Source organism: Odocoileus virginianus, chromosome 27 (assembly GCF_023699985.2).
Source record: "Odocoileus virginianus isolate 20LAN1187 ecotype Illinois chromosome 27, Ovbor_1.2, whole genome shotgun sequence".
Lineage (NCBI taxonomy): Eukaryota > Metazoa > Chordata > Mammalia > Artiodactyla > Cervidae > Odocoileus > Odocoileus virginianus.
This window is the reverse complement of record NC_069700.1, coordinates 16,263,345-16,390,067: the sequence shown is the minus strand read 5'-3', so window position 1 is coordinate 16,390,067 and position 126,723 is coordinate 16,263,345. Positions and strand designations below refer to the sequence as shown.

The window sequence follows — 126,723 nt, the reverse complement described above, 5'->3', positions numbered from 1 at the left end:
ACCTCTGCGCTACTTTCTCACAAGAATTGTAGTCCTCCACTGCATTGTGTTCAGTCACTTCAGTTGTGTCCAACTCTGCAACCCTATGGACTGTAGTCCTCTAGGCTTCTCTGTCTGTGGGTTTCTCCAGGCAAGAATACCGGGCATGGGTTGTCATGCCCTCCTTCAGGGAACCTTCCTGACTCAGGGACTGAACCCGAATCTCCTGCGTCTTCTGCATCGCAGGCAGATTCTTTATCTCTGAGCCACCAGGGAAGCCCAGAGGCTCCACTGCTTACTGCTTATTTACTCTCGGATATTTCACTGGGACTTCAATTTGAACATCTCTTGTCTCAAACTGGCGCCTCTTCCCATTTTCCTGCCTCTGGTCATGGCACCATCATTTTCTTAGTCTCTGCTATTTGCTAGAAACAACAGAAATTTAAAGTGGCTTAAACAGCAGTAATTAATTTTCTTAACTGCTCTGGTGGCTAGGAGTCTGAAATTAAGGTTTTGACAGGTTGTTTCTCCTGAGGTCTCTCTCCTTGGCTGGCAGACAGCTGCCTTCTTGTTGGGTCTTCATACGGTCTCTGTACCCACATACATCCCTGTGTCTCTCCCTTTTGAGGACACCAGTCCTATTGGATTAGGGCTTACCATAATGACCTCATTTAACCTTAAAAACATCTTTAAAGGCTTTACCTCCAAATGCAGTCACATTCTGAAGTGTGCTGGGAGTTAGGACTTCCATATATGAATTTGGAAGGAACGTAATTTAATTCATTATAGTCACCCAGGCCATAAAACCTTGTTGCCCTCTTGATTTATCTCCATTATCTTTTATCCAGACATTGTCTTCTAGACTTTTCCTATTAAATGTCTAAATCTATTTCTCTACCACCATTCTCAGTGCCATTCTCAGATCCTAATTAACCTAAATTTCCTTGCCTTGTTTTTATCCTTATAATGACTCATCTTATCTTTTCTTTTGGTATTTTTATCAAAGCCATTCATGTGTGTAAGAAACATAAGTGAAAGAAAGTGAAGTCGCTCAGTCGTGTCCGACTCTTTGTGACCCCATGGACTGTAGCCTACCAGACTCCTCAGTCCATGGAATTTTCCAGGCAAGAATACGGGAGTGGATTGCTATTTCCTTCTCCAAGGGATCTTCCCAACCCAGGGATTGAACCCAGGTCTCCTGCATTGCAGGCAGACGCTTTACCGTCTGAGCCACCAGGGAAGCCATTTATGTAAGAAACATAAATACTACTACTAAGAAGGAACAGTCCTCTGCCCTAACCCCAGGCCCATCACCCAGGTGTAGCCTCCATGTTGAGCCAAAGACTTTGCCAAGAGTGCCTTTTTTCCTTAAGATCCACTGTTCTTAGAGACTAAAAGCAAGATAGGTTGTGACACATACGTGTTCCAAAAACTAGGATAGATTTTTTTACTGAATAGTGGTATATTCTTGGCATATATTCGGTATATATTCATCATATATGTTTCTTAAAGGTCCATATGTAATTTTTAAAAAGCGGGAGAAAGGAGCCACTGTAATAGTTCCTGGGCCATCTGAAATAAAGTGCTCTTAAGAGCCATACAAATACATCCTCTTCTCTGTCACTGCAAAAGTCTGCCATATTTTAGTTCAATTCATATTTGGACATTTTCTAATTATTCTTATAGCTTCTAATGATTATTTTTTTCTTTTTTAGGAGGTATACTAGTTTCCTAGGGCTGCCATTACAAATTACCACAAACTAGATGGTGTAAAACAGCATACATTTATTCCCTCACAGTTCTGGAAGTCTGAAATCAAGGTGTTGGGAAGGGCATGCTTTCTCTGATCTCTAGGGAAGAAGCCTTTTTTCTTCCTTTGAAGGTGACCTATTTCCCCTCATCTCTGAGTGCTTTCTGCATCTTCTCTTTTCCTTAGTACATCTGTTATCTTGTTTATCTTTCAGTATACCTTTTCAGTCCGAAGATTCATGGCTATCATGGCTTTGGCACATTTTCTTTAATGATTTCTATGGAATCCTCTATGGTTGCACTTTCTCTGAGCTTTCTTTCTGGAACTCCCATTGATTAGATCTTGGATCAATATTGGACCTCTAGTTCTTTATTTTTCACTTTATTTTTTATTTGTTTGTCTTTTTTTTTTCCTAATGATATTTGTTTCTAGAAAACTTTTCAGTTTGGCAACCATATTTTTAATTTCCAAGTCATTGTTCTTGACTTTCTTGTTTTCCATTGGTTTCTTATTTATAGTGCCCTGTTTTTTACATTATTGTCATCTACATACATTGTATTCATTGTCATCTAGAATACCTCTGAGAATATTAATTGGAGGTTTGAAAAAAAAATCTTTTCCTGTTACCTAAATTGGTTCTTTTGAGGTCAGCTTTTATTTTTGCTTAGTCTGTTTTTTTTTCTTCCTAGTTTATGCAGCTAATCCCTTGTGTGTCCAGTGATGTGGGGGTGCTTTTTTAAAAATATTTGAAAAAGAGGAAATAGGCTGACTTTTTTTCTCTACTGTTATATATCAGGCTGTTAGTTAATTGCCCAGAAAACAGGAGAGATTAACAGGAAGTTCTGTGTTCATGCGCACAGTTTGCTCACCAGTTACAAGGAAAGGATAGGCAGGGAGCCAAAGAGAGGAGGGTTTACTTGGGGTCTGCTACTCACCTTAGCATTAGTTCATCAGTATTTACAGATATTTCTGTTTATTGTTTTGTTCTCATTTCTCTTAGCTTTTATGGCTTTATTCACTTAAAAAATTCTTTACTGGTCTTTCAAATTGTGTTTTGTAAGGGAGGGGAGAGAAAATGTGCTCAGGCTGCTATTTTGAACCAAAGCATCTATTTGTTGGGGCTTCCTTGATAGCTCAGCAGGTAAAGAATCTGCCTGCAATGAAGGAGACCCCAGTTTGATTCCTGGGTCAGGAAGATCCCCTGGAGAAGGGACAGGCTACCCACTCCAGTATTCTTGGGCTTCCCTTGTGGCTCAGCTGGTACAGAATCCGCCTGCAATGCAGGAGACCTGGGTTTGATCCCTGAGTTGGGAAGATCCCCTGGAGAAGGAATAGGCTGCCCACTCCAGTATTCTGGCCTGGAGAATTCCATGGTCTGTATAGTCCACGGGGTTGCAAAGAGTCAGACACGATTGAGTGACTTTCACATCTATCTTTTAAAAATTATTTCCTTTTCTTTCTACGTGGGTGTCTTCCACTATATTCACATTAATATCCTTACTGTCTCATGGATACACCAAGCTAGTATCAACCTTCATGCCCTCAGTTGTTTCTTTTCCAGAAACTTCCTTCTTCTCACCCCTCTCTTCTTCCATCTAAGCCTAATGAAATTCTTCCCCATTTTGAAGCTAATTTGAGTACACTTCCTCCATGAATCCCATCTGTTTAATCCAGCTTTCATGGATCCCCACCCCTTCACCTTTCTACTATCCAACTCTGTACCTGTCACTCACAATTCAGCTTTAACTCTAAGTATAGACAGAAGAGGGCTCAGTAATACTTTTGGTTAAAACCTGTAAGCATAAAGCATGAAAAGTAGAAAAGAAAAAAGCAAAGTTAGGATAGAGGAAGAAAGGAACTGGGAAAAGAAGTAGAGGTTAAACAATAAAGAAAACTGTGGTGCAATATAGGTACTTTCTAACTTATTCCCCTGGTTCTTAACTGTGTTCCCAAAATAAGGATAATGATGGTTACTTGGTCAAATCTTATTTTCCAAACTTGTAACTCACTTTAGGCCTTCAGTAAATATTCAACTATTAGGCTGCAAATAAGTACTGATCTCCACAGATCCAAGCCTACGTGAAATTAGGGTAAGAGTTAGTTCAGATGATAAAGAAATCTACCTGCAATGTGGGAGGCCTGGGTTTGATCCCTGGGTGGGAAAGATCGCCTGGAGAAGAGAATGACTACTCACTCCAATATTCTTGCCTGGAGAATTCCATAAACAGAGGAGGAGGGCTGTAGTCCATTGGGCAGCAGAGTCAGATATGACTAACTGATTTTTTCTTTTCAGGGGAGAAATTAACTATTTTATTATGCTCCCCTCCACCCCCCGAAAAGGCCTCAAAACTAATAGAATTTCTCCTTTCTATATAATTTCTGTTTAAAAATTATGTAAACATGACTCTCTTGTGGATGGGAGGGTTGTATGTATCAGTGTGCGCTGTGAACAAACCCTACCGAACTGTGGAATTTTATTGCTCCATATTATCAGTTACCTTAGCTGGTACACCTGTAATGTCGAAATCTGGAGACCAGACCCCTGGTGTGCTGCTTTTAGGATCACACTGGAGAGTTTCAGAACTAGATCTCTAGGCATGGATTGACTTGAGTCTAAACTTGTTCTGTATAGATACTTATCGTGTGTATTAAACTATCAGTCATACATATGACCCATACACAATGAAGGCCCATGTCTGATAGACTTAACAGCATTGATGAAGGGAGACAAAATATTTGAGAATTCCTGAAACAGGTAGTATGCTTACCAGCCATGATTATAGTTATAGAGAAAACCAAGCCACAAGTGTTTCCTTCCTCCAGGACACATTGTTGCTATTTCTTGGTCCATCTCACCCAGACCTAACACAGACCCACAGCACAGTGTCTCGTATTTGTCCAGCTTGTGACCAGGTGTCTCCAATTCTATTTCATGGTAGTGGAAACTGAAAACTTCATTTTTTTTTTTTAACCTCAACATCCGCTCCATCTTATTTTTTTCATGATTATTATCAGTTCAGTTCAGTTCAGTCACTCAGTCATGTCTGACTCTTTGCGACCCCACGGACCACAGCATGCCAGTCCTCCCTGTCCATCACCAACTCCTGGAGTTTACCCAAACTCATGTCTGTTGAGCTAGTGATGCCATCCAACCATCTCATCCTCTGTTGTCCCTTTCTCCTCCTGCTTTCAATCTTTCCCAGCATCAGGGCCTTTTCAAATGAGTCAGCTCTTCACATCAGGTGGCCAAAGTACTGGAGTTTCAGCTTCAGTATCAGCCCTTCCAATGAACACTCAGGACTGATCTCCTTTAGGATGGACTGGTTGGATCTCCTTGCAGTCCAAGGGACTCTCAAGAGTCTTCTCCAACACCACAGTTCAAAAGCATCAATTCTTTGGCGCTCAGCTTTCTTTATAGTGCAACTCTCACATCCATACATGACTACTGGAAAAACCATAACCTTGACCAGACGGTCCTTTGTGGGCAAAGTAATGTCTCTGCTTTTTAATATGCTGTCTAGGTTGGTCATAACTTTTCTTCCAAGGAGTAATATTTTAATTTCATGGTGAAATGAAATTAAAGTAAGTAGTGGTTGGGCTTACTCCTTGGAAGGAAACAATTATCATAGTAGTATAAAAAAAATTTCAGTGGTTTCATAGTTAGGACACCAAAAGCACAAGTAGCAAAATTGAAAACAGATAAAATGGATTTCAACAAAATTTAAACTTCTGTGTTTCAAAGACCACCATCAAGAAAGGGAAAACCCACAACCTGTAGAATGGGAGCAAATATTGGCAAATCATATATCTGATAAGGGACCTGTAGCTAGAATAAAGAACTCTCAATAATAAAAAGACAAGAAAACCAACTCCAAAAATGGACAAAATCTCTGATTAGAAATTTCTCCAAAGGAGACAGAAGAATGGTCAAAAAGATGTTCAACACTCTTAATCGTTGCTGCTGCCGCTTCTGCTGTCACTTCAGTCGTTTCCGACTCTGTGCAACCCCATTAGACGGAAGCCCACCAGGCTCCCCTGTCCCTGGGGTTCTCCAGGCAAGAACACTGGAGCGGGTTGCCATTTCCTTCTCCAGTGCATGAAAGTGAAAAGTGAAAGTGAAGTCGCTTAGTCGTGTGCGACTCTTAGCGACCCCATGGACGGCAGCCTACCCGGCTGCAGAAAATCCATTCATGTGATTCTCCAGGCAAGGGTACTGGAGTGGGGTGCCATTGCCTTCTCTGATGAATCCTTAAGGAAGGGCAAATGGAAATCAACACTGAGATACCCACTTCACACCCAGTAGGATAACTATAATAAAAAAGATACATAATAACAAGGATGTGGTGAAATTAGAGCCCTTATACACTGCTAGCCAAAATGTAAAATGGTATCACCACTTTGTAAAAATAGTTCGGCAGTTTCTCAACCGATTAAAGATAGAGTTAACATCTGCCCCTATAATTTTACCCAAGGGAACTGAAAATAAACGTCTACACAAAAACCTTTACATAAATGCTCATAGCAAAATTATTCTTAATAGTCAAAAAGCAGAATAACCTAAAAGTCCCTAAACTCATGAATGGATAAACAAAATATGGAAGAGCCATACAATGGAATGGTATTAAGCAATAAAAAAAAATTACTGAGACATGCTACAACATGGATGAACCTTGAAAACATTAGGCCAAGTAAAGAAGCCAGTCACAAGGACCATGTAATGTATGATTCCATTTATATGAAGTTTCCAAAACAGGAAAATCTATGGAGACAGAAGACAGAGTAGTGGTTGGGCTGGAAGAGGCAGGAGCCGAGTGACTGCTACTGGGTATGGGGTTTCTTGTTTAAGTGATGAAAATGTTTGAAATTTCTGGTGATGGCTGTACAACTCTGTGACTATACTAAAATCAATTGAAATGTACACTTTAAGTCAGTACATTTTGTGGTGTGTGAATTATATTTCAAATAACGCTGTTATTAAAAAAAAAAACTCTTCTAAGGAGCTGATCATGGATACAAATCAAGCCCAGATCAAGAAGACATGAACCTTTGCTATTTTTAAAATATCTTTCTTTAAAAACCAGTGTCCTAAACTACCTGATATCCTCAGTTTTATCCTTGTGAGTTTTCTGCAGTTATTACTATGTGATTGTGAAAATCAATCAGGGAAGCACTAGCAAAATGCTGTATTTACTGTTAAGGCTTCTCTGGTAGCTCAAACGGTAAAGAGTCTGCCTGCAATGCAGGAGTTCCCTGGGTCAGGAAGATCCCCTGGAGAAGGAAATGGCAACCCACTCCAGTATTCTTGCCTGAAAAATCACATGGATGGAGCAGCCTGGTGGGCTACACCCCATGGAGTCACGAAGAGTCCAACACGTCTGACTGACTAACACACACAGTGATAATTTGGAAATCCAGAAATATAATTTTAGTTGCAATTTATTTTGAAGGGTGGATATAATTAATCTTTTGGTTCATGGGTTAAAAAGGGGGGGGGGTAGTCATTACAGGTAATCTATTTTGATTTTACCAAGTGAAGAACAATAATTTGGGGGAACCAATGGAGTTCTAAAATTTCATCACAGAGTAGCTCATAAAAGATTATTTAGCCTTTGCTTTTGTTGAATGTTGACCTTTGCGGATTTCTTATTTATATAGCTTCGTTTTACAGATACATTGGAGCTCTGAAAAATGGGACTAATTGCTCTTTGGAGCCAAAGACATGTGATTCTAAGACGTGTGGGTCCGTCCTACACATACGCTCTTCATATTTTGAGGAACCACCTAAGGGACGGGTCCCAGGGTCTAAGGTCCTGAGTGGCTGACTGCCATAAAACCTGTGTTCTACAAGTAAGGTTAAAATGATGCACGGGGCAGGTGCGGCAGTTTTCCTCCTAAACCACAAGAGCAACGCTCTAACGGCGTCTTTCACCTTCTTCGGAGCTTGAGAACCGCCCCCCCCCTTCTCTGCGCACGTGGAGAGGGGGGAAACAGAGAGCCACGTGAGACCAACATGAGCCATTTTCGGCGGCTTAGCCGTTTCAAGTCCAGATATTGGAAACGAACGCTCAGTTGCACGAGACCGCGGGGCAGACCCGCAAAAGGCCTGCCAATCAGTGGTTGAGAAACAGACCGCGACGAACTGAAACGGGCATCTCCACCTCACCTCCGCACAAACACTTCCCTTTTCCTCCTCCACCCCGCCCCGCCTTCGCATTCTCTCCGCCCGCTGGCTCCGCCCACCGGCTCCGCCTCTCCCGCGCCCCCGCCGAGACTGAGGCGAGCACGAAAGGAGGGCAGGGCGATTCCATCCGGGTGCTCCGACAGGGAGGGCGTAAGGGCGTGGCTTTATGACGGCGGGGGCGGGGCGAGGGGGCCAGCTCGGGAGCCCGGCCCTCCTGACAGAGGGCGGAGGGAGATTGGGTCGTCCCTTTTCACGCCCCATAGAAACTGCATTCTGGATAAGAGGGGGAGATTTCTATTCTAAAACTCCCCTTTTGAGGCGGGAGTGTTAACCAAGAAGCTTCATCTCGGAGAGTCACCCATTTCAAAGCTTGCTCACACCCTCTGCCCCTGCTCTTCTTTCCTCCCTTCTTGAGAACCATGTAAACCTTCACCACGGCCCGTCTTCTCTCCCCCTTCGCCCCTGCGCGGATGGTGGCGGCCCGCGCGGTGCGCAGCCGCAAAGCGTTCGAGGCGGTGCCGGTGAGGGGCGGGTGACGCAGCGGCCGTCGCTGCCATTTTAAGTTGTTTGTTCTCGCTTCTCTTCTCAAACGCGACTCTGCCCCGGACCTGGGAGGCTCCGAGGCAGCCGCTGTCGCTTCCGCAGCCACCGGTGGGGGGGAAACCAGGCTGTGCCACCGCGGACGCTCTCCCTCCGCTTCGGCTTCTCCCCCCTCCGGGTCTCCTCGATCTTCTTTCCGAGAGCCGGAACTCGATCCGTGCGGAGAAGAAAGACTCCAGAGCAGATGCCTGAACTGAAATAACTTTTTATTTTGGGGGGTTTCCTTCGCTGACAGACCCTCTTTAGCGCAGGGCTCCCCTCCCCTTCCTCTCTTCCCCCTCCGCCGCCAATACAAATCCAACCCCCCCTCCCCCTTCCTCCTCGTTTCTCCTCTCTTTTCTCTCGCCGTCGCCGCCGTCCCCGCGTCCTTCCCGTCCGCCGCTGCCCGGGGCGCCGAGCCAGACTATGGGTCCCAGGTGGGGGCTGAGCGGCGGCAGCAGCGCGGGCGGCCCGGTCACAGTGCGCACTGCAGCGGGGATGGAGGGGTTCAGTTGGCTGGTGGTTTTCTCTTGACATGGCTCCTGCCCGTGCTGCGAGCAGCGCCTCCACCGCCGCCGCCTCTTCCGCCGCCGCCACCGCTCCGCCCGCAGGCTGCGGCTAGAGGGCCCGAACCCCGCCCGAGAGTCGGTCCGCCAGTCCCGGTCTCCGCGGGGACAGGGAGGGGAATTCCCCGTCACCCACCCCGCCCCAGCCGCCTTCAGTCCATCCCCCCTGTTCCTTCGGGAAGCCAACTAACGACCCCGCCCTAAGCCATCCAAAGTCGGGAAACATGGTCTGTTCAACGTGAGAGCTGAATCCGGAGTCCGGGAACTTAGTGTTTGTTTTTTTTTCTTTCTTTCTTGGGTGGGGTGGGGTGGGCATACTTTAAAAAGTAATTAATATTAACGCAACTATTTTCTTTTCTTCCCACTGATCCTTCCCCTTTACCCTCTCCCGCCTCCTCTACCCGGGCGGGGATTGTTTCCACGATGAAATGAGTGAAAACCCGAGTGATCCAGTGTCTCCCGTGGTGCGAGTGAGTCGCTGCCGCTGAAGGCAAAGGGCGGGAGTGGGACCTACGGGGGGTGGAAGGCAGGTGGTCCCCGGGCACTGCCTGGGCTTTGGGAGAAGAACCCGCCACCTTTGCCTCAGCAATGCTAACAAAAAGATAAGTCTCACTCCCCACGGTCTTGCACGCGGGCAGATTCATAGGGAACGGTCCCTCGGGGAATGTAGGACTCATTGCAGAACTTGGGGTGTTGGGATCCCGGGCATTAATCAGGTCTAACCACAGAGCCGGAATCATTATTATATCGTATTATATACCCCCTTTTCTTCTGCCATCATGATTCTCCTTGGCAGCAGCATTAGCAGCCGCCTGATGGTGAAAATGTGGGCGATGGGGAAATTGGTAATGACTCCGCTGTTTTTTCTTATGGCTCCTTTGGGCAACAGCTGCCCGCCCCCGGTATACACTGTAGTTGATTGCAGGGAAACCCTGAACCTCTCCCCTTCTTTCTCTACCGATTTTGCACTTTTCTCTTTGCTCACTACCAAGTGTAATCAATAACACGCACTGATAATACATAGCAATAGTGAAATCTGAAATAACTTAAGAATTAATTAGGTACTACAGCCATGAATCTGGCTGGGTAAAGTCCAATTGGATATTTCAGTTTCATTCACCTACCCTGTTTTGGTTTTGGGGGGAGGTTATTTTGGTGGCTTTTCTTTTTTTTCCTTTTTGAAATTTGGAAAGTAAGGATCACAGTCCCCCTCCTCATTCCTTTTCATTATTCCTTCTCTAAAAAGAGGGGAAGAAGATCCGGATGGATTTTAAGGATTGGACTGGTGTCAACTGTGTTTTATTGCACACCTAAATCCTCTTCATAGGTTTTTCCCTTCCCCCACCTTTATTTTGGCAGTTTAGCCAAATGTGTTTTCCAAAAAGTTAGTTCAAGTATTTTCTCTTTCCTTCCTTCCCTTCCTTTTTCCCATCTGACCCCAAACCTTTCTTGTCCAAACATGACTGGACAGCAGCTTTTGTTTCTTGACCCTGTAATATGACAGTCTCCTAATATTGCCAGAAGGTGCAGTTTTTGGGTTGCAGTCGTGATTTTAGCTATACAATCATATTAGCAGGAAAAAAAAATGACTTGTTTCTGTTGTACTTGAGTCTTAAGAAAAAGTGCCCATAGTTTAGTGACAATTTCCAAAGGCTTTAGTACCTACCTGTATTTCAAAATGGGGGACCCAAACTCCCGGAAGAAACAAGCTCTGAACAGACTACGTGCTCAGCTTAGAAAGAAAAAAGAATCTCTAGCTGACCAGTTTGACTTCAAGATGTATATTGCCTTTGTATTCAAGGAGAAGGTAATTTAAAGTTCTTAATGTGATTTAGCACAAGGTTTTTTGTAAGTGTATATTACCTGGTTAGGGTTAAAAAGTGGTGGACAAAAGTCTTTATTTGTATGCTTTAACTTTGACCCTCAGTCAGAGGAGTTAGGGTGTAACCATGAATGAAAGGCTTGTGTGCTCATTGGTTTGGAAATAACGTAATTCTAAAGCTGAGTAGGATCCACTTTAGTTAACATGGGGTGAGTAGCATTGTAAAACTCACAGTTTTGTTTTTTTATTTTTTTATTTTTTTTTCACAGTTTTGTTTTACGATAACTTTTATTTACGTGGAGTTATATAGAGAACTTGGTTACTGAATTTAAAAATTATCTGAGGTATATAGAATGTTTGAAAGTAGTAAATTGGAATCAAAATGTTTACTTGCTGAAAGCTTTCTGGTTCTTAAGCTACATGCTGTAGTTTACCTTTTCTCATGGTACATTTAGTGAAATAGAATGCACTTTTATTTTTAGGAGCAGTTAATTACTGTAAAGGTTAATTTGTCTTTAGAAGTACAACATGACCAAAAGAAGTGTACACTTGTTTTGGTGTTAGAGTTAATTCCACAGTAAAATAGCAAATAATGAGTTGTGAGTAGTCACAGAAAACCTGATAAAAACTTTTTTGGCAATTTAAAATAATGGACAATTTCTTAGATAATTTTTATTTGACATGAGGTTAGGTTTTGAATATTAAGGAAACACTGCTTTGATTTTGTGCTTAAGTTGTGAGCTAATTTCACATCAGAAACACCATCTTGGCATGGTATATCTTTAATTTGAAAGTTTCTCACATATTTATTCCCACTATTAAAGTTATTAGTATTTAAGAACTCTCTTAGCTGTTAGGTATAGCATAAAAAGTGGTTTCGAAAGTGGTTTGTTTTGAAATGATTGTCTGAAGATTGAATATCACGGATTTGCTTTTTTTTTTTTCCTTAATTGCAGAATTGATAAGACCAGATTTTAATGGACACTATTATAATATAGGTTCACTAGAAATATGAGATAAAAATAGACTAGATCTCAGATGCTGCAAATTATATCATCTAGCTCTTCTCACACCTATAGAAGTCTTTTGACTGGACAGTATCCAGACAGTTGTCTCAAGCATTTCATGAATTTTATAAACTAAATTGATGAGTTCTTGATCTTAACTAAGTTTGAAGGTTTGGTGGACATATTTTCCTTTTCTTTTGAATATTGACATTTGTAGTTACATAATACCCAGAAGGAATAATGGAAATTGACCCTAGAGCCTTGATTTTAAACTGCTGAGAGTTTGATTTTGCTGTATGTAGAACCAGTTGAGTGAATTTGCGTCTTAAACAATGAAATACTGTGCAAAATAAGTTCTTGTTATGGTTACCATAATGCTAAAAAAACATGCAGTTAAACATTCTGATAATAGCCTATTTGTGTGTGGTTGGGAAGTAAGGGGGTTGAGGGAAGAACAGAAGGATCCACCTAGTTTGAAAATCTGTGTTTTCTGTACGGAAATGGCTTCAGTTAAGAATTTTGCTGTGTTAGAATAATGCTACAAAAATTGTGTTATGAACTCTGGGTGTTAGAAGACAATGTGCTACCAGTAGGTTAATACACTTTTTTTTTCTTTTTTCCTTTTAGAAGAAAAAATCAGCACTTTTTGAAGTGTCTGAGGTTATACCAGTTATGACAAATAATTATGAAGAAAATATCCTGAAAGGTGTGCGAGATTCCAGCTATTCCTTGGAAAGTTCCATAGAGCTTTTACAGAAAGATGTGGTGCAGCTCCATGCTCCTCGATACCAGTCTATGAGAAGGGTGAGTTCTGTTTTTAAGTCTTGATTGGATAGGCTTTATGTGAGTTAAACTTGCCTTTTTTTTTTCCCTCCTAAGAATGGGTAATGAATGGTGATTGTAAATCTCTCTTAAAAAGGAATTTAAAAAAAGCATGTGTAACTTTCTTAGGCTTTACTCTGTTGGTAATAGTGTACATTGTTGTGATTCATGTATTAGATTACTGAGATTTCCTTTTTTGGGGAGAATAAAACATCTTGCCCCTTGTAAATATGGAACTTTTGAGGCGGTTTGTCTAAACTTCTGCAAATCATTGAAAGTTACTATGGGCAAAGTAACTTCAACAAGAGGGCCCCATCATTAGTAGGCTTGGGGGGCAGCTGGAGAAAACCATGTAGTGGTCTGGAAGAGGTTAATTTGCCTCAATAATCTACATATGCTAGAATTAACATTTCACCTGTAATAAGGTGAATTAGAAGTTCAGGACACCTTTGTTTAATTAGGGTCTGATTTTGAAGAGTGAAAATAATGGTATAAGAACTTAAAAGACAAAAAATGAGAGCTTCAGTTGCAGTTTTCACTGCACTGATGAGTTTAGATCTCAATATGATAACTATTAAACTGATTGATTATATGTGAACTCTACAAGATAAAAATTAGAATTAGGTCATAAACTATTCAGATTGTATACAGTCTTCTTATTGTCACCTCTTAAAAGACATAACACATGGTAGACCGTTAACACAGATTTGCAGCAACTGTCAGGGCCCACTTATAAGTGGATTTTTTAAAATAAATAATTTACAGTACTACTCAGTCTACAGTTGGTTGAATCCACAGGTAAAGAACTGCAGATATGGGAGGCTGGCTATAAAGTTACATGCAGTTTTCGACTCTGATCAGTGTCCCTCCTACCCAGGTTGTTTAAGGGTCAGCTGTATAGTGAACCTTTGGCATTTGTAAAATGTTTTTGTAGTCAGACCCTGTAATTTGTGATATTGCTTGTTATGGCTTTGTTTATTTGAAAGTAATGTTTTGTGTGTGTGTGGCATTTTACAGGATGTAATTGGCTGTACTCAGGAGATGGATTTCATTCTTTGGCCTCGGAATGATATTGAAAAAATTGTCTGTCTCCTGTTCTCTAGGTGGAAGGAATCTGATGAGCCTTTTAGGCCTGTTCAGGTATTTTATTCTAAAATAAATGTGGTAAACACATAAATAAGTTGAAAACTTGGAGAATAGGGTCCAATTTAAGAAATTCCTTAGGAATATGCTTTCTGATAGATTTTCCTTCAAGAGTCCCTCCTGGCCTTTTGACTGTTGTAGGAATGGACAGCATTTGGATTATAGAATCTCTTGGGATTGAGGTGGTTCTGACTAATCAGTGTGTGTTTGAAATTATGGTCAGAAAAAATGTTTTAAGGTAGACATTTGTTGATTGATAGTGGAGCCCATAGATAAACTTTAGAAAATCTCTTCCCCTCCACCACACACACTCCTAAAATACTTTGTAACTTAACTCTGGTTCTCAGGGGAATCTCATCCAAGAAATGAATGAAGAAACCCTTTCCTAGGAGTTGATTTGCGTATAAAGCTTCATAGGAGAAAAGAATTTAGTAGTGGTTCTTAATTAACTTTCCTTGACATTGTGCTATGTTTTGACTTGTCATTTAATGTCCTTGACAATTTCTAATGTTTTATTTAAGGGAATTTATCTGTGTGTTAATGTAATTTTATTTATACTATATATGTGTGCATGGTTGTAAGTACAAGATCCACCAAAATGTCAATTATGGTTAGTTTTAGGTCAGATAAGGTAACTTTTCCTTTTTTAATTAAATAATGTATGTTCAATAAATTTCTACAACGAACATACTTACCAATCAGACAAACTAAGAAGTAACTACATTTATTTAAAGACTAAGTATACCAAACTAAATTTTAGAAGGCTTATTTTGAACTAATTGCTTCAGTTCAGTTCAGTAGTGTCCGACTCTTTGCGACCCCATGAACCACAGCGCACCAGGCCTCCCTGTCCATCACCAACTCCCAGAGTCCACTCAAATCCGTGTCCATTGAGTTGGTGGTACCATCCAACCGTCTCATCCTCTGTCGTCCCCTTCTCCTGCCCTTGATCTTTCCCAGCATCAGGGTCTTTTCAAATGAGTCAGCTCTTCTCATCAGGTGGCCAAAGTATTGGAGTTTCAGCTTCAACATCAATCCTTCCAATGAATACCCAGGACTGATCTCCTTTAGGATGGACTGGTTGGATCTCCTTGCAGTCCAAGGGACTCTTAAAGAGTCTTCTCCAGCACCGTGGTTCAGAAGCATCAATTCTTCGGTGCTCAGCTTTCTTTATAGTCCAACTCGCACACCCATACATGACCACTGGAAAAACCATAGCCTTGACTAGATGGACTTTTGTTGACAAAGTAATGTCTCTGCTTTTTAATAGGCTACCTAGGTTGGTCATAACTTCCTTCCAAAGAGTAAGCGTCTTTTAATTTCATGGCTGCAGTCACCGTCTGCAGTGATTCTGGAGCCCAGAAAATAAAGTCAGCTACTGTTTCCCTGTCTATTTGCCAAGAAGTGATGGGACCAGATGCCATGATCTTGGTTTTCTGAATGTTGAGCTTTAAGCCAACATTTTCACGCTCCTCTTTCACTTTCATTACGAGGCATTTTAGTTCTTCTTCACTTTCTGCCGTAAGGGTGGTGTCATCTGCATATCAGACTATGAAAATTGTCATTGAAAAAATTTTGCTTTTATCCATCCTAACGAAATGTCTTTATAGTGCTTTTCGGTGTAATAGACTAATTGGTATCCTTGTCCTGTCCCCATGGTAATGTTGCTGCACATAGCTCAAATAAGTTGTCATTCCTTTTTCTAAGGTTCATTTGACAGTAGGCTAAATAGAGGTGAACGTCCTATATTTCTGTGTTGTTTTAATTGACGACATCTGACTAAGATGAACGCACTGGAGAATTTAAGCTGAATATAGAAGATGGGAATGGAAAAGGCATGTTATGTTATTAGGGCAGGTCTTAAACCTTAATGGCGCTGCTCTCCAAAAGTACTGTTAGTTTTTTTTAAGTCTAGACTGACTATAAAGCCTGTGCTCTTTAACTCACTACCCTGTACTGTGGAAAGTTCCTTGAATGATAAAATCTTTAAATTACAGACTGAATATAAGCAGTAGGATATAGGATTATCTAGGATATAGGTAATATTTTTATAATTAGCAGTGTAAAAACAATCATACTTCTTGAAGTACTTTTAATCTAAATATCCTGAGTGAGAAACCTTAAATAAAAATAGCAGGGTTTATTCTCTCAAGATAGGTGAAGGAAAGGCAAACTTTAATTGACACACCTTTCTTTTCTGACTCAAAGCATTTTAAAATCAGAATACTTCAGTAGTGAGATTTAATAGAAGCCACAGTAAAGATGGTTTTGAAATACTGAGTCCTGCTATATTCATAGTTCTGTGAGGTGCAGGGAGATACTGTTAGCGTGGTCTTGTCTCCTCTTTCCTCCTCATCCCTAATGCTTTTGCTGCAGGTTAGCTCTTCATCATGCTATGGAAACTTTCATTACTTGCCTTCTGGAATTGTTTCTTACATGCTGCCTATTAGTTTTCTTTTTTGTGTGGACCATTCCTTCCCAAAACTCTGGATATTCAAACAAGATAGAATTGATGTGCCACAGAAACACAGGCAAAACAGGCAAAGCCTTTTGCAGTCTCACTTAAATTTCTTGTCAGTGTGTTATCTACTGGCCTCTTCCATCCACCCTGACATGTGCCATAGACACTTGAAGCTGTCTTTTTGAGCAGCGTCTTGATTTTGACACACTTGTGTTTGTGTAGGTTCTGTTTCCTAGAGTGGCATTTTCCAAATTGCTTACCATTTTTATTTTCCCCAGGGAAAATTATTGTCATCTTTCAAGGCCCAATCCAAAATCATCTGCTAAAACTGCTGTCATTGTCTACTGTTAGTTAGTTATTCATTCTTCTCATGGCGCTTTTAAGAGTAAGAACCCATTTTAAGATTTTTTTTTTTTTTTTTTTACAAATAACCAAATCATATTCTGGGAAAGGTTTGAAGTAAGTTAGGATTTACGTTTTTATGTGCTTTTCTTTTTCAGCAGTATGTGAGTCCCTTAAGATTGAGATAATCTTATTTATATTTGTCAGCATCTAATAATGTGCTTTTCATATAGAGTTCAATAAATATGTGAATTGTGCAAAAGTATAATTCAGTATTTTATGTAGAGTCATGTGTGAAAGTGAAGTCGCTCAGTCGTGTCCGACTCTTTGCGACCCCACGGACTGTAGCCCACCAGGCTCCTCTTGTCTATGGGATTCTCCAGGCAAGAGTACTGGAGTGGGTTGAGAGTCATGTGTTCAGTTCAGTTCAGTTGTTCGGTCGTGTCTGACTCTGCGACCCCATGAATCGCAGCACGCCAGGCCTCCCTGTCCATCACCAACTCCCAGAGTTTACTCAAACCTGTGTCCGTCGAGTTGGTGATGCCATCCAGCCGTCTCATCCTCTGTCGTCCCCTTCTCCTGCCCCCCATCCCCCCCAGCATCAGGGTCTTTTCCGATGAGTCAACTCTTCACATGAGGTGGCCAAAGTATTGGAGTTTCAGCTTCAGCATCAGTCCTTCCAGTGAACACCCAGGACTGATCTCCTTTAGGATGGACTGGTTGGATCTCCTTGCAGTCCAAGGGACTCTCCCAAGAGTCTTCTCCAACACCATGTTTCCAAAGCATCAATTTTTCGGTGCTCAGCTTTCTTCACAGTCCAACTCTCACATCCATACGTGACCATTGGAAAAACCATAGCCTTGACTAGACGGTCCTTTGTTGGCAAAGGAATGTCTCTGCTTTTTAATATGCTATCTAGATTGGTCATACCTTTTCTTCCAAGGAGTAAGCGTCTTTTAATTTCATGGCTGCAGTCACCATCTGCAGTAATTTTGGAGCCCCCAAAAATAAAGTGTGACACTGTTTCCACTGTCTCCCCATCTATTTCCCATGAAGTGATGGGACCAGATGCCATGATCTTAGTTTTCTGAATGTTGAGCTTTAAGCCAACTTTTTCACGCTCCTCTTTCACTTTCATCATGAGGCGTTTTAGTTCCTCTTCACTGTCTGCGGTGAGGGTGGTGTCATCTGCATATCTGAGGTTATTGATATTTCTTCTGGCAAGCTTGATTCCAGCTTGTGTTTCTTCCAGCCCAGCATTTCTCATGATGTACTCTAGGGGATACCATATTTTATGTTACGGCTTATGAGAAAAACTACTGGGTAGTAAAACCCTAGACATCAAGGTCCGATGTTTTTTCCATGTTAGTGTTTTCTACTGTCTTTGACATAATGGGAGAATAAAGATTGTTTGAACCAAATGGACTAATAATCATTTTTACAATTCACTATTCTAAAATAGCAGATTGTTCAAGGTTTCCAGGTTTCTTGAATTCCGTTAGCCTGGTCTTTTCGCCTATCATTTGGCCTCTCCATAGACATTTTGTTGGATAATCTTCCTAATGTTAAAAGATTAAAAGAATGTTATGACTGACTTGATAACTGTTCTTCATAATGTAAAAAACTTTACTAATATAAAAATGTGTATAAAAACGTTTTTTTTTAATTTGAGGGGTTCCTGTATCCTTAGATAACTCACCTTTGTGAGGCCTGAAGGTATATTTCAGGTGTGGGTTTTACTTTTCATTTACTGCTCTTAACTGATGGGTTAGAGCCCTTTTATAGGTGAGGAAGCTGAAATTTAGAAAAGTTTAGGGGTTTGCACAAGTCACGTAAGTAGTGAGGTGTGCAGCTGGGATTGGAATATAAATAGATTTCTTTCCAAGAGCCATCTGTAGCATTCTTTGTTATATAAGAGAAAGATGGGTGGTGTTATTGGACTAAGTACTAAAGTAGGATTCTTGAGCTAAGTGGGTCTAAAAATCTTATTTAATGATATTTGGCTTAAAAGGAGTATTAAAATTTAGTCACTTCGGTATAGTTTTTCTTGAAGGTCAAATTATGAAGTGTTATGCAAAAGAACTTTCTGTGATGAAGGAAATCTGTGTATCCCAAGAGATTATTTAGAATGGTGGCCACCAGCTACCAAATGAGACTATTGATCATTTGAAGTGTGGCCAGTACAATTAAAGAACTGAGTTTTCAATTCCATTTAATTAATATAAATGTAAGTAGCCTCTATTGGTTACCATATTGAAGAACACAACTGTATGTGTATGGGTACAGTAGACGTTTTAGGTAACGTCAAGTGTAACATGCTTGTAGTTACATGTAAATGTCTTATTTCTTAGGCCAAATTTGAGTTTCATCACGGTGACTATGAAAAACAGTTTCTGCATGTACTGAGCCGAAAGGACAAGACTGGAATTGTTGTCAACAATCCTAACCAGTCGGTGTTTCTCTTCATTGACAGACAGCACTTGCAGGTAAGCTGTTTTTTTTTGTTTTTTTTTTTTTTGGTAAACCACACAAGGGCTCATTTTAAAACTTGACTGGTTAGTAAATTGTTTTCTGTGTGTTACTTAATTCTGATTTGCCCCTTCAGTATTGCATTATTTTTGAAGTTATTTAAAAACCAAGAAACAGATGTCCTGACCTTAATCTGGAACATTGGTTCCCAAACTGCTGCATGTTAGATCTACATGGGGAACTTTTCTAAAAGTCATGATTTCAGTTTGCAGTAATCAGAATATGTATTTTGAATAAAAACCTCAAGAGATTGATAACACATTTATGTTTTGAGAAGCACTGGCCTAGATATTTTAAATATCTAAAAGGATGAAAGCACATCTGTATTTTAAAGGTCCACATGTATTTTAAATAAGTACTTCCAATTTAAGTAGCAATCCAAGTATTCCAAATTGATTTTTATTCTGTAAAGTTTATTCTTATCAACCTAAGCCTAATAAATGTCCTCACTTAGAATTTATAGTGGGTAATAGATACTTTGTTAATTGTTAAAAATAGCATCATTGTAATTTATTTAGCATTCATTCAGCAGATGAGTGCTAAGTGTCAGGTATTGTATAGCGGTGAACAAGTTAGAAATTCCTGCTCTATGGGTTGGCGTTTCATTGTGGGAAACCGTAGAAGTAGGTAAGTAATAAATACTAAGAGAAAAGAGGGAATTATATACTGTTTGGTGTGAATTCTTAGGTAATGTCACCAGAGAAGGCCTCATTGAGAAGGTGATTTTAAATACTTTTTAAAAAAAGTACGATATTAATTACATTGTGTAGAATGTTTTTGTTTTTATTTGAGCAAGTCTGTGCAAGGTACTAGAGAATTAGAAATGGGAGTCATACTGCTATCTTCAAGGAGCTGATAGGCTATTTGGGAAGATTGTACATTTTGTACCTTATAGAAAGTAATTTTATGGTGTTACAAGTGAAACTGGGAGTTAAGAAAATTAATTTCACTGGAAGCATGTGATAAAACTGATAGGAAAACATACAATTTAGGTGGGGTGTATTTTGTTTTGGGCCTTTTTTGTTTTTAGTTTCTTATTTACCTTAGTGCTCCTGTGGTGAATATTTTTTGGTTGACTCTTTTATCCTTCTTAATTGCTCATAGTATACTTTCGTTTGAGTTACTTACTGAGAAAATACTTTAGAGCAGGATATTCGACTAGTGTCTACAGTTGACCCTTGAATGACGACGTTTCAACTGCACTTGTCCACTTACACGTGAAATTTTTTTTATAAATACATACTGCTCAGTCCAGTTGGCTGAATTCATGGTTGGTTCAGTCAGCTGATGTGGAACTGTATATATGGAGGGAAGACTAAATTATACATGGAGATTTTCAAATGCATTTAGGGTCTGTGTTTCAATCCCTGTGTTTAAGTGTCGTGTCATCTGTACATAATATTTTACACATTTATGACATAATCTTTTTCTTTTTTTTGATACTTTTAGGCTATGTGGTTTATTTGGATTTTTTCAAATTTTTACAAATCTCAAATTTTTTCCAATATATATATTGAAAAAATTTATTTATATGCGGCCCTGAGCAGCCCAAACCAATGTTGTTTAGGAGTCAACTGTAATATGCACCAAACTCAATACTAAGAGCTTTCCATGTATGAGCTCATTTAATCCTTGTAAGTTTTTTGATGTATAGATATTACTACTACCATTTTATAGTTAAGGAAATTAAGAAATTTGATTGAAATCATCTAGCAGAGATCTGCCCTTTATATTCTAACATAAAATATATGATAAGGGCTAGACCAAAAATATTTTGAATGGGTGGTGGTATAGAAGCTCATGCCTAGAATTCGGATTCTAACATAGATGCAGTAACTTACTGGCCATGAGACCTTGGACAAATAACTTCTGTGATCATGTTCCTTTCTATAAATGTAGTATGAAAGTCCTAGGTTTTAAAAGTCAAAATGAAAAAATATACATGTATGGATTCTGCTTGTAGGTATGTAGACTGCTTCAGACATTGGCAAAGTCCACCTTCTGTTCCTTTTGCCTTTTTTTTTTTAAGAGGTGCTATAGTGAAAAGATGCAAAACTGTGAAGGCAGTTCTGGGTTCAGACTTCATTGTCTACTCACTAGCAGTAGTTTTTTGTGAAAGTACCTAGCCCTTGTTTATCAGAAGTTAGATGTTAAAATGGTAACTGCTTTTTAAAAATAGCTAATGAGTGTGATTTATCTGTTAATACTTTTTTTGCTTGTCCTTTACCTCAGGATATGCTTAAATCTCTTAACCTATTTCTAATTTCTCTACCTTCTGCTCTCACCACATCTGCTGTCTTTCTGTATACAAACGTGATTACAAACCTCTATTCAAATCTTATCTCCATGATATGCCTTTAATCCTAATTTCTTTTAGCTAGTAGTCTGACTTTTGTAACTTTTTAGTCTGCATAAATTCTGTGAACATTCAGTATCATGTTGACTCTCTGTATTTCGTATGTCAGGGTTCTGTCCTGACCAGACCAAGGTCCCTGTGGATAGGGACCATAATTTTCTTGCCTTACTCTGTGCGCTTTGTTACTGTGTTCTTAAGTGCTTAGTAAATTGTGGGAGATTCTCATGTGATAATTGGCCAGTTACGTTGAGGTCCTTCTTAAGAATATTCTAAATTTTTTTTCCCTTTCCAGACTCCAAAAAACAAAGCTACAATCTTCAAGTTATGCAGCATCTGCCTCTACCTGCCACAGGAACAGCTTACCCACTGGGCAGTTGGCACCATTGAGGATCACCTCCATCCTTACATGCCAGAATAGAGTGCTAACCAGCAAAATGGAGAAGATCAGAGAGTGCAGCACCAATTTTTTTTTTCTTACCACTTGATTCTTTTATTAGAGTTTAAAGAAAAATGGACTCATGCACAGAACACTATGCATTTTGAAACTCTTTCATCCTGGATTTTTTTTTTTAATCATTTGTATCTCAGAACTTAAATTAGATGTCTTCTGCATGGACTGTGTGAAAGAAGATGCTTTGCATATTTGCTGCACTGCATCAGCATCTTACTAAAAATGTGAAATGAAAGGACTATTGTACACTGAAATGCTTAAATGTTTCTGAAAGCACAAGGTGATACTCATTTTTGATGGTCTTTCCATTTGTGCTGGTGTTGGCCTCTTTGACACCTGTCATCAGTATTTGGAGGGTAAGAAGTGAATGTAACAGGTATAAACAACGTTTTTAAAACTTATAGCTTTGCTATAATCACCGTTGTTCAGAGCAGTGTCAGATTCATTCTAATGGCCAAAAGTGGTTGTTTAAAAAAGAAAAAGAAGATACAACCATGGGAAAGAAATCTTTTAAAAGCATCTCATTTTAGGCAGTCTTGCCTCATATATTACTGGGTCATGTTTGTTTCCTGGTACTCATAAATGTATGTATTTTATTTCCAGATCTTTTCCCCCAAGTTGCTGTTATGAAAGAGTATTCTGCTGAGTGTGCACACAGTTACACACACGTTAAAGCAGATCTGGAGTCTGAAGTAGCTAAGCAGCTATGAAACTGAGAAATACATTCATAGCTGCAGAAACCACAATCGGTAGAGGACTTTCCTTTTGGTATTTGGTTTTTTTTTTTTTTTGGTTTTGAAAAGAGATTTTTATTTTAAAGAAAAACAATTCCAGTGAATTGTGCAGAAATACTGGTTTTTACACCATCCTAAAGGAAAACTTAGGGTTTTTTTGATGTAGAAAAGTTATTAAAGTTGGGATCTTAAATTGTGCGGGGAGGAAAAAAAACACCATTGAGTGTCAAGGTTCTAAAAGCAGAACTCATTTTGTGCAATGAACATGAGGAAAGACTACTGTATAGTTTTGTTTTATTTTTCTTTTAAATGAAGAAAAGCTTTGCTTAAAGGTTGCCTACTTTTATTGGAGTAAATCTGAATGATCCTACACCTTTGGAGTAAAACGTAGTGCTTACCCGTTTCCAATTGTATTTAGCTTCTGGTTGGAATTTGAATGAAAACCTAAATAAAATAGGTGAAAGTTCCCTGACTATTCAGGTGAATACACAAAACTCGAAGTGGTAACTTTTCTTCTAAGTCACTTGGGTACCTGTTACTGAGACCTTAGCCCATGGCTAAACCATAAACCTCAGAAGTTGGGTTTGTAATTTCAACAGGAATTGGGAATCAAAGACATTTTGTCAGCTCTTAACAATTACCATTCTGGCCTTATACCTGGCTTCGTGGAAAAGACAAAAATATTCTTAATTTCACAATGCACTTCCATGTTTTCTGATCAATTGACAATTGGAATCTATTTGAAATGAACACTTTCTCCTGGTCAGGGACTCTTTACCTAACCGCCCTGAGTGGAACTAGGTGCCAAGGTTTAGAATTTGCCCCCATACTCAAGCTTTGAAGGGTTCAGGCCAATTTTTTAAAAAAACAATGTCCTTATTTGGTATTTGATTGCCTTTGTGGTTAAATTTGGATTGGGCATCCTGGTCATTGCCCATTGTGAGTGATGTTGCACCCCCCTGAAGTTAATATCCAGAAACATACTGCTCATGTGCTCTTCATTGATGTCCGTGTTCATTGGTGAAGGTGGTGTCCTGTTTCCCCATTTTATAGTTACTATTTTATATTTACTCCTCTACATGTGCCAGCGTTCTGTTAACAAGGAAGGGCTCTCCTGTCTCAGCCATTTATTGCCACCTAAACAGTATGGACTCATTTCTTTTCAATGGTATGTAGTTTATTTATTTGTAATTGGAAGATAATTGCTTTACAGTAGTGTGAGTTTCACCATACATTAGCACGAATCACCCATAGGTGTACATGTCTCCTCCCTCATGAACTTCCACCTCCCACCCCTCTAGGTTATCACAGAGCACTGGGTTTGAGCTCTCTGCGTCATACACTGCTATGTAATTTTCACGCCTTGTTTTATTGAGCACTTCTTGACTTTCAAATACAAGATAGGTTTATCTTATTTCCCTATCCCACCCCCAGCTCTGAAATCAGCTGTTTTCTCCAAGGATCCCAAGTTCCTTTCCGTGGGCAATACTAGATCTGGGTTTCCTATGTGCTCACTGTTGTTATTAAGTCTGCTTCTGCCCTTCCAGCAAACAGGGCTATATATATTCTGATGTGCATGTTGTATTCTAATACAACCAAAGGCTCATCAACCTTTAACTGTTAACTGTTTCCAACTTCCAAAGGAAATTACTTCCTTTCTTTATGATCAGTTGTGAAATGTTAGAACTAAGACCCTGATGCAGAAACCAATTATAAATACCACAGTTGACAGAAATTTGAGAAATTGACTAAACAATTAGTGAACTTGGTCTTTCCAATACCAAGCATTAAGAGATTGAAGATCTGCATGGTTTTATCCTAGGTACTAGAAAAGGGGTAATTCTATGCTTCCCACTACCACCACTATAAAATATACCAATCCTGAATTGTCAGAAAAGCAGCATACCCACTGGGCTATTTATCACTAATCTGCTTTGCCTTAAACTTTTGAGGACTGCTCACTCTTATTTTTCAGTGTGGCCTGTGGTTCCTCTGCTTTGAAGTTCCATAATGGAATTGGGTTTTTAAAAAAAGAGCATTTTAGAGCTGAGGACCTACAATTTAAGGATTAATCATTAATAGTCTCGAAATCAAAGAACATAGACAACCCCCTGTCCTGTATCCCACTTGATCTCTGGCATTTTCCCCAAAGACACTTTCTTGGCTACTTCCGGTTGTGCTATTTTGAAAATTACATTTGTCCAAATCAGGTTGACTCTGGACACTCATTGTTGGACTTCTTCTCGTTGCCTTCAAATGGTGTGTTTCCCATGTGTTTGGTATGTCTGCCTTGTGCTATTAGTTTTCCCGTGGCCTTGTTGGTCAGATCCACAGAAGCAAATGATAGTGATCTTCCTTCCTTCAAGATGTGTGCTGTGATCAGTATGTCGTCTCCTATTTTAGCAGTTGATAGGTACCTTGAAAGGAAATATTTAACAGTTTTAAAAAGAGAAAGTTGAGTGCATCTCATAACACCTGCCTTGTTTTTTTTCCTAGGTAGTTCAAGAATAATATCAGTAAACTTTCTGTCCTTTCTAATTTGAATGGCAGATCCTGACCCAAGTTAGCTCTTACTGATTCCTTACACGCACACAAGTTTGCTTTCCCATAAACACAGGGGTTTTCAACTGCTGCCCAGCCCTGCGGCCCTTCTTTGTTTTTAGGCTTCCTACTTCATATTTATTTGGGGCTAGTGAAAGATTCCCCCAAGCTTTCGTTTAATTTGCTTAACTTCCTATGTGAGGTAATACTTGCTGTTTTGTTATCAATATGCAGAAGTTACTCAGCTCTAAAATGATTTAAAAACAATTATAAGGAATTAATATGAGGTCCTCTTGGATTTCAGGCAGCTCCTGATGGTGGCCAAAACTTCGGCCACACAGACTTTTAAAGGCCAAAATTATGTTTGGCTTATTAAAGATGATTTATGGTTGTAATAGCAGTATCTTGGAAGATCATGAAGTGCAGTGCTAGGTTGGAAGATCTCTGCTCCTAATAGTCTTGAGGCAAAGCAGGGTCATCAGGCAGTCTTAACCCTCATCACATGGAATAAGGGAAGAACTGCTGAATATGTGCCTCAATGCCCCAGCAGTTCTTTTTGTTCATCTTAATCTCAAAAGACCCTTTGCATTTTAATCTTGTGATTTGCTTACAGCATGCTCATTTCCATAGTAAAGACAGACTAAATGTTAAGTTAGCCTAAGGAAAGATTGAGATTGAAACCTGTTGATACGTTGTTTACATTGACCTCGTGTCAAATAACATTGGCTTTCCCACTCTTAACTTCTGCCTCCCCTTCCAACAAAAATCATATCTTCTGTAGCTTAGGTGGAAAAATTGATTCTTTTTCCAACACCACAAAAGCATCAATTCTTCCAGTGCTCAGCTTGCTTTCCAACTCTCATCCATACATGACTACTGGGAAACCACAGCTTTGACAAGATGGACCTGTCGGCAAAGTAATGTGTCTGCTTTTCAGTATGCTGTCTAGGTTGGTCATAGCTTTTCTTCCAAGGAGCAAGCACCTTTTAATTTCGTGGCTGCAGTCACCATCTGCAGTGATTTTGGAGCCCAAGAAAATAAAGGCTGTCACTGTTTCCATTGTTTCCCCATCTATTTGCCATGAAGTGATGGGACTGGATCCCATGATCTTAGTTTTTTGAATGTTGAGTGTCAAGTCAGCTTTTTCACTCTCCTCTTTCACCAGGAGACTAGTTCATCTACGCTTTCTGCCATAAGGGTGGTGTCATCTGCATATCTGAGGTTATTGATATTTTGCCCAGCAATCTGATTCCAGCTTGAGCTTCATCCAGTCCTACATTCCACCTGATGTACTCTGCATATAAGTTAAATAAACAGGGTAACAATATACAGCCTTGATGTGCTCCTTTCCCAATCTGGAACCAGTCTGTTGTTCTATGTCCAGTTCTCACCGTTCCTTTTTGACCTGCATACAGATTTCTCAGGAGACAGGTAAGGTGTTCTGGTATTCCCACCTTGAAGAATTTTCCATAGTTCATTGTGAATCACACAGTCAAAGGCTTTGGCGTAGTCAATACAGCAGAAGTAAATGTTTTTCTGGAATTCTCTAGCTTTTTCTATGATCCAGTGGATGTTGGCAATTTGATCTCTGGTTCCTCTTTTTCTAAAACCAGCTTGAACATCTGGAAGTTCTTGGTCCACATGTCGTTGAAACCTGGGCTTGGAGAATTCTGAGCATTACTTTGCTATTGTGTGAGATGAGTGCAATTGTGTGGTAGTTTGGGCATTCTTTGCCATTGCCTTTCTTTGGGATTGAGATGAAAACTGACCTTTTCCAGTCCTATGGCCACTGCCGAGTTTTCCAGATTTGCTGGCATATTGAGTGCAGCACTTTCCCAGCATTATCTTTTAGTATTGAAATAGCTCAGCTGGAATTTCATCACCTCCACTAGCTTTGTTCATAGTGATGCTTCCTAAGGTCCCCTTGACTTCCCTTTATCACTGATTATATATTCCTGATTATTTATATTATTATTACTAATATATACTGTACTTAGAAATCCCTTTAGTTGTAGATTCTAAAACCATGGAATGTTTTTAAGGCAAATCTGTAGCTGCACTTAAGGATGACCAGCTAAGGGCAACTCATGCTTTATTTCTGTTATAAATGTGTGTAGTCTCAGTTGTTTGAAATGAGTTATCACATTGAGAAAAGTGATTTAGGGTACACTTTGGATACGTACGTTATGTTCATATCAACACTGACTCCGCTTACACCTCTTTCTGTGCACAGCAGAGCAAGCGATGACACGACATCCACTAAGGTGGCTGTCAGGCCGCCGTGGAGGGTGCCTATTTTATTGGTATGCTGCTCTTCTACTTTCATTTCACAAATCACTTTCCCAGGGGCAGCAGAAACAACAGTCATCTAAGTGTTAAAAAAGAAAAGAGAATTTTGAATATTTGGTGGTATTAGAAAAGCACAAATAGCTCTACCAAGAACTGTCATTGGATTAAACCAAGCCACCTCCAAAAGTTGATTCAGAAACTGAAAATCAAGTTACCAGTCTCTCTTGATAGAATGGAATTCTGGAGTAAATTATTCTGAAATAAAAAGGAATATTTAGGGAAAAACAGGAGTAGTTTTTCTTAATCTCCACTACTCTGCAGAAATCAAACATTCCATCTGAGCTTTTCAGCTTTATGTACAGCAACCTGGCATTTCTTAATGTCTTCTCAGAAATTTTGCATGAACAAAGTCAGGCGGTCCTTGTGATCTGTTGGTGCATTGTAATTTTAATTTGGATGCACAAAGTAATTTTAGAATGACTTCTTAATGAATGGTTTAAAACAATTTTTAAAATAGGCTGGAAGAAATTCAATACGTTATGAGAACAAGCTTATACCACAAACCTACTTTAGTATAAAAAAGTTTAATAGAATCCAGCAAAGTTAAATTGCTGCTTTTAAGGTCCTACTCCATTTATAGTATCATAATGAAAAAATTACATGAAAGATAAAATGTGGAACAATTAATTTAAAATGTCATATCAAACATCTTTAGAAAGGAAACAAAAATAAAATGTGTTTCTTAAATTCTATTTAATTTACTAGGAAAAAAATCATAGATAACGTTTAGAAGTTGGAACTGAACTGTGAATGGAATGTGTTGCATCCAGTGCAGTAATTCTTGCTGTCACTAGAGGTTTTCAGACAGAATATGGATGACTGTGTGATGTCTCTGGGGAGGGAGGGGTGTCTCATGTATTAAACGATTCGATTCTAGAGAACTACCTACTGAGCATTTTCTTAAGTCAGGCACTGTGCCACTCTTTCCATGCACTATGTAATAAGGGACAGATGGTTTTCATTTTGTAGTAATTTAAATTCAGACTGGTTTACTCTCAAGATCACCAAGGTTATGACAGAATTGAGATTCAGGTCTAAGTCTATCTACCTCCCAGTCTCCCTTGTTGCTAACTGTAGAATCTCTAGATATATAGCAGCTTTTATGCTCCCACCAGGAAGGCATTTTGGAACTTCACAAACTAACTTGAGTTGTTTGCTGCTGTTTACCCCTTAGAAGGCCCTGATATAAAACAGAAACAGAACCATAAAATACAAACCATTCTAAATAGTATGTTTTGCTTAAGAGGTAAATCAATGGAAAAGTGAATGTTAGAATGGGATCATTATCATTCAATAAATGATCTAGCCACAAGATGTCCTCATAAACTAATAATGCACACCAAAGAGACCCAAGATATAAACTCACCTTACTGGGGCATTTACTAGACTTTGAAGCACCACAGTCTGAAGATGAACAAGATCAAATCTCTGCTCTTAAGGGGTTTCCAGTCTATAGGAACAATACATGCACCTTGCAGTACAGTGAATGACTGCCGATAGGGTAAATACAGGTTGCTGGAAGTAAGGATCTTACTCATCCAAGTATGTTTTCAGGGAAGAGACATTAGGAAAGGCATCCTGTGAAATTATTTGCAGATTGAAGGATGGGCAGAATTTAGCCAGGTGAAGACAGTTTGATAAAGCTAGGCAGTTCAGGAAAGCCTCACAGTCATCAAAGGTGGGTGCGTGTGTGCGTCTGCATTTTCAAGCACATCTGACTTTTTGCAACCCTACGGATTGCAGCCTGTCAGGCTCCTCTGTCCATGAGATTCTCCAGGCAAGAATACTGGAGTGGGTTGACATTTCCTTCTCCAGGTCACCAAAGGCAGTTGAGTGTAATTTCAAGGTACAGTGTATTTAATAGAGATCAGTTCTTAGTGTTCCATTTGATTATCTAACTTTGGCTGGGATGACAAAAGGTAAAACAAATGTCAATTTGACTTTCTACTGCAGAATACTGATTTTGGTACTGATCTTCTCCCCCAGCTTGGTGGTGCAGATGGTTAAGAATCTGCCTGCTCAGAGGAACCAGGTAACAAATCGCCAACATTCACTGGCTCATAGAGAAAGCAAGAGAATTACAGAAAAAATATATATACTTTTGCTTCATTGACTACACTAAAGCTTTTGATTGTGTGAATGACAATAAACTGTGGAAAATTCTTATGAGATGGGAATACCAGACCACCTCACTTGTCTCCTGAGAAACCTGTATGCAGGTCAGGCAGCAACAGTTAGAAGTGGACATGGAACAAGAGACTGATTCAAAATTGGGAAAGGAGTAGGACAAGGCTGTATGTTGCCAAAAGTTTGTACCTTTTGGCTCCTTCACCTTTTGTCCACCACCCACTCCTGCCTCTGGCAATCACCAACTGTTCTCTGTATCTCTGAGCTGTTTGTCTTTTCTTTTTCTTACTTCTACATGAAGTGAGATCATATGGGGGGAAAAAAGAATCACCCTGTAGTGCAGGAGATCCTGGTTTGATCCCTGGGTTGGGAAGATCCTCTGGAGAAGGAAATGGCAACCCACTCCAGTATTCTTGCCTGGAGAATTTCATGGACAGAGGAGCCTGGCGGGCTACAGTCCATGGGGTTGCCAAGAGTTGGACATGACTGAGTGACTAAACCCACCCACCCAACTTGAAAGGCCAAAGGCTATACTAAGATACAAAATTGGCTGAAAATGTATACTGGAATAGAGATACTCTTGCACGGGTCACTCTGATATGGCAGAGAAATACTTTTCTGTGTTACCAATTCTTTTTTTTTTTGTGGCCCTGTTGCACAGCTTGTAGGATCCTAGTTCCAACCTGGGACTGAACCCAGGCCCTCAGGTGTGATAACAGAGTCGCAGCCACTGGACCATCAGGGAATCCCTAGTGCCAGCTCTTGTCTCCTTAAGTAGAATAAGTAAGCCAAGGGAAGAGAACAATGCAGACGGATTCTTCTTTCGAATCAGAAGACCGATTTGCTACCCAACTTCCCAGAGCTAAGAAACATGTCTTGTGGGGGAAGAAACCAATGGAGAACTACCTCTCTGTTGAAGAGGGGCTGAGGGGAGGACACTGTTTAAAAAAAAAAAAAAAAAAGATTGTGGTTTCAGTCAAGATACCGGCTGTAGGGAGCACGTGTATTTATTTGGTTGCTAACTGTGGCTAACTCTGTGTTAGAGACCATGCTCAGAAATGTATATGCATGTCTTACAGGCACGGAGACACTGTCTCAGTCCTCACAAATCTTTCATGTAGACAGTGTGTTTGTCTCCACCGGACTCAGGGCCACTAAGTAAACCTGCCCTCCCCTAAGTTACTTGAACACTGAAACATAAAGGTAAAAATGGAAGCAGTGAGAGACTATTCTGGGGGGCTCTGAAATCACAGAGGATGGTGACTGCAGCCATGAAATTAACAGATACTTGCTTCTTGGACGAAAAGCTATGACCAACCAAGACAGCATTTTAAAAAGCAGAGACATTACTTTGCCAGGAAAGGACCATCTAGTCAAGGCTATGGTTTTTCCACTAGTTATGTATGGATGGGAGAGTTGGACTATAAAGAAAGCTGAGCCCCGAAGAATTGATGCTGTTGAACTGTGGTGTTGGAGAAGACTCTTGAGAGTCTCTTGGACTGCAAGGAGATCCAACCAGTCCATCCTAAGGGAAATCAGTCCTGAATATTCACTGGAAGGACTGATGCTGAAGCTGAAACTCCAATACTTTGGCCACGTGATGCGAAGAGTTGACTTGTTTGAAAAGACCCTGATGCTGGGAAAGATTGAAGGTGGGAGGAGAAGGGGACGACAGAGGATGAGATGGTTGGATGGCATCACTGACTCAATGGACATGAGTTTGATTAAACTCTGGGAGTTGGTGATGGACAGGGAGGCCTGGTGTGCTGCAGCCCATGGTGTTGCAAAGAGTTGGATACGACTGAGCGACTAAACTGATGGACTGAGGAACCGGTAGAGACTATTAGAGAAGACCAAAAACAAAAGTTAACAAATGGGTGCCATGGGAGGCAAACAAAGCCCTAGGGAAGCACTCAGAGGAATTTAAATATTCCCTGAAGATTCAACCAGCTGAAGTACCATTCCACTCGTGTTCACTGGCAGGGTGGTGATGGTGAGGAGAGATGTGCTAAGCAGGATTATAAGCAGTATTTTTCCCAAAGGCTGGTAAATGGCAGATTTTATCAAATCAGTCTACAGAATGCCTACAAAGGTAGATGCTGTGAAGGCCTATGTTCACAATAATCATGTTGGCAAGGTTTCTCTCAATTACAGCGCCTCTGCTGCCTTCAACCTGGAAAAGAGGGGCTAATAGGGAAAGACCTTCCTCACCACCTATAGATTGAGGACTGGGGTGATGTCTCTTCACTCCTCCAGATCTCCTCTCGAGGGAAAGCACAAACTTGGGGAGAATTTTTGCAGCTAATCTAGTTCGGTATGTAGAACTGGAATAGTTATTCCCAGGAAGGAGTGATGCCCTGCAGGAATGTAAATATGATGAGCCCATTATGATAAAATCACAAATCAAATAGCAAGAGAGAAGTCTAAATAATATGTTCCCTAGTCCAGGTGTACCTGTTGGCATATCATGTTGATAAACTTTAAGTAATATCACTGTTCTTTTGTGGTAGAGCCAAAGCCTCAAAGTTTTTCTAGTAAGTATAAGGTCTATTCTTACTTTCCTAACCATTTCTATAGCCTTCAAAGGCTACTTACTGTTCTCAACCCTGTATGTCCTCGGGGTTCAGTCTTAAATCTTTAATGCGTCTCGCTAGTCTGTGCTCTAGTCTAGACAGCTCATTCACTTACACTTTACCTCTCATTTCCACAAGGATGATGCGACACAATTTAACCTGGCTTCTGAACTGCCTGCCCTTATTTCTTTGTGTGTTGGATTTCACCTGGTGTTTCCAGATCTCACCTGAGACTCCTGAAGTATATACTTTCACATGTGTCATTGTGGGGGTGAGAGTTCCATTGGCAAGTAACTTAAACATGATAAGGTGAAACATGTTTCTTTACTGCAGAACTAGTTGAAAGCTTTAATATATAAAAGGGATGCAATGGCTTTATTCATATGAGGTACATAGAGCAGTCAAATTCAGAGACACAGACTATAGATAGTGGTTGGCAAAGCTGGGGAAAAAAGGGAATGAGAAGTTATTGCCTAAATGGTAGAGTTCCAGGTCTGCAAGATGAATTCTGAAGACAGATGGTGGTGATGGTTGTACAACTATGTGAATGCAAAAATTACTACTGAATTGAATACTTTAATACGGTTAAGATGGTGAACTTTATGTTGTGTGTGTGTGTGCTCAGTCGTGTCCAACTCTTTGTGACCCCAAAGACTAGCCGGCTGGCTCCTCTGTCCATGGGGATTCTCCAGGGAAGAATACTGGAGTGAGTTGCCACACCCTCCTCCAGGTGATCTTCCCAACTCAGGGATCAAACCCAGATCTCCTGCCTTGCACGCAGATTCTTTACTGTCTGAGCCACGACGGATGCCCCATGTGGTAAAATATGTGTATTATACCACAATTCTAAAGAGGGGATACAACATCAATGTTTTCTGAAATTATTTGGAGGACTTTTTTTCCCCACTCAGGGCACATCTGATGGGACTGTTCCTTGGAACCCACTTTTTCCCTCTCCTTGATGATAAGGGTGAGGAATTGTGATGGGGAGTGTGTGGTGTCTGTATGTGCACATTCAGTTGTGTCTGACTCTTTGAGACCCCATAAAATGTACCCTGTCAGGCTCCTCTTGTCCATGGAATTTTCTAGGTAAGAATACTGGAGTGGGTTGCCATTTCCTCCTCCAGGGGATCTTCCCAACTGAGGAATCGAACCTGCATCTCCTGCAGCTCCTGCATTGGCAGGTGGATAGTTTACCACTGCGCCACCTGGGAAGTTGATGGGTATTTCTTTATAATCTCACAGTACTTAAGTACTGATTTAAAAGTGATCTTATAGCAAGATCAGGACTTTATTTTGAGTGTTAGTCTTTCTGTATCAGTGTTTTATAAAAGACAGGTCCTGTGGGTGTTTATAAACACTGATAAAACAGAGGTTTTTTAAAAAAAGAGGACAGGCTAAGATAAAGCAGTATAATGTACGATCTCACGCATTGACTTGACATCTATACCAGAACTAATTTTCAATTTGCCAGATCATTTGTAGAGGGACAGAAAGTCACGATCATTTTTCAGATTCTATATGCTATCTCCAAACATCTGTCCCCAAAACAAAATCCTCTTTGGAATATTATCAGCCAAATTTTCCAGTGTTTTTGCACTTGATTCATTGACTTTGTGGCACTGGGTAATGGGGCAGACTTGACACAATAGTTCTGTACATCTTACTTGCTTCTTACACCCAGGAACATTATTCCTTCTAGTCTTTACAAAAGCAATGGGGTAAGAGGACAAGTGTGTCTGAGAGACCATGTACATCTTTTACTCCAGTTTAATTTTAACAGTAATCTTGCATTTTAAAATCCTGTACTTAAAAGTGAGCATTTCTTGCCTTGAAGAATCTCTGGTGTCATATTTAAATCACCAAAGAGACAATTTTTTGACGTAAAATGATTTGTCAGTCAAGATCCCGTAAGGCACAAAAACTACACTTTTTTATTAAGAGATTTTAAAGAATTATTAACCAGAGATTTAGAGAAAGAAATCATATGATTTGAACAGTCAACTCTTAAGTCCAGTGCAAAGACATGATTTATATGTACATAGAATAAGGGTAGCAATTTATCTACTTTTGACCTAGGTCAAAGTGAATGATTAACAGCATGGTTTTAAGTCAAGTTTTCAAAATCTCAGCACTGCTGACATTTGGACTGGACCATTCTCTGCTGTGGGGACAGGGGGAGGGAATCTGTGCATTGGGGATGTTTGGCAGCATCCCTCCACTCTACTCACTAGATGCCAGTCCCACCACTCCTACCACACTCCTGTTGTAATCAAAAATGTTTCAGTTCAGTTCAGTCACTCAGTTGTGTCCGACTCTTTGAGAGCCCATGAATCACAGCCGCCAGACCTCTCTGTCCATCACCAACTCCCGGAGTTTACTCAAACTCATGTCCATCGAGTTGGTGATGCCATCCAACCATCTCATCCTCTGTCGTCCCCTTCTCCTCCTGCCCCCAATCCCTCCCAGCATCAGGGTCTTTTCCAGTGAGTCAACTCTTCCCATGAGGTAGCCAAAGTATTGGAGTTTCAGCTTCAGCATCAGTCCTTAAAATGAACACCCAGGACTGATCTTTAGGATGGACCGGTTGGATCTCCTTGCAGTCCAAGGGACTCTCAAGAGTCTTCTCCAACACCACAGTTCAACAGCATCAATTTTTTGGCGCTCAGCTTTCTTCACAGTCCAACTCTCACATCCATACATGACCACTGGAAAAACCATAGCCTTGACTAGACGGACCTTTGTTGGCAAAGTAATGTCTCTGCTTTTTAATATGCTATCTAGGGTGGTCATAACTTTCCTTCCAAGGAGTAAGCGTCTTTTAATTTCATAGCTGCAATCACCATCTGCAGTGATTTTGGAGCCCCCAAAAATAAAGTCTGACACTGTTTCCCCATCTACTTCCCATGAAGTGATGGGACCGGATGCCATGATCTTAGTTTTCTGAATGTTGAGCTTTAAGCCAACTTTTTCACTCTCCTCTTTCACTTCCATCAAGAGGCTTTTTAGTTCCTCTTCACTTTCTGCCATAAGGGTGGCAGGACACTGCCCAATGTCCCATGGGGAGCAAAACCACCCCCAATTGAGAACCACTGGTCTAGATCACATTACCTTAAAACTCACAGTAAAAGAAACCATGTTCATGACTAGATTTACAAATCACTATGCATAAACCTATTTAGCCTGAGCAAATCTGCCCACAGGAAACAACTGCAAAATCTATTTTTGATCAAATTAACACACAGAGCACCTATCATGATACCGACCTGTGCAGTTAATACGGTAGCCGCTAGCCACCTGTCAGTAGTGAGCACTTGAAACACAGCTAGTATGAACTGAGATGTGCTTTAAGTGTACAGTTCACAAGAGATTTCAAAGTACAGAAAGTTAGCCCTTTTTGTATTGACTACATGTTAAAATATTTTTGTTAAACTATTTTACTAAAATTAACTTATTTCTTTTTAATTATACAATGTTGTGATTACATAATAATTATTATAAAACACCTCCTTCCAAAGGGGGTGGTGAAGCCCTAAAGGGGGAACTTTCCCCCACTTACCACTCCTCCCAGTTTACTTTATAAATCCCAGCAGGAAAAAGGAAGATTTTATCAGCAACAAGCTAAGAAACCTCCGCAACTCAATGAGACACCACCACAAACCCGACTCTCCTCTTCTCGAAGAACTTGTTCAAAACAGCCCCTCTCAACTGTCTCCTAATTCTCTCTATAGAAGAACAGCTGAGGACTTGCCCATGGCTAGCCTCAGTTTGCAAGTCCCAATATGTAACTCCTCTGCCATTTCTGAGATAAACCCATTTTGCTGACTTACCCATTTAACCTTTTCCTTTTAAAAAAGGACAGATGAACGTAGGCATACCTAGCACATAACTCTACTCCATCAAAGCAGTAATCATTACTACTAAGTTGAGTTTAGGGACTCAATCCAAAAGAATCTAGCCAGAGACAACTTATCCAGCGTTCACCCACGAACCAAGGAGGGCGCTTTCTTTCCCTTCGTTAGAAACCGCGCCTTCGCCTCTAATACCTTTTCCAGGTTTCTGTCGAAACTGTGAATGTTGCCTGAGTGCATCACCCACTCCAGCAGAGTCTTTGCCTTCTTCAACCAGATCATCGTGGACCGATCGCCGGATCCCAGGCCCCACTTAAGACTGAGTCTTGGAAGAGCAGGGGAGCCCCAAAGTTCGCAAAAGAACAAGGACACAAAGGGTCAACAGCCCTCTGGACCCGAAGAGCGTTCCAGGCCCGCCGTCGAGCGCACCCGCCGCAACTGTCCCTCACCCTGGCAGCTGGCGCACTAATATCTAGCGCGTCGTGACAGCGCACGCATGCGCCGTTTGGCCCGCGCCATCCCGGGATGACTTTCTTGCTGCGCAGGCGCTCTACCGTCTTCCGAGAGGCGAGCGTGTTTTCTCGCGGGCGGTGGATGGGCTAGCGCCGCGGGCGCTGGGCGCCTGTGCAGAGTCTGGCGCCTGACTGTCCCCGCCCCCGCCCCCCCAACTCCCGGCCGGGTTCGAGGTGCAGTGAAAGTGCGAGGAACCCATGGAGCGGAACAGCGGGCCGGAGGCTGGGCCGGAAGCGGAGCTGGAGGAGGGGGAGCCCGAGGTGAAGAAGCGGAGACTCCTGTGTGTGGAGTTTGCTTCCGTCGCGAGTTGCGACGCCGCTGTGGCTCAGTGCTACCTGGCCGAGAACGACTGGGAGATGGAAGTAAGCTTTCGCTGCTTCTCTCTTGCCGGCTCTTCACCTTGGTGGTGCAGGCGTACGTCCCATCCCTGTGTCTTTGTTTTGCAGAGAGCGCTGAACTCCTACTTCGAGCCGGCCGTGGAGGAGAGCGCTTCAGAAAGCCGTCCTGAGTCCCGCTCTGAGCCCGAGTCCTGGTGGGTGACGACCGGCCGGGGTTCGGGCGGAGGCAGTCGGGTACCCGGTTGCGTTGGGCATCCAGGACCCGCCATCGAGTTAGGCGGCGAGTCTGCGCAGAGACGGGCCTTCGGTCTGAGTAGCCGAAAGAGGAGGGTTGGTGTAGATGAGACCTGCCCCAGCAGCGGGGCTCACGTTTCTCCTGAGAAGTCCAGGCTGTGTCACTTCGCATGTACTTTGGAGTCCGAGGGAGAAATATCAGATACGTAATTTTTTATTCCAGGTGTAGGGAATAGGTAAGCGAGCGTTTCGAAATGGATGAGACACAAAATCCTTTACTGAAGAATGGTAGCTTGGAAGTCTCCTTGCTTCCTATTGTTTACTCTCTGCTGGCCGGCCAGGATAATGGTTTTTATAAAATGCGCATCCGCCCCTGTTATTCCACTGCTCCCTCCCCGATTCCTGCACTTATGCTCTTAAAGTCGGTATGCCTTACACGTTTCCCCACGGTTTGACCACTGCCTGTCTTTCTAGGTTCGTCTCCTGTCACGCTCTCTTTCCTACCTCACAAAACTTCCAGCCATGTCAATCAGTCAGTTCAGTCGTTTAGTCGTGTCCAACTCTTTGCGACCCCATGGACTGCAGCACACCAGGCTTCCCTGTCCATCACCATCTCCCAGAGCTTGTTCAAACTCATGTCCGTCCAGTCGGTGATGCCATCCAACCATCCTCATCCTCTGTCGTCCCCTTCTTCTCCTGCCTTCAATCTTTCCCAACGTCAGAGTTTTTAACAGTGAGTCATTTCTTCTTATCAGGTGGCCAAAGTATTGGAGTTTCAGCTTCAGCATCAGTCCTTCCAATGAATATTCAGCACTGATTTCCTTTAGGATGGACTGGTTGGATCTCCTTGCAGTCCAAGGGACTCTTCAAGAGTCTTCTCCAACACCATAGTTCAAAAGCATCAATTCTTTGGCGCTCAACTTTCTTTACGGCCCAACTCTCTCATCCATACATGACTACTGGAAAAACTACAGCTTTGACTAATCAGACCTTTGTCGGCAAAGTAATGTCTCTGCATTTTAATATGCTGTTTAGGTTGGGTATAGCTTTTCTTCCAAGGGACAGGCGTCTTTTAATTTTGTGACTGCAGTTACCATCTGCTGTGATTTTGGAGCCCAAGAAAATAAATTATGTCACTGTTTCCATTGTTTCCCCATCTATTTGCCATGAAGTGATGGGACTATATGCCATGGTCTTAATTATTTGAATGTTGAGTTTTAAGCCAACTTTTTCACTCTCCTCTTTCACTTTCATCAAGAGGCTCTTCAGTTCCTCTTCACTTTCTGCCATAAGGGTGGTGTCATCCGAGGTTATTGATATTTCTCCCGACAATCTTGATTCCAGCTTGTGCTTCATCCAGCCCAGCGTTTCTCGTGATGTACTTTGCATATAAGTTAAATAAGCAGGGTGACAGTATACAGCCTTGACGTGCTCCTTTCCCTATTTGGAACCAGTCTGTTGTTCTGTGTCCAGTTCTAACTGTTGTTTCTTGACCTGCATACAGATTTCTCAGGAGGCAGGTCAGGTCTGGTATTCCCATCTCTTGAAGAATTTTCCACAGTTTGTTGTGATCCACACAGTCAAAGGCTTCAGCGTAGTCAATAAAGCAGAAGTAGATGTTTTTCTGGAACTCGCTTTTTCTATGCTCCAACGGATGTTGGCAATTTGATCTCTGATTCCTCTGCCTTTTCTAAATCCAGCTTGAACATCTGGAAGTTCACGGTTCACGTACTGTTGAAGCCTGGCTTGGAAAGTTTTGAGCATTACTTTGCTATTGTGTGAGATTAGTATAATTGTGCGGTAGTTTGAGCATTCTTTGGCATTGCCCTTCTTTGAGATTGGAATGAAAACTGACCTTTTCCAGTCCTGTGGTCACTGCTGAGTTTTCCAGATTTGCTGGCATATTGCGTGCAGCACTTTCACAACATCATCTTTTACGATTTGAAATAGGTCAACTGGAATTCCAATTCCTCAACTATCTTTGTTCATAGTGATGCTTCCTACGGCCGACTTGACTTTACATTCTAGACATGTCAAACTTTTCTTTTCTCCAGTGGGTCCTTTTTTTCTTGCCTTTCAGCTCTTGTAAAGATATTTATCACCTCTGCCTAGAACCTTTTTCTTCCTCCTTTGTTGCTTTTCTTATAGTTGTACTAGGGTATATATGTATGTCCTTATCTTTAGGTGTGTGTGTTTGCTCATTCAGTCGTGTCCCACTCTTTTTGACCTCATGGACTGTAGCCTGCCAGGCTTCTCTGTCCGTGGGCTTCTCCAGGCAAGAATAGGGAGTGGGTTGCCATTTCCTTCTCCAGGGTATCAGTGCATTCAAAATACTTATGCAAATGTTTCTGAATAACAAGTAAAGCAAGTAAATGTTAAATAAGTAAAATGTTAACATTTATTTGTATGAATGGTGAGTAGAATTCTTTTTACTGTTTTCTGAAAGTCTGAAATTATTTCCAAAGGAAGTTTATAGTTGACTTACAGTGGTGAGCATTTTGCAGTGTATACAAATATTGAATCATTATATTATGTACCTGAAACTGGTATAATGTTTTATATACATTATACTATGTGACACAGAGTGGTAGGCTGTCCTCCTCAGTGCGTTAGATCAGGAGGCCCCTGGTATGGATTCGTCCCCAATACTGGTTAATTATATTTTAATTTAAAAAAAAATTGGGGAGGGGGAGAGTTCCCTTGTGGTCCAGTGGTTAAGACTTGGAGCTTTTACTGCTGTTGCTGGGGTTCAGTCCTTATTTGGGGAACTAAGATCCTGCCAGCTGCGTGGCAAGGCCATAAAATAAAATACAATTTTCTAAAAGAAGTTAAATTACTGGCATTAAATATACTAAGATTATAAATACAAAACCCTAGTTCTGAAATTTGTGTGTGTGATATAAATGTTTAGGAGTCACCTTTTAGTAATGTTTGCCCCTCCACGCCAATGTCCGGGCCTTGATGGGGGAGGTGGAGTCAGGCAGGCCTGAGGACTAGAACCTACACATGTGGTCTCTCCAGCATGGCAGTCACAGAGCAGTCAGACTGCTCATGTGAGAGCTCAAGTTTCTTGAACAGAGGTTCCAAAAGACTGGAGTGAAAACTGCAAGGCTTCTAATGGCCAAGCCTCAGAAATCCCAGAATATTCTTTTCACTGTGTTCTGTGGATCAAGTAAGTCACTAAAGCCCAGATTCAAGGAGAAGGGTGTTCATTGGACTTCCCCTTTCAGTGAGGCAAATAACAAAATTGTAGCCATTCTTTGTCTGGCACCATATTTCAAATATGATTTAAAATGAATCCAAATAAATGTGGAAATCTTACATACTCAATCTAATTTGGGGTTGTAGTCTGTAAAGTTATTTTAATGACCTATATCACTGAGGAATATCAAGTTGGTTCTAAGTGAACAGACTTTTGCATAACACAGAGTCTAGTTTTCTGTAGTCATCAGACTCTTGCTCTTCTATAAGCAGATAGTTTAGGACTCTTAAAATGTACTTACCCCCTGCCCAACTTTGCAATGAGAAAGACTAAGAATAAATGTGAAATTCAAAATTGATAATGAATTGCAATAAAAATAAATCCAGTTTCAGCAAGAGAATTTTACTTACCTGTAAAATGAGGGCTACAAAGATTTGAAAAATAATTTTTAAGTTAATCAGTTTCTAGATTATTTGCAGAGTTATGTTTCATTCTGCTCTTGCCAGTGTTGACCTAACCAAGGAAGAGACAAATGATTCCGTTCGTTCTAAAACCAGCACATCTGAAGATAAAAGTGTTCAGCAAGAAGATGGCAGCGTATTCTCTTTCATTACCTGGAATATTGATGGATTGGACATGAACAATCTGCTAGAGAGAGCTCGAGGGGTGTGTTCATATTTAGCTTTGTAAGTATTATTACATCTGTTTCATGATGGTGTGATAATGTATCTTACCTGCCTACAAGGAGGGTAATAGATCAAGGTTATGGGCTTTGCAATCAGTCCTGACTTCAGAGTCCAGCTGTCAGAGGAAATATCAGAAAGAATCAGGAATGATTGCCTCTGGGAGCAGGACTGTGGGTTGGAGTTCAGAGGGAACACTTAACTTTTGTTTGAAGTCTTCTGGTACTATTTTACTTACTAAACTTGTTATGTAATTATTGCTGTGAAAAGGAAATTGCCAGTGTGATCTGTATCTGCCACACACTGGCTCTGTGACCTTGTAGAACCACTTGAGAGCCACTTCAATTCTCTGGAGCTTGGAGCTCCATTTTCTTCATCATGGATAATAACCGTTTCAAGGGGACAGAAAGAGACAACAACACTTCAGGCATCTATGAGAGTATAAGACAATTGGAAGGTCTTAATATTACTGGGTATCTACTGTCAGTGATTCCAGTTCTTCTGACTTTAAAGGGTTGTCATATATATGTTTTTTTTTTTAATTTGATCTTTACAGTATTATGTGTTAAGTAGCACAGATCTTTCTCATTTTATAGTTATCAAAGATCAATGTAAACATCGAATAGTAGGTGTCCTAGAGGACTATATTTTGTGTTTCTTTTATGCTGTGGTATTTTCCTATTAGGTAGCTGCAAATGAAATGATATACCTGGTACTTATCATAAATTGATGTGTTTAATTAGGTACAGCCCTGATGTGATATTTCTACAGGAAGTTATTCCCCCATATTATGCCTACCTAAAGAAGAAAGCAAGTAGTTACGAGATTATTACAGGTAACAATTTTTCTGTTATTTAACTTGTCTTTTTTTTTTTTTGCAAAACAAGTCAAGGAGAGAGATAAATCAAAGTTAAACAATTGGAACATAGGGGAAAAAAGCACAAATAAAGTAAGCTTGAGAAAAAGAAGTCACACTCTCTGATACTAAAAAAAATCATAGGAGAAGATATTATATATGTGAAGAAGTAGTTAAAATGGATGATTTTTCAGAAAAATGTAAATTGCCAAAATTTAAGGCATGGATTAGCTTTTTGGTGAAATCAAGTTGTTGGAGAATGTTCAAGTGTGATGATCACATTGTGGTTATGTTTTTCAAAGAGTCTTTACCAATTTCTTTTTATTTATTTTTGTTCTTTTTTCTACTTTTTTGCCCTTAATATTTTAGTTTTTTAAAAAAAAATTTTAGCTTTTGACTTTTCATCTATTTTGCTTTTATTAAGTGCATTTAGTGTACCGCTTCGGCTTCATTTCATGATTTTTGGCTAAATCTCATATTTTTTTTGGCTTTCACTTTTGCCTAGTATATGATTTCAATTTTGATTTACTTTTTAATCCAGAATTGCTAAAGGGAGAATTCTCTTTGTCTTTTTCTCTCTCTCTCTGTGGGACAACGTTTCTGCATTCTCTTGGAGATTCATTTTGCCTGTCTTCTCTTATCCTGTTTTCTGAATCCCACGCTTTGCCCCTTCTTGCTTTACTTCCTCATTTTGTTGGCGCACATTTTCTAGTGACTTTCTAAGAAGTAGCGGAGTGGGAGTGAAGTGTTTGAATCCCATCCTATTTGCATGTGCCAGTGTTTTATCCTCAGAGTTCTTTGATAGTTTGGCTGGACATAGATTTCTAGGTAGAAAGTCATTTTCCTGCAGAATTTTGAAAGCATGACTTCAGTATTTTCTGGTTTCCATTATTGATGATCTTAAGTCTGATGCCATTCAAATTCCTGTTCAGGAAATTTTGAACCTCTTCTTCTAAAGCCAGTGTTTTTTCATCTATTATGCTTAACACTTGGTAGGACCTTTCAGTCTGGAGGTTCATAACCTTTGGTTCTAGAAAATTCTTTTTTCTCTTTCTCCTTTGCTCCCTCTGTTTCCCTCCTCCTTGCCCCCTGCTGCCTTGCCCACCTGCGGTCTTTCCAGTCTGATACCCTCCTCCCTGACCGTCCCTCTCCATCTCTTCCTCCCTTCTCTCCCTTTTCTTCTTTTCCTGGTTTCCCTCTGTTCTGATTAAACCAGCCAGCCCTTCTCCGTCTGCTTCGCTCTCTGAAAAACTGGGAAGCTCTTATTCACTGCCCCCCACTTCTGTTCTCGTTTCTTCTTGCAAGTTTTTACTTTCTAAATTTTTTATTCCCCTCCTGTGATTTTTCTGGTGCTTTCAGAGTTAAAAAAGTGACTTCATATCAAGTTGCCTCAATTTGTCCCATACTCTTGCCTTTCAACATTTTTTCAAATTTTTATATTTGATATTAGCACTGTTAACTGTTTGGGGCATTTATGTAAATTCATTTTTATTTTTGTATTTCTTCCGTATTTCCAGCTACATTTTTGTAATTCTTCCATACTTCAATTATGTTGGGACTTGGTTGGCCATCTTCAACTATTCTGAAGTAATAGTTTACTCTTAAGATGTAGATCCATTTAAATTCTGTACCTGTTTGTTAAAATAGAATTTTCAGTAGGGGAACTTGGGGTAAACTGCAAATACCCCTGACCTCTCAGCCTGCATTCTTTTCCACAAACACTTGAAGGTCGTGAAGAAGGATATTTCACAGCTATAATGTTGAAGAAATCGAGAGTGAAGTTTAAAAGCCAAGAAATTATTCCTTTTCCAAATACGCAAATGATGAGAAACCTTTTGTGTGTGCATGTAAGTAATTTTTTTAAATTGACTTAAAAAGAAGAATGAACTAATTTTTTCATGGCTCCCTGATGATGTCTTTTAAAAAAAATAAAACATTATATTTAGAGAAATATTTACTCCTCACTTACAGGTTCTTTTAAATAGTCTAAGAGAACTTTATAAATTAAATTTTTAGACACATTTCAAATACAGAAAATTTGTAAAAATAAGATCCTTGATTCATTAGATATTTTCTTAATATATGAGTTTGCTAACATTCCACATTTGCTTTCTAGTTTTTGGTTTTTTTTTTTTTAATTAAATGCACTGTAATTGGTACTGTGTTGGATTCTGTGAGTCTTTCAAAACTTAGTCAAATAGGTCTTGCTCTCATAGACTTCGTATATTAGCAGGGGAGAGATTATATGTATAGTAGCTAAAATAAAGAAAAGGCATAAATGCTGTAGGAGAGGTGTAATCATGTGCCTTGAAAGCTTAGAGAAAGAAGAGATGACTTTTAGCTGCATTGTTTAGTGACGGTTTCATGATGGAAGTTGTATTTGAATTGGGCCCTGAAAAATATGTAAAATATAGATATTAAGAACAGTGCTGGTGGCAGAACCACCATGAGCAAACTTGTGCAAATTGCAAATAGCAGGGTATGTTTATATGAAAGAGGGCACGTATAGCTCGAAATAAGTGTTCTATTCAGTTGAGTGTAGAGGGTACAAAGAGGGGTGGTGTGATGAGAGGCTAGTAAAGTAGGTTGGATCCAGATCATAAGAGATCATGAATGCCCAGTATAAAAGAATTTGGACTTGACTCTGCAGGCAATTAGTTGAAATATTGACAGATCTTACATTGTTGGTATCTTCATTGCAAATGGTAAGTGATTCTCATTCATTCATTAATCATTTAACTGATATTATTTTGAATTACCTATGTGCCAGGCTCTTGATACTATAGTAGAAAATAAAAGAGCCTTCTTTGCTTTCGAATGATTCAACAGCTTTGTGGGAGAGATGTAATTGTGCTGCAGTTTAATCTTATGAGCAGTCTGCAGTGTTCTTCAGGAGGATAGAAGGGGGAGCCACAGACCTGGGACACTGGGAAAGGGCTCACGGTGGAGTGGACATTGGGGTTAGGTCTTGAAGTATTAGTGGGTACTTGCTCAGTATTCTTTGGGAGTCTTCTTTGACCTTTTAGAGATAAGCCCAGTGCTGATGATACAGTTTCACTTTAATGAATATTAATATATAACCAATCAATTGAATAATTACTGATTCTGTTAACAAAGTTCAGTGTTAACAGTGGATCATTTTCTCAACTCTTCTTCTTTGTCTTGTTGCAGGTGAGTGTGTCAGGAAATGAGCTTTGCCTTATGACTTCTCATTTGGAAAGCACCAGAGGGCACGCTAAGGAACGAATGAATCAGTTGAAAATGGTTTTAGAGAAAATGCAAGAGGCTCCAGAATCAGCTACAGTTATATTTGCTGGAGATACAAATCTCAGGGATCAGGAAGTGAGTGATGAAGTCAGTTCAATGTTTATGGGCAGTTTATTGCTGTGGAATTTATTTAGGTTTCTCGTGTTTTTGGTGTGGGTTTTTTTTTTTTAATTTTGTTCATGGCTGCACTGGATCTTCGTTGCGGCATGTGGGGTCTTTAGTTGCAGCATGTGAACTCTTAGTTGAGGCATGTGGGATCTAGTTCCCTGACCAGGGATCACACAGGGGCCTCCTGCCTTGGGAGCGCAGAGTCTTAGCCATTGGACCACCAGGGAAGTCCCCTAGGTTTCTTTTGACTAAAGCTGACTAGGACCTTCATTTGTTCATTACTTGTAAGTGGCCCTGCAGATGCAGTTCAGTGAATAATTTAGACTGCACTACTTGCCTTACTCAGGGAAAGGAGAGGCAGGGAGACTTACATTATTAGTGAAATATATATATATATAGCATATGAAAAGGACAACACAAAACAATATATTGATTAAAAAGAGGGGTGTAGAGAAAATAATAAACTCTTCTAGTTTAGCAAAGGTCGCTTTATTTTCAGTTTCTCTAGTTGCAAGGTGAGAAGAACAAAGATTTGACCAGCCTAGTTTTCCCTGACTCTTCCTACTGAGATTTTCTTTTTTCAACCTTTTTTTTTTAATCTTCATGACATTGGATTTGGCAGTGATTTCTTAGATATGATACCAAAAGCACAGAGAACAAAAGAAAAAATAGATAAGGTAGACTTAATCAGAATGAACTTTTGTGCATTAAAGGATATTATCAGTGGCGTGAAAGGCAACCCATGGAATGGTAGAAAATATTTCCAAGTCATATATCTGATGAGTGATTGATATTCAAAATATACAAAGACCTCCTACAGTTAATAAAAAATCTTATTAAAAAATGGGTACAACACACATGGAATTCTACTCAATGTTACGTGACAGCCTGAATGGGAGGCGAGTTTGGGGGAAAATGGATACGTGTATATGTATGACTGTCCACCAGAAGCTATCACATTGTTAATCGGCCATATCCCAATACAAAATAAAAAATTAAAAAGGCAAAAGATTAAGATATTTCTCCAAAGAAGACATACAAATGGCCAATAAGTACTTGAAAAGATGTTTAATATCATTGGTCATGAGAAAAATGCAAATCAAAACCATGATGAGATACCACTTCACAGGCATTAGCATGACTATTATTTAAAAAAACAAAACAAAACAGAAAATAACAAAAAAAAAAACCCCTGCAGATATTTGACATTATTAGATCATATAAAATGGTATACATCTAAATTTATAGCTTAGAGTAACAGTTTTGCCTTCTCTACATTTACGTTCATTTTTAAAAAAACTACTAATAACAATAACTGAGGCCATGGGTTTTCAGTCTTCTGGGTTTTAACTGATACCCAAAATTAGGAATCTGTTTATGTTAGAAGAGAAAGGGCAAATTTCAGACCTCTGGCTCTCTTGATATCTTTATGTTACCTACTTATTATCATGCAGTAAACTACTTTTATAAAATATCTAGTTGTACCCAGTTTTGCATTTGTGCATCAACAAATAATCTGTGGCATTCTGACTGGAAAAATTGTACTTAGATGCAGTCATGGTAAAGACCTTTTTAATTTAAGGGGAAAAAGACTGAAAAGAGTTCTTTCTTTTTCTTTTCAGGTTACCAAATGTGGTGGTTTACCCAACAACATTTTGGATGTCTGGGAGTTTTTGGGCAAACCTAAGCATTGCCAGTATACATGGGATACACAAATGAACTCTAATCTTGGAATAGCTGCTACTTGTAAGCTTCGTTTTGATCGAATATTTTTTAGAGCCTCAGCAGAAGGTTGGCCACATTATTCCCCAAAGTTTGGACCTGCTTGGGCTGGAAAAACTGGACTGTGGTAGATTTCCCAGTGATCACTGGGGTCTTCTGTGCAACTTAGATGTAATATTGTGAACTGCTTTTCAAATACGAGTTTTAAATGTTTGGAGTGATTTTGTTCTGTGATTATAATTTCAATTATAATTTCTATCTGTCCTGGAAAGGTAGTTTAACAAGGAGGAGTTATAAACTGGATCACTGTAACAGAAGGAAAAACTACTGTGATTTTACTTTGTGGATTGTGTCCTCAGATTTCAGAACTAAATCTTAGTATTCATTTAAACTAAAGCATACCTGTGTTGAAAACGTGAGGCCTCTTAATGCAAGGTCACAATGACTACCAGAGCTTTTAATAGTGCTCGTTGCTGCTGGCTGGATTTCAAGCAGGGCCACATTTTGTCTGTGGACTAGCCTTTATATTAGATTTATTTTTTAAATCAGCTAACAAAATAGTTATATTTTAAATAAGTCTTCAAAAAAAAGAAAAAACGGGTTACAGAGTCCTTGGGATTGGATCTTTTAATACTATTTCATAAATCCAGATAATCTGATAGTTATCATCCATCAGATTTTTTGTCAGTTAACAGTACCTAATTGGTAAGCTAGAAATGAACTCATGATTTAAAATCCCTTAACTTAAAAAAATTTGTGTTTGTAGTTTTGTTACCGAACAGAGGCAAAGTTAGGCTTGATAATGATTAAAGTCAGTTTTCCAGAGGCATTGGGCTTTTTTCTAAGAGAAAAATGTGTAAAGAGAAATAGCCATTTAGTTTTACTGCTTGTAAAACTGAATTTTTTCAGGAGGTTAATAAGGAACACTTCTACATGTGCTTTAAGGAAACATTTTTTTTTCTTCCCCAAGAGAATATACTTTAAATAAAGAATTTTGCTTGTTTATAGTTTGTTTTAACATGCCTTTTTGCTCATGATGCAATTGAAATTATTACCTGCTTCCTGTTTCTGGCTCCACAGCTACTGCAGCTTCACCTTTGTGTGGAAAAAAACAGCTTTCTACATTACTTCTCATTCTGCCAAGTATTACCAAGAATATATTGACTTCCTCAGTAACAGAAAGGAAAACTGGTGGTAAATAATTGGAATGAGAAGTGGCAGAACCTTGTTTTCATCAGGAGTGTCAAAATTAACAAACACCTTAAAAAAGACAAACTGAATTTATACATACGATGTGTCATAATGGAAAAGAGTTGTATATGTTAATCATTTAAGAAAATGATAATTAATGCTAATCTTTTAGCATATATTATGAAAGCTATAGTTCATTTTTGTGAGAAAAGGATGTTTGGGGCACAAACTGCTTATTCACTTGAAAGAAGAATTAGAAGAACTCTACCACACTTCATATTACCAAAAAAAAATCTGGATAAGTGACGGGCTAAATATAAAAAAAATATAGTACTGTGTATTAGATAGATTAAATAATTACCAAGTTGTTTTAAAAACTGGAAAGGAGTATGATTTCTTTCATATGACTAAGCATCCAAGTTAAATACCTTCCCGTTTACTGCTTATAGTGACAAAATCTAAGAAACAAGTTAGAAGTGAATAAGAACGATAAAACTACTTTTCATCTGCTTTCCATAGGCAAAAGTTCTTCATGCACAAATAAAGACACTCAGTATCCTTTTCTAATATTTATTTTTAATTGATTGGTTTACAGTATTGGTTTGATTTCTGTCATACAACAACATGAATTAACCATAGGTATACATATGTCCCCTCCCTCTTGAATCTCTCTCCCACCTCCTGCCCATTCCCACCCTTCTAGGTTATTACAGAGCACATGTTTGAGTTTGAGTTTTTACTTTGAATCTCAGGTTTTCTCAGTATAGTAGCTTTGTGTACCTTATTTCCAGTCTTGTTGAAATTCCAACTGAGAATCTTGTGTATCAGTATGGTAAGCAGCATCTTTGCCACTGATACGGTAAGTACTTGAATCATGCTAGACCTGTTTCTCCCACCTCCAAAAAAAATGTATGTCCTTGTCTTTTATTGTGCAATTCAGTAAGAACAAATGTCCCAACCAACAGCATATAAAGATCAGATAAAGTCTGGAAAGCTGTACTAAAAATACATCATTTTATCTTTAGTATTTATGATAGTGTCTGGCATGTAGCAGGAGCTCAATAAACGGTGAAGAGAAATGATAGTGGCCTCTCATTTGTGTCTTAGAGAGGCAGCTAATATTTTCATAATCCAGTATGAAAATAGGTATTATATGTATTGTGAAGTGAAGTGAAGTCGCTCAGTCGTGTCCTACCCTTTGCGACCCCATGGACTGTAGCCTACCAGGCTCCTCCATCCATGGGATTTTCCAAGCAAGAGTACTGGAGTGGGTTGCCATTTCCTTCTCCAGGGGATCTTCCTGACCCAGGGATTGAACCCAGGTCTCCCGCATTGCAGGCAGACGCTTTACCATTTTAGCCACCAGGGAAGTTCCCTGATTATATGTATTACATATATCAAAATAGATATTCATTGTAATGACTCTGAGTTTAAAAGTCTAGGCTAAACTTACATGTATATGTAAGCATATATATATGTGTAAAGATTTTTAAGCCCATATATTAATTAATTTTTATTTAGAGACTCCTGGGAACAGCCTTCTTGTCTGAGTACATCAGATTTCTTGATGTGGGCAGAAAGGGCACTCGGGGATACAATGGAATGCCACTATGAGAAGAGAAAGGATGGCGTGTCCTGTAAGGTTTGGGTTTCCTTTGAAGGAGGGTCTTGGAATCAGAGATTGGTCCTGTTGGGTTACTCTTTTTCAGAGGCGGGTTGGGAGAAGCAAGGATTAACTATGGATTGGGCACTGTCATGAGGGAAGGAGAACTGCAATGGGGTATCACTAGTTACTAATGGAAATAGTGAAGCAAAGGGGGGCGGCTGGTAGGAAAGTAGTCATTCTTAGAGGAGGCTGTTATGTCATTTTACAGCTACTGCATGACTGGAAGAAATACTTCCTGTTAATTTCCCTTCGGGGTTAATTTGTACCTGTCTTCCCAGCCTGATCAATTGGTGTTTCCACTCTTTCAGTCCTGAATAGTTTTTGTCTTTGTGCACTCCTCAAATCCCCACAATCATCTTCTACAAGTGCTATTACCATCTCTATTTTATAATTGACAAGACAGTTTCAGCAAGTAACTCTTTCAAGGCCCAGCCATAGCCAGGGCATAGCCTAGAAGGGGATTGTTCATCAAAAACTACTCAGGACTGAAACAGTGGAAATACCAGTTGATCAGACTGGGAGGACAGGTACAGATTAACCCAGAAGCGAAATTAACAGGAAATATCCCTCCCAAAGTCATTGCTTCCAATAAGTACTGCTCTAAACTTAATTGTCATGGGAATGTACAAGGAAGGCCTCAGAAGTGCCCTGGCTTCCTTTTCGGTTCTCTGTTACCATACCTCGATGTGTGCATCTTTCTACAAGGAAACTATAAATGCAAGGGAGAATCTTACACAGGAGTTTTCTATTGTGCAAATGATCATCTTCCCATAATGCAATACTTCTTAACACCGGTTTCCATCCTCGTTTTAGAAAGCAACACGTGCTCAAAATTAGCGGGAAGCCTAAAGAGGCTCCCTCTGGAGGCGTAGGAAGTGTGCATGTGGGTGACTTTGCTTTGGGGAAGACATTTGCAAAGGGTCTTTGACCCAAGTACTGTGCTCACGCCTCGCTTGAACCTGGCCTGGGCATTTGTAAGAGGTACTCATCCCCTCAGGCTGTTTAGGACCAAGGTGGCCTGAAGGGGTTGGTGAAGGAAAAGTGGAGCAATGCAGGCCAGCCTGCTGCTCGAAAGCCTTCTGTTTGGTCTCCTGCGGGGTGGGAGCCCAGGTAACTTGTGTACTCATCTTTAGAGCTCGAGCTGGGAGCCAAGAGCTGGGTAAAGACAGCTCCTCTCCCATCCCTGGGGGCACGTGTGCGCGTGCGCGCGCGTCGCCGTGGTAACCACGCAGCAGAAAGGCGCTGAATCACGGGCGCGCGCTATCCCAGCTCCAGCAGAAGCTGCAGCGAGGGGCGGGCGGGGACCCTCCTGGTTGCATCTTGGCTAGACCCGTGCCAATCCCGGCGAGACTGGCTGGCCCCGCGCAGAGAAGCGGTGACCACAGTCGCTGTCACTGCGGGAGGTAAGAGCGCAGCAGTGGCCTCATCCTGTCTCCGGTTTGGGCAAGAGTCTCTCCTGGTCAGCAGCGCCTCGATAAAATATCCCCCTTCCCAACCCTCTGGCCGAGTAATGGGAAGAGAGGGCAGCAAGTAGGCAGGTTATGCCAAAGAAAAATAAAACCAAGACGCCCCGAGTTAGGAGGTGAGTTTCTTAAGGTTCTTCTGGCCATCTAGGAAAGGGCTTATTCTCGATTACTGCACCGATTGATTGTTTCTTAGTAGGGTGGGGTCGAGAAAATTTGCATCTTTTCCCAATCTCGTGAATTGCATTTCTTAGCCCTGTAGAATCGGTTTTCTTTAAACTTCGTTTGGTATTATTTATGTGATCTTTACTATCATTTGTTAAATTCGTTTTGTCTGTGTATCTTAACCATAATTTGAAGCTAAAAACCTTTTCATGGCTTTTTCCTCCTTCCCTTTGAACTTCCTCCACAGAATGGATATTCATCACTATATTAGTAATCAAGAGCATAAACCTAGTTTGTGAAAGTCATTATTCTTTCCATCATTCATTCTCTTAAGTATATGGAGTGAGAAAAGAATATGATATATACACTCATCCATTTTTATTGCTAGATTTCTCATCTAAACATTTTTGTTTGTGGGTTAAATGTTAGTGTTTTTTCCAGTATTTAAATAGAAAAGTTGAATGATATCTTTGATAATAATAGAAAAAGTTAATTTCAGACAACCCCCTCAAAAGAGCAAGAAATTTTGTGAAGGGAGTGTTAGTGTTTATTTCTTTATTCCTGAAATGTATGTTTATTTTCCAGATGTTTCAAATTGTTTGTTACAAGAAGACCACAATCATGGAGACTCTTGAAATTATGCCAAATGTAAAATTTTATCTTCTGCTTATTATTATACATGATTTTTCATATAGACAAGGGAAACTGGAAATATCAGTTCAGCTGTAGACTTTTGTTTCATATGGAAAGCTGAATTCCTCTTTGAATTTGAAAAATTTGAAAAAGAGAAATACAAATATAATCAAGACTTCTTTAGGACCTCAGGTGATAGATTCATCACACCTTTGCCATCTAAGATGCTAATTTAGGAAATTAATTTCCTTTTAGAATAACAAAAATAATTCAGTCAAACTGACTGCAATGAAAATAGTCAAAAGAAAAAAAAAAAGAAAATAGTCAAAAGAGAGCCTCGGTAATTTTTAATTGTAGAAGAATGGATTTGCTGTTAAATTTTCTTAATTTTTTTCTAGCCAAACAGAGAAGATGCATTCTCTTTAAATAAATCTGTAGAATCAAGCATGACTATTTCTGGGGCAATGATGTAGATTGCCAGGTCAGATGGCCTGGGTTTGGTCATGGCTCTGCCACTTAGCGGCTGTGTCAGATTTGACAAATTCCTAACTTCCTCTGAGACTCAGTTTTTTCATCTGTAAAATAGGGATAATAATAGGAACAACCTAATGGAATTCCTATAAGAATGAATTAAAGCAATACGTATAAGAGCTCTTTACTTGTTGTCAGCCATGCAGTAACACTTCCGTAAAAGGTGAAAGTGGAAGTCTCTCAGCTGAGTCCAACTATTTGCGACTGTGTAGTCCATGGAATTCTCCAGGCCAGAATACTGGAGTGGGCAGCCTTTCCTGTCTCCAAGGGATCTTCCCAACCCAGGGATTGAACCCAGGTCTTGTGCATTGCAGGCAGATTCTTTACCAGTTGAGCCACAAGGGAAGCCCACTTCAGTAAAAGTTAGTTGTTATTATTGTTCTCAACATAAGTTTTCTTTTCAAAAAATATTTTCTATGTCTTCAGAATAATTTGGCACTAAAAATAGAAATATTTTGATGTGACCAAAACTTGTTCTGATTTGTAATATTAAATCATCAGAAGTGCATAAATATTTCTTTGCAGCATCTTTACAACAACAATAATAAATATAATCAATCTTAAAGGCATGTCAATTCCAGGTAATTATATTTGATACCATAAGGAAGGAACTTCGCTTTAATGGGCCTGGAGTAATTGGTGAGTTATTGCTCTATTTATTTTTTTAAATATGTATTTCTAGACACTATTCATGTGAATTCCATAGTGAGAAGCTTTATTTCTGTTAAGCAGTAGATATGGTTGGACCAAAATAGCATCTATTTTTGCATCATTTGGCAGAGTCTTTTAACCATAGGTAGTTGTTTCAAAATAAGTCTTAAATGACACACAGATAGATTAAAGATACGGTGTTGAACTGTAATCCCTTCCAAATAACATTGGTAGAATATGTTACTGTTGGAAAGTGGTATTATGTCTAGCCTGCTGTACATTCTTTTCCTTAAGTTCATAAAAGCAAGGGATTCTAGGAAACATCTGTTTAATTTAAGCAATGTAGCTAGAGACAGGAGAATTCCAGAATTATTAAGTATGGAAGGCAAATTAACTCAGTGTTGCCACCTACAAATTTTATTTTTTAAAATATTTATTTGGCTGCACCGAGTCTTGGTTGCAACATGCAAGCTCCCAGATGTGGCATGTGGGATGTAGCGCCCTGACCAGGGATACAACCCGGGCCCGCTGCATGCAGAGGGTGGAGTCTCAGCCATTGCACCACCAGGGAAGTCCCCACCTACAGATTTTAAATGTTAGTGTGTGTGGTATGTTTTCTTCATGTGATGGGGAAGTATGGATTACTCCTCTCTAGGATAAAGATCCTGTTATTCTAAGGTTGTGATTATCAGCATACTTTACCACTTATTTTCTATCCCTCTCATTAAAATAAAGAATAGGATGTCTTCTGGTCAATATAACATAGTTTTCTTTCTTGAAAATGTCTCAAAAAGCACCTCTTGAGATGACTTATCTTCAATAAAACTACTGTCTTTACTGTCTCTCTCATTGTATTTCTACTTATCAGGAGGTTGAAATATTTTGTTAATTCAGTGTCTTCAGCCTCCTTGTCTTTAAACTATAAGACATTCAAATTCTAGGTGCCAAATGCTCAACATTTTATTATCCTGTGGGAAAGACGACTTTCCCAACACATACGTGTTTAGGAGTATGCTGCTAGCTAACTAGTCTTCACTCGTTTATATCAGAATTTCCTAACTACTCCTGTGCGGCAACTGCTCCTCCCAAATCTGGAGAAATTTTTTCTGATCTCATTTTACTAGGCCTCTTACTATTCTCACTTTCTTGAAACAAAGTCTTCTTTTGGTTCACAATACGATCCTTCAGTCCCCTCCTAGGGTTACTCTAAAGCAGATATATGAACATGTCATACTTCTGCTTCAGAATCTTCAATGTCATGTCCATCAGTGGATAAATGGATAATCAAAATATGATCCTTACATACAATGGAATATTATTCAGTTTGGAAAAGGAAGGAAATTGTAACATGCTACAACATGGATGAATCTTGAAGATATGCTAAGTGGTGTAAACCAAATACAAAAGGACAATATTGTATGATTCCACTTATTTGAAATATCTAGAAGAGTGAAATTCATAGAAATAGAAAGTAGAATAGTGATTACTGGAAACTGCCAGGCGTAGGTAATGTTATGATTTAATGGGTACAAAGTTTCCGTTTGGAATAATGACAAATTCTGGGGATGGTGACAATGATGATTTCACAAGATTTAATCTCTGTCTTTCCAGTTCTGCAGTTTCGTTTCAGGGAGAATAGGAACAGAATTATTTTCAACCTGCTCAAAACTTCTTGTACTTCCAGAATATGAAGATTTCTGTCTTTCATTGACTCCAGAAACTTCTTGGCTGTTTTCTCTTTACATTTTGTTTCTTCCCAATTCTTTTTAAAAAAATTCTCATTTTGTTTTGGAGTATAGCTATTTAATCCTCCCAATTATTTTTATTCTTTCCTTTTGGAGTCATCAGAAGACGTATAATGGGCCAACATTTTTTTTACTTCAGGACTTTATTCTGTCTTTTGCATTTTCAGCTTATTTGAATTGCATTTCAGGTTATTTCTTCAGTTACAGCTTCCATTTCATTGAGTTTTATTTATTTTTTAAAAACTTATTTAATTGGAAGCTCATTACTTTACAATATTGTAGTGGCTTCTGCCATACCTTGACATGGCTCCGATGACTTTATTTCTAATTCTACAACTTCTGATTGCATCATTTAAACTATGTCTTTTAATTTTTGTCTCCTCTTTTCACTTTAATCTGCTTCACCACTTCAAACATACTTCATCTGTAGTGTCTCTTAGGTACACTTTTACTCCTGTTTCTTGCTCTCATCTGTTAATATCTGCCACCTCTCCTTTGTACTGGTTTGTTCTCTAAGGTATATTACTCTTGTTATTACGGTGGTTCATTTTCAGTGGGAATTGCTTTTCTGGTGGAGTTCTATCTGCTTCATGTCCAGCACTGTCCCTCTAAACAGATTTTTGCTTTGCTTCTGCCTTGGCACTTAGCTTTGTATTAATAAAAATTTTGTTGTTGTTATGTATATGTATGGTCCATTTAGCCTGGAAATGGAACTTATAAATTGGTATTGTTCCAGGTTGTTAAAGGGAAGTCCCCATAGAGAGGTACATCTTGGCCATCCTTCCCCTGTTTTCTTTGAGTCTTGTCATGGCATGCCTCTGATTTCTTCTAGCCCCTATTCCTAGGATACATTAGTCCTTCTAGGCTGCAGGGGTGTTTGTGAGGCTCCTCATAATATTTTATAATGTCAGTAGATGTTCAGCTACTTTCCTGCTGCATTAGTCTTTGATAATATCTGATTCCTTAATTGATCCAAATTAATTTTGTCCCTGTGTTTGAAACTAATATTGTATTTTTCCTTTCTTCTCTTTCTTTTTAAAAAGTATTCCCATTAAGTTTTTTGTCTTTGGAACATTCAAGTAAATTTTCCTCCTTGTTAGAAACATATATTCATTATCATGATGGCACTTCTTAAATAGTAATTCCCATCCCACTGTTTTGTTATTCCTGGTTTGTTATAGAGTAGTAATGAGTAGTGCATGCGTGCTTAGTCGTGTCTGACTTGTGACCACACGGACTGTAGCCCGCCAGACTCCTCTGTCCATGGGATTTCCCAGGCAAAAATACTGAAGTGGGTTACCATTTCCTCCTCCAGGGGATCTTCCCGACCGACGATTGAACCCAAGTCTCTTGTGTCTCCTGCATTGGCAGGAATATTCTTTACCACTGGAAGGGAAGCCCCGTGATAGACTAAGCCTTAATAAAAAGTTATTTTAGCATGTATGTTTTAATAGATGATTTTTGATTTATAATGAGTTTTAGAATCTACCATGCCTCTTGCCTCTTCTTTCATTCCCCAACTTTTTGCCTGTTTGTTTTTTTTGCAAATGAATTTTGTCAAGTACTTTAAAGCCATCTGTTGAGTTTTAGTTCATTTTTTGTTTTTTTGTTAACAGTATTATTATCTTTAATGTCTATTGTCTTTCCAGGTTATACAAGATTTCCCTCCCCCTGTATTTGTATCTCCTGTTATCTCTCCCAGTAGAGTTTTCTTATTGTATTTTAATAGATTCTCTTCACATTTTGAGTCTTTTTGCATATTTTAATGCTTCTGGCCATGCCTAGGAATGGGATCTCTCCAATTAGTGCTCTATCTGTATATTTGTCTGCTTTATACAGAGATGCTGTTGCTTCAGAGAACTTTGCTGATCTTCACCAGCCTGATTGTATCAACCCTTGTGCTGATATTTTCTTTACTAATTTGATGTGTCTAATGACGAGGAAACATCTTGCGTTATTCTCTTCACTGTCTCCTTAATAATCTGATTCTTAGAACATTGTTAAAAGAGTGATTTGACCTTTCTCTTTTTTGGCTTATTTTCCCTCCTATTTATTGCCTGGTCTGCCCTTTGGAGCATCACAGAATCTGTTCACTTGCCATTCCACACGAATGCCCATCCTGTGTTTAAAAACCAATGCTGGATCATGTTTCCCTTAATTCTGCTTGATCGCCTAATAGAAAATCATTTTATACTGTAATTGTAAGGCATTATCTCTGTTGCCAGTAAATTCCTGGGTAATCCTCTGTGTAGGTTGGCACAGGTTTTTTTCTAGGACTAGTTTTACTTTATCCTCTTTCAGTGGAGAAATTCAGACCATATATTACCTTACTGAAACACTGCCAAGTTTTTACCTTCCTGGCCTGGCATCTAGTCATGTCTGGGCTTCCTCCACCACCTTCCTTCCTTCCTTCCTTCCTTGGTTTGTTGGTAAAGATCTGAGGCCTTGAGAGCCCTTTGTAGATGTAAGAGCAGTGGGTTGAAGCTTCTTCCACAGGTACTTTCTGAGCTGCTTAATCTTCAAGTCCACTCTCCAGGCTCAGGCAGGTCCAGGGTGAAGGAGTGTGACTCATGAAGAGTTTATCAACTGCCTTGGCAAAGGCAGTGTTAAAAGTGAAAAAGATCAGGAAAAAGCAACCTTGACTCTTTCCCATTCTTTGTGTTCCTTACACATTGAAACTTAGAGACTTGCTTTGGAGAAACTGGAAACTAACTTCTGATTGGTGAACCACAGAATTTCAGCTAATTCAACCAGAATATTCTATATACCTGTTGTGGATGACATGTATCTGTCTTACCTCTCTCAGATTCTTAATGGGAACTTCAAACAATATGAAAATAGTATGTAAAACTGCCTTGTGAATAAAAGGACTATTATCAATGGCTATTATATTGTGATGGTGATGATGAATATTACAAACCATTTAAAAAACTTTCTTGTTGTTAATAGGATAAATTATTAACCTACAATATTCTACCTTCTTTCTATTTTATTCCTTTTCTTTCATAGGGAATAAATGAATAATTATTAATGCCAGAAGGTTAAATTCTAAAGGAGAACTTTTTTTTTTAAACAAAGTATAGTTGATTTACAATATTATGTTAATTTTAGGTATACAGCAAAGTGATTTGAATCTTTTCTTCCAATTCTTTTTCCACTATGGTTTGTTACAAGATATTGAAGATAGTTCCCTGTTCTATATAGTAAATCTTTGTTGTGTAAAGAACTCTTAGACCAGCTAATTATAGACATGTTGATAAATATTAATAGAATTGAGGGCTTGAACAGTCTCAGAATTGATGAACAGTTTGCCTGTTTCAGAAATTTGGTAATCATCACCTGTCTTTAGAATTTGGCGTAAAGCAGATTCACTGTGTGTTATTGACTCATAAAACATCTAGTATCTGAATTTAAACATCACTGAGCACTGACTGGGTTTTCCCTACAGTGGGTGGCAGATGGTGTCTGCACTCTTCCTGGCCTTTCCTCGTGCATGCTCTCTAAAGGTGATGATTTAATTTTTAGAGCACAGGACAAAGCATTTATTTAGAAAGCAGTGTTGACCCCATTAGTAAGAATTAAATTTAGGGAGAAACAGAATTGCTGAGCCAACTGAAAGCCAAGCTGTTCCCATAATTAGGGAGACTATTTAAAGCTCCAAGATGTACACTCAAGGTTTCACCTTCTGGAAAATTTTCCCTTAATGTAGGAATAGTTTCTCCAGGAATACCAATGTTTGGTGTTATTTATAATATGAGGACCCTGAGACAGTGTGTCCATTTCCAAGTTCAGAAGAGATGGTTTACTCTAGGAATCAGTACCTAAGTAAATATAACTTCTCTTTACCTTTTCTTTCTTCTCACACACCTTTCACTATCCACCTGTCCTTTGAATTGTTCTCTTGACTGTTTTATCCAGTTACTTCCAGGAAATCACCATGTTCCTCTCTACTCACTTTGACTCCTTGAGTGCAAGATGCTCAGATGGTAACCCATGGCCTGCAGTCACCCCTGTGAATAAAGACTGCCTCAGCAAAGACAGCTTTTGTCACAGTAGTGACTGATAAAGTTTGGATGCTCAGATGGTGTAAGAATAATATGACAAAGAGAACACCTCCAGCAGCTCCCAAGGGCTAAGTCGAAATAGCAAAATACAGTTTATCTTGTTTGAGTTCACTGGCTCTGAAGAGTAAGCGTTTACCAGCCTCCTTTTGTTAGCCAGTTAACTGCAAACAGGACCAGCTATAAACGCAGAATAGCCCGCAGGAAAATGCCACCGGGAAGATCCACTGAGGTCTTTGAAATGAGGCCCCATTTGAGCTGTTTTCATTTCCCTCAGGCAGACATGCTAGAGCTTGTTTTCTCTCTGAGCCTGTAGAAGCATTTCACTGCAGCATTATTGATAAAGGCCACATACCAGAAACAACCAATCATCCAGCAATAGGGAAATGGCAGCCCACTGCAGTATTCTTGCCTGAAGAATTCCATGGACAGAGGAGCCTGGTCGGCTACAGTCCATGGGGGTCCCAAAGAGTCGGACACGACTGAGCAGCTAACACTTTCACTTTCACAAGGAAATGGTGAAGTCAGTTATAAGAATCACCTCCATGGGATATTGCAAAATAACAGAAAAGAATAATGAGTAAGAAAGTAGCAGTGAGGGATAATGAGGGATAAAATGTGAAATGAAAGAACTATATTTCACTAAGAGAATAGCTTTGGTGAAGTATATGTATACATACTGAATAAATGGAAGGAGAACCTGGAAAGAGAAAATAGCCATTCATTAGTATAATTTGATCGTAATATTTTTAGTGTATGTTTTGGTCATCATAGTTAAAAAACGAGTTATTTCATTCACTCAGCCTCCATCCGGGCAGTGTGCCAGAGGTTGGAGACACAGATGACAGACAATAAAAGGCAGTTCTCCTGGGTTTTTGTAATATATCATTTTAAAAAACAAACTTTTCCCTTTGATCAGAAATGTTAGCACAGAAAAAATGGCAGCTGCGGAGGAACAGCAGTTTCATCACGAAGTTGATCTTTCAAAGCTCCTTCTGGCTTTTCATGTTAAAAACTAGCAGCAGCCATAATAAACCATCACCATGCAATGTCTGTAACTTCTGGCCACAGTGTATCATGGTCTGGATTGGAATACCCTGAAGTCCTTTACCATTCATCCTACCTTGGTTCTAACTTGACTGGTTTTTTTTTGGGCAGAGATGAAAGAAAATCCCCAGTGTGTGAAGACCTGAGTTATTCTTTCTTCTCCCTGTAAAATGGTTGGCTTTTTTTTTTTTTTTTGGGGTCCACCCTTAAACTTAGAAAATGCTGTCTGTTTTAGGTACTCTGTGGGGTCAGTAATGGGACAAAGCGGGAACATTTCATAAAGCCCTTCTGTTGAAAAGAACAAAGGATGGTGGTGTGTGTTGCATTGTGTCCTCCCCGAAAGATAAGGTGAAGTCCCAGATCCTGGTGCCTGTGAATGTGACATTATTGGAATTAGGGTTTTCACAGATGTACTTGAGCTAAAATGAGACCGTTAATCCAGTATGACTAGTGTCCTTGTTAGCAGAGAAATTTGGATACAGAGGCAGCCTAGGAGAGCATCATTTGACAACAGACGCAGACTGGAGTGATGTAGTTGCACGCCCGGGAATATCAGTGACAGAGGCAAAAAGGGATTTGCCCCAGGGTCTCGGAGGGGCTGTGACACCATGATTTCAGACATCTGGCCTCTAGGATTGTGAACCAATAAATTGCTACTGTTTTAAACCACCTAGTTTGCTGTGCTTTATAACAGCACCCCCAGGAAACTAATACAGATGTGAAAAGTAAATAACCACTTTGCTGATCACCCAATGGGAGCGTAGAAATAGACAAGGCATTATGGGCCTGGTCAGGCTTTTAAACCCCTACAGGACGATGATGCTTCAGAACTTTTGTCTGATTCAAACACAACATATTCAAACAATTTAAAGAGAACTTCCAGGCTAGAAAACAGGAACATGTAAGGCTACTCAGAAAACTTTTTTGCATTGAAAGCCAATGACTTTAAAAGTGGGAAAATTTCCCTCCAGTCTGGGTAGGTAGGGGCTCCCCAGGTAGCCGTGGGGAGGAGAGCTCTGCTCTTGAGGTGCATGGCTTGGGAATGCTGTATGTTTCTGTGAGGCTGTCACGGCTAAGGCCATGACAAGCAGCCTAGATTAGGAGTAGGCCTAGTTTCCTGGGGCAACATAATTATCAGGCCTCCTGGAGCTAGCCAATCAACATATGCCTAGCAAGAAAAAAGGGAACCTATTAGGGGAAAGCTGAAAGCCCCACATTGGGCCAACAAAAATTGCCTTGCAACTGTGTAACCAATCCGCTTGCGCCAACTACCCGCTGTGTAACCAATCCGCTTGCTCCAACTACCTGCTGCTTTTTTTTTTACCTAATAAATACCCGAGAGAACTGGGGCTTGGGGCCTTTCGTCCTCACACCCTTGATGAGGGCGGGGGGCCCTGGCTCGAGTCAGTAATAAATTCCCCTATTGCAAGTTGCATTGCTGCGAGGAGTCTTCTTTCCCGACCGGGGACTCGGACTACGGGCAGAACAGTCTCCTTCCGGGACAGTCTTCACACTCTCTTGATTCTGCTTTTTTTGTAGGCCCTCTGCTGCCTCTGACACCCTATGAGGACAAATTGCTCTCTCTTTTTTAAAAGAGATTTAAAAATATATATTGCATATTTATTTATTTTGGCTCCACTGGATCTTTGTTGCAGTGCACAGGCTTCTCATTGTGGTGGCTCTCTTGCGGACACAGGCTCTAGCCGCATGGCCTTTAGTCGCTGCAGCCTGCAGGCTCAGGAGCTGTGACACACGGGCCCAGCTGCTCCTCGGCATACGGAATCCTCCTGGATCGGGGGTCGAACCCGTGTCTCCTGCACTGGCAGGTGGATTCTTCTCCACTGCACCACCAGGGAAGTCCCAGATCTCTGTTTCTTAAGAGAAGATTCCTGGCATAAGCTTGAGATCTGGCTTTCTTTCAATGCATCACACAGAGGTTGTGCACTGACCCAGCTTACCTTGGCTTTCATGGGCTCAGGGCTCCTCCAGTGCTCCCGGAAAGCCCTGTGCTTCCCCAGTTTCTAGAGAATGGGTTTCCTTTATCTCCCTCGCTTCCATGCCACCTGCTTCCCATCTTCCAGGAATTCTTTGGAGTTTCTGGTCTATTAGTAGTTCTCATTCTTATTTTTCCAATGTTAGGGTTTCTTTTCTCCCATCTGTTCATATGTTGTGCCTGCCTTTCCCTTTATTTTCAATTTTCAGTAGAAATGTAGGAAAGAGGGGAAATAGATGTTATATATCCATTCTGCAATTTGGAACTAGAAAGTTTTCTTTTTCTCCTCAGTTATTGGTGAAGCTGATTTCAAAACTCCCAAGCCCTATTAATCCTGTTAGTGAAGCTAATCCCTTTAATGAAGCCAATTCCCCCCAGGAAGATTGATGTGAATGTATTTGCTTGGTGGGCTGGGTCTCTTGGTATAATGGTGACCAGGCTCTGCCTCTTTAGAGAGCTCAAACCGCGAGGGTGGAACGATCCTTCTCTAAGGAACACCTGGGGACTTGGCCTAATACTACAGCGTCTGGCTTGTCTCAAGCTGCTTTGAGGACAAAATGGGTGTGTTAAGCAGCTATGATTAGAGAACTACAAGACAGACACCTATCTTCCAGCTATCTCCCATACAACCTTCTGTCAAAAATACCTAAAATAGCCTTTGGTCACCAGGAATCTCCTGTGACATCCTCATAGAGAAAAAAGACCTTAAGGTTTAATCAAGTAATAACAACCAACACCTTTGCCTGGAAGCTTGGGTTTATAGAGACCTGCAGGGAGGGGATCGATGGAGGGGAAGGGGAGAACCTGACCAAGACTTCCTAAAAGGGGTGGTGGTGGTTTAGTCACTCAGTCGTGTCCGACTCTTGTGACCCCATGGATCCTCTGACCATGGGATTCTCCAGGCAAGAATACTGGAGTGGGTTGCCATTTCCTTCTCCAGGGGATCTTCCCAACCCAGGAATCGAACCCGGGTCTCCTGCATTGCAGGCAGATTCTTTACCAACTTAGCTACAAGGGAAGCCACCCCCCAAAAAGGGGAGACAGGCATAATTGTGTGCTTTTCAGTTCTGTCTGCCAACATGCACCGGCTGATCTCTTGTTGCTTCCGTTTCTTGCTTCGAAATGAAATACGAAAGAGAATTGGCAGCAGGAAGATGAGTGCTCTGCATGCCCAGAGCAATGGATAGGGCTAGGTTTAGGGCTAGACTGAGGATACAGAAAGCAAAAACACAGCTATGGATTGTCAGCATTCCCTCCAGGGTAAAAACTGCAGAGGCCCTCATCTTTGGAATCTTCCCAGCTGAGATTACAACCAAGCTCCGAACTGCTGCAGCCTGGCTTACCAAAATGCCTTTTTAAAAGTTTCTGAAGTAGAACTGCATATTTTTGCACAACCAGATGTCAAGCTCACGAAGCCAGACTCTCCTACTCTCCTCCAATGTTGTTAAAATATATTAAAAATAAATTTCTAATTCCCCCCCCCCATGGTATATTGTTAATGGAGGAGATACAAAACTGGGTTTTACATCAGTCCATCTGGTAGTGGTAGAATTGGCAGCGATCGGAATCCACTTAATGGTGGATGTTGTCAGTCCTTTCATCAGGCCAGAGCTCTGTTTGGTTTGCTCCGGCTGAAGTAGCCAGGGAGCTGCTGCCATGGGATTCGCATTCCTGTTGACAGCAAAATGTGGTGCTCTCTGAATCAGAAGGCGTTACTTTAAGTTTCTCCCCCTTGCACACCAAGGCCTCCCCATGCGTCCATCTGACTTGGTGAGAGCGGTCGCTGATGGACCCGTTTGAAGACGGGCCAGTCCCTCCAGTCCTCGCTCAGGTTTGCCACTCAGGCAGTTCTTCCCCCTCTTCTCTTTCCTTTCTGTTTATACTTCTCCCGCTCAGTGCTGTTAACCAGTCTTGCAGCTTTTAAGCCTGCTCTGTGGCTCCCCATTATACCTCCGGGCTCCTCTCTCCTCTGAACTCCAGACCTGTTTATCCAGTGCCCTGATCAGCACGCCACTTGGCTGTCTTGAGTGCTCCCCATTTCAGGTCATTCCAACCCCATTCTTCCAACTGCTCAGTCATCCTGCTCACTTGTCTTCATCTCATGCCCTCTGCCACATCCAACAGCAAATCCTGCAGTCTCTACCTGCAAAATAATTAAGGTATTTTGAGACCCAGACCCTCACTGCTGCCTCCTCGGGGCAAGTTGCCATCCCCCTCACCTAGATAAGTGCACGGGCTTCTCGCTTATCTCTCTGCCCTCTACACTCCCTTCAGCTTGGAAGCCGCAGCCGACAGAGTTAATGCTGCACCACTTCCCGTCTCAGAGGCCAAGCCGGAGGTCCTTGTATCGACCTGTGAACCCGTGTGGCCTCCAGTTGCCTCCCCCACCTTTCCCTTTAGCCATGCTGACCGTGTTGCAGTTCCTGGAATACAAGGCACATTCCGTCCTCAAAGCCTTTGCATTTCAGGTCCCCTCTGCCTAGGACTCTTCTTTCTGTCCACATGTTTCATTGTCTCATCTCTTTAAGACTTGGCTCCAATAAGACCTTTTTTTTTAAAGTTTATTTTCTTAATTGAAGGAAAATTGCTTTACAGAATTGTGTTGGTTTCTGCCAGACATCAACATAATCAGTCATAGGTATACGTATGTCAAATAGGACCTTCTGAGTTCATGAATTCTTCAGTAGTGTCTAATCTGCTCTTTAACTCGTCTGTTGAGCTTTTGATAGCAAAAGTATCTTAATTACTTTTACCCTTGTGCTTGGTGATTTTTCAAATTTGCCAGGGTCTTTTTTTTTTTCAGAGTAATCTTATATCTTACTTTTTGTAAACATTTTAAGTGTCTTATTTTATATCTGTAGGTCAGGATTTTATTACTTGAAAATCTCAGGAACCAGATTCTCTTTGTCTTTTCTGTTGCCTTTCTTCCTGGTGTCTCTATGTTTTGTAATTTGGAACTCTAAACTCATGTTGATCTGAGTTCTCCCTGAGGGTTGCGGTGAGTTCTTCCAGAAAGGATTTTTCATTTCCTCTGCCAGGTATCTGTGGGTACTACCAGCCCAGAACTACTTTAAGGTAATTTCTCCCCTTGGTTTTAATTGAACCAAATGTGTAATGAAAAGTGGAGCCCAGACCTGTGAGGAGCAAACCTGTGGTTGTCAGTTCTCAGGGAAGAATTATTTCTTCTCATAGAGTACAGTGGCCAGGGTTTTATTTTTATTTTTTTTCCCCAGTTCATCCTTTCACCCACAAGATTGCTTCTCTTAAAGGTTCCTGGTTTTCCAAGGTACCTTAGTTCCAACCCCTCATCTTGAATGCACCCAAGGCTCCAACTTCTGTATTGTAGCCCTTAGACTTCTGTCTCTGTTCTAGAAATCAACAGATATCTCAGGCAACTACAACCTCAGCATCAACTTCCAAATTTCTGTTTGTTTTCAGCTTTAGGGGATTTCCCTTATTTCCCTGTGAGTGCAGTTATATATTTGAAAAGTGTTTGCTGTATTTTCCCCCAGAAATCTCAATATTGTATGTGTCACCATTTTGCTAGACATAGAAATCCAGACTTTCCCCATGTATTTTCTTTTTAAAATATGCATCTTTCATGAATTGATAATATTGGACCATGGGCCTCATAGTAATGATACATGGGTATTATATATCCATAGGATATAAAATTATATTTAACTGTACCCTAATATTGGATATTATTGCTTTTATACATTAGAAGAAAACCCAATTAGCTTTTTTTTTTTTTTTAATGGAGAGACACATAAGGCAATATAGAATAGTGGCAAAAACATATTCTGTGGTGTCTGACACACTTGGATTGTGTTCCAGTTCTTGGGCATTTTAGTTTTTCTGAGCCTTGATTTCATTGGATGATAATATGCAATTGGAGGGATTTCATAGGGTTAAAATGAGTGCCAGGGACATTATGAAATAGAAGGGAGTTTTTACCAAGGTTAATTGTACTTCATACAATGTTTTACAATGTTTACTTGTGATAATAATCTAGCCTTGGAACATGTACTGAGGGGAAGGAACAGTGACTTCAGCTTGGAGGTTATGTTCAAGAAGCTGATTTTTGAACTGGATATAGTCAGGGTAGAGGAGGTTGTGGATGTTGGAAAGAAGACTGGGAAGAGGGGGACATGGACGGTCTTGTGATGAGTTTGCTCTCCTCTCCCAAAGTGTCTATCCTGGCATATTTCCGGAATTTGTAACACTGGCTCCAGTCAGCATTGGAACCAGTCTGTGTATTGGGTTGGCCAAAGAGTTTGTTCGAGTTTTTCCATACCATCTTATGGAAAAACCCAAGCGAACTCTTTGGCCTACCCAATAACATGCACACAATCACCATCATCCTAGGAGACCTGCCATGGGCCAGGAGATGGTTCCTACTTGGTTGAGCTGAGTTCATTGGTCACAACTACTGCAGTGACTTTTTCTAAGATCAAAAGTGAACTGCAGTGAGATGGGAAGAGAAATATATGAATAATATATTTCCTGCTATTCTCCACAGGATCATTCTGGGCAAACCTTACCAAAAAAATAAGGCAGTTAGGAAGCAAATATCAGATATGTTGGATTTTGGCTGCCACATGCAGGATTTCTTTCTTTCTCTTTTTCATACACTCAGCTCCAGCTGAGATGAAATCTGTCAGCTGACTTTGAAAAGTAATTTGTCACAGAGAACCATGGTGATTCTATCTCTCTGAAATAGAGATTACTGAGTTTAAAAGTCGCAAATTAAAATATGAATACACCCCCTTTTTTCAGTGACTTGTTTTCTAGATCTTCTCCTCACTTTGGTTCTTTCCCTGAAAGTGAAGTGTTAGTCACTCAGTCATGTCCAACTCTTTACGACTCTATGGACTGTAACTCACCGGGCTCCTCTGTCCATGCCTGGATTCTCCAGGCAAGAATGCTAAAGTGGATTGCCATTCTCTTCTCCAGGGCATCTTCCTAACCCAGGGAACAAACCTGGGTCTTCTGCATTGCAGGTTTAACCATCTGAGCCACCCAGGGAAGCCTCTTTGCCTGAAATGATGGTAACTCCTTGTGGTCTTTTAACAAGTTGTTCATGCTTAGCTTAAATGATTTCACAGACCTATGGGGAGTCAGCATACTGTCTGAATCTGGGTCAGACTGTTTCTTCTAAGGTGAAGTATAAATATCAGCTCTTTCTCTCCATAGTGTTGTATGTATAGACCTTCTGAGCAGAGATGTATACTAGTTGTAGTTCTAACTAGCTGCCCAGGATAGCCCAGGCATTTTCTCATAGATTGGGCTGCCTGACAAAATACAGTATAGACATGTCCCAAATATTGCATAATAAAAATTATTTGTTATTTATCTGAAATTCACATCCTATTGGAAATCCTGTGTCTGTTTTTGCTAAATCTGGCTGCCTTTCTCGTAGCCCATCCCTCTCTGGGTTACGCGCCCAGGTTCCTTTCCTGTGTGGAACCTCTTGTGTTATTTACTGAGGTCTTGATGCTCAGTAGATCTAAGCCTCCACACCGAGCACAATGGCAAGAATATTAAGTTTATTTATTTACGTGTAAAATATTGAAGATATTCACATGATTCAAGAGGCACAAAAGACTGCTTGTTGAAAAAAAATTCTCTCTTCCTGCTCCCTCCCTCATCATCAGGTGTTAATAACGCTTTCTTGGTTGTGTTCTTCCAGAGATAGTTAATGCATTTTCAAACAAGTTCATATTTATGTTTTTCCCCAGCCCATTCTCTTTTCCCACAAATGGTGAATACCATTTATACCTTTCTGCAAGTTGCTTTTGTCATGTAATTTTGCTGCTAAGGCGCTTCAGTCGTGTCTGACTCTGTGCGACCCCATAGACGGCAGCCCACCAGGCTCCCCCGTCCCTGGGACTCTCCAGGCAAGAACACTGGAGTGGGTTGCCATTCCCTGTTAGGTCTTGGTATATTACCGGCACGTGGAGGGCATTCCTCTTTCTTCTTCACAAAGGCAGAGAATTTCAGGGTATGGGCAGCCTTGATCTATGTAACTACTTCCCTGCTGCTGGAGGTTTGGTTATTTCCATTCTGTTTGTTAATAGCAATTAACAAATGATAATATTAATATTAATATTATTAATATTATCACAGCCCAGCAATAAACTAGTGTGCATATGATTTCATGAATGGTTATGTCTGTTCTGGAGAATAAATTCCTGGAGGTGGAGCTGCTGACATGTGCTTGCTGCCACTTTGCCCTCCATAGAGACTGTGCTACTTTCTGCTCCCATCAGTAAGGGTGAGAATGTCTGATAGCCAAACTCTCACCCGCACCGTGAGGAGGAATGTTTGTTCACATGTGACCATCTCACAGATGAAAGAATGGTATCTCTTAGCTTTAATTTGTATTCCTCTTCTTATGAGTGAAATTGAGTATCTTTTGAGGTATTTAAAATGCATTTATATTTCCTTTTCAATGTTGTATCTACTGATGGACTTTTCTATTAGAGGACACTTTTATGTGTTAGGGAAATTATGTAAGCGTTAAATATTTTTCCCACTTCAGTTCTGTTCAGTTCAGTCACTCAGTCATGTCCGACTCTTTGCGACCCCATGAATCGCAGCATGCCAGGCCTCCCTGTCCATCACCAACTCCTGGAGTTTACTCAAACTCATGTCCATTGAGTCGGTGATACCATCCAACCATCTCATCCTCTGTAGTCCCCTTCTCCTCCTGCCTTCAATCTTTCCCAGCATCAGGGTCTTTTCCAAGGAGTCCATTCTTCGCAGCAGGTGGCCAAAGTGTTAGAGTTTCAGCTTCAACTTCAGTCCTTCCAATGAACACTCAGGACTGATTTCCTTTATGATGGATCTTCTTGCAGTCCAAGGGACTCTCAAGAGTCTTCTCAAACACCATAGTTCAAAAGCATCAATTCTTTGGTGCTCAGCTTTCTTTATAGTCCAACTCTCACATCCATACATGACTACTGGAAAAACCATAGCCTTGACTAGATGGTCCTTTGTCGGCAAAGTAATGTCTCTGCTTTTTTAAATGCTGTCTAGGTTGGTCATCACTTTTCTTCCAAGGAGCAAGTGTCTTTTAATTTCATGGCTGCACTCACCATCTGCAGTGATTTTGGAGCCCAAAATCACTCCCTGTTTCCACTGTCTCCCCATCTATTTGCCAAGAAGTGATGGGACCGGATGCCATGATCTTAGTTTTCTGAATGTTGAGCTTTAAGCCAGCTTTTTCACTCTCCTCTTTCACTTTCATCAAGAGGCTCTTTAGTTCTTCACTTTCTGCTGTAAGGGTGGTGTCCTCTAAGTTTATTGGTATTTCTCCCGGCAATCTTGATTCCAGCTTATGCTTCATCCAGGCCAGCGTTTCTCATGTTGTTGACAGTTTGACTTTAGAAATGGTATTCCTTCCATGAAAAATTTTATTTATCCATTTTTTTTGTTAGTGGACCTGGTTTATTCAGGCTTCCCAGGTGGCACTAGTGGTGAAGAATCTGCCTGCCAATGCAGAAGATGCAAGAGATGTGATTTCCATCCCAGGATTAGGAAGATTCCCTGAAGGAGGAAAATGGCAACCCACTCCAGTATTCTTGCCTGAAAAATTCCATGGGCAAGAGGAGCCTGGTGGGCTATAGTCTATGGGGTTGCAATCACAAAGAACATAGCACATGATTGATTCATATTTTCTGTAATGATTTCTGAGTTCATTTCATACCTAGGCCTTCCCCACTCAGAGATTTCAAATATAATCTCCCATGGCTTCTTTTCATTAAAAAAAAAAAAGCAGCTTTAAGATACAGTTCACATATCATACAATTCACCTATTTAAACTGTAGAATTTAGTGGCTTTTCATATATTCACAAACTTGGGCAACCATCAGCACAGTATATTTTAGAATTCATGAATTTACTATTTCAAAAAGAAATCCCATATACATTACATGAGATAATAGAAAAAAATATATATATATTGGTCTCTGCCCCATTGAATTGTCCTGGCATCCTTCTCAAAAACCAACCTCACAGTTTCTTATAGTGCTTTTATGGTCTTATTTATACATTAGGAATTTATCTTGGTATGATATGTTAGGTAGGGATACAACTTACTTTTTTGCAAATGGCTATTTTTGAGTCATTTATTTAATAATCTACCCCCTCCACTGATTGAGATGACATTTTTAATCATGTCCTATAATCTTTTAAATATTTGGATTCATTTTTTGGATATCTGTCCGTTCAGTGATCTAGTTTTATACCTGTACCGTCCCATTTTAATGATTTTTACTTTATAATATGTTTTGCTGTCTGGTAGGACTTGCTTCCCCTTAGTTCTCTTCTCTTCAAGTCTGTTGGCCTTCATATCTTACTGATTCTTCCATGTGATCTGAGGAATCATCTTTGTCTAGTTTTCTATTTGCTCAAATAAATTTCTATCAGCACTGTTTTTATTGGGAACATAGAAATTTGCTTGTCAATTTAGGAAAAACTATCATATTTCTGATACGATCATTTTGTCCAAGAATATTTACTCATGTTTTTGTCTATTTCCTTAAGCTTTTTTGGTATCTCTCACCAGAATTTTAAAGTTGTCGTAAAAGAAGCATGTATCTTGCAACTTCATTCTTAGATCTCTATTATTTTTTTTGTTGTTTGCTATTCTTTTCTATTACATTCCTTTTTGTTGTTGTTATTTTCTTTCATTTCTTATTTAACTGGTTGTTGTTAATGGTAAAATTTTAAGAGAAATTGCATGCGACTTAATTTTCTATTTTTTAAAAATCATTTGCCCCTTGAGGTTTGAAAATAAACATTTTCAAATGTATCTTCTGTGTTCACAGATGAGATTGAAAAGTTACTTGTCATGCATGCGAGCAATTTCTAAATCATCTGTCACTTTACCTAGTTTTCACCTAAAGAAACATTTTTATTTAAAATGCATTAAACATTAGCCTTTTGTTTTTTATTTTAAATTCTTCTTTGTTTTTTCTTCTATTTTTATTGAGATATATTGACATATAGCACTATATAAGTTTTGTACAGTATAATGATTTGAATTTCAGACACCATGCAGTGATGACCACGATAAGTTTCGTGACCATCCATCGTCTCATACAGACACACAGGCAAAGGAAAAGAAATGTTTTTCCCTTTGTAATGAGAACCAGTAAAGTTACTCAGTCGTGTCCGACTCTTTGCGACCCCATGGACTGTTGCCTCCCAGGCTCCTCCATCCATGGACTTTTCCAGGCAAGAGTACAGGAGTGGGTTGCCATTTCCTTCTCCAGGAGATCTTCCTGACCCAGGGATGGAACCCAGGTCTCCCAGATTACAGGCAGATGGTTTACCATTTGAGCCACCAGGGAAACCCTTGTAATGAGAAGTCTTATGATTTACTCTCTTAGCAGCTTTCACATATAATATACAGCAGGATAAATTATATTAATCACATTGTACATTACATCCCAAGTACTTACGTTTCTTATAACTAGGAGTTTATACCTTTTGACCACCTTCAAACAGTTGCCCCTCCCCAACCCCTGCCTCTGGTTATCACAGATCTGACCTTTTTTTCTATGCCTTTGGTTTTTGAAGTGTTAACCTCCAGTACTATTTTAAATGTGGTGTACAACATAGTGATCAATATTTCTATACATTACAGCATGATTCCAAACATTAGCTTTTTTAAAACCTAAAATTGTTAATGTTGGTAGATGAGAAATTAGTAAACTTGAAGTCAGAATATAGTCAAGCTGTGTTTTAAGATTGATGATCTTTCCTCAAGAAGTTTATAGTTTATTAGAAAATATACATGAAAAATTAATTAATCCTATAAGGAAGTGTATGCTGACTCTCATATAAATGGTTTCAGATGTCATGGGCATATCTGTCACTTTAAAAATGATTAAGTTATTGGACTTCTCTGGTGGTCCAGTGGTTAAGACTCCATACTTCCAATGCAGGGGCTGCAGGTTTGATCCCTGGTCATAGAGCTAAGATCTCATATGCCATGCAGTATGGCCAAAAAGAAATTTTTTTAATTACTCTTATAAAGGTTTGGCCTTTTATAGTATTTGAAATCTCCATGGAGCAACTGAGCTTACCTGAACCTAAGTATTTTAGAATACATAAACTGAAAAAAAGAAAAGCAACCCATAAGTAGTGTCACTTATGGATTAAAATGGCATCTGGTGCCATATAATGGAAAGTGCAGTATAAGCAGTGGCTTAAATGAGGTAAAGGTTTATTTCCTCCTCAGAAAAACTCACAGGTTGGCACTTGAGGATCAATACATCAGCTCCACATCATCAGGGACCTTTGATCTTTCTAGACCTGGCTCGCCTCCTCAGGGTCTCTACGTGGAGGTAGACAGCTGCTGGGGCATTAGCCCTCGGGTCCTCTTTCAGCTAGCAGGAAGAAAGAAAGAGGAAGAGGGCAAAAGGAGCTTTTTCTGGAAGTCCTCGCCAACAATTCCTTCATATTAATATCTCACTGACCAGAGCGTAATCACACATAACCCCACTGGGGCTTCTGGGGGTGTTGGGAAACAGTCTTTTAACTGGGTACCCTTGTGTCCCAAATAATTACCTGAAATTCTGTTACCAGGGAATAAGGGGCAGACACTCAGTGAACAGACAGCGGAAATCGTTGGGCCTCACTCTTCCTGCTTCCTTGACCGTCCTCCCTTCCTCGGCCAGGATGAGATGTGTTCCATCATTACTTGTTGATACATCTCTGTGCTCTCTCTGAGCTCACTGCATTCCTAAAGCTCATTCATTCTCTGACCCCATCCCTGAGCCTTATGTCATCTCTGAGTCAGTGACATCATCACCATCACCCAAAGAGAAAGGACAGTTGGTGTGAGCCTTCTTGGATGGTTAGGCATGACAGGAAGCTCTGAGATGGGGTGACACTTAAGAACAAAATCAGGCCAGAAGCCTCAAGAATCACAAATAGCCCTTTTACATACATCTTGGTAACTTAAAAAAAAATGCTGTGTTACAACCACCAAAGCTTGCTTTATTTTTGAAATTAAAAAGAATATATTTATTTACTTATTTGGCTGCACTGGGTCTTAGTTACAGTATGTGAACTCTTGGTTGCTACATGTGGCATCTAGTTCCCTGACCAGGGATCAAACCCAGGCCCCCTGCATTGGGAGTGTGGAGTCAGTCACTGGACCACAAGGGAAGTCCCCTAAGCCTTCTTTAAGAATGAAAATGCAATTGTATTTTATTAATGCAAAGGGAAGATGTATTTAGTATATTAAAAAATAGGATTTACAGAAAAGAGAGGAAGGAAGAAAGGGAGAGACAAGAAATCATCAAAAGGAAGAAATAAAAATTATTCTCACCAGTTTTCACCTTGGGAGGAGCATTTCTTTCAGATCTTCACATGTATAAAGTTGATCCGTGCAGAGTTTATGTAAGGATCTATGTATTTGTACTATTTATAGGCTTTTGAACTTGTTAAGCCTTATTTTAAAAGCCCTATTTTACTGCTCAGATTCAATGCTGCCTTTGATTGAAATTTTTAGGAAGCTAGTGAGGCTTTCTCTGTGAATTCTTTAATACTTTTCTTTCCATTTAATGAGAACATAAAACCACAGGAAGGTAGCCAAGGCAAGCAGTTGAGAGGGCAAGACTCTATAAAGAGAATCCAGCAGTTCAGAGATTGAATAATAAGTGAAAGAGGTCTTCTTCAGTCACCCAGAGTAGAATGTTCTTACTTTCCGAAACTGTAGAGGAGGACTGGGGCAGTTACAGGGCAGGTTTGAGATCCAGAGTCTCAAGACTGACCCCAAAACTCAGTTTCCTCTTGTGTAAAGTGGGGATAATAAAACCTCCTATCTCAGAGAGAGTCGTTATAGGGATCAAAGGGGAAAATATATGTCAAAATATGATTTAATCCATAAGGTGCTATATATATATTTAAAGAATCAGATCAGGCCATAAATACCAAGAATACTTGCAAAACCTGCAAATTGTTAGAGCAGAGAAGACTTGATAAGATGAAGTCCATATACCTTTGAATGTTGAAGAAATGGAGATCCATTGTTTGCTTATATTAATGTGCTGAAGGAACCTTATAGACAGTGTTGACCGTCAGTTTAGTTCAATTCAGTCGCTCAGTCGTGTCTGACTCTTTGCGACCCCATGAACTGCAGCACACCAGGCCTCCCTGTCCATCACCAACTCCTGGAGTTTACTTGAACTCGTGTCCATTGAGTTGGTGATGCCATCCAGCCATCTCATCCTCTGTCGTCCCCTTCTCCTCCTGCCTTCAATCTTTCCCAGCATCAGGGCCTTCCAAAATGAGTCTGTTCTTTGCATTAGGTGGCCAAATATTGGAGTTTCAGCTTCAGCGTCAATCCTTCCAATGAATGTTCAGGACTGATTTCCTTTAGGATGGACTGGTTGGATCTCCTTGCAGTCCCAAGGACTCTCAAGAGTCTTCTCCAGCACCATAGTTCAAAAGCATCAATTCCTTGGTGCTCAGCTTTCTTTTTAGTCCAACTCTCACATCCATACATGACTACTGGAAAAACCATAGCTTTGACTAGATAGACCTTTGTCAGCAAATTAATGTCTCTGCTTTTTAATGTGCTGTCTAGGTTGGTCATAACTTTTCTTCCAAGGAGTAGGTGTCTTTTAATTTCATGGCTACAGTCATCATGTACAGTGATTTTGGAGCCCAAAAAATAAAGTCTGCCACTGTTTCCACTGTTTCCCTATCTATTTGCCAAGAAGTGATGGGACCAGATGCCATGATCTTAGTTTTCTGAATGTTGAGCTTTAAGCCAGCTTTTTCACTCTCCTCTTTCACTTTCATCAAGAGGCTCTTTAGTTTTTCTTTGCTTTCTGCCATAAGGGTGCTGTCATCTGCATATCTGAGGTTATTGATATTTCTCCTGGCAATCTTGATTTTAACTTGTACTTCATCCAGCCCAGCATTTCACTTGATGTACTCTGGATATAAGTTAAATAAGCAGGGTGACAATATGCAGCCTTGATGTGCTCCTTTGTCTTTTGGGATCAGTCTGTTGTTCCAAGTCCAGTTCTAACTCTTGCTTCCTGGCCTGCATACAGATTTCTCAAGGGGTAGGTCAGTGGTTGACAATAGGAGATGCTTACATTTGCTGAGCACTGAAAGTTCGCTCTAAGATAATTGCTTTTCAGAGCTTTCCAAGTAGGATATGGTTTTCAAGGTACTTGCACAAGGGCATCTGCCAAAGGGTTAAGGGGTTAGAAATTTGGCTCATGGCCCGTTTACCAGGCTGTGTGCCTTTGGAGCAATGTTTGCCCAGAGATTCACCTTTTATTAATTTGGCTGAAGTTATCCTATGGTATGGCAGGGGCCTGGTCTTGATCCATGGGGTTCTCAGCCAACCGCCCCTGGCTGATAGCAACTCTGCTCTTCTGGGCAGTGTCTGGGCAGCAGGCTGAATGCCATCCTTGGAGGACCAGTTGCTCTCCTGCCTTTTAGGGCACGGTCAATCACTGCAAACGGGATATGGCCAATCTTTTCTTCTATCCACTTCCCATCCCAAACCAAACTTTCGTTGATTCAGAGAAAGGAAGTTATTAGTGGCAGACAGTTTGCACCAGCAGGCGGTCTTCCTCTGGGTTTTTAGGCCTGAAGCTTATGGGACTCTGAATGTTCACATTCTCTGCTTCACCTATGGAAGCTCATGTTCATATGGCCTCTGTTATCCTGACACATGGAAAAAGTAACACAGAAACAACCTCCTGAATTTAACCACTGCCACCTTCTCTGTGGTTCCTTTCTGGTCTTTTGACGTGACTCAGCTCAGTAACATGGGGGCCAGGGAGGCGCCCCTCTCTCCTTAATGGGCACTGGCCAGTGATGCTTGTAGGCTGAGCAACAACCTGTTCCAAGTGGTCAGTGACAGCCATCACTGCAGTTCAGTGGGAGGCCTTCTTGTGGTTTGAATTGTTTCTCGAGAAAGACTCAAAGCAAGGTCCGGCGATTCCCCAACCCTTCTTCCATAGGATTCCGGGTTTGACTGTGTTTGTAGGCTCCTTGTCCTTTCCGGTTTCCTCTCTGGCTCAGTGGTAAAGAATCTGCATGCCAATGCTGAACACGCAGGAGACGGGGTTCGCTCCCTGAGTCAGGAAGAGTCCCTGGAGAAGGAAACGACTCCCCACTCCAGTATTCTTGCCTGCAAAATTCCATGGACAGGAGAGCCTGGTGGGCTGCAGTCTGTGGGGTTGCAAAGAGTTGGACATGACTGAGTGACTGAGCACCCACTGATAAAGCTAATTCACATATTAGGATGTATGAAAAGGAAGCTGCCCTAGTGGCCCGGTCCACATCCCAAATCTAAACCACAGTCCATATGCATGTGTGGGAGATGCTTGTCAAGGAGCCCTCACGCACACCAGTTGCAAGCCTCCAGCTCAGCTTGCTTCCTTGGCGGCTCAGATGGTAAAGAATCTGCCGGAGATGTGGGTTCGATCCCTGGGTTGGGAAGATCCCCTGGAGGAGGGCATGGCAACCCACTGCAGTATTCTTGCCTGGAGAATCCCATGGACAGAGGAGCCTGGCGGGCGACAGTCCATGGGGTCATAAAGAGTTGGACATGACTAGCACCTCGCCCTAGAAAATAGCACCTGCTCGCTTTGTAAGGAAATCTCTGACCTCCTAGTCCGTCGTGCCCTTTTTCGATGATGCTGCTTCTAATGTTCAATCAAACTCATTCTTGCCCCAAATCTAAGAGTGGTCCTTTGCTTAGATGCCCTCTACTCCCTCAGACCATGGATTGTGTTCCCTTGAATAAAGGACAGCCAGCACATCACGAAATGTTTTGTTTTGCCAGTAACCCCCTTCCACCTCCCCCAGATACCACATCATACTTAAATGACAAGTTGGGAGGCCTCTGCTGGGTTGTGTCCCACTCTTTGCCATCCCTGCTCCCCTTGTAAGTTTCTGGATGAGGTGCTTCTGGAAAGGGGACAGGAAGAGGGAAAGTAAGGTGTCTTTTTCTCTCCCAAAAGCCTGAGTATAAGTGTGCTTGGGGAGGGAATGAGGGATGGGTGGGAGAGAGTGGTGTGAACTTGAACTGAACTCTAGCTGACCATAGTGTTATCAATTTGCAGCTCACGGCAAGGCTCTGGAACACTCATTAGGAAGCCCTTATCTAGCTGTGCTTGCTCCTGGGAGCCTTGTTACAGTAACAAGCACTTTGAGTCCAGACCTTCCTTATACTGGTTCTTTCTCACCCTTAAGCAAATCAGTGAACTTTGGTGAGCCTCAGTTTCACCATCTTTATATTATCGAAAGCATTGATAATAATGCCACCCGGGTTATTGTGAAGATTATACTGAAGGAAGTGCCAGGCAAAAACAAGATGCTCGTATTGCTCTAGATCATTGAATCTAAGATGCTAGTGATTAGAAGATGCATCGTTATTTTAAATACCACAAAGGAAGAAAAAAAAATCCTGTCAATTATACCATAGCACATCCCTTTCTTATCCTGTAAACTGTTTCTACACATTGAAAGAGATTGTGGGGAGGTTGCTTCAGGGAGATTTTTCTCCTAAGTCATTCTTGGGCATATATAAAAAGGAAATATAAGTGAATATACATTAAGATGTTTTAAAATTTCTGACAGTCTTAGTGCATTGCTGCTGAGTCACTTGTGAAGGCATTTAGTGACGTCTGTGTGTTTTCTGGACAATCTTGCCTCTCTGTCGTCGTGTGCATTGGGGGTATAGCATTTCTGAAAGAGGGCTTCGTCTTGCCTTCTTTCAAGCCTCTGACCCCAGCTCTCTTTTATTTCGTAGGTTTGGGCTTATAAGGGGAGAGAGCATGAGAAACCCTTTGCCCCTTCTTAGGAACTGTCCTTTCTGTTTAAACAAACTTCAGGTGGATGATTTGCCTGAGAAATGGTTGTCAGGAGGGGTCCTCTGTGTGTGTGTGTGTGACTGGGCAAATAGTTATAATGACATAAGTCAGGTTAACAGGAGAAAACCAAATTTAATTGCTTACTAAATTTGCAATTTAATAAGAAATCCACATAATGTGAGAGATTCCAGATAAAATGAGGGTCGGATATAATGAGGTATATTTGTCCTCCTGGACCAAGGAGAAGCAGGTAGGGCTCTGGGACTTCAAAGGGAAGGAAGGCAATTCACAGGAAGATGAAGAAGAGCCAACGTTTGGAAAGTGGATGTTTGCTGTGTCCTGAGGAGATCGTGGGACCCACAGAGTTTTAACAAGCAGACTTTGCTGGGTTCCTCCATGTCTGCCACACTTAGCTCATATTATATTGCATTTGTTCATGTTGATAGCTGTCTTCCTCGGACAGGTCCTCTGTCTAAATCCTTTTCGGCAGTTCGAGGGACGGACAGAGTTTCATCCTGAGTCCTTTGGACTTTGTTTTCATCTTGAAATAATCCACATGCCAGAGTGGCACATCTTGGGGTGTCCTGCCCTGAACCCCTCTGTGACCCTGGGGTGTTACCAAGATAGGCTTCCCATTGCCATGAATAAATGATAGAGATAAATGTGTGTGTTTCTGCATTTACCTATTCTTTTCTTCCTTCCTGTCTCTTTTCTGTTTTTCCTTTGAAGTTCTGAGGCCAAATCTGGCTCCTAAGAAACACAAAGGAAGCCCGCAGCCAAGACCTCTCAGGGCTCTCTACGCAGCCTGCCTGCACCCACTGTGTGAGGCGGAATGGCGCCCCCCACAGGCGCACTCGCTTCATTGCTGCTGCTGGTGACCTTTGCAGGTAGGAAACCGTTACCCTGGAGACGCCAGCCTCACCCGTGAACTTCCTCTCTGACTTAAGCAACTCAGATCAACCTGAGGAGATGAAGGTGCTGTGTGTTTGCTTTCCAACAAACTTATTTCACATATAAAAAGGAAGACCTCGTGCATAAGTGGTTTCTGGAAACAGGCATTTAACTTTTTGGTCATGACTATTTTGGGGAAAAGAAAATCACATTTCATATATACTGGGAAAACTTCATGTATTTATTTCAAAGAACCACATAGGAGTAGATCTTTTTTGGAAAGCAAATAACAGGCTTTTTTCTATCTTAAATCTTTATTTTCCTATGGTCTGTTTACTTCTTGTGGACACACCATGGCTTAAAATCCTTGGTCAGCATCAGCTCTGGTGATCCATGCCCCAGCTAGGCCAGCCCGACCCCTTTGAAGACTTACCGAAGACTGAGGATGGACATATGGCTAGGGAAACTGGTTTTATATCCAGGGTTTGTCACAGTGTGGTAAAACCACACCGAGGTTTATCTGGGAGTGACCCTTGTTAAAATGTGTCTTCTTAGGCCCCATCCAGACCTACTGAATCAGAACTCCTAGTGGGTGTGACTCAGGAGCCTGAAGCATCTTAATTTTAAGCAGCACAGTTTTAGGTCATACAAGGGCCACTTGAGGAAATACTACAGTCAGGAAAGCTTTATCATTTCCTGCATATTACTCTCCTCACGCCAAACATCCATCTTATTAAACTCACCACTGCTTAGTATACAAGACAAAATGATACTTTATTCCATGCTTGATGTACTCTGGAAAATGCTGTCATTAATTTTTGAGCCCTTTTTTTCCCTCTCAAATCCCTGCCTTTTCACTGCTTTTTGTCATTTTCTTACGGGGTATTTTTCATTTATTCAAAATTCCTGGGTTAACTGAGCCCCAGTAATGTTATTTAGGGCTTGTCTGGCTTTTCTCTCTATCCTCTTTGCCTTTGACAAGATGCTAACCATTGATTTTGTTGACCTGTCAACAACCGTGGAGTGCTTACTATGTTTATGGATTGGACTGGGGATTTGTAGAGGGGACAAACCTGTGAGTGTTCTTCTGTCGCTTCAGGAACTTTCTTGAGTGACTCTAATAGATGGTTTAGTTGTTGGGATACCCACCTTCTCAAACTTCTTTATTTAATATTCAGATCCACTCTTAAGGTATGTGTATCTAAACAGCCAGTTCAGGTGATTTTTTGCAGAACAAAATGATGATCTGTCCCAGAGGTTTCTGGAGACCACCACCTCCAACCTGAGGGAAAAGTGCTTTAAGTTTTTTGTTGAAGACTTCTGCCAAGCTTCTCAACCACATGTAACAATTTGCTTGTTCTAGGATCACAGCCTTTTTCATGTTTAATGGTTTCTTTGACACAATTTTACATGTTGACTTTTAAGCTTCTGGTATCCAAAGCCAGAAATGAAACATGATAGTTCTTATGAATCATATTTTTCAAAAGGATTGTTCAGTTCATATTTTTCAAAAGGATTGTTCAGTTGTTCAAGGGAAAATGTATCCTGCCAATTGTGTTTGAAAGAAATTTCTAGCTTGGGTCTTCATTTAAAGGCTGCTTCTTTTAAAGGGATGTAGTGATATCTTTGGGAGAAGGCAATGACAACCCACTCCGGTACTCTTGCCTGGGAAATCCCATGGACGGAGGAGCCTGGTGGGCTGCAGTCCATGGGGTCGCTAAGTCTCCAACTGAGCGACTTCACTTTCACTTTTTACTTTCATGCATTGGAGAGGGAAATGGCAACCCACTCCAGTGTTCTTGCCTGGAGAATCCCAGGGATGGGGGAGCCTGGTGGGCTGCTGTCTATGGGGTCGCTAAGACTCCAACTGAGCAACTTCACTTTCACTTTTCACTTTCATGCATTGGAGAGGGAAATGGCAACCCACTCCAGTGTTCTTACCTGGAGAATCCCAGGGATGGGGGAGCCTGGTGGGCTGCTGTCTTTGGGGTTGTACGACTGAAACGACTTAGCAGCAGCAGCAGCAGTGATATCTTTACAAGTAAAGACAGTATTTTTGAAAGTAGAGCTTGGAGTTATAGATTACCTACCTATTTTATCCCCTTTATCATCTCTTGACCTTGATTGTTTTATCATGTTCAGCACAGAGTATTTCCCCCTCTCCATATCTGATAAAAGATTAAGCTTTTCTTTAGAAAATAAAAGGCTAAAACTATTAAAGTGATTTTTTTTTAAAAGTAGCTTTGGTTTGAGAAAATATCATTTCAGTCAAAATAAAGCAGTTTGCCTGCTTATTTACTGGGAAAGATATATATTTATATCTAATTCTTATTGGATGAGACCAGTTAGACTAATATTGAGTTAATATTTGGCACTGAATGATTCTTAAAAATTTATAATAGTGATGATGTGTATGCAGGTGAAAAGAAGAAATGATTCTTGTTTTGATATGGACCATTTTTTAAAGGTCTGTGTTGAATTTGTTACAGTGTTGCTTCTCATGTATGTTTTGGTTTTTTGGTTGGGAGACATGTGGGGTCTTAGCTCCCTGATCAGAGATGGAACTTGTGCCCCTGCCAAAGGACTGCCAGGGAAGTCCCAAACAACATGAATTCTTGTACTGTGTTTAACCATTTCTCTTACCTCCAGTTAGAAGTCATCTCTAACTGTCATTATGAAAAATGTAACAGTTATTAAGAGAATGATCAGTGATGAGCACTCACTAGAAAGATCTTTTGCTCTTCGGAGTTCAGCAGAACTGCATTCCTGGAACTATATGTGATGAGAGACCAATTTGTTTCTATTTCCAATCCACCACAGACAGACTCTTTGGTAAAATATCAACAACAAGCTGTCTACTGAAAGAAAAACACGCAATGCAAGAATTGTAGGTTTCAATTTTATTCGGGGACCTTCCTGAGGACTATAGTCCAGGCAACAGCGTCTCAGTAGGTCTGAGGGAACTGCTCTGAAAAGCTGGGAGAAGAAGCCCATATGTATATGATTTGGGGCAAGAGAATGCGTGCAGTCAAGCACACCTCTTGGTACACCACTGCTGCTAGTCACAAGGAACAGGTATCTCAGCTGACAATTTTAGTGCTTTTCTATGTATGGGAAGATGCAAGAATCTGAGCTCATTAAAATTCTTCCTGAGACATGTGTCCAACTATCTAAGGGGCCTGTTTTTGCAAAGCACAGAGTGCCTCATCCTGCTTTTCATCCTGAATTCCTTTCTGGGTACACTGTCTGTTAGTGACTGCAGTGGGCAGTGACTTCATCCTTGTAGAACCGAATGGTGGGCAACATTCTTTATCTTTTTTTAATATTTTTATTGGAGTGTAGTTGATTTACAATGTTGTTAGTATCTGCTGTAGAGCAGACTGAATCAGTTACACATTTATCCCCTCTTTCTTTAGATTTTATTGCCACATAGGTCATCATAGTATTGAGTAGAGTTCCCTGCACCATACAGTAGGTTCCTAATAGTTATCTGTTTTATATATGTTAGTTGTGGATATGTCAATCCCAGTCTCTGAGTGTATCCCTCCCTCTCTTCCCCCTCTTGGTAACTGGGTTTGTTTTCTACATCTATGACTGTTTTGTAGACAGGTTCATTTGTACCATCTTTTAGATTCCAATATCTGCTTGTTTTACAACATACAAAAGGAGAAAAGTGATTTTGTCCTTGGGTGCCAGGGAATGTCAGATTGCTACCAAGTTTTCTAAAAGCCCCGGATTCTCCTATCATGGCCTGCCCCACTGTGTCTGCAAATCACACTTAGGTAGCACCACTCTTCTGCCTACTGATTTGCCAGTAGGCAAATCATGAACGTTTGTGGTTCATTATTTAGAATCGGCTTAAAGCTAGTTGTTCCAGACCTATATTTAGGACAAGTTTTTTTCTCTTTTGATAATTCCCTGTCATCAGAATAAGCTGAGATGTTTAAAAATTCAGTTAACAGCAACAATATGGTGTTGTTCCTGAAGTAAACCTTTATAACTGGATTTTGGGTGAGGAACAAAATGTGACAAACAGTATAAAAGCGATACACACATAGAAAAGAACGCCTCTCTTCAGTAAGTGGAGTAGCACCACATAAAGAGAGAAGATGGAAGATGAGATGGACAGATGGAAGAATCTATGGGTGGATGGGTTGGGGTGGAAGGGTGCGAGGACAGGTGTACAGATGGGGGTGTTGATGGGCAGGCTGTATGATAAGGCAGCGGACTTCCTGTAGCAGATGCTGGTGGTTTATTTGCTTGCCAGAAGTGACCTGCCTGGCTTCCTTATTGGTGGCTGGTATGTTTGCAGGTTGTGCCTGGACGCAGTGCAGTGAGGGGAGGACGTATTCCAATGCCATCATCTCTCCTAACTTGGAAACTAGCAAAATCATGCCGGTGCCTCAGACCACCCCCTTGAGGGACTGCACATCCGCCTGCTGCGACCTGTCCAGCTGCGACCTGGCTTGGTGGTTTGAGGGCCGCTGCTACCTGGTGAGCTGCCCGCACAAAGAGAGCTGCGAGCCCAAGAAGATGGGCTCCATCAGGTCTTACCTGACCTTTGTGCTCAGGCCCGCCCAGAGGCACGCACCACTGCTGGACTACGGGGTGGTGATGCTGAACAGGGGCGCCCCGTCGGGAATCTGGGGGGACTCACCTGAGGATATCAGAAAGGACCTGCCCTTCCTGGGCGAGGATCGGGGCCTGGACATGTCTGAGTACTCGGATGACTACAGGGAGCTGAAGCAGAACCTCTTCCAGCCCGTCAGCAAGCAGGAGCCCCGGGGGACCGCCGAGTTCACGGACTGGGGCTTGCTGCCCGGAGGTGAGGGAGGTTTCAACTTCTCTGCTGGAGACAGCCCCGCAGCACCAGCGGAGAAGCAGCCGGAGGACCCAGGGCTCCATGAGCTGAATGAGTCGGCGTGGACCCCGGCCCCGAAACCCTCTCTGGAGAGGTTGTTGCTTCCCTTGGTCACTGCCCCGCCTCCAGGAGAAGAAGTGGAGAGAGAGACTTCTCAGCTCCAGGGGCAAGCCGGCACCAGCTCTGGGAAAGAGGTGGGTGTGGCTGGTGTGTGTGTGAGACGGGAGGGGCAGAGTTCACCTTGGAGCCAGGCTCAGTGGTGAAGAGCCCGCCTGCCGATGCAGGAGGCGCCTCCTTGGATCAGGGAAGATCCCCTGGAGAAGGAAATGACCACCCACTCCAGTACTCTTGCCCAGAAAATCCCCTGGACAGAGGAGCCTGACAGGCTACAGTCCATGGGGTCACCAAGAGTCAGACACGACTTAGCAACTAAACAACAGTCTCATTAGGTGGAGGACACGAGAAGGTTCCTCCTAAGGGCACCTGTTAAGGTATTGGCAAGAAAGATGGCTCTCAGAACCTTCCAGACCTAACATCTTGTTCCTCTTTTGGGGCCTCGTGACCAGACTGTTTAAAAGAGCAAATAGTTCTTTTGCCTTCACAAGTCAGCCACCTAGTGATGATTTAGCGCTTCTCTCTTGAGTTGCCTCTACTGGTATCTAAGATGAATGAGGGTTTTTTAAACGTTTCCAGAGCCAGCCCATATAATGCAGCATGTATAGACAGAGGCTTTGCAGATCTCTTGTGGTAGGTTTTGAGGAGCAGAAAACAATTTTTTCTTCTAAGTTTTTTTTTCTCCTGGTTAATAGGAGAAAAACAAATTTACTTTTCATGTGTAGGAGACCCCATAAAAATATGACACATGACCAAAGAAGGAAAGCTTTCTGTTTTTTAAACAAAGAAAAAAATAAACCTGTGAAGAATTGACAAGCCAAAGAGGAAGAGGTTTAGGCTTGGGGCAGTAAATTGGTGACAAAATATCTGTTAAAGATAAGTATCTGTTAAAAAATTAAGCTGAAGCATATTAACATTGTTAAGAGTTTGAACAAAAATGCATTCAAATCAGGCAGCATCCAGTATAGCAGATAGAAAGGAGTTCTGAGGAGCTGTACAAAATGAAAGACTTTTATAGACAGAAGGGAGTTGGCAACAAGGAGATTATACAAGGCAGGCAAGTGGGTTGATTATTGCAAGATTACTTTCCTTTAAGGGGCAGTGGGAGTTTATCAAGCAGATTACCTTAAGATTATTCCTGATTGACTGGTTTAAGCTTCCATTTCTGGGAGAGCTGAAACTGTAAATCATGCTTTGGGGACAAAATAAGTGACTCTATTTTGGGCCTGTTGTTTTAACACAAGGTTTGTTTATTCAGCCTTCTCAGCCCTCAATTTCTTCTCTCTGGTGAAAAGGTTACCATCTATCCTCCTGGTACAATGCTTTATTTTCCACTGAAATACAAATTTCCCCCTACAGTCACAGTTAAATTTTTTTGAGCTGCATTAAGTTGTAGATAATCCTTGAAAGGAAAGGTCCCTTTCCCGTGGAGATTTGTCTCTTGCTTTCAGGGGGACAGAAGAGGGGTCAGAGTGTTCTTTTTACACCGACAGTTTCCCAAGTACCTTTAATTCAAAATAATCAGTTTGCCGGAGTGTCTTATTTGGGGATGATATATTCTCAACCCCCTGCAGTTTCTTCAAGACCCAATAGGTTCTGAGGTTGCTAGAAATTCACTAGTGACATGAATCGGTTGGATCGGGGGAGCAAGATACTAAGGAGAGGACATAAACTGTATGGAACTTTCCATGAAAAACACAGGAGAAAAGAATGGGGACCTTTAGGAGAGAAGACGTACCGAGGCAGAGAGAAGGTTCAAGTGCTAAGAGCAGGAGCTCAGGGAGGTGGACTCGGAGGCTGCCCTGTGGGGAGAACATTTGAGAGTCCAGAGGCTGCTCGCTTGGGAGAGGTCAGGACTGGGTGAGATGCAGTGAGCGAGTTGATCAGGGGAAGCCAAATGCAGCTGGCAGTAGTGACTGGAGGACAGGTCGTGGGAGAATTTAGTGTATTCCAAGGTACAAGAGGGTGCATCAGAAGATAAAGGAACATAAACCAATTAAGACTTCTTTATTAAAAAAAAGAATGTTATTTAAGATATCAGTGCTTAAGTTAGAGTAAATAAGGAAAGCTGGATTAAATTGACTGTGTATTATAATCTCAACCATTAAAAATTGCTAAACAGTCTTTTAAGTAGTGATATTATCAGAAGTGGGTTTTTTTCCGCTTTGGTGTATGTTTCTTTCAAAGTTTCTGTATTTTTCTGTCTTTGTAATTGTCTTAAACACTTTAAGACTTTCCATTAAAAAATAAAGGATCACAGGTTAACTGTGTTCTTTTCCCCCACCAAGTATTAACACCTTTCACCTTCTTTTATGTGGCTAAGTGGACCACAGAAGTGAGTAGCTGTGTTTTCAATAAACCCCAGTGCCCCCTTCTCCAGTTAATGTTTGAGTTACAGCTTTTCTCTCTGTGAATTTCGCACTCCCACTCCGCCTTTTGGTCCCTTGTCTTATTAGCCTGAGTTTTACTGACCTGGCTCTACTCAACCTTGTTTCCCCTCTAACAACTTATCCTTGTAATTGATCGCCTAGGTCCTAATGCCATCCCATGATCCTCCTCCAGCCAGCCTGGAGGTCAGCCCGGCCACTGTGGAGAAGAGCCTGGTTCTCACAGTCACCCCGTGGAGCAGAGAGCATAGCCTTCCAACCCTTTCCACCAGCACCATCCCATCCGAGCAACCCAGATCTGCTTCTACTGCTCCCAGGACAGGTAAGTTAAAAAACACACCTGGAAGAAATGTGCTGAAGATGTGCTGTATTCATACTATATTCTCTATTCATATACTATGAATACCATATTCATAGTAGCGACAACTTATAAAGTTTGCTCATTCCCTCTGGGCACGTTGTTGAGCATCTGTTGTTTGCCAGAAATAGTGCTAGGTGCTGGGAATTAAAAAAATGAATAGATATTGTCTTTTCCCTCCATGAGTCTATGAGCTAGAGGACCAGTCTAACAGATAAATAGATGGTTTGATACAAGATGGCAAACAGTATGGCAATACAGTATCTCATACAATATGCTGTGAGAGACTGCCGTGGGAGCAGAGAGGACGCTGAGGTATATAAACACCTGGAACTGAAAATTAGCTGAGTAGCTAAGTAGCTGAAGATAAAGAGCTAGATGTCACTGGTGGAGAGGTGATCGTTGAAGGCTGTCCAGGGAGAGTAGGGAGGTGAGCTGGGGAGAGGCCTGAGGGGTGGAACATTGGGGTTGCCCTCTGTTAGGAGCTGGGGGAGCAGAAGGAACCTACGGAGCTGGCCAGATGGCCATGGTTGAGAGGTAGGAGAGAGAGAAAGCAGACATGGACTGACGGAAGGAGAGAGGAGAGGGTTCCATGTTGGAATCCGAGTGATGAGAGGGCTGTGTGTTATAGGAGGACTGAAAAACTCCCATTAGATTTAATACTCAAGAAGTTACTGGAGACTTTTGTCATGCTTCCTGAGCCTTTCTGCGGGTGATCTTTTCAGGATTCCCCTCTCTCCTTCTGGGCTTCCCTGGTAGCTCAGTTGGTAAAGAATCTGCCTGAAATGCAGGAGACCCTGGTTCAATTCCTGGGTCAGGAATATCTGTTGGAGAAGGGACAGGCTCCCCACTCCAGTTTATTCTTGGGCTTCTCTGGTGGCTCAGCTGGTACAGAATCCGCCTGCAATGTGGGAGACCTGGGTTCAATCCCTGGGTTGGGAAGATCGCCTGGAGAAGGGAACGGCTACCCACTCCAGTATTCTGGCCTGGAGAATTCCGTGGACTGTTTAGGGGTCGCGAAGAGTCGGACACGACTGAGCCATCTTCACTTTCACTCTCTTCTTTGGTTATTTATTTTGATCCTGAGCTTCAGGAGAGAGGAGGACAATGGTGGAGGAGATGCTGGATAGTACTATAATGAAAAGGAAGCTGGCCTGGGAATTAGCATCCTTGGGTTCTAATAGCATCTATTGCCTAGAGAGCTTAGAGGATGAAATGAATTGATCATTTTAAAGCCCTTGGCAGTGTTCAATCTGGTAAATAAGCAACTGTTGAAATGAATACATTTAAATAAGTTAAATATCTGTTGCTAGTGATCCATATAATCTTGGGCAATTCACATTGCCTTTCTAGGGCTCAATTTCTAAAGTTGGAACCAGTGTCCCTTCTTAGTTCACAATTGCTGAGCTTTCTTACAAAGAGTCAGTGACAGGGAAGAGGCGCCAGAGAGGGCAGCGAACCCTCTGTAGCTGGTCTAGGAAGGCACTCAAGGGACTGAATACAGACCAGGAGGAGAAAAGTGGATTTAAATGATCCACATGTCCCTCTAACATCTCTAAGTAGCTGGGACCTCTAGGGAGCACTCAGCTGTTTTTTTTTTTAATCTTTGCTTTTCTCTGTGTGATATCTTGACCTATCTCAATTGTGTTTTACAAGTGAGGCTGATGTCCTGTTGAGTCCAGTCAATTGAATGTATCAATGTAATCTTGGCTATAGAGCAAGGAACCATTGTTCTGAATGCTGATTTAGTAAGAATGGATGTGCCTACTGCTTGAGTTAGAATAGCCTTTTTACCACTGAGGTTGCCTGGATTTTCTCCTGGAAATGTTCTAAGAGCAAGGCCATTGCAGCCGTGCATGGTGTTACTATCAGAAGAACTGAGTGGTGTATGAATAATGACTCAGAAACACTTATGATCACACTCCCTCTTTTTATGACTAAAAATAGCACCTACCAGAGAGTCAAGCAAAGCTGGTAGCAAGAGAAAAAAATAGCCCCGATCCGCAGTAGCCCACCTGTTTCATACAAGTCTTGTCACTTGACAACCTTGCCCAGTCAGCCTGAAGCCTTATTTTCCCCACAGTGTCTCCTCACAGAGACAGTTTTAAACGGATGAGATCTGTTCTGCAGCCTAATACGGGGTATACAGTTCAGTTACTAGCCAGAGGGGGAAAAGTATCCTCGATAAAGTCAGATGAAGAACTATTACAGAAATGTGTTATTTTATTTCATGCATACGAAAAAAAGTCTGTTACAGGACAGTAATGTAGCATCGTTAACGTGTGTGATGAAATGTACTATTTCTAATTAACTCTCAGTGAAACAACTCATGGTGTCTGCTGGCGAGAACCGAGTCATAACTTCCCCGGAAGATGAAGTTGAGCTGAAGGCTTCGGTTGTGCCGGCGCCGCCTGCAGGTGAGGCGTTGACTTTCCTCTGGGACCACTGGGCTTCCTTGCTGGCTCAGACTGTCGTGTGGAGAGAGCCGGGTTCGATGCCTGGGTCGGGAAGATCCCCTGGAGAATGGAATGGCTACCTACTCCAGTATTCTTGCCTGGAGAATTGCGTGGAGAAGTCCACGGGGTCGCAAAGAGTCGGAGACGACTAAGCGACTAACACACTGGGACCAGTAGGGGGCGCCTTAGCTGGCGTATCCTCAAGGAGTCTTTACTGGCTTTTTTTTTACAACTTGGATTCCTTTTCACAACCTGGAAATATCACTCTCGAGGCTTTGATGATCATAAGCTTTAAAGTTTGTTGAAATGGTTTAAAACGGAGTAAGAGGATAGGAATTCAATCCAGTGCATTTCCTTTAGTTGGTCAGAATAAAAAGTCATGCAATTTCTTTTTTTTTTTTTTTTTTAATTTGAGAATTATGTCTTTAAAAAAATCCTTACCTGTGTATTTGGCTGCATTGGGTCTTAGTTTCAGCATGCAGGATCTTTGTTGGGGTGCATGAACTCTTTAACTGTTGCTCATGGACTCCAGAATGTGCAGGCTCAGTCGTTACAGGGCTTCAGCTTAGTTTCTCTGCGGCATGTGGGACCTTAGTTCACTGACTAGGGATCGAACCCATGTCCCCTGCATTGCAAGGCAGACTCTTAATTACTGGACCACCAGTGAAGTCCTAAGTCCTACATTTCCAATGATGCAAAACAGAGTGGTATCTTAGACCAGGAAGAGGTTTCCACATGCTTACTTTTGACTTGTAATAAGAGAAGGCAATGGCAACCCACTCCAGTATGCTTGCCTGGAAAATCCCATGGAGAGAGGAGCCTGACAGGCTACAGTCCATGGGATCACAAAGAGTCCGACACGACTGAGCAACTTCACTTTCACTTTCACTTTTCAAGAGGGCTTCACAGGTGGCTCTAGTGTTTAAGAACCCGCCTGCCAGTTCAGGAGACACAAGAGACACAGGTTCAGTCCCTGAGTTAGGAAGATCTCCTGGAGAAGGGAATGGCACCCCATTCCAGTATTCTTGCCTGAAGAATCCCATGGACAGAGGAGCCTGCCAGACTACAGTCCATAGAGTCGGACATGAAGCGGCTTAGAATATACAACCCACAGAACCTGGAATAATTCTCCTGTAAGGTGAGGGAGGTAGCGTGTGCACAAAGGTTTGTTTGCAGACGTTGTAGTGATGACAGCTGTTCAAAAAAGTGTTGTTTAAAATGCTTTTTCTTCTGCTGGTCCAGCACTCTGCTATTCAGCAAACATTTGGCCTTGTGACCTGACAAATACATTCTTTCTCAAAATATATTCATTCCTCTGGTGCTTGAATGTTTCTCATGCAGGTTAGTTCCTTTATTTATTTCTCCCTGTCACACACGGATCAAAATTTAGGCATAAATGGTGATACTTGGCATTTGTAATTTATTCCTTTCAGCTGAAGTACCTCATGCCTTAATGACTAGTATCACAAAGTAGAAGATAGGTTTGTCTTAACATACAGAGGTTTAATCTGTTCTTACATCCTTATATAAACCCCTACAACAGATGGATTAAAATCTTCTTGCTTTTTATTAAAAGGAGAAAAATAAAGGAGAAAAAAATCCATAGCACAGTGGATTATATTATGTTAAAATTTATATTGTATAGTCAGGTGTAGCAGTCCGAAGGAAAGTCATCAAGTGCAAACAGTGAAATTAGGGCCCTTTCAAAAAAAAAAAAACTTTATAAATTTTCTCAATTTTTATGTTATGTGTTCTTATAATAAAAAAGAAATTTTACATTCAAAAGATACATAAACCTTATTATTCCTTACTTGGATGATAGTTGAAAGTTGGGTTCAACATACCTAAATTAATTTTTGCTAGTAGATTGAAGACTCTCACTTTCTTTCCTCTGTCCAGATTATAGTGACTTTTAAGAATTTATAACTACTCATACTTCTCTTTGGCTCTCAGAAACAACTTACAGCTATGAATGGAGTTTAATAAGCCACCCTGAAGACTACCAAGGAGAAATAAAACAAAGACACACGCAGGCTCTTAATGTCTCTCAAGTAAGTAATGGGTGACTGGTTGTAATTGACAGCATACCTAAAAATTCAGGTGTCGCCTTAGTTGTTGAACCCAGAAGTCTCTGTTATGGCTAAGATTAAAAGAAGCACTGTGGACAGAGGAGCCTGGTGGGCTACTGTCCCTGGGGCCACAGAGAGTTGGACGTGACTGAGCAACTCAGCACACACATTAATGAATTATATTTCAAGCATGTAGGTAGACAGGCAAGTGTGAATATAGGGGCTTTCAGGAACTTTTTCTTCGTTTGACTTCCTTGGCATATCAGTCTGGGGAAGAAGGCTGGTTGCCCAGGCTGATGTGGGTCTCTGTAGTGAGGTTAAAGCCTGTATTCCAACCCTTGCCCCTTTTGCAGTGTCCGAGACACTCTCGTCATCTCTGATTCTTAGGCACATTTTTAGGACTGCCAAAAATTCATTCCAGTCCACAAATGGTTTGACTACCAAATATTGCTCCAAGATGTAAGCCGTCACAGGAGGAAACGTCCTCACTTTAGATGGCCATAGACGATTATGTTATCTTCATTTCTGAGACCACACAGCTACTGGTGCAAACCAAGTTAGCATCACCATCCCCTTATCACTGAGCGCTGTTTCTCAAAGTCTGGTACCCGGGCCGCGGACAGCTGACCCACCAAACCTACTTGGTAAAAATGCAGGGTTCCCATACATAGAAGTTTGCGAATGGCCGCCCTTGGCTGGTCCATCTCACATATGCCTCGGTAAGGCCTGTGCACGTCTGTAATGAAGCTGAAGTCCTTCCCAGTAGATCATCAGTGTTTTACAGTACAGGCTTCAGATGTGGCAGTGTGTGCCCAGGTCCCAAGCCCGTTCTGTGCACTGACTTCAAGAGAACAGCTTCTGGAATATTTAAGGATCTTCTAGGCAGTGGACCATCCTGTTGTTTGCACGTTTTACTGGTGTAACTTTTCTTTATCTTGCAGTTGTCAGTAGGACGTTATGCCTTCAAAGTAGCAGTTTCTGGTGAAAATGCCTTTGGAGAGGGATTTGTAAATGTCACCGTGAAGCCAGGTAAGCTTGTGGAAGAGAATAGCCTCCTGTGGCATAGGTCTACCTTGCCTTTTGGTGCCTGAACTACACAGTAATATATTATTTAGTTTTACACTGGACGCCATTGTAGAGACTATGCAAAGATGACATGGGTTTTTTTTTTTCCTTTCTGCTTTCTTAGTACTTAGTACTAAGTTCTTAGTACTCACTTCACACTGCTGCGCAGGGTTGCAAGGTTATTGCTTTCTCTTAAGTGTTAGTTGTTAAGTCCTGTCCGACTCTGCGACCCCATGGACTGTAGTCCACCAGGCTCCTCTGTCCATGGGATTCTCCAGGCAAGAATCCCAGAGTGGGTTGCCATTCCCTTCTCCGTTGGATCTTCCCCACCCAGGGGTCGAACCTGGTCTCCTGCACTGCAGGCAGATTCCTTACCATCTGAGCCACCAGGGAAACTTCAGGTCAGTGGCAAACGATCTGCGCCTCAGCCTCCTCCATCTGACACTCTTCTATCTCAGTTCCCTGTGACTCAGCTTGACCTTACGTGAAAGAGCTTTTCAGATTCACTTAACTGAGTGCCTCCAGGGCCAAGGAAAATGCATTCCATGGGCTTTCAAGCCCTCTGCTCCTTTCAGGCCACCACTAGCCCATAGGTCAGTGCACTTGTGTGAGTTGGAAACAGTGGCCCTGTGTCAGGGTGGGCACAGCTCTGGCTCTGTGCATGGAGCATGGTGTGGTCTTGAACCTCCTCCATCCCCTCCTCCTAAGGGAGGTGGACCAACTGGGTGCCAACACCCCCTCCAGCCTCTGCCTCAGGGGTGATGAGGGAGCTTCCAGCCAAAGATTGAAGATCCAGTTAATCATAGGAGCTGGAACCGCACTCCAGGGCTCCCCTTCTGCAGCTGCTGCTCACACTCTGTCACCAACCCCTGGGCTGTCATTACACGTGTTCATTGAGCCTGCGGTTTTTGTGCAAAAATCTAAACCCGCAGACGTGCTCCTAAAATGTACGGAAACATCCCAAAACATTAACAAGCACTCTGCACATTCAAGGCCTGTAGGATAAACACCGTGTGGACAGGATATCGATGACCGGTGTGTTTGAAGGTCAGATGGTTTATTTCGGTGCTGGTGTGTGCAGAACACAACTTGACTCAGTCCGTGTCGTTTTTTCCGTCTCGCAGCCGCAAGAGTCAACCTGCCTCCCACGGCAATCGCTTCTCCCGAGAGACAGGAGTTCTCCCTGCCATTGACGTCGGCTCTCATCGATGGCAGCCGTGAGTACCCTGCCTCAAGTTGGGGGTTTTGACCCACAAACCAGGAGATGTAATGGGAGCTCTCTGTTGAAGCTGAGAGGACTTCCGGGCTAACTCATCGATAGATGGGCATCTGTCTGTATATCCAAGTCCTTCAGCCCAGCTTCTGTGCCTTGGGCTGAATTTCCCTTCAGTTATGTCTCATTTGTAAGAAAAGTCTCTGTAAGAAAAGTTATGTCTCTGTAAGAAAAGTCCTTTAGGGCCTAGCTATTGCATCGGAATTAAAGCAACTGGGAAAGACTCTCCTTTCGATGCAGTCTGTGTGATGAGCCTTTGGAAAGTCACTTTTAACAGATGGTAGAAGGGGTGTCCTTAGTGAGGGTGGGTAGAGTTTTGTTCATTTAATTCATAGTTCATTCCTTCAATTAGAGTGTATGTGGAAGGGGCCCGAGTGTAACTTCATGGGTCCAGGCAAATGAGAATAGATGAAAGCATATCCTGTGTTTGACACTATATTCAAAATATGTTCAGCTGTGTCAGTGTCACTGGTATTTGCATTTATGTCCGTCAAATCACAAAGCTAATACCAAATCCGGTGAGTGAAGAGTTCTTGCCTTGGTTCCTAGGAGAAGAGTACCTGTCAGTCACTAGTGCTGCTCCTTTTGGAAAGTCTGCACAGATACAGAAACATATACAGATCACATTGACACAGTCTCTTGCATCTATTCCAATATAAATGTCTATATTGCCCCCTTAGCAACATGAAAATAAAGCATATTTTAAATGAAAATGTTTATGAGAAAATGCATTACGTCTTGATTCCTCTAATTCAGTGTAGCTTGGTTACAGGAAACTGTTCAGGATTATTAATCTGTCACATGAAGGTTTCTTTCCTTAAATGAATGAGATGAAACTGGCTCCCTTCTAGGTCTAAATTACTGTTATTCTGTATGGTACATTTTGTTTACTCTCTTTTGAAGTAGAGGTGGGAGGTTTTCATGTAGGGTACAGTCTTTCTCTGGATTTACACTTAATGATTAGGGTGGTAAAAGGTGTTTTGTAATTATATAGAAGCACCTCTCAATTCTTTATGAATCTGTCACTCAGATACTTAAATTATCAGTAAGATATCATGTGCTGTAGTTAAAGTGAGTTAAAAAAAAAAAAAAAAAGCAATAGTGCCTGCCACTGTGCCATTTAAATTCACAACTGAGTGGAAACACCCTGACTCAAATCTGGTGGAAATCTGGGAGAAAAATCATGATGATAATTTAGGGAGAAGAAGAAATCTCCCTTTTAACACATAATATGTGGCCATTGAAATCTTTGCAATTAAATAATTTCAAATAAATACGCATTTAAACACCCAATGATATTAATCATGAAATTGATGTTTTAATATCCTTGTATCTAATTCTAGTTTTCATTTATTTTTCAATCTTTCTAGAAAGTACAGATGATACTAAGATAGTGAGTTATCACTGGGAAGAAGTTAATGGGCCCTTCCGAGAAGAGAAGACCTCAGCTGACTCCCCCGTCTTACATCTGTCTAACCTTGTTCCTGGAAACTATACTTTCAGGCAAGTGGCTTCAGTTTCCATCACTGATCATTTGACTCTTTCCTTGAATTGATGCATCTTTTCATTTTCATCAGGAGACAGGGCAGATTTGGTTTTGTCGGGGGTTTTGGTTGGCAGCCACTTTATACCCTGATCAATAATATAAACTACAATATAAACTACAAGTGTCTGTGTATGGGAAACCTTTGGATTTGGTTGTCAGTAACAGTATGGGATGGCACCTATTTTGCTGTGTTGAGAAACATGAAAGAAAGTTTCTATCTTTGGAGTCAATGTGAGGCAGAGTTATGTGATTTATCTATTTCTTTATCTTTTTATAACTTTTTAAGGTATAGCTGGAGTATAATAAACTGCACATATATAAGATATAAAACTTGATGAGTTTTGACACATGTATATACCTGTTGCACCGTTGTCAGAATTGAGATAATAAAATTTCCATCATTCCCAGAGTTTTCTCATGCCCCTTGGCAATCCCTTCCTCCTTCCATTCCTGTCTCTGGGCAACCACTGGCTTGTGGCCACTTTAAATTATCCCGAACTTTCTAGAATTTCATATAAATGGAGTTGTACAGTATGTGCTCCTTTTTGCTTAGTTTCTTTCACTCAGCAAATGATTTTGATATTCATCCACGCTGTTGTCTCTAGCAATAGTATATTCTATTTAATTGCTGAGTACTATTCCAATGTATGGATATATATATATACCACAATTTACTTATCCTTTCATTGAATATGGACTTTGGGGTTTTTAGCTTTGAGCTGTTACAAATAAAGCTGCCATGAACATTTGCATACAAGTCTTCTGTGGACATATACTTTCATTTTTCTGGGGTAAATACCCACCAATGGAAGAATTAGGTCCTGTTATTGAGTTTGTTCAGCATTTTAAGAAATTTCCAAGTTCTTTCCCAAAGTGGATATATTATTTTACATTCCCACCCATAGTATATGAAGTTTTCAACCTCCACATCCTTACCAACACTTGATGTAATCATTCTTTTTAATTTTACCTATTTTGATGGATGGTGATATCTCATTATGGTCTTAATTTGCATTTTCCTGATAACTAATGATATTAAGCATATTGTAGGTATTTATTGGCCATTCATGTAACTTCATTTGTGAAGCTCCATTCAGATCTTTTTCCTGTTTTAAAAATTACATTGTCTTATTTAGTTGTAAAATTTTTATACATTCTGTTGTAAGATTTTTATACATTCTAAAACAAGTTCTTTAGTTTATATACATGTTATAGATATTTCCTCCCAGTATATGAAGTTTTGTTCTCTTAATGGTACCTTTTAAAGGGCAAAAGTTTTAAATTTTGATTGTCTAATTTATCAGTTTTTTTCTTTTATGTTTCATGCTTTTTGTGTTCTATCTAGGTAGGTTTTGTTTATTCCCCAAATTGCAAAGATGCTGGTGTCTTTCTTTAAGTTTTTGTATTTCTGGGTTTTATATTAAATCTGTGATCTATTTTGAGTTAGATTTATGTATTGTGAGATTTTTGAATGTTAAGTCAACCTTACATTTATGAAGAAAGCCCTATTTGATCATGATATTCTTTTTATATAGCATGGGCTTCAACTTGATAATATTTTTGTAAATATTTTTAAGTCTGTCCTCATGAAAGATTTGGTTTATGCTTTCTTCTGTCTTTCTCTCCCTCTGCATTTGTCTTTGTTAAGGTTTGGTGTGAGGATTATACTGGCCAAATAAAACAAGTTCATTTCCTGTATTTTCTGAATTATTTATGAATAACTGGTGGCATTTCATTCTTGAATGTTTGATAGAATTAACCAGTAAGATTGTGTGGGCCTGGAATTTTCTTTTTGGGAAAGTTTTGATAATAAATTTGATTTCTTTAATAGATGTAAGTCTATTTAGATTTTCTGTTTTTTACTTTTTCTTTTTTAAGTTTTATATTAGAATATAGTTGATTAACAATGATGTGTATATGTTTTTTCTTGTGTCAGTTTTTAGTAAATTGTATTTTTCAAGAAGTTTGTGCATTCCTAATAAAGCATCATATTTTTTGCAATTAAGTTGCTCATAATATCTTCATATTATCCTTTCAAGTCTGTAGGATCTGTGATGATAACCCTTTTTCATTTCCAATATTGGTAATTTATGTTCTCTTTTTCTCTGTTAGTTTAATTAAGGGGTTTGTTAATTTTATTTGTATTCTCATAGAACCTAACTAGAACTGCTTTAACCTATTTGCTTGTTTTCTAATTTGTTCTTTTCTGTTCTTATCTTTACTATTTACTTACTTCTATTTACTTTTGATTTACTTTGTTCTTTTTCTTCTACTAATGACTTCTTAGAGTAGAATCTTGAGTCATTTTTGAGTCATTTCTTTAAGGACTCAGAATGTATCCTGACTAAGCTTGGTTGTGGAGGAAGGATCTTAGGTGTTTGGTTTTCTGTCGGAGTGGAAACTGGAGTTCGGATCTTGGTTGCATGGGATATGTGGGTTAGAGGCCCAGAATACCTGGGCCCCCTGTAAGTACCTTACCTACAAATATGTCCTGTGTTCTTTCCAGAGCTTCATTCTCATAGTCCTGTTTATACCTGTAGAACATGCACTGCTACTCTGAATTAACATCTTTATTCCAGAAAGATGAAGTGACCTTATTTCACTGATGCAGTTGCCACATCACCAGTGAGTTTAGTACAGGAGGGTCAGTGCAGCTCTCTTTCTGTTATTTGTGTGGGTTGAGTATCATTTGTTTTTGAAAGTGCTTACTCCTAAAATGGCTTTGCAAGGAGTATCCTGCAAACACTTAATGCTGAGTCCTCTAGGAAAGAATGAGAAAATCAAAAGGCTTTGTAGCTGAAACTTTGTTAGTGATTTTCTGCCTCTACATGTTCAGGCCTGAGGGCAGGACTTAAAGCTGATACATTCTGAGTCTCAGGTAATAGAGAGAGGCTTCTGTGTTGGTTGTGGTTGGTTTCTTCATCCAGCATCTCGAAGGATCGTGAGAAATCCACGTAAAAGAAAACCCTATCATGTGACTATATTTCTAGCTAAAAATAAAGTAAATCAGCAGCAAAAAATATATCCTCAGGTCCCTTCTTTCCTCAGCTTCATCCTCAAGTTTCTTCTCTGAGTTGTTCTGAGTAATATACATAGGCAGTCTCAGCTGACCACTTGCCTTCAGATTTGGCATGTCCATGGAGTATAATAGACTCCTGTCCTTTTACTAGGTTGACTGTTACAGACTCAGATGGAGCCTCTAACTCTACAACGGCAACCCTAATAATCAACAGTGATATGGACTACCCTCCAGTCGCCAATGCAGGACCAAATCAGACCATAACTTTGCCCCAAAACTCCATCACTTTGAATGGAAACCAGAGCAGTGATGATCACCAGATTGTCCTCTATGAGTGGTCCCTGGTGCCTGGGAGTGAGAGCAAAGAGGTGGCTATGCAGGTGAGTTCTCCATCCTGCCTTCAGACTTTTATTTGTCTAGCTATCTGTTCATCTGTCTCTCAGTCTTCCCATCTTTCATTTTTCTTTCTGTCCATCCATCCATCCATCCATCTAAAATATTGGTACAAGGGGGAAACTAAATTCAGAAAACATGTTTCATGAAGTTGCCTGTTATAACTATTAGAAGAGTAGCTAAACTCACAAATCTTCTAAATTTATGTCACTTTCCCTCACTCACTCTATGTAAGCCCAGAATAGCAACTAAGCAGGTCCTAGTTGAAATGTCAACCTTGAATTTTAAAAACTTGACCTTGAGGTTAGTTTGGGAAAAGGCTGACCCAACATTTGCCACAGAAATATTATTTTAGTACATATTAGGATAAACATTAGAAATAATCTAATCTAAACCTCATTATCAGAAAATTCCTGTGTATTTTGTTCCTCCTATTTTTAGAAATTGCATGTTATCGTCTCTAGATCCAGCGGTCTCTTGTTGAGATTTCTTTGTATTTACCTTTTGATTGGTTCAAATCTCTAATATATCTGTCTATAATAACCTTGAAATGTTGCTGTATTTGTATGCATGTGTGTGAGCTGCTTACTTATTCTTCTTTTGGTGATGGCCAAAGCTGTTGGTTTTTGTTGCTTAGCAGCTTGGTACCTTTGAAGTTATGTTATTATTTAAGAGTTTAATGGAAAAAAGATAGTAACTTACATTGCCCCCTTCCTCTTCTCCTTCAAACACCATCTCACCAGTCGAAGACAAATTTCTCATTAGTGTTTGTGATGAAGTCAGACATTTCGTGAAGGCTGACCTACTTTACTTTTTGATCTTTCTGGAAAGAGCTTTGTGATCACGATGAATTAAGAATGACCCAATTGGATGCATGGAACTTGAAGGAGCTGTGAGTCCTCTGGATACCCTTAGAGAGCACGTGTTTTAGTGTTCATCTCTACTTGAGAGTTGTGGCAAATGCAGTTTACAGCTGTTGGGTTAAGAATTTGGATTCAGAGGAGTTTGGATACAAACGAGAAGATGGACTATTTTGTATTTTTTTCAGTTAAAAAAATATTTCAAAATTTCTTTCCCTTAATTTCTGAGAATGATGTACCCAGAGCTAATGCATCAGTGCATCCCTGTCTGTGGGACCTGGATCCAGAAGAGGTCCCTTGTGCCGGACTGCAGGGCTAAGCTCGTTGCCCTGCGCGCCTGCCCACTTGCTGGAAATACTCTCAGATTAGCCACGGTAACCATGCTGCTGCCTTGTGGTTGATTGATGACGGTGTCGAAAGGAGTGATGTTTTTTATGAACTGGCACCATCACAAAGATAAGCTCTTAAACCAGACTCTTTTATGCTTAGACTAAAAGTTCGCAGTGAATTTGTCTGCTCAGTTCCCACTTGCTGTGAGTTTCCTTTTCACTGTGTGCATAGCGTTCCTGTAACCATGTTAATTTTGAGGCATGTACTGGAAATTATACTTTCTCTAAGAGCTTTTCAGAAAAAACAACAACAACAACTTTGCTTTATTGAGTGCAAGTAGGGGAAAGCCCTTTTTTTAAGATCTTAAAAGAATGCATTTCAAATTTCAGCAACTCCCCTTGTGATAACACACTTGATTTTCTATTCTTTTTAAAAAAATTTTTCCTTTAAAACTAAAAGAAAAACATAAACAGAGAAATTTATCTATAGACAATCATAGGATCTGTGAAAGTAAATATATTATGATAGGACTTAAATTTAAAAATCTTTGCCAGGATGCCATGAACTTTAAGCATAGGCAAAAACTGGAAATATTTCCAACAACACAGCAGCAAAAATAACCAAAGGGGTATTAACCTGAAGGCAACAAGGTTAAACTACTGTATACTCACTGAAAAAAATGCCTTATTGAAAAGTTTTGTTGTCCCAGCATTTTAAAATTTTATTTTACATCAAGGACCTACTGTATTGGGCTTCCCTGGTGGCTCAGATGGTAAAGAATATGCCTGCAATGTAGGAGACCCAGGTTCAATCCCTGGGTAAGGAAGATCCCTTGGAGAGAGCAAGGCAACCCACTCCAGTGTTCTTGCTGGGAGAATTCCATGGACAGAGAAGCCTGGCAGGATATAGTCCAAGGGTAAACTACTGTATACTCAACTGAAAAAAAAATGCCTTATTGAAAAGTGTTATCCTAGCATTTAAAAAAGTTATTTTACATCAAGGACCTGCTGTATAGTGCAGTGAACTATAATCAATATCTTGTAATACACTATAATGGAGAAGAATCTGAAAAAGAATATGTGTATGTGTAACTGATTCACTTTGCTGTATACCTGAAACATTGTAAATCAACTATACATCAATAAAAATTAAAAAGAAAGAATGCATGCACAAAAAGAAAAATTCAAGAGATCTATGGGGGAAAATAACAAAAAGTTATTTTTGATCATGATTTATTTCCTGTGGTTAAAAAAACTCAAATGCTGATAAAGCCAAAACGCATCTTAACCTCAACCAAGTCCCTTTATATGAGATAATTACCTTGATGAGTTTAATCTGTGTTAAATTCTGTGTATGCCCAGAATCTTTCTCTTGTGTTTGTATGTGTGTAAAGTATGTATAATAGTATCCAGCACACTGTAGCCTTTATTGCACAGTTTTCTTTGATTCATATTACATCTTTAATATATTTCCACTTTTTAATGTGTACCTGTACTTCATTCTTTTAAACCTCTTTCTTTTCAGCTAGCATTCCGTAGTGTATCATGGTGGGCTTGGCCATTTCTCTTTTGATGATCATCTGGATTGTTCCCTTTTCTCTTTTTTTCTATAGGCAATGTCTTAGAATCCATGGGTGAGTCTCCATTATTACACACGTGGGCTTTTCTCTACAACAGATATTCAGCAGAAATGCTAGGTCGAAGAGTGTGTACTTTTAACATTTGAATGGATGCTGCCATATTGACTTCCAAAAAGGCTATATTAACTTATATTCTTTAAACAGTGTCTGAGGATATACTGTGGACTTCAGATCCCATTTTCCTGGGACATGTATATATTTTTTAAAAGCAGGCTCTCCACATTTAGTAAAATCACTATTTTTTCATTCTGTCATGCTAATTACTTGTGCTTCTTTAATATTATTTTTTCTTTTTCATTTTTGTATTTGCTATGACTTAGGGAGTAGAGACCCCATACCTTCATTTGTCGGCAATGGAGGAAGGAGATTATACGTTTCAGCTGATGGTGACAGATTCTTCGAGGCAACAGTCCACAGCTGTGGTCACCGTGATTGTCCAACCTGGTAGGTGAAATAGGAAAGGAATTTAGCCCCAGAGATTAAAACAGAAATGACATCTTGGCTTCTGGGCTTCAGACCAGCCAAATTTGGTGTGAATTCTCTTGAGTCTTTGAACTGTCAAGAAATTGACTACAGTTCCACTTCATGATTCTTGAGGTCTCTTCAAGAAACCAGAGGTGTACATATTACAGTACAGTATTTCTTGCTATCTGTCATCCCAGTCATATTTAATTGGAATATTTAATTCCTGGGTCAGCTGAGAGACTGCATGTGTCTCCCCAGGATTCCCAAAGGACAGGGCACACGCTAGTAGCCACCTGATCCGAATATGAGTAATTTGCTTAAATCAAGAAATCAGAGGATGGCAGACCTCATGCAAAGAGATGTTACTTCTTCACACCATTTCTATAATTCTAGAAAACAACAGGCCTCCGGTGGCTGTGGCCGGCCCGGATAAGGAGCTGATCCTCCCAGTGGAAAGCACCACGCTGGACGGGAGCGGGAGCAGCGATGACCACGGCATTGTCTTCTACCGCTGGGAGCGTGTCAGGTAGCCCGCCCATCCCATCACCGAGCGCGGGGTTCACACCCTGGCTTAGTGCTGACATTGCCCGTTCTCTGGAGGATCCAGATTAAACAGTCAACTTGAGACTGTTGAGGAGTTCGGATTTAAGCTCATTTCTAGAAGTGGAGGGGCACCATCGTTTAAATTCTCCATCAGGCGTGGATGGACAAGATGGGCATTTCTTGACAGTGGAGGGTAGGTGGACAGGGCAGTCTCCGGGTGAGGTGAGCTTCGTGACAGAGGAGGTGCAGGGGAACCTGGGTGGGGGGTCCTCATGAGAGCGCCCCCGCATCTATAGACTCTCAAACCACTTGCAGTGACTATAAACAGCAGAAGTGCAGAGTACAAGGGGATTCCTGTGTCCTCAGACATTTTTTTTGTACTTTACATGCTTAATCTTGTGGAATGCTAGATCAGTTCTTAAGAGGTAAATAATATTATTCCCATTTTAAAGGTAAAGCAACTGAGGCTTGCAGAGATGAGTGAGATCACAGGGTTTAGAGTTGTCCACACAGAGCAAGAGCTGGGACTCAACCTGGGTTTTCCTAACCACAGAGCCCACAGTCTTCACAACTCCACTGGAATTCCTCTCTTAAATCAGTTACTTGGCTTGTTCCCTCCTCTTCCGTATTCTGCTGAAAGATAGCTGAGGATTTCAGCAGATTTTATTCAAAGAAGAAATAGCAGAGGGAATTCCCTGGCCATCCACTGGTTGAGACTGTGCACTTCCACTGCAGGGGACACAGGTTTGATCCCTGCTCAGGGAACTAAGATCCTGCATGCCACACAGTACGGCCAAAATAAAAAAGAACGAAAGAAGTAGCAGTAGTTTCTAAGGCTCCATTTTCTAAAAACAGATCATTTCACTGACAGCTCAATTTAAACAAACAAACAAACACGAACTCCAAAATCCTCTTCCCAGGAATCCAGCAACCTTTGCCTGAAATAGGATTTAGCTTGTGACTCTTACACAGAACTCCAGAATCTAAATGAATAAAAAGTTATCCTAGAATTCTCTGCTGCTGCTGCTAAGTCACGTCAGTCATGTCCAGCTCTGTGCAACCCCATAGATAGCAGCCCACCAGGCTCCCATCCCTGGGATTCTCCAGGCAAGAACACTGGAGTAGGTTGCCATTTCCTTCTCCAGTGCATGAAAGTGAAAAGTGAAAGTGAAGTCGCTCAGTCGTGTCCAACTCTTCGCGACCCCATGGACTGCAGCCCACCAGGCTCCTCTGTCCATGGGACAAGGCAAGAGTACTGGAGTGGGGTGCCATTGCCTTCTCCATAGAATTCTCTAGGTGGTATATATTATTGCTATAAAAAGGACCATTTATAACAAACACCATGCCTCCCGTCCTCAGACTCCCATACGCTGTGCCCATTGTTAATGACTGTCGTGTTCCATAGAGGCCCCAGCGCAGTGGAGATGGAAAACTTCGACAAAGCTATAGCCACAGTAAGCGGTCTTCAGGTGGGTACCTACCACTTCCGTTTAACAGTGAAAGACCAGCAGGGATTGAGCAGCACGACCACCCTCACCGTGGCTGTGAAGAAGGGTGAGTCAGGGCAGAGGGCGGGGGGATCCGCTGGCAGAGGGGGCTGGGCGCCTTCTACTCGGCCTCACAGACCCTTAGCCACATGGTTATCCGGAAATGTTGGTGTTCGCTTATTGGTTCATAGCAGATGCTGAACTCTGGTTGGCCAAGCAAAGGTCATTCCTTTTCCGTCCACATTAGCTGTTTACCCGCCTCCCTCTGCAAGGACATAGCATTTCCTTTTGTTTGTGGAGTGAACCTCCTGAGGCTTCACTCTTCTGTGACTACTGGCAACCGCAGCTTGGGGTCCCAGTGGCCTCATGGTGCTTTCCATCTTCCTCGGAGATCTAAGTGCAGAGATGGTTTCAGGCTCCATGAAACCATGAATATAAAATGTGTGGTCCAGTCTTACACCATCTTGCTTTAGGTACTTGTCTCTTTGACTTTTCCATTTGACCGTGAGTGGTTGAAGACCTTTATTGTAGGTATTTGTCTCCTCCGAGTGGCACAGTGCTAGACTCACAGCAAATCATCAATGTTGGTGCCTTCAGTAAATGAGTGAAGGAATGAATGATTATGATGTATTGAAGCTCAGAAATGTAAAAGAGCATGGCTGGACGGGAAAATCCAGTTGGATATTAGGGACCAGCAAGAGTGCCAGAACACTGGGGAGGGTAGCCAAGCCTCAGGCTCAGCCATAGAGGACCGTGTGTGTTGTGTTGTGCTGGGTAGTTTGGACTTTATTGTGCATTTGGGAGAGGCTGAAGCAATTTTCTCAGCACAGTGACATCAATTTGAGTTTTTTTCCCAAATTTTTATTGCATAAGTTTTCAACCACATGTAAGAGTAGAGAGAATAACCCTAATGGACCATCATACACCTATCACCCAGCTTCAACAGTTAACAACATTTTCCCCTTCTTTTTTCATCTATCAGTTCACATTTTCTCTGATCCCGGTTGAAGCAAACCCTAGCATTATGCCATTTTTACCTGAAAAATTTGGATTTTTAAAAAGATAATGCTTGTGGAGAAGTGGAGTGGACAAAATGGCAAGCTAAAAATAGCACCAATTGGCTCTATTCCAGTCTCTGCTCTCTTTTGTGAGGAAAAAAGTGGCCAGTGACCAGTGGGATGTTAATTACTCCTGTGGGTCAATATTTGACTATCCTCACCCGTTTTCTATTGACTGACTTATTGAACCCCAGAACCCCATCTAAACAACCCCATCTGCCTCATAGCATCTTCTTTATATCAGAAATGGCTCTTACATTGCTCCTTACATTTTATACCCAGTCAGAACAATGAGATCTAATTATTTCTGACTCAAGTTGTTTGTTGTATTTACACAATCAAAATTTGGCACGACTAGAAACATAAATATTTCTGTGGCCAGATAGTGTGGACCAGTACAGAAAGATCCAGAGCATATTTTAAACCAAAATATTTTCATTTTCCAGATCCCAAATGTAAATAAGATCATGGTTTCTCTTTTTCAAAAAGAGAAAAACTGTAATGATAATAGTAAACTGTCCAATATATTGGCTGCCAAATTATGAGTAGCTGAGTGCAAAGGGAATTTAAAGAAAGTCTTTATCTTATGGGTATTTCAGGCAGGAGATGATGCTTTCTAGATATTTTAAATCTACATATCTTCAGGATGGAATAGTCATGGATATTTTATGACGCGCTAATCACAAGTATTTTAAATCAATTTCTTTGCTTTCATTTCTGCTGTATTTGACTTAGAAAATAATAGTCCTCCCAGAGCCCGGGCTGGTGGCAGACATGTTCTTGTGCTTCCCAATAACTCCATTACTTTGGATGGTTCAAGGTCTACTGATGACCAAGGAATTGTGTCCTATCTGTGGATCCGGGACGGCCAGAGTCCAGCCGCTGGAGTGAGTACTTGAAGAGAATTGCCCCTGGACCACTAAGCATTATGTCTGTGTTAGTTTGCTAGAGCTGCGTAGCAAAATACCACAGGCGGGGTAGCTTCAACAGCAGAGGTTTATATTCTCCCAGTTTTGAAGACTTGAAGATCCAAGATTGAGGTGGTAGACGATTTGGTTCCAACTGCCTACTTGCTGTGTCTTCACATGGGAGCAGGGCCGGAGAGAGGAGAGAGAGGGCTCTCGGGTATCTCTTCTTACAAGGATGCTAATCCTATGGGATCAGGACCCCACCTTTATGACCTCAGTCGCTCAATCGTATCTGACTCTTTGCGACCCCGTGGACTGTAGCACGCCAGGCTTCCCTGTCCATCACCAACTTCTGGACATTGCTCAAACTCATGTCCATTGAGTCAGTGATGCTATCCAACCATCTCATCCTCTGTCATCCCCGTCTCCTCATTATGACCTCATTTAACCTTAATTACCTCGTAATAGACCTTATCTCAAATAGAGTCGCATTGGAGGCTTAGGACTTCAACCTTTGAGGGGACACAGTTAACTCCATTTCTGTGTCTCTGTTGTGGTCTCATCTCCCTTTCCATGCCCCGCCTAAGATGTTTTTGATTCTAGGTTTCCTCTGACAGTTGGGTGCAGGAAGCTGCTATTCAATTTAAATAGATCTGAAGTCCTTTCTGACTTTCTCCCCACCCAGACTTTGATAGAGTCAGAAACTGTAGCCTGGAATCTTCTCAAGGGATTCATTCTACTCCTCAGCTTTCCTGTTCTTCCTGTTTCGATCCACGTGGATTTTTTCCTTTTCCTCAGCATTGTACCAGATAGGTCACTAGATCCAGAATTGCCATTCCCATTGCATAAGTACAGAAAATCAGATGCAGAGATGGAAAGAGACTTGACCAAGGTTGATTAACTCATCTTCAACCAACCAGATAGGCTTAGGTTTTCAGTTCCTAGCAGGCATTTTTCCACATTAGAGCACCCTGCCTTTTTGGCTATAAATGTAGGTACATCTTCGTTCCTGCTGTTGCTAAGGACTTGAAAGATGAAAATTTACTCTTGGAGGTGTACCGAGGGAGTGGTCTCAGGGAAAGAACTGAAAGCGCTTTCATTCCAGAGTAACTCTGTTACGGTAACACTTGTTACCTTTGGTTACCACCCTCTTCTGTTAGCAAGTTCAGGGCAGGGGTCTAGGAGATTCTTCTCAAACGCTTTCAGCAGAGATGTCTCTACTGAGGCTCCTGGGTTACTAGAGAAGGTGAACATGACACGCCACGAGGAATCCTAAGCACTGTGAAACTGTCTTTGAAAATAAGACCCAGAAAACTCTTCAGAGAGAGTGCTTCACCCTCCAGGTCTTTGCCCTAATTTCAGGGGTTTCTGCCTCTGCTGGGTGGAATTTGGTCATTCCTAGAGCCCTTGGGAAGCTCCTGTAACAGAGTCCTGTCTGAGTCTTGTGTCTCCTGGTGCTTTAAAAGTGGAAGAGGGACCTCCCTGGTGGTCCAGTGGTGAAGAGTCTCTTCTTCCAACGCAGGGGACATGAGTTCAATCCCTAGCTGGGGAACTAAGATCTAACATGCTGTGAGGTGTGACCAAAATATAAAAATTTAAAAAAAACAAATAAGAATAGCAGTGGAAGAGGCACCAAGGATTACCCAGACCTTCGCTAACCTCTCCTCCCCACTTCCTCTTCAGCCTGTCCCTTAGAATCATGCATGTGTGACAAAGACGGGCCACTGAGGTTTGGGGTCCGCAGAGGCCCGGGTTGGGAGCCAAGTACGGACTGTGAACGTGTTATTTCTCAGGATGTCATCGACGGCTCTGACCACAGCCCGGCCCTGCAGCTCACCAACCTGGTGGAGGGCATCTACACTTTCCGCCTGCAAGTTGCTGATGGTCAGGGGGCCTCAGACACGGACACCGCCACAGTGGAAGTGCGGCCAGGTACGTGCTGGGCTTCTGGGCCTGCGTTTGTGGGGCTGGCCTGTGAGTGGGGACTGGGGGGAGATCTGCCTTTGGGGCTCTTTGCAGGTGGCAGTGGAACCCCATGTGGGAAGCCAGGCTCACCTTGTGGTTTTCTCTACACGTGGCCATCTGTCCCCCAAACAGATCCAGCCTCGGAACTCTTAGGGAGAACTGCGCCTGACAGCAAGACTCCTTTGTCACTTTGGTTTTCCTACTGGAAGACAAAGAGGTCTTTCAAAGACAAGAGGCCTTGTGAGGTGGCCACGAGGTCTTCACTCCTGGGACCACCAGGAGGGCAGCTCCAGTGAGGTGGCCACACCAAGCTCCGGCATGAACTGGGCCGGGCCCACAGCCCTCAGGGACCGAGTTCTTCTTTTGGGTCAGGGGAGGTGTGTGAGGTCTCGGAATATTAAGTGAGCCCCAAGGCTGACTAAGCACACCTGCCTATCATCTGGAGGAAGATTAATAAGACAGCGAGCTGGTATAAAACAAGGAAAAAGTCCTCACAGACGGTGGCCCCTGTGGCTTTTGAGAGAACTGACCTGAGCGGCAGAACCCAAGTGCAGAGCCTGACACAGGGGTTGCGTCAAGCTCTGAGACTCTTGTGCAGGCCTCACTCCTCCTGTTATCAAGCCTGAGGTTTTCAAGTGGAAAGAAAGCCTGTGTCTCTTCGTTTCCTCAGACCCGAAGAAGGGTGGCCTGGTGGAGCTGATCCTGCAGGTCGGCGCGGGGCAGCTGTCGGAGCAGCACAAGGGCGCCCTCGTGAGGCGGCTGGCAGCGCTGCTGAACGTGCTGGACTCAGACGTCAGGGTTCAGAAGATTCAGGCCCACTCGGACCTCAGGTATGACCGCTCAGTCCGGCCTGATGGTGTTCGTCTCCTCTCTTGTTCTGTGTCTTTGCACACACATTTATCCTATTCGTATCCTTTATTTTTTTTTCCTCAACGGGCAGCAGCAAGGGCATGATTATAGAGGTCCTTCCCACGAGGCTCAGTAAATGTTTGCTGATGGAGAATGTTCTGACTGAAGGAGTTAGGGACCATCAGAGGGAGCTGGGTTTTGGTTCTGGTATCAACAGAGGGCATGTAAATAGTCTGGGGCATGCACGGGGCGTGTCTCATAGCCAGACTCCATTCCTGCCTCATGTTCATGGGGCTGAGACTTCTCTCACTCTGAGAGGATCTTGGATTACCACTTCCCTCATAGCTCAGTTGGTAAATCATCTGCCTGCAGTTCAGGAGACCTGGGTTCGACTCCTGGGTTGGGAAGATCCCCTGGAGAAAGAAATGGCAACCCACTCCAGTATTCTTGCCTGGAGAATCCCATGGACAGAGGAGCCTGGCAGGCTGCAGTCCATGGGATCGCAAGAGTCGGACATGACTTAGCGACTAAACCACCAAACACCTTCTGAGGGTCTGTAAGGTTCAACCTCTGCATTGATTTCTTATGGGATTTATAATTGAATTTCTAAAAAACCCTTATACACCCAGTTTGTGGTATGATTTTTATGGCAACATTTGGAGAGTAATATAGATTTGAATAGAAATTTCTCCAAAGATGATATACAAGTGGCTAATGAACACATGAAAAGATGTTCAACATCATTAATTAGTAAGGAAATGCAAATCAGAATCACGTGGAGATACTACTTCCTACCCACCAGGATGGCTTTAATCCAGAAGAGGCTGTAACAAATGTTGGCAGGTATATGGAGAAATTGGAACACCCATATATTGCCAGTGGGAATGTGAAATGATGCATCCACTGAGGGAAACACTTTCACAGTTTTTCAAAATCCTAAACATAGAATTACCATACGACCCAGTAATTCCACTCCTAGATATATATGCACAAGAAATAATACACATATGTCCATACAAAATCCAGGACGTGGACATTCACAGTGGTGTTATTCATATGGCCCAAAAGTAGATACAGTCCAAATGTCATCGACTGATGAGTGAATAAATGATATGTATTCATACAAGGGAATAATAGTTGGCGTTTTGAAGGAGGGGGATATACATGCTACAACTTGGATGAACTGTGAACACATTATACAAAGTGAAAGAAGCCAGGCACAAAATGCCTCATACATATTCCATGTATATCAAAAGTTCAGAATCAAATCTATGGAGACTGAAAGTAGATTAGTAGTTGGCAGGAGCCGGAGTCCTGGGTATGCTTGCTGATGGGTGTGGAGTTTCTGTGATGGTGGAAATGTTCTGGAGATAGATGATGATGGTTGCACAACTTTGTGAATGTGCTAAAGGCCACTGGGACACACACTTACTTTAGAACGGTGACTTTTATTGCAAGTATATCACATCTCAGCGAAAAGGTAAAAGTGAAGATGCATCTGAAGGTTCTCATGTTGTGTGTGATTGTGTCTGTTTGTACACGTTGCTTTGGGGCCCTCCAGGTGCCTGCCAAAGCAGCAGATGTAAGAGATGAAGGTTCAATCCCTGGGTCAGGAAGATCCCCTGGAAGAGGGCATGGCAACCCACTCCAGTCTTCTTGCCAGGAGAATCCCCATGGACAGAGGAGCCTGGCAGGCTACAGTTCATGGGGTCGTAGAGTCAGACATGACTGAGCGACTTAGCATGCATGCACTCACACATTGCTCCATTTATCTGAAGATCTGCCCCTCATCAGTTGAATTCTGGGACCAAAGAGCCTTTATTTGTGAATAGAAGCTGATCAACTCCTTGGCCCCCAGGACACACCCATGTCCTTGCCAGGCCGCGGAGCTGTGGCCGCCTGCCTTCTCAGCCCTGCAGGTCCGAGGGATGGAGTGGATATGTCATGCCGGTCACTGGCTAACCATGTGGCTGGCCCCTCTCTGTCTTCTCTGCAGCACCGTGATTGTGTTTTATGTACAGACTGGGCCACCTTTCAAGGTCCTCAAAGCTGCCGAAGTGGCCCGAAATCTACACAGGCGGCTCTCAAAGGAAAAGGCTGATTTCTTGCTTTTCAAAGTCTTGAGGATTGACACAGCAGGTATGCCCCCTATCAGAAATATCTTTGTTTTTAGAGGTCAAGTAATGTAAGTATATAATTGTTGTATATTCAGAATTGGATCCCGCTGGACTAGACATAAGGCTTCCCAGGTGGCTCAGTGGTAAAGAATCTGCCTGGAATCCAGGAGACCCGTGTTCAATCCCTGGGTCGAGAAGGCCCCCCTGGAGAAGGGAATGGCTACCCACTCTAGTATTCTTGCCTGGAGAATCCCATGGGCAGAGGAGCCTGATGGGCTACAGTCCATGGGGTCCCAGAGTTGGACACGACTGAGTGACTAACCCTAAACACTAGGCAGTAGACATGCCATCCAATTAAATGCAATGGTAATATTACAGAAATATAAGTAACTACCCAGATTAAAGGAAAAGATTTCTTGGAGGAGGTGAAATATGATTTGGTTCCAATAGGGCAGGACTATAGCCAGGTCTCATAGTCTTTTTTGAATTAAGTGGAAATAAAGTTCAGTATTTAATTATCTTTCTAATTTCTCCATGTCAACTCCTATGGGAATATTTTAAAAGAACCAGATTTGCTAATCAGGGCTACATTTTGCTGGCACAGAAAGAAGACATGGGGACAGCTTTAGCATCCAGGGAATTGTTTTGCATTTATTTCTCCAGTCGGTTTCCTGCAACACACATTTGCCAAATATGCTTTGTCTTTGAGGGAACCTGGAGAGAAACAAGTCATGGTTCATTTTTAAAACTATACTCTCACACACTGGTCATTGTCAGAATTTCAGACTTAAACAGTCTGAATGTTGTTAAACAGTCTTAAACAGAATGTTGTTAAAGACAGATAAGTATTAATGGCTGGAAAATTGATTGACGTGGGACATTGTGGCTTAGGTTGTGAATAGATGTTATATAGGTTATTGGGAATTTTGTTATTCTTTAGTCACTAAGTCATGTCCGACTCTTTGCGACCCCATGGACTGTAGCCCACCAGGCTCTTGTCCATGGGATTTCCCAGGCTAGGATATTGGAGTAGGCTGCCATTTCTTTCTCCAGTGGATCTTCCTGACCCAGCGATTGAACCAGTGTCTCCTGCATTGCAGGTGGATTCTTCACTGCTGAGTCACCAGAACAGTGAAAGTGTTGATCACACAGTCATGTCTGACTTTTGGGGATCCCGTGGACTATAGCCCACCAAGCTCCTCCGTCCATGGGGTTCTCCAAGTGAGAATACTAGGATGGGTAGTCATTCCCTGCTCCAGGGGATCTTCCCAACCCAGAGATCAAACCCAGGTCTCCTGCATTGCAGGTGGATCCTTTACCATCTGAGTCACCAGGGAAGCCCATTGGAAATTTAAGATAGCTTATAGTGCCTTCCAGTGGGACCTCTTTTCTTAACCGCTTGCTTGCTGCCTCTTCCTGGTACCAAATCCATTCACATGTGTAGATGGAAATGTAGTCTTTAGCCCAGGTTTCTGTCCCCACCTTCCAAGGGACATTGAATACCTTATTATGTTAAAAGGATCATTTCAGTAGACACTGAGGACCATGATAATATTTGGATAGTAAAATTTAATTTGTCTCAGACGTGTATCTAATCACAGTTGACTTTCTTTATAATGTGGAGTAAATTAATTTTTTTTTTCATTTATTTTTATTAGTTGGAGGCTAATTACTTTACAATATTGTAGTGGTTTTTGCCATACATTGACATGAGTCAGCCATGGAAGAATTTTTTTCTTGCTACAAAAGTAATCTTTGTTTATCGTAGGAAATTTGGAATACACAAGAAGACAAAAAACTAGTATAATCCTAGAATAATCCTCTAGATTCTAGAGCCTAGAATTCCCACCATTTGAAGATAACTTTTGTTAATAATTTGATGTTTTTCCTTCTAGTTCCCCCATCTCTAGACACATGTAATGCAATCAGGATAATTTGATACGTATTTTTAAATCTGCTTTTTTAACTTCAAACCATATTATGATCATTTTCTCAAATCTTTTAGAATTTATCCGTCAGTAGGATATTTGTGGTCACAGAATACTCCATCCTGGATGTGTTTCATAATTTATTTATACAACGAAGTCTCTACTCACAGACTGTCAGGTTGATTTTTAAATAATGGTAGGTTGTTTCAAGCCTTCAAGTTTGCAGTCATTTGTTACAGCAGCAATTGGTAACTGATGCAGAGAGAGTATTCTGGTGGCTCAGACAGTGAAGAATTTGCCGGCAATACAGGAGACCTGAGTTTGATCCCCGGGTCAGGAAGATTTCCTGGAGAAGGAAATGGCAACCCATTCTAGTATTCTTGCCTGGAGAACCCCATGGACAGAGGAGCCTGGTGGGCTACACTCCATGGGGTCACAAAGAGTAAGACACGACTGAGCGACTGAGCGCACATATACACAATGTAGATAAATCTTTGTGCACATCCCCAGTCATTTTCACTGGATAAATCTTTAGCATTTATCATTCTTGGGCCAGAGGGTGCTGCATTTCCGCTATGTGTTTAAGCCTTTTGTTTCACAGTGCACATGTTGACATGTTTCTGCCATTGACTTCCTGATGAGATTGTCAATGTGAGAGACCATCCCTGGACCGCCGTCCATACAGTAAGAGGCACTTGACTCAACAAGGCACCTCTCTTCAGGGTCTATGGAAGAAAAAGACACAGCTGAAACCAGGGAGCCTCCTTTGCCCCGTGATGACCTCTGCCTCACTCGCCTTCTTGCAGGGTGCCTTCTGAAGTGTTCTGGCCATGGTCACTGTGACCCCATCACAAAGCGTTGTATTTGCTCCCAGCTGTGGATGGAGAACCTGATCCAGCGTTATATCCGGGATGGGGAAAGCAACTGTGGTGAGTCCTGGCGTGGTGGGTGGGCTCCGGGTGAGGAAGCTTCAGACAAATCATTCTGAACTGTCAGAAAGACCTGCCTGACTGTACAGCTATAAATTCAACCCTTTTCTCATCCAAAGCCCATTGAACCAGCTCACGTGGTGATGGGTCAAGATATTCCCACAATTCACCTTGGGGGTGTGTTTAAGACTTTTCCTTAAAACTTCCTGCTGAGGAAATTCACCTCGGCAGAGCAGATGTCGCTAACTATTGCTGAGAAGGTCGCTTTGGGCTACATGGACCCCATGTCCAGACTGTACCTGCCTTGGCTTGAACTGGGTGTGACCTTCTGGTGAAGTGGCCCGTGGTGTCGACCTGGCTGGAATCAGATGAGCAAGAAAGTTGGACTACTCCCCAGGCTGTCTGCCCAAGCAGGCTCCAAACACTGGAGCCACCATCTTAGCCAGCATCTGCCTGAGCCACCGCCTCAGTCTCTTCTGAGGAGGAAACTGTGTTTAAATGCCAGTCTGTTTCTAAGAGTCATTTTGTCTTCTTGGGGATGCAGATGGACATAATTGGCAGAAAAATTAGGACGAGCTCCCTGCCAAATTATGTTCCTGTTTCTACTTCTTAAAAATTTGAAAATAACCAGCCCTTGAATCATTATTCCAAGTGGTGTTATAACTTTTAATGGAGTTAAACTTTGTGTCTTTGCTCCATTGGTTTCTCTCTTCCTGGGTTGTTGCAAAGCTTTTTACGCTGGATTTTTGTAAGGATGTGGAGGAAGTGAAGTAAAGATGAAATCGTTTCTGAATGACTGTCGGGCTCTATGATAAGTATCTTCATGTCATAGGCAGCCATACAAATGAGCACCTTATTTGCTTTATTGAAACCAGACCAGAACCAATATTGAGGTTCTGTGATTCTGGAATGAATGTTTTGATGTACCTTATTACTTGGGTGTTTCAGAAGCCTTCTTAATTGATGGGTTTATTTTTTTCAGTTTCTTCTGTTCTCAGATCAGCATGCAATATGTGCTCCATGAGGTCCCTGAACCAGTTGGATAAATGTAGGATGGTTTTAAGTTGTTCTTGATTTGTTAGTATTTTACCAGGCCCTGCATCCAGCCTGGTGAGGTGGTCACAACACCACAGATGGCCTTTACTTATAAGGATTCAGAAATATTCATTGAGAGTTATTGAAATAAAGCTGTTTTGCAGAGAGTATGTGACATGTCTCTGGTTTTGCTGTCTTTCAGAGTGGAGCGTGTTCTATGTGACAATACTGACTCTTGCTCTCATTGTGCTGACAGGGGGTTTAACGTGGCTTTGCATATGCTGCTGTAAGAGGTACCTGGCATGCTTATTTATTTCTTTGAAAATAAAGATGCAACATTCAGGGTGATAGGATAGGGTTAAGGGATGTTGCTCGGGTTTGTGAAACTGCTCAACTTTTGACAATCTCTCTTTTTATGAAGAGAGACTCGACTTTAAAACCACATGATAATACATTCTCCCCCACAGGGCTTATGTGCCTACTAGTTAAATGGAATAATACCAGAGGCAACTTTTTTTTCATTACAGCTGTCATATTTTCTAGAAGATTCAATGCTTCTGTATCAAATCTAATCTTTTCTACCAGTCTCACATCACATTCCCTAGAACACTACCTCAGTGGCCTAATCCACTCTCAGTAGAGAAAGGAGTCTAGAATATACTGATCCAAATGGTAGGTTTTCATTAGTTTACATTTGAGAAGCAACAAATCTAACTGAATTCTTTTTCCTAAATGCAGAACTTTAAGTGAAGTGGCCCCATCACCAGAGAAGTTTTGCTTTAGGTTTTTCCTTCTTTTTTTTCCCCCATGAACCTGATCGCTGAGGAACCCCAGACTTAACTAATGGTCCAAACCTTCCAGAACCCCATGCGCAACCCTCTGTGAGGACATTCATAAGAATAATGATTACTCAAGTCCTTAGAAGGCAGCATTGGGTCCACTTTCCTACATGGAACTCTATGAATGCTCTCCGAAGATTTGATAAACAAAACATAATTCAGTTCAATTTAGTTGCTCAGTCATGTCCAACTCTTTGCAACCCCATGAACTGCAGCACGCCAGGCCTCCCTGTCTGTCACCAACTCTCGGAGTTCACCCAAACCCATGTCCATTGAGTTGGTGATGCCATCCAACCATCTCATCCTCTGTCATCCCCTTCTCCTGACCTCAATATTTCCCAGCATCAGGGTCTTTTCTAATCAATGAGCTCTTTGTATCAGGTGGCCAAAGTATTGGACTTTCAGCTTTAGCATCAGTCCTTCCAATGAACAGCCAGGAATGACCTCCTTTAGGATGGACTGGTTGGATCTCCTTGCAGTCCAAGGGACTTTCAAGAGTCTTCTCCAACACCACGGTTCAAAAGCATCAATTCTTTGGCGCTCAGCTTTCTTTATAGTCCAACTCTCACATCCATACATGACCCCTGGAAAAACCAATGGTATACCATAATAATAGCTATTTTTCAGAGATCACTTATCAATTTTTGTAGTTTTATTTGTGATTACTTTTCCAAAGGTAGGACCAGTGAACGAGTGCATAGGCAGAGGTAATTAGCAGCCTCTATCCATTACATTTTCCCAGAACCATCTGGGATGAAGATCACCCTGCTGTGCTTAGCTTTCAAAATTCTGCAGCTTTGTGACATTTGTATCAAGTAGAAGATGATGACAAGAGTGACTGAGCATTTATTAAGTACTTGCCATTATAATGAATGCTTCTAAGTGCTTTCTGTGTGTTATCTTATTGAGTTTTCCCATCAATAATGTGAGAAAGGAACTGTTCTTATTCCCATTTTACAGGTGGGAACATGCAGTCCAAGAGATGAGAAAAAATGGCCTCACAGTCACCCAGCTAGTAAACCCAGAGTTGGAAGCCCATGCTCTTAATCACCAAGTTCTCAGAATATTGCCTTTGTTTGTTCTTTACAAATCTTACCATCGTGTCTATGTGTATTTTCAGATTATCCTCTGAAGCATAGGGTGAGGTCCATAGGATCAGCCTGGTTGTCTTGATGTGTTGTGAAAAAATGAAAGACTGAGTTATTGCTTCTTCCTTTGGGAGAATTTATTATAACTTCTGTTGATTTTTTTTCTGATTGCTAATTATGTCATCTTGTCATTCTTGCATCTTTGGACATCCCAGGGTAGTATAGGTTCAGGGGGAAACTTGTTCATCCAGGTTTTTCTGAGGAAGGAATTCCTCATGGAGAAAAGCTTGCTGGGCCAACACACAGTTGCTGGAAGGTCCTTGCATCTCAGCCTGAGGCTTAGGTGAGAACCTGGAGTTAGGTGATAGCAGCAGTGCTATTCTGACATGTGTTTCTTCAGGATGATGGCGTAGGTAAGAAAGAGACTCACAGACTTAGAGAATGAACTCATGTTTGGGGGAAGGATGAGGGGGAAGAGATCGTTAGGGACTTTGGGATGGACATGTACATACTGCTGTATTTAAAATGGATAACCAGCAATGTCCTACTGGACAGCACTTGGAACTCAGCTCCGTGTTATATGGCAGCCTGGATAGGAGGGGAGTTTAGGAGAGAATGCATGCATGTGTATGTATGGCTGAGTCCTTCGCTATTCACCTGAAACTGTCAGAAAATTGTTAATTGACTGGGTCAGTGTAAAGAATCCACCTACTAATGCAGAAGATGCAGATGCAGGCTCAATCCCTGGGTCAGAAATATCCCCTGGGGAAGAAACTGGCAACCCACTCCAATATTCTTGCCTGGAGAAATCCATGGACAGAGAAGCCTGGCCAGCCACAGTCCATGGGGTCACAAAAGAGTCGGACACGACTTTGCGACTAAGTAACAACAGTATCAAATAAGAAGTTAAAAAAAAAGAAAGGCACATGATGCATCTCAGGCTCACCAAACACAGATTGGGCTGTGACACACATCATTAATGAAGAAGATTGTTTGTGTGTTAGACACTCAGTCATGTCCTCTGGGCTCCTCCGTCCATGGGATTCTCCAGGCAAGAATACTGGAGTGGGTTACCATTCTCTTGTCCAGGGGATCTCTCCAACGCAGGGCTCAAACCTGGGTCTCCCACATTGCAGACAGATTCTTTGCCATCTGAGCCCCCAGGGAAGCCCCACATATCATTAATAAAAGATGCCAACGAATAAAATGTAGTAGCATTCTAAAAGCAAAGCAGTTCCTTTAGTGTCCTCCACGGGTTTTAAATCCTGGATGCCACCTACCTCCTTGAGACTCTGAGTGGACCTTTCTCTTTGTCCTTTTCAGACGAAAAAGGACTAAAATCAGGAAGAAAACGAAGTACACTATCTTGGACAACATGGATGACCAGGAAAGAATGGAGCTGAGGCCCAGATATGGTAGGTCTCCGAGACAGTCTCCCAGAGCCTTGCCAGCGTTTAATCTCGGCATCTGAGAGTCACCCTGTGAGGATGCAGCTGATAAGTGACGAAGCTTGGCCTCCGGCTCAGGAGTGATTCCAGAGCCCCTGTTAACAGCCACCAGGAAACCCCAAGCGCCTGCTGCCTCCTAAGTGATGGCTTTGCAGGTGCAGAGCGCAGGGCTCGGTGCCCGGGTCCAGAATGATGGATGGCGGAGAGGGAGAGTGCCGCTCCCCTCCAGAGGCATCTGTCCGTTTCTCCCTAGGTATCAAGCACCGAAGCACAGAGCACAACTCCAGCCTGATGGTGTCCGAGTCCGAGTTTGACAGCGACCAGGATACAATCTTCAGCCGAGAGAGGATGGAGCGAGGGAATCCGAAGGTTTCCATGAACGGATCCATCAGAAACGGAGCTTCCTTCAGCTATTGCTCAAAGGACAGATAATGGAGCGGTTGGTTGTGAAACAGAAGGATGCCTACAGGAATCCTTTAATCCCGGAGAGTCGGTGGGAGTTACAGACAAAACTCAACTCTTGTTAGTATAGCGTGTTCCCGTCCTTTCACGCTGGGCTGGAGGTGTGTCCCTGTAATTTAAAAGACCTGTCTTCTTGGGGTCTTTGAGACACAAAACAGAACGAAAACAATGCTCTTTTCACTGAGATGCTTGTTAGTAGGAGTAAAGGTTGGGTAAGACGCTAAGGTATATGCTTAAAAGAGCTCTGTGTTTTTGTACCTAACACAGCATTATATTCCTATGTTAAGAAAAAGATGAATCTGTTTCTGTCTGCAGACCCCCGGGGAAGGTGAGTTCAGTACGGATGCAGAGAGGGCTGACTTCTCTTAGGAGCGGTAATTGCCTTTAAAGATGACTTTCCCAGCGTGGTTTCTGTCATAGGAGCCTTGGAGCCTGAGGTCTGTGTGTATTGAGCCGATTTATCTGTGGTGTGGGTTGTCCTCTGTCCAGCCAGTTTCCTGTGTTGAAGAGACACACGTACAGAGCTGAGGTCTCCTGTTTTTGCTGCTTCGAGATGGCCAACCACCATTTCTGTGCTGTTTCTAGCAAGTAGCTCTAGGAAGTTTGAGAGCTCAATGAGAAATGTATTCTGAGAACCAGAGGCAACAGAGAGGGAGGTGGGGTTTGCTGACTTGTGGGTTGAAAATCGAAGATAACATTTTAACAGGTTTTACCTTTTCTTTCTCCGAGAAAACCAAACTATTGCTGAGGCCTCTCTCAGCTTCAGTTTATAGGAAACACGAGGAAAGTGATTAGTAATTCATTAGCTGTTTATCATGTGCAATAGGCCGTGCGTTTGGACCTCCACCAATAGGAATAAAGACTGAGCAACTTTGTAAAATACACAGTCAGGGATGTGGGCCCCGTGGATGCAGAGGTGGTAAGGGGGAGGGCTGAGTGTATTCCCAAACTCTGAATCGCCTCCGGTCTTAATGAGAATGGTATGCTTCTGATACTCGGCCCCTGTAGTTACTCTTCCTAATAACTTGACATAGATATCCACTTAATTTGTTTAAAATGATATTTATTCTGCCATTTTCTACTAAATAGCTTATTTTAAATATATGGAAAAAATTAAAGCATCTCTAACCACAAAGCCACATCCGAGAGCAATGAACTGCAGTGACCTATAGCCTGAGAACCCAGCTGGCTGCTGATGCTTTGCCGTCCGCTGTGGTCCTGAGACTGATGGCCTGGGTGATGCCCTTGGCGTTCTTTGTGAAGGGATCAGAATGAGGGACGGGCCTGTCGCAGACAGAACCAGGGCTGTGGCATCAAGCATGACCACATTTAAGCAATATTCTGTTGCCCAAGCTTTTGTCACAGGAGAGGGAAACCGGGACTGCTTTGCTATGAGTAAGTGGAGAAGCAAGGCCATTAAACCATCAGGTTTAAATCATCAGGACAGGACAATAGAGAAAACAGTTCCCATGGGCCACTGAAAAAAAGGAAGCTTTACAGTACTGTTCTCGCTGCTAATATCCATCCTCATGAGACCGTCTTATTTTTAATTATTCTGTTTTCTGGGAAATGGCAAAAGTAAAAAGCATACAGGTGTGATTTTATTTTTAAGCATTTCTTTATGTCTGCACTTTCTGTCTAGCCAGCCAGTTCAGTCCTATTGATGGTGTTAGAAGGAAAATGTGATGCTTTTTACATAAATATTTAGCTTCGTGAACTTAAAATCTGCCCTACCCAGTGGCCAGTTATATTATTTTCGTGCGCAATGGAAATTTCTGGCACAGAGGATGGCAGCCTAAATATGATGTCGGCAGAGCGCAGTGATGGAGAAGGAGTGATCATGTGTTAAGTGCTAGGTACATAATACATGTATTTTACATACTCTATTGATCCTTACAATCAAGCTGGAAAGGTAGCTATTATTCTCATATTGAGTATAATAAAGGCCCAGAGAGTTTAAGTAACTTGCTCAAGGTCATGGCCAGTCAGTGGTGGATATAGGAATCGAATACAGATTTTGTAAGCTTCAAGGTCCATGCCTTCCACCCTTCTCCCCTATACACAAAGGACTCCCATGCCCAGTTATTGGAGGGCAAATTCTGGTGGGTCTTTTGGACCACTTGGAAGTTTGGTTCCTAGGACCAAGAATTCCCTCTGTGAAGGGAGCAGAAGGTGAAGGGGAAGAAGACTTCATCTTTTCTGCGAGATCATACCCGAGGCTGCCTCTCTGGGTGGCTGAGCACTGCTTCTGCCCTTTCTGACCCTGTCTCCAGCCCAGCAGGTCTGATCCTTCTACCACCGATGGATCGTGAATCTATGGTGGGTCAAACATAAACACCACACCAGAGATCAGAAAGTGAGTCCTCTCTTGTTATCCCACTTCTCATGAGAGGAGCTGAGTGTGAGGAGGAATGCAGCCAGCATTCCTCACTTGTACACTTTGCATTAAGGAGCTTGGGAAGATGAAACTCTGCGGGAGCTTAGATGAGCAAAGCGGGGCCCAAGAATGTGGGAGAGGCCAGTGGTGGGGCTCACAAGATGACCAGACTATTAGTTGCTGGCTAAAAAAAAATCAGTGGTGGAGCATTCAAACCCACAGTATTAAGAGGTCAAGCATGTGTATGACTAAGGAACCTGCTGAAAAAGACGCAGTGAGTTAAGGAGTAATACCACGTGGCATGCCAACGCCACCTCCTTTATGGGCAGAGAGGAGGGGCAGTACTGTTCTTTTCTGTGTGTGACCAAACCATCATGAACTTTGGCTGAAGTCTTGGTTTTCTTTACTTTTTTTTTTTAATGTCTTTCCCCCATGTACTGACAAGGTATCATTTCTATTATAACACTATTAAATGTATGTGCTAATCTGAATAAAAGTGTCTGTATTCTCTGTAATGCCTCCACGTCGTTGGGTGCATTGGGGGGATATTCATTCTTTATACTTCTGTGTGGATGGATTTCCGGGAGAGGAGGCAGCAGACTGGCCCATGACCTGTTTTCGTGCAGCCAGTGAGTTAACAGTGGTTTTTACATTTTTAAATGGGTGAAAAAAATATTTCTGTGATGCTTGAAACTCACATGGAATTCAGATGTCAGTTCAGTTCAGCTCAGTCATTCAGTTGTGTCCGACTCTTTGCGACCCCATGAACTGCAGCACGCCAGGCCTCCCTGTCCATCACCAACTCCTGGAGTTTACTCAAACTCATGTCCATTGAGTCGGTGATGCCATCCAACCATCTCATCCTCCGTCGTCCCCGTCTCCTCCTGCCTTCAATCTTTCCCAGCATCCGAGTCTATTCGAATGAGTCAGTTCTTCGTGTCAGGTGGCCAAAGTATTGGAGTTTCAGCTTGAGCATCAGTCCTTCCAATGATGTCAGTGTCCCTAAATAAAGTCTTACTGGAACACAGGCACATTCTTGCATTCCTTTGTGCTACAACAGTAGAGGTGAGTAGTTTCAACAGAGACTGTGTCCTAAGAATATAATGTAATGTAATATAATATAATCTGACAGAACACCTGAACACTCACTCTTGCCCACTAGCCCAACTGGGACAGTGGTGGTGTCTGTGGTCTAAATTTTGGCCACTCCTTCCTGGTTAGCTGATAAAATGGATGGATTATAAGTAGACTTACAGACCACCAATTTCTAAACCCACTTCCACTTACTTATAAATAACATACAAATAGAATATAGCCTTTCAATATTCACACCTAGCATGACCTATTTTTTTCCCCAAGACAGATTTCCCACACTCAATAAATGAAAACCACACTACTTGGTGTTTTAATTTGTTGCAAGCTAAGTCAGAGATAAAGAAACTGTAACAGGTGAAAATTTACTGCTAGAAATAGTAGGAAGAAGAAAATACACTTCCAAGTGAAGGCCCAGACTAAGCATGAAGCAAACCCACAAATTGAGTGTAAAAAAAACAGAAACAGCAATAGACTCAGGCGACCAGAGGAGGGCGCTCTCACGCCCTGTGATGATAGCAGAGCCAGACAGGAGGAAGACCTCTCTTTCCTGATAAGGACTCAGCCAATGAAAAGCCACGAACTCTTTAACCCGCCCGACTTCCGTTTCCTCCCTATAAAAGCATTTTTTCCTTCTGTTGGTCTGCAGGGACTTGACTTGATGCAACTGGCCGTGGTTGCAGATCTCAAGTTACAGTTAGTTCTCTGCTTGTCCTAACTAAACCCATCTTTGCTGGAACAGTATCTGGGAGTTCCTTTCAGGTCAACAAGAGGTAAGTGGATCATTTTTCCTGGTAACAAAGTAATTAAAAAAATCGAAAGCAGGTTAAGAGAAACGCATGGAGTAAATGGAATGATAAAGGGAGATGGTTATCCAGGAATGCTGTTCTTTTTTGGAAAGAACGCTATGTTTTCTTATTTTGTTCAAGGCCTACTGATGTAACTTGGATTCAGTGAGGCCTACGTGAAATTTTTGAAAATATAAACAAACACTGGATGAAAGTATAAGATATGCTGTCTAAATAATTAACAGTGATTTTATCTGAATAGCATGGTTTCAGAAAATGCCTTCCTCATACACTTCTGTAGCCAAAAAACCCAAATTTTGATAAAAGTACATAATGGATAACCGTGGCCTGTGTAGGAGAGACTGGTGAACTTGAGAAAGCCGGAGGATCCTCCTTTCTTAGACAGCCACACCTGCAAACCATGTAAATTCCGGCTTAGTTCAGCAAGCATGTAATTAGCACAAGCCATGGGGCAGGCTTAGACTCAGTAACCTTAGACTCAGTGGAGTCTAAGCTCCTCCTGCTCTCCGTACATAGGCCAAAAATTGAGAGATGGGTTGTTGGGGCAGGACATAATGATTTTATTCAGAAAGGCAGCAGGCTGCAAATATGGTGGGCTCATGCTCCAAAGAACTGTCTTGCTTGAGTTAGAATTCAGGCTTCTTTTATACTAAAAGAGGAGAGAGTAAACTCAGAACACTTCCTGGTTTCCATCAGCCTCTGTGGAGGGGTGTGGAGGGTTCTTCCTGCCTACAACCATACACAGATGGGCCTGGTCAGGATATTTCCTCTGAGCTAAACAAAGGTATTTTAGCTTAATGCTCATTACCTGGGAAGCAGGGTTCTCAGAGACGAGCCATTACGAATAATTTAAGCCTAACTTGCTGCTATTGTTTAGTCACTAAGTCGTGTCTGACTCTTTTGCAACCCCACGGACTGTAGCCCACCAGGCTCCTCCATCCATGGGATTTTCCAGACAAGGATACTGGAGTGGATTGCCATTTCCTCCTCCAGGGGATCTTCCTGACCCAAGGGTTGAACGCATGTCTCCTGCCTTGACAGGCAAATTCTTTACCACTGAGCTACCAGGGAAGTCCTATTAACTTGTAATAGAATACAGGTTTCTTCCCTACTGCAGTCCCTGCTGTATGAATGTGCTAGGGTACCGAATTTCATAGGCTGGCTCCCTGCCCAAGAGACTCACAGACTAATCAAAGGAGCATTGTTTATACATGTAGCAGAGAAATAAATTTTTCCTCTGCCTTTCTGAGTTCTCAGCTGAGACCACTGCCATAAAAGATTAACAAGAGAAAAACAAATTTTAATAAACTTCTCATGTATATCTCAGAGAGAAGTGATAACTGAAAGTGGCTTAAAGCATCAGCTTACATAGCATCCTCAACAAAGAACAGTAAATCTCTGGAGAAATGACAGGATAAAGGAAAACAGTTGTAGGCTTTCAAGGGTGGAGCCAAAGGCTAGTTAGTAAAATTTATTATTTAGAGTCCAGGCTGATTGGGCCTGAAGTTGTCTCTGGGAATTAACCTTTGTCCCTCCCTCTTGATAGAGAGGGGGCACCTTTGTAAATTTGTATCCTGCTTTGGGGGCTTCCCTGGTTGCTCAGTGGTAAAGAACCCGCCTGCAATGCAGGAGACACAGGTTCCATCCCTGCGTCAGGAAAATCCTCTGGAGGAGGGCATGGCAATCCACTCCAGTATTCTTGCCTGGAGAATCCCAAGGACAGAGGAGCCTGGCAGGCTACAGTTCACGGGGTCGCAAAGAGTCGGACATGACTGAAGCGGCTCAGCACTCATCTGACTTTTAGGCAAATAGAGGGGTAACAAAAGACGGAGTGATTTTCTTTTATCTGCCACTTAATTGTCTTCAGCTCACAAAAATCCTTATGCCAAAGTGGCGCATTTTGGGGTGGCGTGTCCTAAACTCCTGCAGTCATATTTGGATTGAGGCATACATATGCAAACTGGTCTAATGATCTCCAAAGTAAACTCAAATGATGAACTGGCAAGAAAAATCGCACAAATCAGAAACCTTCACTTAAAACAGGAAACTCTCTTAATTCAACCTTTATTAATCACACACACACAACTCTGCTGCATTGACACACATACACAGTTATCAGAAACTGGAAAGTGAATTACATGTACATTTTTAAAAAACAAAATGTTTTCACAGTTCCAACTACACTTATCCCCAAGTTTTATCCCACAAAATAGAGCATGAAAAAAAACACAGCGTAAATATTATTCAAGTAAAATGCTATCTATCGTAGCCGCATATGAATAATTAAAGCCCTGGGCTTCAGCCTGCAGAGAAGGCAGTCATGTGGCACAGTTTAAAGTTAATGATCTAAGTTTACAATAAAACAGATTTATCTGCATTGCGCTTCTGGTCTTTCACTAAGTCTTTCCATAAAAATTAAAGGTAGATGAGCCAACACTTGATATAAAATTATATTTAAAAGCTACTCAAATGGATAAAGATAACAGGTACAGAGGAGGTTTAAAATGAGAATCCCTGCATAGCTGGGGAAAGTAAACTGAGAAGTGTTTTCTCAAGACCAACAGACTCCCATTATCTGGGTGATTTCGTATGAGTTATGTGACGATTGCTGGAAAATTCTTGGTGAGAATTCACTGGAGCAAGGCCTGGAAAAGTACTTTTTACACAGTAGGTGGTCAATAAAATGAAATAATGCCTCATAAACTTGGGAAAGTCAATATCTTCCTCTTGGTTTAGATCAGAGGTTGGCCAACTATTTCTGTAAAAAACTGTGGTACAGATACTCAACTCTGCCTAGAAGGTAGCCACAGATCATATGGTAAATGAATGGGTGTGGCTGGGTTCCAATAACATTTTATTTGGGGCTTCCCTGGTGGGTCAGATGGTAATGAACCTCCTGCAGTGCAGGAGACCCAGGTTCGATCCCTGGGTTGGGAAGATCCCCTGGAGAAGGGAATGGCTATCCACTCCAGTAATGCCTGGAGAATTCCATGGACAGAGGAGCCTGGCAGACTATAGTCCATGGGATAGCAAAGAGTTATGGACACTGATATCTGAATTTCAGAAAATTTTCATGTGTCATGAAATACTATTCTTTTGATTTTTTTCCTCCCCTAACCATTTGGGAATATAAAAACCATTCTTAGCTCTGGGTTGTACAAAAGCAGACAGCAGGCCACATTTGGCTTGTGAGCCAACCCCTGGTCTAATGATCCTTTTCTATTTCACGTTAAAACACACATTTTTAACAAATCCATCACATATTCCATCACACATCGATCACCTTACTGAACAATAACCCCCAAAAATGTTCATTTAAAAAATACATCTTTCCCCACAATCCAGATCAATTTTACTAAACAGTAGGCTATTTCCTTTTCAAATTATTTTAATTCAAAAAATAATCAAGGATATTGCAGTGAGTCTCTGGCCCTCAATTTATGTACCTGGTCAAACAGATATACTAGAAAACTGAAAATCTGCCATCAAGCCAAAGCAGCTACTGAGTTACAAAGTTACAAACATATTTGGATGTATTCCCCCAAACATTTCAAGCACTAGTATTCTGGACTTCTAAAAACTATTTAGAGCATTTTTATTGTTAATAGAGAACAGATGGACACATCCAAACATTAAGTAATTAAAATGTTACATGAAACAACCCCAGAACTGGTAAGTGCAAATTCACTGTCAATATGATGTGTATGTGACTGTGGACAGGGTCTGAGCAGTGCCCGTCACCAGGAGGTGGACTTCAGCTGATTCCTTAGCTGGGCCTCAGGGGGATGGCTGATGTAACCCAGGGCAAACAGAGGCCAGCTCCGGGACTGGCCGTGGTACCTCTGTACACAGAGACATCTCAGACCTTTAGCTCTTCAGCTCCCCATGGCTCAGTGAGGGGTGCTCTGTCCTGGCTGGTCCAGGAGCAACTGCCTCCAGTACTCCTTTTATTCATATTTTCCTTCCGC

General features: G+C 41.4%; 5 protein-coding genes across 9 annotated transcripts in view; 3 read left to right on the top strand and 2 right to left on the bottom strand.

Moving 5' to 3' along the window:
- Nucleotides 1-8,465: 8,465 nt before the first annotated feature.
- Nucleotides 8,466-23,216, top strand: C27H6orf62 (chromosome 27 C6orf62 homolog). 2 transcript variants are annotated; one of them, XM_020892287.2, is made up of 5 exons: nt 8,466-9,525; nt 12,512-12,688; nt 13,724-13,846; nt 19,004-19,138; nt 21,830-23,216. In XM_020892287.2, the coding sequence occupies exons 1-5, from the start codon at nt 9,484-9,486 to the stop codon at nt 21,953-21,955; spliced, it is 603 nt and encodes a 200-aa protein (XP_020747946.1). In that variant the 5' UTR covers nt 8,466-9,483; the 3' UTR covers nt 21,956-23,216. The 2 variants fall into 2 exon arrangements, with proteins under 2 accessions (XP_020747946.1, XP_020747945.1); XM_020892286.2 differs by having other exon boundaries at nt 8,469-10,862.
- A 661-nt stretch (nt 23,217-23,877) lies between these two features.
- Nucleotides 23,878-36,614, bottom strand: ACOT13 (acyl-CoA thioesterase 13). Its single transcript, XM_020892288.2, has 3 exons — nt 36,359-36,614; nt 27,447-27,631; nt 23,878-25,139 (listed from the first exon to the last, which is right to left on the bottom strand). Exons 1-3 carry the CDS (start codon nt 36,443-36,445, stop codon nt 24,929-24,931), a joined length of 483 nt encoding a protein of 160 aa, XP_020747947.1. The 5' UTR covers nt 36,446-36,614; the 3' UTR covers nt 23,878-24,928.
- Nucleotides 36,615-36,740: 126 nt separating this feature from the next.
- Nucleotides 36,741-48,661, top strand: TDP2 (tyrosyl-DNA phosphodiesterase 2). Its single transcript, XM_070456224.1, is given in 8 exon segments — nt 36,741-37,038; nt 37,123-37,208; nt 40,957-41,136; nt 41,877-41,968; nt 43,718-43,836; nt 45,161-45,331; nt 46,987-47,154; nt 47,156-48,661. Coding segments are annotated over 8 exon segments (1,095 nt in total). The 5' UTR covers nt 36,741-36,873; the 3' UTR covers nt 47,270-48,661.
- Nucleotides 48,662-51,166: 2,505 nt separating this feature from the next.
- On the top strand, nt 51,167-121,364 carry KIAA0319 (KIAA0319 ortholog). Of its 4 annotated transcripts, none has more exons than XM_070456220.1 (21): nt 51,167-51,346; nt 78,825-78,982; nt 83,299-84,041; nt 86,493-86,670; nt 89,025-89,123; nt 91,116-91,213; nt 92,173-92,260; nt 93,421-93,513; nt 94,940-95,072; nt 98,286-98,514; nt 101,677-101,800; nt 102,215-102,347; nt 103,770-103,918; nt 105,645-105,796; nt 107,611-107,749; nt 108,453-108,612; nt 110,628-110,770; nt 113,483-113,605; nt 114,843-114,933; nt 117,891-117,982; nt 118,269-121,364. In XM_070456220.1, exons 2-21 carry the CDS (start codon nt 78,928-78,930, stop codon nt 118,445-118,447), a joined length of 3,201 nt encoding a protein of 1,066 aa, XP_070312321.1. In that variant the 5' UTR covers nt 51,167-51,346; nt 78,825-78,927; the 3' UTR covers nt 118,448-121,364. The 4 variants fall into 4 exon arrangements, with proteins under 4 accessions (XP_070312321.1, XP_070312322.1, XP_070312323.1 ...); XM_070456221.1 differs by having other exon boundaries at nt 51,167-51,525; XM_070456222.1 differs by lacking the exon at nt 114,843-114,933 and having other exon boundaries at nt 118,269-118,358.
- A 3,439-nt stretch (nt 121,365-124,803) lies between these two features.
- Nucleotides 124,804-126,723, bottom strand: part of ALDH5A1 (aldehyde dehydrogenase 5 family member A1) — a 25,585-nt gene continuing 23,665 nt past the window's right edge. Inside the window, exon 10 of the mRNA XM_020892292.2 lies at nt 124,804-126,723. This exon is cut by the window's right edge and continues 1,582 nt beyond it. The gene's annotated coding sequence lies outside the window, so the exon portion shown is untranslated.

Excerpts from the sequence above, each read along its gene's own strand:
- C27H6orf62 (XM_020892286.2), top strand. The coding sequence starts at position 10,734 with ATGGGGGACCCAAACTCCCGGAAGAAACAAGCTCTGAACAGACTACGT. Across the intron at positions 10,863-12,511 it reads CCTTTGTATTCAAGGAGAAG|AAGAAAAAATCAGCACTTTT; the intron begins GTAATTTAAAGT and ends TTTTCCTTTTAG. Across the intron at positions 12,689-13,723 it reads GATACCAGTCTATGAGAAGG|GATGTAATTGGCTGTACTCA; the intron begins GTGAGTTCTGTT and ends GGCATTTTACAG.
- ACOT13 (XM_020892288.2), bottom strand. The coding sequence starts at position 36,445 with ATGATCTGGTTGAAGAAGGCAAAGACTCTGCTGGAGTGGGTGATGCAC. Across the intron at positions 27,632-36,358 it reads TCGACAGAAACCTGGAAAAG|ATGACTGTTGTTTCTGCTGC; the intron begins GTATTAGAGGCG and ends TTTAACACTTAG. Across the intron at positions 25,140-27,446 it reads AGTGTTGATATGAACATAAC|GTACCTATCAACTGCTAAAA; the intron begins GTACGTATCCAA and ends TTTCCTTTCAAG.
- KIAA0319 (XM_070456220.1), top strand. The coding sequence starts at position 78,928 with ATGGCGCCCCCCACAGGCGCACTCGCTTCATTGCTGCTGCTGGTGACC. Across the intron at positions 84,042-86,492 it reads GCACCAGCTCTGGGAAAGAG|GTCCTAATGCCATCCCATGA; the intron begins GTGGGTGTGGCT and ends TTGATCGCCTAG. Across the intron at positions 110,771-113,482 it reads CTTGAGGATTGACACAGCAG|GGTGCCTTCTGAAGTGTTCT; the intron begins GTATGCCCCCTA and ends GCCTTCTTGCAG.